General features: G+C 35.9%; 7 protein-coding genes and 2 pseudogenes across 15 annotated transcripts; 4 read left to right on the top strand and 5 right to left on the bottom strand.

Moving 5' to 3' along the window:
• Nucleotides 1-9031: 9031 nt before the first annotated feature.
• On the bottom strand, nt 9032-11126 carry LOC102664618 (uncharacterized). The gene is made up of 4 exons (XM_006603249.1): nt 10162-11126; nt 9812-10076; nt 9587-9712; nt 9032-9430 (listed from the first exon to the last, which is right to left on the bottom strand). The coding sequence occupies exons 1-4, from the start codon at nt 11124-11126 to the stop codon at nt 9032-9034; spliced, it is 1755 nt and encodes a 584-aa protein (XP_006603312.1).
• Nucleotides 11127-12033: 907 nt separating this feature from the next.
• On the bottom strand, nt 12034-13996 carry LOC106796928 (zinc finger BED domain-containing protein RICESLEEPER 2-like). The gene is made up of 5 exons (XM_014770575.1): nt 13905-13996; nt 13696-13783; nt 13218-13548; nt 12539-13118; nt 12034-12313 (listed from the first exon to the last, which is right to left on the bottom strand). The coding sequence occupies exons 1-5, from the start codon at nt 13994-13996 to the stop codon at nt 12034-12036; spliced, it is 1371 nt and encodes a 456-aa protein (XP_014626061.1).
• A 3778-nt stretch (nt 13997-17774) lies between these two features.
• ALDH2B8 (aldehyde dehydrogenase family 2 member B8) lies at nt 17775-21518 on the bottom strand. Its single transcript, NM_001367184.1, has 11 exons — nt 21433-21518; nt 20804-20941; nt 20469-20611; nt 20194-20347; nt 19878-20107; nt 19669-19758; nt 19279-19452; nt 19058-19195; nt 18598-18735; nt 18432-18493; nt 17775-18341 (listed from the first exon to the last, which is right to left on the bottom strand). The coding sequence occupies exons 1-11, from the start codon at nt 21500-21502 to the stop codon at nt 18068-18070; spliced, it is 1611 nt and encodes a 536-aa protein (NP_001354113.1). The 5' UTR covers nt 21503-21518; the 3' UTR covers nt 17775-18067.
• A 19575-nt stretch (nt 21519-41093) lies between these two features.
• LOC106796927 (polygalacturonase-like) lies at nt 41094-42017 on the top strand (annotated as a pseudogene).
• Nucleotides 42018-77155: 35138 nt separating this feature from the next.
• Nucleotides 77156-81695, top strand: LOC100776863 (spermidine synthase 2). Its single transcript, XM_003551965.5, has 9 exons — nt 77156-77690; nt 79401-79477; nt 79577-79699; nt 79802-79906; nt 80118-80190; nt 80282-80353; nt 80439-80634; nt 81111-81237; nt 81341-81695. The coding sequence occupies exons 1-9, from the start codon at nt 77522-77524 to the stop codon at nt 81404-81406; spliced, it is 1008 nt and encodes a 335-aa protein (XP_003552013.1). The 5' UTR covers nt 77156-77521; the 3' UTR covers nt 81407-81695.
• A 1331-nt stretch (nt 81696-83026) lies between these two features.
• On the bottom strand, nt 83027-84367 carry LOC100786983 (uncharacterized). Its single transcript, XM_006602317.4, has one exon. It carries the CDS (start codon nt 84198-84200, stop codon nt 83208-83210), a length of 993 nt encoding a protein of 330 aa, XP_006602380.1. The 5' UTR covers nt 84201-84367; the 3' UTR covers nt 83027-83207.
• A 2614-nt stretch (nt 84368-86981) lies between these two features.
• On the bottom strand, nt 86982-90871 carry LOC100776329 (serine/arginine-rich splicing factor RSZ21-like). Of its 9 annotated transcripts, none has more exons than XR_005889466.1 (7): nt 90644-90830; nt 90363-90471; nt 89809-89897; nt 89443-89668; nt 88503-88577; nt 88096-88335; nt 86982-87956 (listed from the first exon to the last, which is right to left on the bottom strand). XR_005889466.1 is itself a non-coding variant. In NM_001255507.2 (6 exons), exons 2-6 carry the CDS (start codon nt 90449-90451, stop codon nt 88329-88331), a joined length of 534 nt encoding a protein of 177 aa, NP_001242436.2. In that variant the 5' UTR covers nt 90452-90471; nt 90644-90756; the 3' UTR covers nt 87153-88328. The 9 variants fall into 9 exon arrangements, 7 of the variants coding, with proteins under 7 accessions (NP_001242436.2, XP_006601785.1, XP_040867533.1 ...); NR_174367.1 differs by having other exon boundaries at nt 87153-87956; nt 88455-88577; nt 90644-90756; NM_001255507.2 differs by having other exon boundaries at nt 87153-88335; nt 88455-88577; nt 90644-90756.
• A 7954-nt stretch (nt 90872-98825) lies between these two features.
• On the top strand, nt 98826-129382 carry LOC100785929 (putative potassium transporter 12; annotated as a pseudogene).
• Nucleotides 129383-131564: 2182 nt separating this feature from the next.
• Nucleotides 131565-137321, top strand: LOC106796926 (uncharacterized). Its single transcript, XM_014770574.1, has 5 exons — nt 131565-131617; nt 134614-136084; nt 136175-136396; nt 136488-137117; nt 137277-137321. Exons 1-5 carry the CDS (start codon nt 131565-131567, stop codon nt 137319-137321), a joined length of 2421 nt encoding a protein of 806 aa, XP_014626060.1.
• The last annotated feature ends 6858 nt before the right edge of the window (nt 137322-144179 follow it).

The following is a 144179-nucleotide window of genomic DNA, read 5'->3' as shown; positions in this document are numbered from 1 at the left end:
AATTGAGAAAACATCGTAGATGTAAGTTGTTGCGTCTCAAATGGTTCAGTTATGGTTTCTTGTTTAATAAAATAGACAGGCCAAGAGAGTCAAAATTTTAATGTGACTATTTGGCCATGTACTAAATAAGAATATCCACCAAAAATAGAGAAAAAATACAAAACAAAAGGCCATCCATAGGCTTGGCATCTTAATGGGTTTATGTGCCGATTGAGTACCATACCATGTGGCCTGAACAGCTGAACTTGCAGTATAGCTAGATTCCTTCACTGAAAGTTGGAACCTTCTGCCGGCAGCTGCAAACAGTCTTAGACAAACCACATATGATTAGTTTGGGTATGGCCTTGGCTTGTGGGAGAGAAGTCTTAACTGAAGTTGGAGAAAGAGAAACAGTAGACATTGGTTTGGAGATCATAAGAGAATTTTAGGTCTGTTTTTTGCTTAATAATGTTTAGTATGGTTTCCCTAAGGTTTATACAAATAACACATGTCTCCTCTCTGTTTTCAAACTATACAAAAAAACCCCTAATTGTTCATTGTTTGTTACATAGACCTCCCCTCCCTTACTAACGATGTTAACTTTGAAAGCAGACACATATTACACATGTGACTTCTAATGATTTTCTCTTTCCAAAATTATCCCCTCCTTCAACCTTCTAACAACTAAAACATTTGAAAAAAATGAAGCAAGATCGTGGCCTACTTATGAGTTGGACAAAAAGATCATGGCTTGTGTGGCTACCTTTGGGTTGCACACAAAGATCGTCGAACCTGAAGATAAATCACGGTGCTAGCTTTTGGTTATTAGGTGAGGTTTTGTTTTTTATTTTTTCTTTGTTAATGTTGTTGGGTTGCTAGGTTGTGGAGCAGGTGTTGTACAATTTATAATTTTTTGTTCCCCTTTTATGTTTTATGTGGTTGCTTTGTTTAGTTGAATTTTTTTTTTTGCTTCCTTATGTTGTTTCAAATTTTTGCATTTTATTTGATGAACATTATGTTGTATGTCATGTTATTGGTAAGGTGTTCGATATAATGTCTGAATCAGGAGCAACATCATCTTCTAGTTTATGTGCCAATGCTGTAAAGGTGAAAAAATCTTATGAATTGTTGAAGATGGACTTTGAAGATTTGAAGACGGAAGTTGACAAAATGAAGGCCAACTTATGAGTTGTAATGGGTTTCATAATTGTAATTGTATTTGTTGTTGGCATTGTTATTATTGCAATTAAGTGACTAGGTAGGTGTATGTAGTCATAAGTTGAAGTTTAGATGGTCCTTACTAAACAACTTGTAACAAAGTTTATGTAGTCCTTATTTCCTATTGGATTCTTTGTTTTGTTGGTGGTTGTTTAGTCTAACAACTTATTTTTCATGGTATGTAATTTTGTTTACATGACATGAAATTATATGAACTATGTTTGGTATAATAACTTGGTTTCTATTTTCACATCTAGTATACATCTTTTTTTTTAACGACAAATTATATTATGTTAATCTGAGTATATATGTGAAAAAAAAATTCTATAATAAAATAACACTTGCTAATAGATCATTTGAATTCCAATAACACCAAAAAATAAAAAAATAGTCTTGCAATCCTAATAATTCCACACACTGAATATTAACTAATACCAAATTGAATTCATCATTGCTAAAAAAAGGACATACTTTGTATACTTTTTACACATATGTATTGACCAACATTTAATGAAATAAGAAACTATTCTTACAAATTGATCCCATCGAGTTGCACGATATGTTGCCAGAACAAGGTTGTTCGACAAAACAACCATATTGAAGATGAACATTCATGGAAGAAGCTTGTTCTCAAAAAATAGAAACTACACAATATATAAGAAAATGCTGGTTTTGAACCAAAAAATCTGCCCCTATGCATGTGTAATAATATTTGGCTTCTTTCCCACAACAAAAAAAGTTAGTTTGCGTATAAGTAAAATAACTAATTTTCAAAATATAACAATGATCCTAAACATTCATAGGCTTGGCTCTTGGTCTCTTCCTTTTCTTTTATCCTGCACCATTGTCTGTGTTAACTAGTTGGTAAGAAGCAACAAATGCATTGATAGCTTTAGATTGTGTACCTATTATATGACAAAAAATCATGTTCAGTATATGACAATATGAACCACATAAGCAATTAGTTTCAACACAAACCATTCAAATTCAGCAATAAGGTTTTTAAACAATATACCTCACTGGTCAATCCAGATTATTGTGTTGCAAGTACATTAGTTTGCACATGTGTTGGATTTACATTGTTGCCATTAGGTTCAACATTGACATTGCTCCCACTTGGTTGTTGCTAACATCAAGTTTCAATTAACAAATGAAAGTCAAATTACATATCCAACAAATTGCTTGCCAATTCAAATTCTATTTAATGTACTAACTTGTTTTTTAGAATTTTTCTTTCTGACCGGAGCCCTTTCACAAGTCCTTTAGTTGTATTCAAATTGCTTGCAACTAGAACACCTTACTGTGTTGGACCTTGTTGCTTGTTGGGTTCCTAAAGGTCCCTCAACATTAGTTTTCCTTCTTGCGTTTCTTGGTCGACCGAGTAATCTTTTCAAAGTTAGAGAACCAATACAGGATAATCTCCCCTATTTGAATTAACATCAACGTTAGGCATAGGATGGATAACTTCATCATAAGCAATCAACAACTTAGAAGTTGTAAGAGCTTCATCATAATAACTCTCAACATTTTCTCTTTGATACACTGTGATGCACATACATGTTTGCATGGCAATCCAACAAGGTTCCATTCATTACACCCACACATCTTGTCCATTAATTTGACCACAAAATTGGTGTACCATATTTCAAATTCAAAAACCTCATCGTCTGCATGGTTTTACACAAATAGGTCTTCACTCTAGGTGGCACATGATTTTGACTAGTGGTTGTTGTCTCATATCTCTTCTAGAAAGTTACCATGAGCCTGCAAACTATAGATTGAAGCATGGGCAGTACTATTTTCTTTCTATCATCACCCAACCAAGCTTTAAAACTTCACTGATGTTGTTTGTGACATGATCACTCCTACATAAAGGGTGATATGTGTGCCTAAACCACATTGGTTTTGGTTTATCTTTAGCCAACAACCAATCAGCAACCTCATTGTTGTTCTTTCTTAAAGCATTCAATGATTTATCAAAGTTGGCCTCAGTGTATGCCATGGCACATGCCCAAAATTGGCTAGTAAACAAAAGAGATTTAAACATGGTCTTAGAGTGGTTCAACTTGTGATTACAGAAAAACCTACATGTTCAATCATAAAATAATTTAAAATCATGCAGTAGTCATTTACAAATAAAAGAAAACCTATCATGCAGTAATCATTTACAAATTTCACAAAACTAGTTTACTTTATATTTGAATCTGACCTGTATCTTGCATATGGAAAAGTTTCTTATATAACTCGAGAAAGACCCTATAACAAAAAAAAATCATCAATAACATTTTACAAAATAACATTGGAAATAAAACAATTATCAATGTCACATACCTTTTGCTAATCTAACATGATAGTAACAAAGTCATCCTTCCATTTAGAAACTGATTGTAATGATTCTCTTAACAAAGTGAGAAAAAACTTCCACAAATCTGTATTTTCAATCTCAACCTTTGTAAATGCAATAGGGAACATGCCTTTATTCCCATCAAGTCCAACAACAGATAGTAATACCCCTCCAAATGGCCCTTTTAAATGGTAGCCATCAATACCAAATCAGGGCCTGCACCTTACAAATCCTTTTTTTCATGGCATCCAGACAAACAAAAATCCTATTAAATTTAGGATTCATGCCTACCTTAGGTTCTAGTTAAAACTTTACTAAACTCCTCTCATTTTTTTTTAAAACTACCCACACCTAAGGAGGCCAAACATTGTAAGACAAAGAGTGTACCCCTTTAGTGTTTTGGTGGACCTTATTCTTGACATAATATAATTGCATTTGATTTTTTGGTTCAACTTCATAGTTGTTAATAAAATGCTTGCTTCATTGTTGAATAACTAATATTGGGATATGCAAGAATTAAGCTCTTAAGCTTTTTTGCAATCCACATGGATGTTGCCTTAAAGTTCTTTGTTGTTCAAATACAAGAGTGTTTACCATAGTATGATTTGATCTGGTAGGTTATTTTATCTGGGGTTAGGGATGCATGGATCCTCCAAATACATCCTTTAGCATTACACTGGGAGGTCACTCTTGATGACTCATTTTTAACCTTGTACAATTCAAATCCTTCTTGAATAGCAAAATCACTCTAGATTTCCCTAAAATGAGATACATTCTATAACAATTGCTCTTTTACAAACTTGATCTTGCCATTTGGTTGCCTCTCAAATGTTTCCCCAAAATACCTTTTTCAACATATATTTCATTTATATCATAATCTGAATGCACTTCACCTATTACATCAACATTTTCCTCAAAGTCACTTAATTTAACACTCTAATTACCTTTAATCAAATCAACATCATCTTCAATGTCATCATATTCAGCTTCAGATGGCTCACTACTAGCATTAACCCCATTATAGGTCATGTCCTCGTCACTAACATAGACTTCATCAGTAGCAACAACACCACTAACTCCTATTTTTAACCACTCAATAGGTACATTGACAGTTTTGGACCCAAGCTCACCATGTTCATTAAAAAACAAATAATAGGTTCTTTCTCAATTTTATTCACACTAACGAGTTCATCGTGAAGCTCCATATAGTGTACCAAAATGTCCACATTTCCTAGGGTAGGCAAATATAAGGCAACTTGTGCATCTCCTTCATTGTGGTACAAAAATAAAAAACAAACAATGGGCTAGACTCGTCAAGAAATACTTGTGTTTTGTCTATCTAATTCAATCCCTCCAATCAATTCAACAGCACCCACCTCCACATTACCCTTCTACAACGCAACATCCACATTAGCATATGGCACCTAAGCATGCCAAGAATTCAATGCATATCCAAACCTTCTTGTCTTTTCTTTGAGACATAATCTTCACTGAGTCAACTACTAATTGCCACACCACAATCCCACAATTTCAAATAATTAATAGACTATGGCGTGGCTTCTGATAATTCAAATTAAGGTCACTAAGTGACTTATTAACTTACCAATTACCAAAACTTATACCTAAGAACACTCATTACTATCATACAATGAACAAAAATTTTCATTTATATTACTCTTTTGTTCTATTGTCCAAGGTCTACATGATAAGAACAAAGAAATTTATATGAACCACAAAATTTGAAATCAAAATATCTCCACAAAACATCAATCACCAATCAATTGAAAACATCACAAAACTAGAACTACTTGCACAAAGAGAACCTTGTGCACAATGATAATTTTTAGGACCAAATGGGATTTTTGGGTTTAGGGTTTCTAACCATAGAGCATATATGTTCATCGCCATACAAGATCTTGTACAAAAAAGGAGAGATAAGTTATATGTTTTATCTTATCAAAGATGACCAGTTATTAAAAGACATTTAATGCTATATTTAATGTTTCCAACAATGATTTTCCCTCTTTTGCGATATTAGACAAATGAAGTACCAAAGCTATGAGATAACATATACTTGTTGAAGCCTTCCTCTAAATACTAGAGACATATTTGCACAAGTTTGACATACAACAAGGAGTAGTTGCAGCCTTATCTCTTGAATTTCTTAAGTTCCGCAAACCTTGTGCCTTGAGTGAAAATTCTTTGTCAAGAAACTCTTGTACTTCATTTGTATATCCATCTAATAAGATAATTGCAAGACTTATCATTAACCAAATACTTTGCATTTTCGGTGGAAGCCTGAACAGGCTTTGTTATAAAGAATATTTGAGTTGCTTGCTTAAAGAGACAAGAGTAAAGGCCGCTTTGGGATGAGTCAAAAGTGGATTGGGAAAAAATATTTGAAACTTTGATAAGTTATATTAGAATTTGATGATAAACCAAGAACTCACTTAGTCTCTAGGGTAAAACAAATTAATATAAAAATCTATGTGCTTTTATTCTTTTATCTCTTTTTGTATCTAACCATTGTGTTTCAAATAACTCATTAAATTGTTTTTACAATGGTTTGATATTAGTGTTCTAAAACAATCGTCTTCCATTAGTGCTTTATACCATTTTTTATCAGACATGTAATTATTAGTATATAATTTAGTTATTTATATTAACTAATATTTTTATATTTTGATTTCTTATAATTTTCTTACTTAAAATATCATATAATATTAAAAATAAATTTAATTATTTTGCCCATTAGACCCAAATGTAATTGTTGTTGAACTAATAAATTATGAAGTGTTTTTAGTGATTCAATTACTACTGATCCAATTTTAAAACAATATTAGATCAACTAGAAGAGTACGGCAGAACCAGGCCAAGCATCTAAAACTTCATGATAAGATTTCTTTCATTCATTTCTCTTCATCTTTCTAAGAGTTTTTGTTCAATACTTTTTCTTTCAAGAAAATTTCATTGACCAAAAACTTGTGCTATTCTTTTTCTTCATTCACTTCTTTCTCTTGTCAAAAGATTCAAAGGACTAACCGCCTGAGAATTCTTTTGTTTCTTCCCTTCTCCCTCTTGACAAAAGATTTCAAAGGACTAACCGCCTGAGATATCTTCTGTTTCTTACAAAAGATTTCAAAGGACTAACCGCCTGAGATATCTTTTTCCCTTTCCCTTTATACAAAAAGATTTCAAAGGACTAACCGTTTGATATATCTTTTTTATCCCCCTTACAAAGATTCAAGGGACTAACCGCCTAAGAATTCTTTGTCCTAACACATTGGAGGGTACATCCTTTGTGCCACAAGTAAAGGGTAAATCTACTTAAGTTGTTATACTGAGAACAAGATAGGGTACATCTCTTGTGGATCAGTTCAAGTGGAGGGTATATCCACTTGGTTGTTCAAAGAGAACAAGGGAGGGTACATCCCTTGTGGATCTTTGGCTTGTAAAGGATTTTACAAGGTTGAAAGAAATCTCAAGAACCGTTGGTTGCTTGGGGACTGGATATAGGCACGAGTTGTGGCCGAACCAGTATAAATCTTGTGTTTGTCTTCTTCTTCCCTACACTCTTTAATTTTTCCGTTGTGTACTTTTAATTGCTGCTTTTACTTTTGGTTAAGTTATTGTTTATATTCTTTACTTTCTTAACTTAGTAGTAAAATCCTAGTTGAATCTAGTAACATTAAGAAGGATAAATTTTTAATTAGTTAAGACACATTAATAATTAATTCAACCCCACCCCCCTTCTTAATTATTTTGAGACCACTTGATCCAACAAAAACAAATCACAACTCAGTGCGCATTAATTTTGAAAGAAAGAGTTCGACATTCTTCAACAATTTAGGTGCAATGTACCCACCACAGTGCAACAAGTTTAACGAACAATTAGACCAATTCAAACCAAACAATTTTAAGCATTCATATAACTCATGTATTTGCATCTAAAGCAAATGTCTAAAATTCCAAGCTTAGTCCATGATTTTGACATTTAATCTATCAACCTAAGTTGATCATACATCTAAAATGATGGCTGGACATGCGTAAAGATCATTATCCATTCAAGCTTCAAAATAACACATAGAATGGTCATTGTGACATTTCATCGAACAGTTGGTGTGCACATGTTAAAACATGTAAAAACGGGGGATAAGGAGCAACATGACATACAAATTCACAAAAGAACCAAGGATAGGCCTAGAGCCTTCCATTACAGCCACCAATCCAAGCATTTTGATCATGGGTTCGCATATAACTCATCTCACAAATATTGCAAAGCAAACAACAAACAAAGCACCAAACATCACACGAAAAAGGTGCAATTATATGGAGATGGCACTTACTTGAGTGGGATGAAAGCAATGCAAGAAAAATAACACAAAGATGCAGAAAAAAGCTTGAAGTTGCTGCAAAAATGGTGGTTCCCGTGGGTCTTGGGCAATGGCTTTTGAATTTTGGGGGAAGATGGGGTGAAATCTGATTTCACCCCTCCTCCTTTTATTTTTCCTCAGCCTCTGCTCGCCTAGGTGAGTTGAATTTTTTTTTTCCAAAAACTTTTTTTACAAACTTTTTTTATCATTGTTATTAATTATGTATAGGTGAATTCATGAAATAATTCAAGAAAATGAACAAGCATGAAACATGAAATTAAAGAGCAGAGTTAGAGATACTAGGTTGCCTCCTTAGAGTGCTTCTTTAACGTCTTTAGCTGGACTCGGGGTGATGGTCGAGGCTTCGCCATCCCATCTTCCCTAACTCCCTTCCTTGATTGCGAGCAGATCTAATCATGGACCTAGCACCTGTTGGCACTTGCCCTAATGCTTTGAGAAAGAAAGTTTTAACATGCAAATGTGAAAAATACCATGAGAAGCTCGCATCACCTTTCCATTTGCCCCTAGGCTTACCCAAATCGGTGTGGTCCTGACCATCACCCAAAGTGATCCTTCATTCATTTTGGGCGTTGTGAAATACTCAATGATAAGATGCAGATGCATGCATGTTTATGATCGAACGTTAAAATGTAATAATTATAGGTGTTGTGATTTTTCCGTTGTGGTATTCAAATTTTACTTAACGCTTACAACACCCCTGCTAAACGTGCCGAATGGCTCCAGAATACCATTCGTGTGAATGAGCAAGAACAAGAGTGTACGTTCATGCTCAAAGGCAATAAAAAGTGCAAAGGACACAACACTAGAGGGAGAGATGCAAATCATTAATCCATATTTATTAACATTGCGACTATTGTTTACAAAAAAACTTAAAACTTGGAGATCCTAATGAGTCCTTGAGGAGGTCCAACATTGAGCCTTTGAATTTCCCAAAGTATTATGCGTAATATCGCTTGACGATGTCAGAATTCATAGGCGAAGGCAACTCTTCATCGTCCATGTTCATAAGCAATAATGCTCCTCTTGAGAAAGCCTTCTTCACAAAAAATGGTCCTTTATAGTTTGGGGCCCATTTACCTCGGTGATCCTTTTGAACCTACGACACCTTCTTCAGAACAAGACCCCCTTCACTGAACTTACACGGGCACACTCTTCTGTCAAAAGCATTTTTCACTTTGCTCTGATATAGTCGCCTATGGCTCAATCTCTTACCCTTGATACGATTTAATTGATCAAAGCGTGCCTGGACCCATTCTGCTTCTTCCAATCTTGACTCTGCTAGGATTCTTAAAGAAGGAATCTCCACATCAAACAGGAGTATAGCTTCCATCACATACACCAAAGAGAAAGGGGTTGCCCCAGTAGATGTGTGTACAGAAGTCCGATAACCATGCAGTGCGAAGGGAGGCATCTCGTGCCAATCCTTGTATGATACGGTCATCTTCTGAACGATCTTCTTTATGTTCTTATTGGCAGCCTCTATTGCCCCATTCATCTTTGGTCGATAAGGAGTGGAATTATGGTGTTGGATTTTGAAATCCTCACACATTTCCTTCATCATCTTGTTGTTTAAATTGGTTAGATTATCGGTGATGATCTTCCTGGCCAACTCATATATGCAAATTATCTCCTTCTTAATGAATCTGATCACCATATTCCCAGTCACGCTAGCATATGAAGCTACTTCCACCCATTTGGTGAAGTAATCAATGGCGACTAAGATGAAACGATGCCCGTTTGAAGCCTTGGGTTCGATGGCCTCGATCACGTCTATGCCCTACATTGAGAATGGCCACAAGGCTGCCAATACGTTCAATGGTACAAGTGGAACATTAAAATTATCAACAAAGGTTTGGCATTTATGACATTTCCTCACATGAACGCAACAATCGTTCTCTATAGTGAGCCAGTAATACCCTGCCCTCAAAATCTTTCGAGCCATGGCATGTCCATTGGCATGCATACCAAAGGATCCCTCATGCACCTCCACCAGCATTTGTTCGGTCTCTCTTGCATCCACACACCGAAGCAACACCATGTCATGGTTTCTTTTGTACAAGATATTTCCACTCAGGAGGAAACCAGCCGCCAACCTTAGTAACGTCCTCTTGTCATTGTCAGAGGCCTCAGGCAGGTATTCCCTGTCTTCAATGTATCGTTTGATATCGAAGTATCAAGGCTTACCATCCTTCTCTTCTTCTATCAAATAGAAATGTGCATGCTCACCGACATTTGAATTCGATGTACGATAAATCTTCGTGCAAGCTCACTGTGAACATAGGCGCTAGAGTGGCAAGGGCATCGGCCATTTGATTTTCCTCTCTAGGAATGTGATGAAATGATATGTCATCAAAGAGTTTCATCAACTTCCTGATGTAAGCCTGGTAAGGCACCAATTTGTGGACTTTGGTCTCCCATTCACCTTTCAACGGATGAATTACCAATGTCGAGTCCTCGTATACCTTGAGTGACTTGACCCTAAAGTCGATTGCTGCTCGGATCCCAAGGGCACATGCCTCGTAGTCCATTATGTTTTTTGTGCAGTCGAAGCACAACCTAGCCGTGAAAGGTATATATTGTTTATCTGGGGAAACCAATATTGCCCCAATCCCATGGCCTAGTGCATTAGATGCACCATCAAACCACACAATCCATTTATCCCTGTCCTCATCTTTGACCTCCTCCTCAAACAAGGTTATGATATCCTCATCAGGGAATTCTGGATGCATAGGCTGATAATCATTGATGGGTTGTTGAGCTTGATAATCCGCCAAGGCGCTCCCCTTTATTGCTTTCTGAGTGACGTAGACAATATTGAATTTTGACAACAGAACCTGCCACCGAGCTATCCTTACAGTGAGAGCGGGCTTTTCAAAGATGTACTTGACGGGATCCATTTTGGACACCAACCAAGTAATGTAACTCAGCATATACTGCCTCAAACGATGAGTTGCCCACACCATGGCACAACATGTCCTCTCTAGCAAAGAGTAGTTCATCTCGCACGCTATGAACTTCTTGCTCAAGTAATAGATGGCCCGTTCCCTTTTTCCGGATTTGTCGTGCTGTCCCAACACATACCCCATCGACTCATCTAATACTATCATGTATCGAATAAGAGGTCTTCCGGGCACCGGTGGCATGAACATAGGAGGATTCATCAAACACTGTTTAATCCTTTCAAATGCCATTTGACAATCATCGTCTCATTGGACAGACTGATTTTTGCGCAATAATTTGAAAAGAAGCTTGCAAGTGGCAGTTAACTATGATATGAATCTCACTATGTAGTTCAACCTTCCCAAGAAACCTCAGACCTGCTTCTCGGTACGTGGCTCGGGCATTTCAAGGATTGCTTTTACCTTGTCTGGATCCACCTCTATTCCTTTCTGGCTAACGACAAAGCTAAGTAATTTTCTGGATTTTACCCCGAACGTACACTTTGCAGGATTTAGCCTTAACCTGTATTTACTCAGTTGCCCGAACAACTTCCGCAAATTGACTAGGTGTTCCTCCTCTGTCCTTGATTTGGCGATCATGTCATCGACGTAGACCTCGATCTCTTTATGCATCATGTCGTGGAATAACGCCACCATGGCCCGCTGGTATGTTGCCCCCAACGTTCTTCAGCCCAAATGGCATCACCTTGTAACAGAAGGTTCCCCATAGAGTGATGAAGGTTGTCTTCTCCATATCCTCTGATGCCAATTTTATCTGATTGTAACCCGAAAAACCATCCATGAAAGAGAATAGGGCAAAACTGGTCGTGTTGTCTACAAGAACATCGATGTGCGGTAAAGGAAAGTTATCCTTTGGACTGGCTTGGTTTGGATCCCGATAGTCCACACACATTCTCACCTTCCCATCCTTTTTAGGGATTGGCATGATATTGGCGACCCATTCTGGGTACCAAGCAATGGCCAAGAAATCGGCGTCAAATTGCTTCTTTACCTCTTCCTTTATCTCTAGGGACATCTTGGGTTTCATTCTTCTCAATTTTTGCTTTACCAGGGAGCACTCAGGATTCAGAGGTAGCTTGTGCTGCACGATTTCTAAACTCAAACCAGGCATATCTTGGCAAGACCAAGCGAAGATGTCTTAGTAGTCTCGTAGTAGAGTCACCAACTCATCTCGGACCTTCGCAGACATACAAGTGCCGACCTTGACCTCCTTTTTCTCTCTGCCAATGCCTAATTTCAAAACCCCTGTCTCTTCTTGGTGCAGCTTCACCTCTCTTTCTTCTTGCTCCAACATTCTTCTCAAATTCGGGGGAAGTCCCCAATCCTCATTTTCTCCCTCCTCAGCTTGATTTATTAGTTGCTCAAAGTAAACATCCAGGTCCTTGGTATCACTACTTTCATAGGACTCATCATTGGATCTACGTCAAATCATTAAAATAAATTAATATAATAAAATTTTCATATCGTTGGCATTGTTGTGTCTGCATCGTCAATTATTGAGCAAAATTTCATCTTTGATTTTAAGGAACCTAATGACACAATTATACAATCATTAAAATAAATTAATTGCTTAAAAGAAAAATTTACAAGTAAAATTAAATTTATTAGCTTCAATCTCATTACGCAACCAATCTTGAGAGCACATCAATGCCTCAACAGTGTCTTCATTTAATTTGCTACGATGTGGAGTCAGAAATTGTCCACCAATGCTAAATGCTGACTCTGAAGCAACCGTTGAGATTGGAATGGCTAGAAAGTCTTTAGCAATCCTTTGCAAAGTAGGATACTTGACTTCAATGTTTTTCCAATATCCCAAAATGTCAAAGTTACTAATATTTGATTTATTAAACAATACAGGCTCCTCCAAGTATAAATCCAATTCAAATTTAACACAATCACCAGAAGAAGTTTCTTGAACATATTTTAAAAAGTCAGAACTCCAATCAACTTTTCCACCATTATTATCCAAACCAAACACTATTGAAGATGAAGTGGAAATAGAAGTAGTCCTCTTTTCCCTAGATTGATATTCAGAAACCAAATCTTCTAATAATTTTGTCACCTTATTCAATTGATTTGTGCTTTCACTTCCATACATGAGAGGGAAAAAATAATTTAGCAACTTCATTTTCAACCTAGGGTCCAAAATAACCCATATTGCCATCACCCCATTGATCATGCCCCAATACTTCTCAAACTTGGGAATCATACTGTCAGTCATACCTTGAATGGTGTTATTAGAAGAAAAAATCCATTCATTCAAAGCCACTCAAATTTCACACACTTTTGGAAAATAAACATTTGAAGTTGGATATTGTGTACCCGAAAATAACTCAATAACTTCATAAAAGATTTCCAACTTCTCACAAATTTCAGTTGCCATTTTCCAATCATCATCACTTGGCAATGACTTATATTGAGGCTCTCGTTGAGTCAAACGCTTGAAAACTTCAAGATATGGCAATGCAGAAACAAGCATTAAATAAGTTGAATTCCATCTAGTTCTACAATCCATCCTAAGTTTCTTTGAATAAGGAATTTCTAATTGTTCATAAGCCTTAATAAATTTTTCTTCCCTCTTAGGTGTTCCAACCCAAAAGGAAACACTATCCCTAATCTTCTCAATGGAATCATGGATAATTGACATTCCATCCTTCACAATCAAGTTTAAAATATGGGCACAACACCGCATATGGAAGTAAGTCCCTCCCAAAATAAATGAACTACGTCCAAACTTGCTAAGAATTTTAGGAATCATTACATCAGTAGTACTATAATTATCAACAGTTATTGTAGATACCTTTCTATCTAGATTCCATTCAAAAAAATGTTCAATTATAATCTCTACAAGAACTTCAGCAGTATGCGGTGCAGGAACATACATAAACCTAAAATAAAATAATTATTCATCTTAAAACCAAGTTCTATGAATACATGTTACTATAACTACACATATTACCAATTATATAAAATTAAAATCATAAAACTTTCAAGTGAATGATTATTTACCTCATAAGTTGACTTTGCAAATTCCAATTGTTATCAATGAAATAGGCTGTAATAGTCATATAGCCTTTGTTTTGATTCAATGCAGTCCACATGTCCGTTGTTATAGCTATGTGACTTGAATTTTTTTTAATTAACTTCATAGTTTTGGCCCTTTCACTTTCATAGAACTTTAGTATATCCAACTTCAATGTATTACGGGATATTACTTTGAACAAAGGTTGAACAACATTACAAAACCTTCGAAACCCAATGTGATCAACCATAGCAAGAGGGTATTCATGCAATATAATCATCTTTGTCAATTCCATCCTAGCAGCATCTTGATTAAAGGTATAGTTTCCTACTAAAATAGATTTGCCTCTATCTTCTACTGAAGATGATGATTGTTGAAGAGTTTTTAGTATTGATTGCTTTGGGCCCCTCACTGTTCGAAGCTTACAGGTTCTAATGTGGTCGTGCAAATGCTTCGTACCTGATCTTGTATCACCACCAAGTTTCGTTTCACAATATTTACATATAGCTTTTCATTTTCCCTCTATTTTCTTTCTTTTGAAGTGGGTCCAAGCAGTGGAAGTTATTCCTCTTTTATTTGGACTTCTTTCAACATCTTCAACTTATTCTATATTTGGAGAATTTTTTGCTTCTTCCACCGGATTGCTTTGTGTGTCATTAGTAACTTGTTGTGTTTCTAATAGAGCAATACTATTAACGGATGGATTAATAGGCGTACCCATTTTCTGTACAACAAATAAGTAACAAAATTTATAAATATGAGTCATGTAAAATTGTAAATGCACAAATCAGACTCTTATTGTTAGATTATAAATTTTAAACTCAATGAATCAGCCAAACCAAAACATCACAATAAGCTAGCAGCAGAACAAAGAATTGAAAATACAACAGAAATAAATAAATAAATAAAACAAAGGAAGAACATACAACAGAGGAAGAACAATTCGAAGTTGCAAAATCTAAAAATGCACGATGCGACTCAAAGAAGAAAAATGTGCAACGAAGGCTTCCGAGAGTTCACGGCTGAAACGAACCGTGGAGAAGGAACGGTGAAACAAACGGTGAAGAAGAAGCAAAGAAGTGAAGAGGGTGAAGACAGTGTGAAATGGTGAAATAAACAATGAAGAAGGAACGAAGGTGAAGAAAGAAGTCAAGGAATGAAGTCTAAATGTTTGATGCGACGTTTTAGAATTTGAGTAATATTTGTGTCTTTGTGACTTGTGAGATATTACTTATATATATGATAATTTTATTTTGTATTTTTTTATTAATAAAATACTATATTAACCTTTATATTTATGTTATACATATTATAAATTATAAAAATATATAAATAAAATTCTATATACGTGAAAATACGAGAACTGCGGGACGAAGAGGATAGTCCTTCCCTCTGTCTCCAAAACATTTCTTTGCATATGACAAAAAAAATTAGTCAAATTGATATTACAGTTTTAATAATTATATTTTTAAAAATCATCTGTAGAATATATTTAACATAACAAGCATCATTCTAACATACTAAAATTGAGTTTAACTAAAATAAAAAAGCAAAAAAAGTTGCAGCAACTTTTTTATTAAAAGATACTTGATGTACACCGCTCCACCGCCCAATGATGAAGAATTGATGCAAGCGGCAAGCCGCAGTGTGATAACATCACAGCTAGAGTTTGCACTTTGCAGGAAGCAGGTCGATGATCCATTCCGTTTGCATCTTGTTGACAACCACAGACGCGTGGCAGTCGCACTGGCAGGACACGGTGGGGCCCATAGTGGTTGAACTTGATGATGTTGCTTTTCCCTTTCAACTGGGTTTCTTTTTTGTTATTATTTTATTGTAAATTTTGGCCAATACGAAACAATAACGCTAACAATTTTGAAACATGATTAATAATATAAATTTTTATGTTATCAAATAACTATAGTTATTTAGGTTTTAAGATTTTAAAGATAATTGAAGACGAGTGAAAATTCTTTAAAAGTCAAATCATCATCTTAAAGGCTTAGTATGAATTTTCAAAATTTGATTATCATATTATTCTATTAAGTAGCTTAACCTTACTGTTTGGTTAGGTTTATTTATATCAACGAAAATATCAGTATCTCAATTCAAAAGTTTAATGGTCAAGGTTGTCATTCGATACAATTATTTTTTTAATGCAAGAAACCTTAATCAAAATCATGAGAATAATTTTTCATGAAAATAAAGTACTATTAATTAAGAGATAATTTCTATCCTCACAAGTTATCATAAGGTTATGTAATAATTTCATTAAACACTTTTGTTGGTTTAAATAATATTAAATTTATTTTCTTTAAATAAGATATCATATTCAAGTTTTATAAATAAAAAAATAATTCAGACGAAAAATTTTATTAAACAAATATTAGTTACAAATTGATAAATTTTCTACACGTATATCATGATAATAAAAAAATTCATTTCATTAAATATTTTTATTTTTACTTTTACCTATAATTAAAAAAATACAATTTGTTTCTTATACAAACATAAACTAAAAATTTATATACCATCACATCATATTAATGATTAACATGACATGACAATCAGATAAATTTTTATTAAATATGTGTAAAAAATATTACATATATATAAATTGGATTATACTCTTATTTTATATTTTATTTTTAAAGTTTGCAAAAAATTAATAAAAGTTATTTAATTTATTATTTTCATATAGCATTTTAAAAGAAAATAAATAATGATTAAAAGTAAAAATATAAAAAAAAATTGACCGACTCACTCATCCTTTTTCTTTCTCCAATTACATATTTAAGGTTTAACTGCAATTTTTGCCTCTAAAGATTCAAAATGTTGTGAATTTTGCATCTCAATTTTTTTTTCACAAAATTTGTCTCCCAATTTACAATACATTGCGAATTTTACTCCCACATAAAAATCTACGTAACTAATGAAAATCATCACAAAATTCTCTTAATTGTGGCAATTTAAAGGAAAAATCATCACATTGCGGTGATTTTTTTACATAGGGACAAAATTTGTAAAAAGAAAAAAGAAAAGAGAATTCATAATGATTATATTTGACAAAATTAACTAAAAAATTAAAACTGAAAAGTTAGGTTATTAATTATAAGTGTTTGGTGAGAATAATTTTTAAAATAATTGAAAAGTGTAAAATGACATAAAAAATCATGATTTATTTAAAAAAAATAATCAAAATAATTTGATAAATATATTAAGAATAAAAAGAAAATAAAATATACAAAGGCTAAAAGATAATATTTTAAAATATACAATACTACTAAAAAGCACTGAAAATTATTAAAAAAAATTATTTACTGAATCTAAACAAGTTTTTCAATTAATAAAAAAATTAAAAACTAATTAAAATATCTTCAAAACATAATTGTGAAACTTTGAAGAACAAAAGATACAATTAAGCATATATTCAATCTGAAGATTATACTTGAAATAGAGAGATATTAGCAATAAATTCTCTAACACATTCATCTTAATATATTCTCATTTATTTGTTAAATTTTTTATTAAAAATTATAAAATAATGAATAAGACTCATTAAATAAAAAATAAAACCTAAAAAACCATAAGTTAAGAAAAGTTTGTTGGAGGGATGCTATCATTTCTTCTAAAAAATTTATTAGATCAACTTGCATCTAACAAAGGCTAATTTTTATTTGATGGATCATGGGCAATATTGATTTTCTGCCGCTGGTTTTGTATTTCTCATGATCGGGTCAACGCTGGAGTTTCTCCAATTCCCCCGTGAATTTGAATTTTGTGCATTATAGTCTAAAGACCACCTTAATGACCTTATCTTGGACTTTCTACAAACAATTAGCCATTAGATCGCGTTTGAAAAAACTTACAAAAAAAAATATAATTTTAAAATAATCCAATTCAAACACGTATAATTAAAAACTCAATTTAGACCATAAGAGTAACAAGTGTGTCACTCTGACTTATACAAATGCAAGGAATAGAAATTGACAAAAGAGATAAAAGGATGAAGACCAGGAAAATATCAACAACGTCATAACTCATATCTCGTGTAACGCCAAAAAAAAAAAAAAAGCAGGATTTTATTTTTATCATCATTATCATTGAGGCACTGATAGTTATTGATTATCCAAAGAAGGCTAGTGTTTGCTCAAAGCCATGCTGGGTTTTTCAGGGGATTAACAACAGCCTTCACTTGCAAGTAGTTTTTGAGACTATACTCTCCTTTTTCTCTGCCTTGACCACTCATCTTGTACCCTCCAAAGGGAATTGCAGCATCAAATGTGTCAAAGCAGTTTATCCACACTGTTCCAACTCTCAGTGCCCGCGTCAAAGTGTAGGCAGTGTCCATGTTCGTTGTGAACACTCCGGCCGCAAGCCCGTAACGTGTGTTATTTGCTCTTTGAACTACCTCACCAAGATCCCTGGGGTCATCATCACAAAAATTAGTTCACACATACATAATAGTATAATACCATTCTCAGCAAGGTATTTAAGACTCATTGTTTTCTTACTTGAATTTTAATATGGATTGGACTGGACCAAAGATCTCATCCCTTGCAATCAGCATGCCATCCTGGTGATTGTTACAAATTCAATAGAAAACACTTCTTTAGGAGTTGTATTTTCATTTTTCAGACTCATTCGATAAAGTGCAAAAATGAAACTAAAAAGATATACCTTAACATTTGAGAAGACTGTAGGTTGAATGTAGAAGCCCTTGTTGCCAAGCTTGTCTCCTCCGGTTTCAAGGGTTGCCCCACTTTCAACACCAGATCTGATGTACCTCAGTATTTTCTCAAATTGATCTGAATCAATCTGATTGTTTGGATCATAGAAGAAATAATCAGAGTATTTAGACATTTTAAAAGAATCATACTTTAAGAAATGGGAATGTCAAAGTAGTAGCAATATAACATTCTTTTTGTGCATTTTAGTATAGTGAAGCCTCGAGAACCAGAACTTCATAAGGAATTAAGGGTTGTAACATATCTCCAGTCATCAGCAATCAGCATTGAATTAATGAGAGCACAGACGTAATGCCAAATTGACTGACATATTATATCCTCAGACAACTTTGGAAAACAAAGCTCAAAGATCAAACATGAGGATGCAATGTAAAGGATTCTTTGCAATTTACCTGAGGACCTTGCTCTATTCCCCCCTTGAATGGATCACCAACAACACGCTTCAAAGCACGAGCCTTTGCTTTCTCAACAAACTCATCGTATACACTTTCATGTACAAATGTTCGAGACCCAGCACAGCAACATTGTCCCTGAATGTCACAAACAACACCAATCAAATTTTCTGAATCTAATTGTTTTACAACAAGAGCACTATACTTTATAGTTTATATACCTGATTAAAGAATAAAGCAAAATGGGCTAGCTCAACAGCCTGATCTACATCAGCATCTTCACACACAATAAAGGGGGATTTCCCACCAAGCTCCAAAGTAACAGGCTTAAGATTGCTTTTAGCCGCCAGTTCAAGGACAACTTTCCCAGTATCAGTGGAACCAGTAAAAGCAAGCTGCGAGATAATGTAAAAAATTCATGCTGTTAAGACACTATCAAGTCTAGATGTCTAATAATCCATTAGAATGAAAATGATCATATCAAACATTCAAACTTCTTCACAAGATAAGGAAACTGAAATTAATTGCCATAGAATTTACAGAAACTATTGCATGCCAACAATAAAATCACTACACTTCTCCACTACTGCAGATGCTAAATATTTTAGTACCTTGTCAACTTCCATGTGGCTAGCAAGAGCAGCACCAGCAGTTGGACCAAAGCCAGATACTACATTTAAAACACCAGCAGGAAGTCCAGCCTGCCAGACAGATTACAAATTGGGAATGATGAGGATTGAAGATATTCATGAGTAAATTAAACTCCACAAAAACCATGCTTCTAACAAAATGAAGATTGGTCTATACCACTATCACACACCTCATGAAATAGTTTTGCTGCATATAAAGCAGATAACGGTGTCTGCTCAGCTGTTTTGAGAACAATGGTGTTGCCACAGGCCAATGCCGGTCCAACCTTCCAGGCAAACATGAGAAGAGGGAAGTTCCAAGGAATGATCTGACCGGCAACACCAATTGGTTCATGCAATGTTTGCACATGATATGGTCCATCAGCTGGAACTGTTAGACCATGGATCTTATCTGCCCAACCTGGGGAACATGAAAACACAGGTGTCACTAAAATTTTGCAAAACAAAGAAGAATATTCAAAGTTCCACACTTTGTGTCCCACATACCAGCATAGTATCGAATCAGGCGAACAAGCATTGGAACTTCAATCTTAGCAGCTTGTTCATAAGGCTTTCCATTATCCCAAGTCTCAAGTGCTGCAAGCTCATCATTATGCTTCTCAAGCAGATCAGCTGCGCGCAACAAGATCCTTTGCCGTTCCTATAAAATCATAGTAACAAGAAAGCAAAAAAGGGATTTCAACTCAGAATCATGAGACCAAAGTTTACATCTTTGTGAACAGCAGGAAAAGTAAAATTATAGAGAGGTTATGATCAAATACATAAGCCGTCATCTTAGGCCATGGTCCATGATCAAATGCTTTTCGTGCAGCTGCAACTGCTCGATCAACATCCTCAGAGTGACCCTCAGCAACATGAGCAATTACTTCACCTGTCCTAGGATCTAAAGTTGGAAAAGTTTTACCTGATCCCACAAGAATCCCAATAGTAAGATACCCAGAAAAAAGAAACCTTAAAAAAATCCCTCTCTTTTCTTTCTTTTTTTTCCCCCATCTTTCTGTTTAGTCAAAACTCAACTTTATGTCAAAAAGGGTGAAGGCGAAGGATTCAAAAACAAAACAAGATTAACAAAATAAACAAATAAATAAACACTCACCAGAAGCAGCATCTACAAATTTTCCATCAATTAAGAGTTGGGTGTGTTCTACTTGCACTGATGGTTTAACGGGTTCTTCTTCAATGGCAGAAGAAGTGCTGTATTTGCAGTGTCTTGAACCAAGGAAACCATTCCCACCTGAAAGTTTTTTATTTATTTTAATTTTGATCCATGTACAGAGTTAATTATTCTTGAAAGGGCAGTGAAAAGTCCAAATCAAAATACCCAATTAAACATCAATTTCAAAGTGATACAAACATGAGTTTAATTTACATAGACATAGCTTTCACATGGTCACACTCAACAAGAAACACAAAATAATAGGTGAAAAACGAGAGAATCTATAAGTACAACTAAGAAAACATAGGACAACCAGACATGTAGTGGTTGACAGCTACCAAGCATTGAATGAACTAATCCGTACACAAAAAAATTTCTGGATCCCACCCTTTTTCCAATTGGTCATCCTTTTATTTCAAGCAATCATCGACGAAACCAAACCCAGAAAAAAATCGGTTCAAGAAAAAAAAATGGAAATCAACAAAAAAGAGAAACAAATCACTTAATTATTGTTTTATAACATAGGAAAATGATGAGACCACCATCTCAAAGTACACATGCATCTCTACCTCGTGAAAAGAAGGAGGTAGAAGAAAAGGAGCGAGAGATGAGTCTTGAAATTCTGAGTGAAGAAGCCATGTCAGTGTTCCTCTTCTCTCTCTTCCCTAACTCAGTTCCATTTTATAAAAACACATGATCAAACATGTGTTACTGTTTGTCAGCCCACGCGATAAGAATGATTTATTTATTTTTTAGGTAAAATTATATTTTTAGTCTTTTTATTTATTTCTAATTTTAATTTTGATTTCCTTTAAAATTATTAACACATTTAATCCTCTAATTATATTTAATCCCGTAGATGTGATCAAGTCCAAAATTAAACTTTAACTATTATAAACAATCTTATTAATATAAATGACAAGATTAATATAATGTGAAGATGTTAATTTGTAAATATCATTTATAAATTATAAGTGCTCGAAAAGTCGGTCTATTGTGTCCATGATAGTCCTTGGAATTTGGAATCCAACTACTTAAATTTTTTATTATAAAAAGAAAAAAACTTAATGTTATTTTTGGTTCATTTGTTTGGTAGATATTTTGTTTTGATACGTAAAGTTTTAAAATTTTTATTTTGATCCTTTATATTTTCGAAATATATCATTTTGGTCTTTTTTTAAAATTTTTCATTAAAAACGTTAGGGTTGGTTAACTTTTAAATTTTAAAAAGGACCAAAATGATATTTTTCAAAAAACACAAAGGAACAGAAAAAAAAACTTTTAAAACTTAATGCATTAAAGTGAAACATATGCAAAACACAATGGACCAAACTTTAGTGTTGAAACATCTATGAAACAGAATAATTAACTTTACATAGTGTTGCCTCATCCACAATTGAGTGTTGTCAGTCTTCTTCTTCGCATTCGTCAACATGCTGCTATCAGCAACAACGATGAGACAATTGTTGTCGTTAGGTGAGGCAACAATAAAAAAAGGACAAAAATGATACATTTCGAAAATATAAATGATCAAAATGAAACTTTTAAAACATAATGTACCAAAGTAAAACAACTGTGAAACATAATGAAACAAAAGTGATATTAAATCATCTTAAAATTTAAAAGTTAACAGAATACTGACGTTTCTAATGGAAAATTGAAAAAAGGACCAAAATGATACATTTCGAAAACATAAAGGATCATAATATAATTTTTATAACTTAATGTACCAAAGCAAAATAACTATGAAACATAATGGACCAAAAGTGACATTAAACTCCCCCTCCCCCCCTCCTAAAAAAAAAGTTCTCCCTCCAAACTTGACAAAACTCAAATTTAAGACTATCAACAAAAGGGAGGTTGATATGCACTTTACTCATAACCTCAAGAAATTTTCTAAATTGCACATCTTGCTAGTCATTAATAACTCTATGAGGAAAGGGTAGACTTACCTACGGAGATGTCAGTATCTCCTTCTTTTCATCCCCTTCCTTCTTTGGCTCTGGATTCCTATAAGTAGGAACCACAACTTTCTTAAGTGTTTGGTTCTTCTCAGTAAGGATGTCATCTGTAGCTTTTGGAAAAGACCTTCCTTCTCCTCGAAGTCCTCTTGAATCCTCTTGCTTCTAGTCATCACAACATTGACATCCTCCTTCTTAGGATTTGGTTTAGGTTGTGAAGGGAGGTTGTCCAGTTGCCTTTGTGACAAGAAAGATTGTATGTTGGTAAGTTGAGACTCCATCTGCTTCATTCTTTGATCATTCTAGGTCATATATTGAAGCATGGTTTCTTGAAGAGTGGGTAGTCTTCTCCTTTTGTCCGGGCCTCTGATTTTGCATAGGTTGAGACCTATACATTCCTTTATTCTGTCTGAAGCCTTGTCCTTGATTGAAATTGTTGGGGTACTAATTATAAAACATGTTTCCTCCCCCAACAAAGTTGATCTCATCCATGGTTGTAGCTAGCTTGTCATCAATAGTGTATTCTCTTGGCCAATGCATAATCCTACATCTATCCTAGGTTGGGAATGGAGATGTAGTGATGAGGACTTGAGCTTGAGCTCTCATGAGTGTCTCAATCTTCAATGTTAGAGATTACATCTGCTTTCCCAATTCAGTTTGAGAATCATTTTTCTCCACTTGGTTGATGCCTCTCTTCATAATCCTCATATCCCTTGAGTTGCGATAGGGGTTAGAACACATATCTTCAATGATCCTAATGGCATCAACACGGGGTTTTAACATGAGGTTACCCCCACAAGAAGCATCTAAACTTGTCATATTATGTGAAATACTCCACCAAATAAAATGTAAATTGACCTTTGTTGAGAAAAGTCATGATGTTGGCAGCTTCTAATCATCTCTTCCAATCTTTCCCAAATTTCAAGTAAGCTCTCTTACTCCTTTTGCACAAAGTTCTCAATGTCCCTAATGTACTAAACCATCTTCATGGGAAAGAAATATCTCTTTAAAAAGGTAATTATGCACTGGTTCCATGTAGTGATATTATTCTTTGGCAATGAACACAACTAGTCTTATGCCTAAGAGAGAAGGAAAAGGGATAAAGTCTAATGTATTCTGCCAGAACACGGTTTTGTCTCATCGTGTTGGTCAACTTGATGAACTTCCTTAGGTGCTACATTGAATCTTCATGGGCAGCACCACTAAACATGTTATTCTCCAACATATATAGGTAGCTCAAGCAGTTAGATGGTATTGGTTTCCCTCAAGGTAGGGGTGGGGTAGTCCATAAGTGTTTGAGCCTCATTAGCTACCATTTCTCTTTCTCTCTCTTCACGAATCTCTGTACGAAGTTTATGGATTAACTTGTCAATATCAAGTTCATATTGTAATGGTGGATATTGGAACCTGATTTGCATGCACTACAAAACAGAGGAGAAGATCAAGTGCAATGAGAAATAAAAGAATAAAATAAAAATAAATAACAAAAAATTAAATAAATAATAAAAGAATTTCTATAAACAAAATTGTTTGATTTAACAAAATTAAACTCATTCAAAATTCCACAAATATTTCCTGGCAACAACGCTAGAAACTTGTGTAAAATATATAAGACTTGCACAAGGGCAAATGTACCCTACGTAGCAATAACAGTGGACTCGAAAGTCCGAATATTGAACCTAAAGGACTAGTAATATTCCTAATTAGTCAAGTTTATTAAACTAACAGTTGTGGATATTAAAAAGAGGATTTAAATATTTTTATGATTTTGGTTTTTTGAAAAAAAACAAATAAACTAATGCAAAGAGAGATTTAAGTGATGATAAGAGTGACTAGGGGTTATGATTCACTAGTACCAATTTTCCCTCAATCCCAATCCCAATGAAATTCCTTCCCCAGTTAATTATCTATTTCCAAAATCAACCAAAGCTTATGATCAAGGTTAGAGGATGCTCTTTTTCTTAAATCAATACCCCAATGATCATGGATCTATCAATTTAAGTCAAAGGATATAATTAATTCTAGGGATGATCAATTAAATATTAACTAATCTATCAGAGATTACCTAAACAGTTTGATCATGCAATTTGGAGTAAAATATTCTCTACCTAGATCTACAAATTACATGAAGATGATCACTACTATGCAGTCGATTAAGTATTAGAATGACTAGTTCTAAATAAACAATAAAGATAAGGAAGAGAATTAATTAAAATAAAATGATGAGGAATTCCATTAAGAACAGAGAGAAGGGTAAAATTGAACAATTACATTATAGCCCTCGAATTAAGGGGACTAACCACTCATGATCAAAGCAAAACTAGCAATCCTATACAAAATAAATATAGACATACCAATAAGGCAAGAATGATGATCACGATCCGTCCTCACGGTGTTGTTCATGCTTCACAATTCTCAAAAGCCCTCAAAGTTCTTTCAAATTCATAAAAAGATAAAAGTGAACTAAAGATTTTTTTACAAAGTTGAGATACCTATATATAGCATATAGCTTCCTAAAGATATTAGTCTGAAAAGACGCACTATGGTCGTGGTAAAATCTACCGCGGCTATGGTCAAAAGTGACACTGAAGATATGGACTCTCATGGATTGACTACGACCCTCATGGTTGACCACGACCCTTATGAATTGATCCCGACCATGGTGAATTTACCACAACCGTTGTCAGATTGTTGACGTTGTTCAAGAGGATTGTTATCATCTTATTGTGGTCATGTTTTTTTACCATGGCCATGGTAAATGTACGATAGTGGTGATCAAGTTCAGAGTCTTCAAATCTTCATAAAATCATGCAATTTCCAACTCTTTCGTTTAGTTGAGTGGGTGTACTTTTGAAATTCAAAATTAGTGTCCAAATGTGAGTTCTTCCAAGAAAATGCAAGCAAAATGACACAAAATATAACTCAAAAAGTGATTTATCAGCTATCGTCTGAAACATCAGACGTAGATTTGGCAAGGCATGTTGTGATAGTGCATAAGACTTAGGTTTTAACCTTTGTATTTTTTACATCTAATCAAAATAATTTAGGGTCTTGATTCGTCTTATGACACAAATATATTTTGACTTAACAATCTCCCTCTTTTTGATGATGTCAAACAAACACAAATTTAAAAGATAAAGGTAGATTTATAAGATATTGCATTAAAGCGCTAGTTAGTCTTATCAAATGTAGACAATATATAATAAAAGCATATCATAATGCATCATAGGCCTTTGAGATAAAGTCTAAATAGATAACATAAAACATCTCATTTTATTCATGTAAAGGTTTTCACATCAAGAAGATGTGTTTCAAGGAAGAAATAACATAAATAACCATAAGAACTCCCCCAAAACTAGTGCTTTCTTCATACTTTCTTACTCCCTCTTAAATGATGTTAAGCTTTAGCCTTTTACTTTTTCTCCGTCTTTTGTTTGGCAACTTCTTCATCAAGCTTCCTATGAAACTCATCACCATAATCATCTGTATTAGATGATAAATGAATATGGCTACCAGGTGGCGTTAAAGGACAAAGAGGTTTCCAACCAATTGTCTTCTTATAGAAGTAGTCCCTAATTAGGAACCATTTGTGAGCTTCCTTCTCAGCATAAGCACGATCCTACAAGGCTTGAGCAAGGGCTTCTTAGGTTCTTGCTAGTTTAACTTCAAGCAACTTCAGTGAGAAGTAACTTCAGCCTTATATTCAATTTCTTCAATGATAGGATCCACATGGTGTGTGAAGAAGAATTTGGAGAATGGCAAGACACCATAAAAAAGAAGGTGTGATTAGACATAGCATATAATTTCCTTTTCCATGTATAGGCCATGTTGAAAAGAGTTTCTTGAGTAAAGCACGTATGATTCATGGTCTGATAGTTTTGCCAACTTCATAGTTAAATGTATTTGTAGGGTGCTTCTCAATAGGTTCCAAACTAGAGCAACATTCCCTGAGTATGTAAAACCTCTTCATGGCATACCAATCTAGATTGGTGAGCTCAGACTTCTATTGAAGAGCTTCAAGCTCATGCTTGAAAAGATGACCAGGTTGAGCTTTTACGAATTTGATTGGTGAAACATCTTCATCATCTTCAATCATCAACTCTTTGCCTTTGTAGAAATTGGCCTTTTGATGCAGAATAGGCTTATCAATGGCTATCTGAAAATAAGTCTCTAAAGTAGTCAAGCAAGATAATTGTGACCCCAACAAGAAAGGCATGCGAGTGTTGAGCCTTTAAATTCTTTGAAAATATGTTTACCTTGATCTGATCTTTTCTCTATAGGTAGGCAACTTCATTCTTAACTCAGGGTCATAGTCTGAGTGCTCTCAGTCTTTAAAATTTAGACTTTTTTCAGGTGCCTCCAACTGAATCTCCTCTATCTGAAAAGTCTCTGCAGACTTGGTGCAATCCCAAGGAAGAACAACATTGAAGGTACACAGGAGTCTCATCAACTGTTGTAGATCCAAGGGAGTAGAGAAAAACATTTCAGTAGATGCAACCTCTCTACTTTTCCAGATGCTTGAACCAAGAGAATACACCTTTTTGTTTATAAAAGATTAGACTATTAGGGTTGGGAGTAGTAGTTTGTCTTGAAGGGAACTCCTTGATTACTAGTTCCTTATCGCCATAGACACTAAAGGCGTACTCTTCTTCTTCAGGAAAGGTATCATAAGATGGATAAAAGAAATGATCAATACCTGAAAAAATTGCCTTCCATAGCTTGGTGAGATTGAGCTTTTCAAGCTCCAATGGTTGCATCTCTAGATAAAGAGTATGAGTCCCAAAATCAACTTGTTTTTCTAGACTATGTTACAAGTCTGCCACTCAAGCACTTTATGTCCTCTGAAGCCAGGGTAGTATTTGACATTCACATCGGACTCAACAGGAACAACTCTTGGAGGTGGTGGTAAAGGCAAAGACCTTGAGGGAAGTAGCTACTTAGTGGCTTGCTACTGATCTCACCTCATCAGACGACAATCAAGTTTAGCAAAGAGATTTGTTGGTTTGATAGGTTTTTCAATTGCGTACAATAGTTTCCTTTGTCCCAAACTAATTTGTACTTCTTCTACATTATCAAATATTGGTGGTCAATAAATAGCTTCAAAAGTTTTGATCTTGTATGCATATGTGGCTTCAGAAAGTACAACTTTGACTACCCTTTCATCATATTCAAATATTGGTTTGGGTCTAATAGGTGCAACACTAGGGTTTGTCTCAATGATGTTATCCTCGTATTCATTAAGAGAAGCTTCTATAGCAGACTGGACCATAGCTTCTTAGAGAACTTTTTTCTCTTTTGGGTCTGAGTCTTCAGGAATGATAGCCACTTTAACCTTTACTTGCCTTGTAGCAACATCCACATCAATCAATTCGGCTCCATGCTCAACAAAAAATTGAATTCTCTTAAGCTCTTCCCTTTTAGCTTGCTTGGATTCGAGTTTAGATTGTTCCTAGATTGATTCAACAATCACTTCCTCAGGCACTAGCTCACCATCAACATCAACCATGATAGCCTTTTCTGTTGCTTCCTCTGAACCTCCTAAATAGGCAATGCCTTTAGAGACTCCAAAAAAAAACATCTTCTGGAATTTCTTCAGAAACCTTTCTTGCCAAGGCACCCAACCTTGCATCTTTAGCTTACTTTTTCTTATGTTCTTCCATAGATATAGCTTCCACAAAACAATGATATCATTTTCCTCTTTTATAGCATCCTTTCGCTCAAGAGTCTTGTCTATCTTGGCCTTCTTCCTGGACTTCGCAAACGACTTCTTCGTCACCTTAGCCAATGCAAAAACTTCTTTCTTGCTCTTGGGGGGAGAAGATGGTTTAGGTGAATGTTGGGGAGTCTATGGTGGAAGTGCTAAATAGAGTGAGGTTTGGGGAGTCAGGGTATCAAGAATCTCAACATAAGATTCTTATGTATTGGATGGTAAGGCAGGTTTGGGTGGTGAGATAGGTGTAGGTTGAGGTTAAGGATGAAGGTGTTTGATTTTTATGGTTGGTTTCTTTGGTAGGGGTAGAGATTTAGGTTCAGACTTAGAGTCTGGTTCTTTCATTTTTTAGGTTGTTTTAAGATCTATACGCTTGGGGTTAGATGGTGGTTATTTTTTGGGTTTCTTGGTTTGGTCTAAGGGTTTAGGGTCAGATGATGTGCAGGTGCGTCTTTTCTTTTGGTTGGTAGTTTGAGTCTGGGTTGGCTAGGTTCAGACTGAGTAGAAGGTTTCACCTTTCCATTCACTATCACCTTATACATGCAACATATGTCCTTATCACTAACATAGTCTCTTGATCCCAGTCTGGGCATCACTATGTTAAACAGAAAGCTATGGATGAGTCTACACATATATATGAGGTTCACAATCCTCAAGAAGCTGACTAAAGCTTTCTTGTTAGTGGTTTTTGGACGTGGCTTTCCATATAGTATGATTTCCACCATTTCCTCGGTTATATCCTTCTGCCAGTCTTTGTTAAAAACCAAACCCTCCTTTAGGCCGTCTTATAGTTTCTTCAATGTTGTTGATAGCAAGAATCCTAACATTTTCACTCTTCTTTGGGGTCATTGTTCACAAAGATTCAAACTTTTTGAGAGAAAAGAGATTTTTTGAATAATCAAATTCTTAAACACAAGTAAAAGGTACAAGAGTTTTATAAGAGTTCAAGTTTTCAAAAGAGTCTTTCTGATTGCTCGCCTTTGCCTTTTATAGGCTTTTGAAACAAAAGAGAGAAATGAAAAAGAATGGCGAACCATGTTTTCAAAAGGAAACTAAAAGGTTTTGCCTTTGCAAACATGTTTCCCCTTCTGTCTATACACTTGAACACACATTAGTTCAAACAAATTAATGAAAGAATATCAAGAGATGGCATTGTCTTAGACAATATGACATACATCATTTGTTTGATAAACTAACCATATTTAAATGTTCCCTAATACAAACAAAGCGATCTTTAAACAAAGGCTTAGTAACGATATCAACCCATGGATGATCTATGTCTACAAACTTTATATCAAAAACACCTTTTTGCACATAATCACGAATGAAATGATATTTTATCTCAGTATGCTTTGCCTTTGAATGTTGTATGGGATTTTTAGATAAATTGATTGCACTAGTATTGTTGCAATATACAAGAATATTGTTTTCAAAACTAGAGTAATCTTCTAACTGATACTTTACCCATAAAAATTGTGAGCAATAACAGGCAATAGACACATATTCAACTTCAATTATAGATAAAGCAATGAAGTTCTACTTCTTACTTGCCTAAGATATCAGACAAGGTCCAATGTAATACATCCTCTGCTTGTGTTTTTTTTGTTCTACTCTATTTCTTGCATAGTTTGCATCATAGGGGGTGTGTAGCTAGGGTTTCAAAACAAGTGGATTTCTAGGATTTCAAAACAACCAGCCCAGAGGCAATTTCAATACAAGTGGATTTCTAGGATTTCAAAACAACCAGCAGTATCAACAATAGAGACAGTGACAAAATCACCCTGGTAACCAATTCAATAGAGACCAAGGCGGTTCATCTACAAGGCCACAACAGCAGATGCCAAGTCTCTATGACCGAACCACAAAGTTGGAAGAGACTCTAGCTCAATTTATGCAAGTGTCAATGTCTAACCAAAAGAGCACGGAGTCTGCAATTAAGAATCTAGAAGTTCAGGTGGGCCAGCTTGTGAAGTAGTTAGCTGAAAGACCATCCAGCAGTTTTACAGCAAACACAGAGAAAAATCCTAAGGAAGAGTGCAAAGCTGTGATGACTAGAAGCAAAATGGTTATTCAAGTTGAGAAAGTAGAGCTGATCAAAAGGTGGAGGGATTTAAACAATAGCTAGCTGATGAACCGGCACTGGAACCAGTTGATGATTTAGTTGAGCTTGAAGAAAGTGTTGAGGAAGCAGAAGGTGATGAAGAAGAAGAGACACCAATAAGAGACTATCAAGATAGAATAAAGAAGAAGGAAGAAAAAGAAAAAGAAAAAGAAAAAGATGAAGAAATAAAAGAAGAAGAAGAAAAAGAAAAAAAGTAGAAAAATGAAAAACAAAAAGAGAAGGTTGTTGAGATTGAGAAGAAGAAAGGCAAGAGTGATGCCAACATAGAAAAGAAGGAAGAGGCTACTCTTATTGAATGCAAGGAGGTACCTTATCCGTTGGTACCCTCCCGAAAAGATAATGAGCGACATTTGGCCAGATTTCTTGATATCTTCAAGAAATTGGAAATTACTTTGCCTTTTGGAGAAGCACTTCAGCAAATGCCCCTCTATGCCAAATTTTTGAAGGATATGTAACCAAGAAGAACCGGTACATCCATAGTGACAGAACTGTTGTGGAAGGTAACTGTAGTGTTGTTATTCAACGCATCCTTCCACCCAAGCACAAAGATCCTGGAGTTGTCACAATATCGTGTTCTATCGGTGAGGTTGCTGTAGGCAAAGCTCTCATAGACTTGGGAGCTAGTATAAATTTAATGCCTCTCTCCATGTGTCGGTGACTTGGAGAGCTGGAAATAATGCCCACACGCATGACCCTTTAGTTAGCTGACCGCTCCATCACAAGGCCATATGGAGTCATTGAAGATGTTTTGGTGAAGGTTAATCACCTTATATTTCCAGCTGATTTTGTTGTCATAGATATAGAAAAGGATGTTGACATTCCTCTCATTCTTGGCCTCCCATTCATGTCTACTGCAAGCTGTGTGGTAGACATGGGAAAGAAGATGCTACATATGGTCATAGAAGATCAGAAGATCAACTTTGAATTGTTCCATGAGGACAAAGATCCACCTAGCCAAAATGTCTGTCTGAAAGTGCATGTGATGGAGGAAAGGAGGCTCGAGAAGAAGGTCCTTGAAGTAGGAACTTTGTTGGATCCTGGATAACAGGATGATGTGTCAAGCTAGTGACGTTAAAAAAGTGTTTACTGGGAGACAACCCAACTTTTCTTTCCCTTTTCTATTTTTCATTGTTATCTCTTGCATGTAGTTAGGATACCTTGCTTGTGATTGTGATTAATTATCAGCTTGTTTAGTAATGAACAAGGGGTTTTAAGCTTGTGTGAAAAGTTAGACAGAAAAAGACTTGGAAATTTTTTTGCAATTGTCTATCCGCTAAGCGCAATCCTTGTGCTAAGCGCTCAGTCTTCACGCGCTAAGCTGAACATGCTTGCACTAAGTGCAGAGACCCTTGATTGGTTGGCTGAATAGTTTAGCTAAGCGCACATCACTACGCTAAGCCCAACATCTTCATTGTAATTGAACCTTAATCAGTGGGCTTAGTGTGGATGATGCGCTAAGCGCCACTTCTTATTTGGAGAAATTTTATTGTAGCAGTGCTAAGCGCGCTATCTAGAGCTAAGCCCCAGATTTATTCTGTAATTTGAGCTTTTAAGTTGGGCTTAGTGGAGCAGAATGCGCTAAGCACTAATCTCTTACTATTTTTGAATTCTTGGAAGTGCGCTTAGCGCGCCTGTTTCGCTAAGCCTGAACTACTCTCTGTAAGTTGAAGCCTGATGGCACGCTAAGCCTCACATCTTAGGCTAAGTGAATATTGTAGAAAATTTTGTGTTGCAGAAAACGCTAAGCGCAGCCTGCTGCGCTAAGCCCCAGATGCTCACTGGACTTTACAACTTCAAGTTGGGCATAGCGCAAGGTTAGGCTAAGCGCTTGGGTTTGAAACTCAAACGTCATGTGGGCACGCTAAGTGCAGCTCTGCGCTAAGCGCGCCATACGAATTTCAGTTTTTAAAAACCAAAGGCTGAGGTACCTTGGGTGATACCCCAAAGTTACCTCTACCTCTGTTACTGCACTTTCTTGCTTCCAAATAATACATTTCATCTGCATGCCTCATTTCCTTGCACAAACATAATCCAAGTAAGTTCTCCTGCATTGTTCCTTTGCATTCTGATTTTCAAACCTTAGGATAGACGATTTCTTGCTTTCTTAGTTAGTAATGATGTTAAGGTTTTTAGTTTTAGGGTTAGGCATTCTAGGATTTTAGGTAACTTATAAGCCCATTAGGGGCAATGTAGCTGAAAGGGGTGAAGACCCCTGTGGTTCTATTTGGAAATCGCGATGAACGCGCTAAGCGCGCCTACTGCGCTAAGCCTATTCATCGCAACTGTTAAAATTTTGGATTTCTAGATGATTGCGCTAAGCGGACCATGTCGCGCTAAGTGCATTCATCCCTACTGATGAATGAAAATGATGATCCCACTAAGCGGGCCTAGTGTTCAGACATTAAGATTTTTGAAACTTTTTGTTCAGTGCTAAGCTTGACCTGTTCGGCTAAGCACCACTTTGCTTTTGTAGTTAGTCCTTTGAATAAGGCTAAGCACAGCTGCTGCGCTAAGCCTTTGTTGTGTGTCGAGGAGGTTGAGCTAAGCGCGCCATGCTGCGCTAAGCTCAACTCTCTCACTATTTTTGAGTTTTTGTAGTTAGGCTAACCGTGCCCTGTGCGCTAAGCCTGAGTGTTATTCTGGTGTGGCTGAGCTAAGCGCGCCATGTTGCGCTAAGCCTAGACTCTCTTCTGTTTTGAAAATTGTAGACTTAGGCTAAGCCTAGCTTGCCACACTAAGCCTAATCTGTAGAAAAATATTTTCTATGTCTTTAGGCTAAGCGGGAGTCTGCTACGATTAGCCCATGAGTAAAATTTAGAAGACGTGCTAAGCCCAGCCTGCTGCGCTAAGCGCCTAGTCAAAATTTTAGTTTTATTTTTCTGTTTTTGTTGAAAATAACCTATGCTAATCTTTTGTGTTTTACCTTATATTTTGTAGATGGCATCTAAGAAAAGGAAGGCTCCCTCTACACCTTCCCAAGTCAGATATGATCGATCTAGATTCACCTCTCAAGAAGCTCAGGAGTGATACACTGATATAATTGTGCCTAGAAAATTGCTTCCAGAGAGGAATGTCATAGTATATTACACTAAGTTTGATGAGTTCAAGGAGGAACTCGAGAGAAGACACTAGGATGAGGAGCTGACTAGTTTTACTGACGACAGCATAGATGTCGCTATTGTGAAGGAATTTTATGCTAACCTCTATGACCCCGAGGATAAATCACCTAAGCAGGTGAGGGTGAGAGGTCACTTGGTGAAATTTGATGAGGATACTTTGAACACCTTCCTGAAGACCCTTGTAATTCTGGAAGAGGGGGAAAATTTGTGTGCTTATTCCAGGTTTGCACTCCTGAGGCCTGATCCTCAGGAGTTGGCTGCTAAGCTTTGTATCCCAGGGAGGGGATTCAAGCTAAACGTTGATGGTCAGCCTTTGAAGATATTAAGGAAGAACATGACCACTTTAGCTCAGACATGGAGCGTTCTTTCCTTCTCTAACCTGATTCCTACCTCCCATACATCTGATGTCACCTTAGACAGAGCCAAATTAATTTATGGCATCATTATGAAGATGGATATGAATGTGGGGTACCTCATCTCCCACCAAATCTCTATTACTGCACAACATGATTCATCCAGACTTGGATTCCCTGCCTTGATCACAGCTCTGTGCAAGGCTAGAGGAGTCCAATCAGATTCTAGATCCCTGGAGAGCTTGAGCTCCACCATTAACTTGGCATACATCTAGAAGAACTGTTGGAATCTTGATGATCCAACAATGTCATTTAGAGGGCCAAGGAAGGCCAGGGGTAAGAGATCAGAGGTCCCCACTACTTCAGCAACACCAGAGACAACAACTCCTTCTTCTTCCACAGCTCCAGCACCTCCCATTCAGACTCCAACTATTCCTCCAACATCTACTTAGATACCACTTCCAACTCCTTTATCTGCAGGACCTTCAGATTTTTTATTTACACCACAGATGTTTCATTCCATGCTCCAGAGCTTACACAGGGGGCCGTCCATTATCATGCAGAGCCTTCAGAGCTTGGGCTTGCCATCCATCATGAGCATGGATGAGTTTGATGCGTAGATGGCTTGGCTAGGAGACCAACCTTCTCCTTTTGAAGCAGATGTACACATGGCTCAGGAGAAGGGGACTTCCACAGACCAGATTCCAGAGCCATCTCCAGCACCCATACCTGACGATTCCATGCCATCTGCACCAGCATCTGAGCTAGAGCAGCTTATCTCTCAGGATTCACCAACTGCTCAAGTGTTAGATCTCAATGAGCATGCCCAGGAGCAATCACAGGAGCAGGACATTTAAATTTTTTCATTTTGAACAATTTAGGTTGTTTCAGTTATTTTATGATTTATGTTCAGTCATTTAAATTTCAGTCTTTATGTTTCAGTTCTTTAAATTTTAGTTATTTAAATTTCAGTTCTAGTGTAGTTGTTTGATTACTTGTACAAAAAGCTTGTTGAATAGTGAACTGGTTGAAAATGATATGCAGTGGATTGTTTTGTATGAAATGAGTGTTTGACAATGATTTGATTGAGCAAATGTATGAATTGAGTGGATTGGAATGATTAGATGTTTGTTTTGATCAAGCTTGCAGTCATTAGAAGAGAATGAGCATGCGATTGGAAGTATGACTGAAAATGTTAGTCAATTTGTCAAATTGATTGTGAAGGAATGCATTAACCGTATCCCGGTGAGAGTGTGATCCTTAAATTTTGAGAGAAACGACTATCATTTAGTACTAATTTTAGCGTGAATCTCTGAAGTATGGACTGAATGCATGAAATTGAGGATGATGAAGGCCATGTTTGATTGTGATAGCCACTTAGCCAAAAATCTGACCACGTGCTTGAATGATTTATCCCTTGCACCTAGTTTGAGCTGAATGAATTGTTGATTTGTTGAACCCTGAGCCTATACAGTGTTATCTCCTACTACCTTGTCTTAAGTTGTAGGAGAGCATCATCCACAGAAGCTTGGTTCAAAGCAAATTTGTCCCAAATTTGAGGGAGCAATTATCAAGGTAAATTTGTTCCAAATTTGGGGGAGACTCTAGGTAAGAATTGAAATGGTCAAAGTAAATAGCATACACACACTATTTCTTTATAGACACATAATGTTTCTATATATGTGTTAAAAAAAATTGTAAGTACAAATGAAATTAATAAGTGTGTATGTTGTAATTCGATGAATGAAAGCTGAGTGCCTAAATAAAAGGCATGTATGGGGTAGGAATGAATGAAAAAGTGAAGGTTATTCTAAGGATGAATGCTCTCCTAGAACTTAAGCTTTTGAATCCTAGAAAACCCATGAATTGTTGGCAGCCTAACCCCATTACAAGCCTAGAAAGTCCTTCGGATTCATTGTTGTATGATATGAGATGAAATGCAAAGGTTGGGACTTGTGTTAGTTGTTTATGATGGAATGAGCCTAAACACTTGAGCTTGAGTGAAACAATGAATGTGAGGTTTTGGTTGATGATCCTTCCTTGATTTCTGTCATTCTTACTAGCTTATTTCAGTTGCGACTCTAATGCGTATGTTCCTATCTTTGAAAAGCCGCATGTTTGTGAAAAGCAATTGATTGAAGCATTCCAAAATATTCAATTCATATGGTTGAATTTCTCTGTGAAGCAAACACCATTTTTTTTAGTGACTAGTGTAGTTTGTCACTTAAGGACAAGTGAACTGTTCTTTCTTTGCTTGAGGACAAGCAAAACTGTAAATTTGGGGGAGTTTGTTAGTCATCTTATGCGATTTACTTCTGTATAGAAAACATTTTCCAAAACTTGTATAGTTCCCCATTTATGGTTATTTTTGTAGGAGTTTGTAAATAAATCTTGTTTTTATTGTTAGAGCCGTCTCTAGAATATTTCCATTGGATTTAATGATGAAATCTGTGCAATTTCAGGTTAAAAAGAGGCTAAGTCATGAAGTGCTAAAAGTGACAGTTGAGCTCAGCTCAACAGTTGGGCTAAGCGCGCATCCATCGCTAAGCACAACTTCAACGTGCTTAGCGTGGCAGAAGAATCTGGTAGAGCATCAATATCAAGGTCGCGCGTTAAGCGCGAGATCAGTGCGCTAAGCGCAGCGGGTGTCTTCAGCCAGGCTCAGCACACGACTGGAGCTAAGCTCAAATCCATTTACTCGCGCTAAGCGCGAGGGTGGCGCTAAGTGCAACGTCGCAGATTCAGAGCCTATTTAAAGCCTGTCTTGTGCAAAATTAGGGTACATTTTTACACAGAGAACCTTTGTAGAGGATCCCAGAGCACACAACAGTGCCTATTTCGGGAATAGAGCTCTAGAGGCCGAAAGAGGAACAACTTTTGCAGAGAAACCTAGGTTTTGTAATTAGAGAGAGATTAGTGAGTTGCAGAGTGATTGTGAGATGCTGAGAAAAGGAGGAGGGATCCCCCTTCTTGCGTAAGGAGCAAATATTCTCTACTCTTAATATAATTATTGTTAGGGTTTTTCTGTAATGGCTGGCTAAATACCTTTGCTGGGGATTTCTAAAGAACAACTAATGTAATTACTTTAATATCTAATTGATTATGTTTATTGTGTTCAATGCTTCTTTCAGTGCTTAAATTCTATATGCTCTTGGTCTGATCACCCATTTGTGTGCATAGTTAGGTGACTTTAGCATTGGAAAATGTATTGTTGCCTTAGAACTTGATTGATGTAGGATTGAAACTTAGTCTTAAATGAGGGATCTACGGATTAAGTTTTGGTTTTAAATATGATGTTACAATAATGTTGTTTGGTCTAAGTCTAGTCCAACAAGAGGGATCTGAGGACAAAGCTTAGGTTAAATTAGGCTAAACTTCCGTAAGCTATTTAAGCTGAGCCTAGTCCAACAAGAGGGATCCGAGGATGAAGCTAAGTTTAAGTTAGTCCAAACCTACAAGGGCTATCTAAATTAAGCCTAGTCCAACAAGAGGGATCTGAGGACGAAGCTTGGATTGATTTAGCCTAACTAGGGATCGAGGTTTAGTAATTTAGGCAACAACATAGAACACAAAGCATAATTGATTAGAGAAACATCTTTATATACATCAACTTGTTTGTTAGAAAGACCCAACACTTGTATAAAGATTGGACCAAAAAGTAACTACAGGGGAAATCCAACAACCATCTAGCTCATTCTCTGCTTCTGATGAGGAACATAATGACAAATCATCCAACAACAACTTCTCAAGAATGGTTTGAATAAGATTTGTTAACACCAACAAGGAGGGATTCCTGATTGACAAAAGGGGGCCATATGTTATAGTCACAAACATCATTTTTGTTAAAGGTAATGGTGTTGTAATATGGTCGAAGAAGTCAAGGAAATCAGTATCATCCATGATGATGTCCATAGCTAATGAAGGAGGATTTTAGCATGTCTTTATGTGCATTGGGGTTCTTAAAGTCGCACGTGTTGTAAATTCATATTCAATCAACATGTATATTTTTATTCATTCATGAATTAGGATCAAACAAATCATTGACATAATTTGTAAATTGTGCAAACATATTTAATGAGATGACTATAAAGAAAAATTCCTTTAATTTATGCAAAAGAAGAACAACGAAAAACTATGGGAAAAACCATGAAAGAGAAGAAAAATCTATTGAGAAAGAAAAACAAATCACACGACCCACTTATTCCACTTTCTAAATTTTTAAGTAAAATAATTATAACCATTAGATTTATTAATTTTAATGGGTGAGATTGGGTGATTATCAAGTTTGAAGAGAGAGAATGATGAAGTTTAAATTATTAATTGTAATGGTTAAATACAAAGACAGAGAGAGAAAAATTACAGTTAATAAGAAGAGAACAACAAAGTTTAAAAGTGTGATTTACTATATTAACCTTAAAATAAATTAATTAAAAAAAAACAATAGAGGTTGGTTTTTAAAAAAGGAGTGTGAGTGCATTAGCAAATCTCATATATATATATATATATATATATAAGTTTACACTAAAATAACTTTTAGTTTAAAAAAAATATTAAAATAGCCATATATAAGAGGGATCTATTTTATTTATTAATATCCATTGAGAATTGATCAATAATTTTAGTAAATAGCAAAGTAGGAAACTTAAATAGCATGAAAGGTCAAGTTCAACCAAATGAAGACTCTTTTGCATAGCTGATGTAGCTCCATCTGGAGCTTGTAGGCCTTGGATCTTCTTCATCAATGGGGTCCTTTGTTTCTTGAATATCAATGGCAACAGAATGGAGAAGAAGGAAAGGTGATTGGAGATGCTACTTCAAGGAGAAGATGAGTCAAGAACAAGCTCACCACTATAGGAAGCCATGGATAAGAGCTTGAAGGTATGAGAAGATGAGTGGAGGAAGAAAGAGATAAGAAGCACAAAATTTTGTGCCTCAATTGAGGTATGAACTTTGAAGTGTAATTTCTCAAATGATTAAAGTTGAAAAAATGCACACACAAGGCCTCTATTTATAGCCTAAGTGTCACAAAATTGGAAGGGAATTTGAATTTGAATTTGTGGAGCCAAATTTGGAGCCAAAATTTCACTAATTATGATTACTGAATTATAGCTATGGTTCAGCCCCCTAATCCAAGATTCTCCACTAATTGTGCTTAGGTGTCATGAGACATGTAAAACATGAAAGACATTCACAAAGTGTGACTATATGATGTGGCAATGAGGTGTAGCAAGCAAATGTTCACCTCCCCCTTAGGATGATCCAAAATTTAATTGGATTATGCTTCTCCCAATTCAATTAAATTTCTCTCCCAACACGCACACACGTCAAATAGTGCACTTAATGCATGTGAAATTACAAAACTACCCCTAATACAAAAACTAGTCTAGGTGCCCTAAAATACAAGGATTGAAAAATCCTACATTACTAGGGTACCCTCCCTACACTATGGAGCTCTAAATACAATGCCCAACAATAATGAAACTCTAATCTAATATGTACAAAGATAAGTGAGCTCATACTTAGCCCATGGGCCTAAAATCTACCCTAAGGCTCATGAGAACCCTAGGGCCTTCTCTTGCATCTCTGGCCCAATCTTCTTGGAGTCTCTTAGCCATGGCTCTGGTGATAGGTCCCCTCCTTGGGAGGATTGCATTAATAGCTACATGGGATTGTAATACAAGCTTTTAGACATAACAGCTACTAGATGTTTAATTTTGTAGAATATATTATCCACGTGGTAAACCCTTAAAAAAAGTTTGTTCCAACTAAAACCAAGTTTATAATTAGATAAAAATCTTTATATACCATTCACATACCTCCTAAAGCTTTGGCATTGTTATACCAACTAATATTTCATCATTTATATACATTTTATCAAGCAAGTTAGGAAAATTCCAAAAAAGCATAGAGCATCAAAACGAATTTGCAATTGAAAATGACCACATTTGCTTTATTGTTATTGCTTGCTTGTTTTTTCAAAGCTCAACCTCAGGTATTTGATATATCAAAATATAGAGCAACACCTAATGGGAATATAACTCAAGTAAGACCTTACATATAGAGTTTTCATAATGTTAAAATGTTTTTTTGATGTAAAATTAGATAAATATATCTTTAGTCATGTAAACATGATTTTGTTTGATTTTGATTTTTTAATTTTAGTCTTCATAATTTTAATTACACACCACATCATATAAATTTTTTTTTAAAATTTAAAATATATGAGAACTAAAATTATTATCTTGAAAAATAAAATATATTTATAAGGATAAAAATTTAGATCTAAGATTATAATTAATAAATTGGATTTATAATTAGTTAAGCTCTTATTCTTGTACAATTTCATGTATAATTTGTTGTTTCCCTTTAGACTTTGAAAAATGCTTGGCATGATGCATGTGCATCAACAATCTAAAGCAAAGTTGTGATTCCTAGAGGCATATACAAGTTAAAACAAATAGAACTTAAAGGGCCTTGTGTGCCTCCTATTGAGGTTTAAGTATATAGAATAATTCGAGTGCCACAAGACCCAAGCCACCTAAATGGAGATGCTCAATGGGTTAAATTTACTTATGTTAATTTCTTTACCTTGTATGGTAGGGGAACTTTTGATGGTCAAGGTGCAATTGCATGGAGTTAGAATAATTATGGAAAAAACAAGCATTGCAAGAAGCTTTCCATGGTAAATAATGTGTCCATTTTTCAATTTTTCAATTAATACTATTATCAAGGATTTGAAATTACTTAATACTTTTTCCTATCTTTTCTTGTACCTTTCAATTAAAAAATGACACGTAATTTAAAAAATATTTTCCTTTCCTAATTATGAGTTATTTTTATAGATATGTCATTTTAAATAAGATGACAAGGGAGGAAAAAAAAAGAGACAAGTGTTTCAACTTATTTTAACTAATGTTTTAATGTATAAATTGAATTTCTTATAATTTATTTATTTCTTTTTGTAAAATTTTGGTTTTGACTTCCTTAATAGTATGATTATCCAAGACATAACATCAAAGGATAGTAAAAATATTTCATGTCAATGTTTTGGGATGCAATAATATTACATTTACAAACTTCAACATTATTGCACCAGCAACTAGCCTGAACAGAAATGAAATTCACATTGGAAGATCAACTCAAGTGAATATTACTAACACTAATATTGCCATTGGTGATGATTGCATCTCTTTGGGTAATGGTAGCAAACAAAATCAATGTCTTAAATGTTACATGTGGCCCACGACATGGTATTAGTGTTTGAAGATTTGGAAAGTATCCAAATGAATAACTTGTTGAATGTTTTATAGTAAAAAATTGAACACTAAACAACACAGGAAATGGTGTGAGGATCAAGATCTGGCATGGTACTCCAGGAACTACTACAATGATTGATATGCATTTTAAGGACATCAAAATGGTTAATGTTATGAACCCTATTATTATAGATAAAGAGTATTGTCCATGGAATCAATGCACCAACCAAATATTTAACTAAAATCACTCTTGACCATTTCAATACAAGTTAATAAACATGGATATTTTGGTAGCTCAATAATTGTAAAACAAAATGCTTGCCTGAAAAGATAAATAACAATATATCATTTATTGTTAAAAAATTCCTCTAACTATTTTTCTTCTTCATTTATGTTTTGTGATTGTAGAGTCCAAAAAAAATTAAAATAAGAAAGGTTACATTCAAAAATATCATTGGAACTTCTGCAACTCAAGAAGGAGTTGTCCTGGTTTGTAGTAATGATGTACCATGTGAAGATGTTGTGCTTAGTGACATAGATCTAAAATTCAATGGAATCATTGCAACTGCCAAACTTGCTAATGTCAAACCCACAACCCAGGGGAAATCACTACCACGACTAAATTTGGCTTAAACTGTAATAGCCAATAAGCCATACTCTTCATTGATATGATTTCTCTTCAATTTTAAATATCCGAAGAATATGATTTTTGATTGTAATCTTTTTCAAATTAATGGTGTTTTGATGCAAAAATTTGCAAACTTTTTATGCAGTTAGTTTTACTTAAGAAATATTTCTATATGTCCACATTTCAAAATTATGCCACTATTTCAAAATTTATTTCATTAAATGTTCCTTTTTACTTATGAAAAAAGGGGAATTTAATGAAGTAATTTTTAATGACATATTAATTAAAAATTTCATTGTCATTTATATTTTTATTAAAAAGTCATAAAATATATTGATAAATTAGATATCACTTTTTATTACAAATTCATGAAAATTCTTATGACATATGAAATGATGATTAACATTTGCAATATTCAATCTTTACGAGGAAAAAATCTTCTTACATATAAATGTATCTTCTATATTTTCAGATTATTTTAAAAAATATGTAATTGTAATTTTTTTTTATGAAATTTGATGTTTTTATATATTTATTGGAAACTTTAGTTTTATAATTGGTCCCCTGATTAGTCAAACCTCGCTTCATCCCTGATTAGGGGGCTCAATATCATAATATACAATGAAAATCAATTTCCATTGTGTTTATAGACTCCTAAATACAATGAAAATTTGTTTTCATTGTGTATTATGATTTCACACATCCTAGTCCATAAGGTTTTATTGTGTATAAAATCTTAACAAAGGAAATAAGTTTTCCTTGTGTATTTCTTTCTCATACATAAAAGAAACAATTTTTTGTTGTATGAGAAATTTTCATCATAACACATAATAACATGTAAGGAGGTTAGGATAGCTAGTAATGAGGGAGTGTTAATGGCATTTCTGTTCCTGTGTTTGATGAGTAGACTTTATCACTGAAATTCTTTTCCATTATACCCATCTATCCAAGAGTTTTTCCATGTTTTATTATCTTTCTCCTAATTATTTTTCCTTATGGTTCACCTTCTCCAATTCGCTTCACTTTTTATAAACTTTTAAATTTTGTCTCTACTACTCTTTACTCCCGTGTTGTCCTTTGCAAGTTGCAACTACATATGCCCCTAATTTTGGAAATATTTAATTGTCTTAAGAAACCACAGGAGTTGGAATGGTAATTCTAAAGTTTGCATAGAGCTCAAATGCTATGAAATAAGATATCAAATATTAAATATTAAATATTATCTTCTTAGCTTTAACCCACAAAGCCTTAGGCTTGTTTGGGGTGGTTACGACTTTTTAGTTTTTGGTTTTCAAATGTAATTTTTGAAGAGTTTTTTAAAGGATAAGACTTATATCATTTCATTAAAAATCTAATGATTGATACAATCAGGCATGAAATGAAAGAAATGTGAACTAGCAAACAATCTAGACCCCCGCGAGAGGTGATGAGTGACTTGATTTGCTTGCTAGCTAACCAAACTCAAAGAAGAGTTGCTAATAAGGTTGAGGTGATGTTTATATGAATTGGCAATACAACCAAACTCAAACTTATCTATATGGTTTGAGTGAATGCTATTAAACAATTGTTTACAATCCACTTCAAAAATCACATGCGTGAGACCCATTTGCAAGACCCAAAGGATTGTTGTAAGTAAACTTAAGGCTTCTGCTTCTTCTGGAGAGATGGAGCCGCGCCCATGAGATGTTCCAATTGACATCCATTGGAGTTTCAAATACAAACACCCAGAAAGAATTATCGAGCTTCAATGAAGACAAATGTGTCAATGTTACACATTGTGAACACAATCACAGGCTTCGTCTAGTGTGGAGTGGTGGAGCTAATATACAGAGCGTAATGAGCATTTGAGGAAGGAAGCTTTTTGTGGGCTACTTGCCATTGACAAATGTAGGTATATGACAAAGTAAGGGATAGTTGAGGAGGCTTAGTCTTATTGTTCGAAACTGTCATTTCTATGCTGCCACAAGCACCAAAGAGTAACCACAACATTTGTAATTTGTGCTACCTCTAAAGTTCGAAGGATTGTGAAGATGAAATCATTGAGGCTTTCATAATTTGTTATAATTAGGTTGATGTTGGTCCAACAACAAGAATGCGACACTTGAATGGTGAGGGATAACCAAAGAAGATGTGCCATGGAGATTCTGGATTAGTTGTGCAATGAGGATATGTGATGGGGCATTGCACACCTTTGGTAACTAGTATCGTCCTAGTAGGGATACAATCTCTAAGAACTCTCCAAGGAAATATCTTTATCTTATGAGATGTTGAGTTTCCAAACTAAATTCCAATCCCCAAAAACATGCAAATTAGCACTATCAATGATATGTTCCATGGTGAGGTAGTAGTCAGATTTAACTAAGTAATCTCCATTTCTACTAGAGTTCCAAATCAACTTATCATCGTTGGATGTAAAGTGTAAAGGCATGCCACAAATAATCTCAGCATTTCTGTCATAAAAAATGTCCTCTATGATCTTTGATTCCAAGAATTTGTTGTAGGATTAATGAGCTCACTGACTCTTAAATCTTTCAGGCCCTCAATTAGAGTGCTTTGGGCATAAGGATTGTCACCAGAGCGTAGCCAGGATTAATTCCAAGCATTAATCATTTCATTCTCCACCTAAGCCCTTGTTTAACCACCACTTATGAAGAATAGATGCTTCACCATGTGAAGCTTGGGTTATGACCCAATTTAGCTTTCAAGAAATCCTCATTGGGAAAACATTTAGCTTTAAATAATTTAGTTACTATAGCATCTTGACTGGTGAAAAATTTTCAACCTTGCTTTCCTAGCATGGCCAAATTAAAGCCATAGCGATGATGAAATCCTAATCCACCATAGTCTTTCCTCATAGATAATTTGTTCCAGTTGAGCCAGTTGATACCTTTCGCAATTTTTTTTAACCCCACTAGAAAGAATTAGTTATTTTCTTATTATCATCTCCCAAGGAAGAGGGTAAAAGGAAGGTACTCATGCAATAGGAAGGGATTGCTTGAGCAACAGATTTGATAAGGACCTCTCTTTCTCCTTTGGATAGATGTTTGGTGGATCAGTGATTGATTCTCTTGCATATTAAATCCTACAGATAATAAAAAATGACCTTCTTTCTTTTTCCAATCACGGATGGTAGCTCAAAGTATTTTCTAGTTCCCAAGCATTTAGAAACACTTAGAAAATTGGAAATATGGGTTTTAATGGATTGGGGGGGGGGGGGTATGTCTATTGTAGAAGGCTTCTGAGTAGGTGTAGTTTACTACAAGGCCAAAAGCTTTTTCAAAAGATGACAAAATGGTTTGGAGCACTTGAATTTACCCTCAATAGCCATGCAAAAGAGAAAACAATCATTAACAAATAAAAAGTGTGAGAGGATTAGGGCTCCTCTGCGCACCTCAGTACCATAGATGTCTCATTTGGTTCCAGCTTTCTTCAAGAGAGATGATAAGCCCTACATACATAGAATAAATAGGTAGAATGATAGTGGGTCACCCTGCTTTAAGCCTTTCTTAGGAGTCATAGGACCAACAACATCATCATTGACCATAATGTTAAAATCTACCATTGTAATGCACATCACCATTCATCTGACCATTTAGGATCAAAGCCTAATTTCAGTAAGACAGCAAGCAAATATTTCCATTCTACCTAGTCAAACGCCTTGCTAATGTTTATCTTCATGGCAAGTTCTCTAAATCTTCCTTGTGTTTTACATTTCATGTGATGGACAATTTCCATGGTAATCAGAACATTATCTAGATTGGATCTCTTTTCAATTAAAGGAGTTTGTTCCTGGGATATGCATTTTGATAAAAGGAGATTGAGCGTGTTAGCAAGAACTTTGGAGAGAATTTTATATAGGGCATTACATAAGGAGAGAGGCCTTAAATCAAGCATAGATGAGGGATTGCTTTTTTAGGAATTAAAACAATATCAGTATTGTTTAAATTTAAAGGGAAAATGCCTTGATTAAGCCACATTGTTGCTGTTGAAAAAATATCATCACCAAGATCATCCTAGAATTTCTTGTAAAATGTTGGATTAAGTCCATTTGGATCGAGAGACTTGTCATTGCGCATATGGGAGATAAAAAATTTGAATTCTTCAATAAGAAAAAGAGCTAGCAAGGAGCAATTATCATCATCACCAATTTTCTTCTCGGCGTGAGAAATGGTGGCTTCCATATCAATATTTTGTCCAATGAAGAGTGTAGTGAAATAACAACTGGTAACGTCACAAAGGCCTTCATAAGTGTGAACTAAATCTCCAATATCATAATCAAGGAGATGAGTGATCAAATTCTTTTTCTTTCTTGCATTTGTTGTCATATGAAAAAAGCTAGTATTGGAATCTCCATCACGAAGCCAATATACTTTGGCCCTTTGCTTCTAGAATTGCTCTTCTTGATCAAGTAAAGAATCCAAATGATTTTCCAATTCCAAATAATATGCACTTGAGGGAGGATCATCTCACTGCCTCCATGTTTCCATTTCCAATTTTCGTGCATTGATGTCCCTTCTAAAATGTGATTGAATCTATCTACCCCAAATGTCAATCTCGTTCACACAAGTATGAAGTTTAGTGGTGATGTCTTGGGTGGCCGAAAACTCCAAAGCTTCATGAACAACTTGTGATAACTCTCTCTCTTCCAACCAAGAGTTTTAAAAATGAAATCTCTTGGTTTTACAAGTTTGAGAATGTTGTCTCAGCTTCAATGGGATTGGAAAATGGAGGGAAATTTGAATTTCTATTCAAATTTCAGTTGGATTTGAAATTGAATTTGTGGAGCCAAATTTTGGAGCCAAAATTTCAAATTATGATTAGTGAATTTTAGTTATGGTTCAGCCCATTAATCCAAGATCAAGTCCAAGATTCTCCACTAAGTGTGCTTAGGTGTCATGAAGCATGTAAAGCATGAAGGACATGCACAAAGTGTGATTATATGATGTGGCAATTGGGTGTAGCAAGCAAATTCTCACCTCCCCCTCTAAAATTTAATTGGATTGGGCTTCTCCCAATTCAATTAAATTTATTTTCCAACACACACATCAAATATTCACTTAATGCATGTGAAATTACAAAATTACCCCTAATACAAAAACTAGTCTAGGTGCCCTAAAATACAAGGGTTGAAAAATCCTACATTTCTAGGGTACCCTACCTACATTATGGAGCCCTAAATACAAGGCCCAAAATAATGAAACCTTAATCTAATATGTACAAAGATAAGTGGGCTCATACTTAGCCTATGGGCCCGAAATCTACCCTAAGGTTCATGAGAACCCTAGGGCCTTCTCTTGCATCTCTGGTCCAATCTACTTGGAGTCTTCTATCCAATGCCCTTGCGGGGTAGGATTGCATCACCCAGCTTGTATATGTTCTTCGATCTTGTCCTTCAGGGCCCAGCAGTCTTCAATGTTGTGTTCGATACCACGGTGATACCTACAATATTTGGTTGTGTTTGACCCCAGCCTTGGAGGTTTCGTTTGGGGTAGCCAGATGGGTACCTCTATTTTGAATGCTTCCTCTAGAATCATGGTGTGATTGGCCATTAGGGGTGTCTAACGCTTGTACTCGATCCCTTTGGAGAGAGGCTGGCGCTTGTTTGGCTTGTGCCTCTTGTCCGGCCTTGGCGTTTGCTTCACAGTTTTCACACTTCTGTCCAACTTGGTGGACTTTATTCTAGAATTTGTACATTTCTTCCATCTAGATGTAGCCCTTAGATTGTTCCCGCAATTCATCCATGCTACCGGGTGGTTTTTTGCACAAACTATCTGCGAACTTGTCGAGGCATAAGGCAAGGAGCATGGAATACAATGTTACCTCAAGGTTGAGATTTCTGATCTGGACGACTGTGCATCCAAATCTATCCATGAACTTTATGAAGGACTCGTCGCCTGCTTGTCGCAGACTGGCCAAGGCAGTCGGGGTCATAGGGTGAGACCAACTAGTGGCATACTATGCACTGAATCGTTCGACGAGGGTGTTAAAGCTGTCTATGGACCTAGGTGGAAGTCCACCGTACCAGGTCAATGTTGCTCCCTTGAGGGAGGTAGGAGAAGACATGATATAGAATCGCATCGTCATTAGTGTAGAGGTTCACCTGTGTCAGGAAGGTGTCCAAATGCTTGTCTAGATTTGTTGTCCCATCATATCGCTCGAGGTTGAGTGGTTTCCACCCCAAGGGTATGTCTGCCTCCATAATGTTGTTGACAAAAGGATGTCAACAGACAGTCTGCGCCATTGGACAGTGCATGTGGGAGAGACTTAGGTCGTCTGCAATGTTGCCTATGGGTTGGGGGTGTGATTCCCCTTGGATGCGTTTAGGCAAGGTGTGAGCGGACTGCTCCTCCACTTGAGGACATCTGACACCAGCCTCTAGCTATTCATGGTTAGCTTTTAACTTTGTTAACTTTTCCTAGTGGTGTCGCCTCATCTCTGCGATGTGGTTTTGGAGTTGCTGTAGAGTGTCTGTGTCTATCATAGTTGTCGGACGAGCATGGGAGTCTGTGAGGGGGGTTCACGTATGAGGCCAGACCGAGTGTTAACCATGGATGGATGTAAGAAGATTGATGAGAGGCCACGGGATATGTTTTACCACGACCCCATGGTGTGCACCAAATGTTCTTTACCAAAATCTGGAACCATGACACGTTAGGGTGGACGTGGTTAAGTGAGATCCCGAACTTCACACGTCGGCTTGGAGAGGTGCCTTTGATAGGAGGGGGAACCTGCAAAACAAAGGACTCCAATGCTTAATTAAGAATATGTGTGAGGAGAGTAAAGCAAGTATATGCTATAATGGTGCTCGTATGAGCGAAAGAGAGAGAGAGGTGCATGCTTGTTGCCTTGTGTTGAGTGTGTGAGCAGGTCGTGTAAATGGGTTTGATGGAACCTGTATTTATAGTAGTTGAGCGAGGATGTTGATCCTTGTTTATAAGGGTTATTGTAGCCCTGTATATAATTCCCGACTTATAGATAATAGCCAAGAGCTTAGAGAAAATGTTAGAGGTAAATATTTGAATTATAGATAAAGGTAGAAGATAATCGTACCTTGTAGATAATGTAGCATTATAGATAATTTAATACCTGCCAATAGATAATATATTTGAATACATTCAAATATGAGTAGGTTAGAGATAACCTGTTGGTCGGGGAGCCTGGCTGCTAAGGGTCAGGTGTTCATGCTCCTATAGCAGGGCTGACGTGGAGGGTGGACACGTGTCTCTAAGTGACACGTAGGATGCCACATAGATTATGTTGGTCTTGGACAGTACAAAGTGAGGTTATTTTTCTTGCTTTTGTAATTTTTTTGAACAATTCTTTATTGCTATTCTCCTCTACAAAAACTATACAGTGATTGTATATAGAATTTAGAAGAAAAAACAAGTATGATATGTTTCTTCTCCTTGTATCCTCTTCTATACTTTTTATTGTTATATTGATTTCTTTTTTTCTTCTATATTATTGATGAAACAATAAAAAAAAAGTGATTGGAAACTACTCTTACATGTATGATGTATACGTGATAAAGTAACACAAATTAGGTATGTTATTTCTTCTCACGTAAACCTTTTATATTCTTTTTTTGTCGTTTAAATTTCTTTTTTCATTTGCATAATCAATTCAGTGAAACAATTGAGATGTCTTCCTCTACATAAACTAGAGTCGTGGGTTTTTTTAAAAAGTATATATGATTTAGGATTTTTAGTTAATCTTTGTGTTTTAGTGAGACTTTTTTTTTATTTTTGGTAAAAACATTTTACTTTTATCCTTTTCTTCTATAAAAATAAAAAAATTCACGATGTTGTATTGCTTTTCACAAATAGGGTGAGGGATTAATAGATACAGTTTATCCTTTTTATGGATTTGTTTTCGTATTCAAATTCTTTTTCTATTTTTCTATAGACTAATTCTTTTTCTTTTTCTTTTCAGAGATAAAGCAAATTAAAGACGAGAATAAACATATAAAAGATGATTTCTTAAAATCTTTAAGTTTTCTTTTAAATATTAGCATTTATATGTGCACTTACCAAAATCCAAAGTTGACACATGTCATGGTGGACATCGCTAAGGTGGGCTCTTAGACTTCGCACATTGGCTGGACAAGAGGTCCTTGTTGATAAGGGTTGTTACGGTGACGTAACAACCGTTGCAGATAATTACTGGCTTGTAGATAATAGCCAGTAGATAATGGTGGCTTAGAGATAATTGCTAGTTATCGAAAATTTGTAGTCTTGTAGATAATTGAATACTTGCCAAGAGATAAAGCGATGACAATATATTCAAATAATAAGAGGTTAGAGATAACCTATTGGTTGGGGAGCCAGACTGCTAAGGGTTGGGTGTTCATGCTCCTATGCCAGGGCTGCCATGGAGGGTTGACGTGTGTCTCGGAGTGCCACGTAGCATGGCACGTGTATTTGGTGGACCGTGGACAGTATATAAGCCCCCAAGCTTTGAGAATGCTTGCAGGCAAAAGAGGTTGTCCAATGTCGAAGGAGATTATCCCGCGTTGAGGGAGTTTGTCTAATGTTTGGGGTAGTAGCCTTGACAAGTAGGAGGGTCGTGAGTTTGTTGGGCCCCTGACTGTGGATTAGTGTTGCCCGGTGTCGAGAGAGGTAACCTCGATAGGTGTGAGAATTGTAGGTCTGGCAGGCTTGCCAAGCCGCCGAGCCTGGACAAGTGTTGTCCAAGCTACTTTTTTCTAATTGTTCGGGGAGGACATGCTTTTGGTTTTGCAGGAGAGGTCTGACGTGTCAGGTGAGGGAAGTCTGTGTATTTGACAACTTTGCCCTCTTTTGACCGTTGGAGAGTGCATTGAAGAAAAACATTATGTTCCGTCTGTTGTTACAGGCATGTGCGATGAACGCGCAATACTCTTGCATACGTGTAACTCGTGGATTGGTCATGTACTAGAGATGTAGTGCATGGGGCTACAGTGTGGTGCAAAAAATTAGGGCATCACTTCAGCTCCAGCCACTTACCTAAGAGTTTGTCCCTTCTTTAAATTGAGTGGATGTTTGATTTGTCACCACCGTCACTTCGAATTTATGTCTTTCCTTTCTTTAAATCTCTTTGCTTTTGTGCTTGCTTCTTGCGATTCCTTTTCTTCTTCAATCCTTCAAGGTATTCCTTCTCTGATCATGTCTTCCTTTTTGTCTGACTCCGTCATCAACATGGGTGGCAACAATTCCAGGGGTTAGATTCAGTAACCCTTGATCGGCCTAGAGGTCATTTCCGTTGGTAGTTCCTTCTCAGTGCATACTCGCCACGGTTCCTTCTACAACGAATCCTCTTCCTCGGAGAGGGTGGGGGGTTTTGTGTTGTATTAGTGGAGGCACTAGGTTCAAGTCATTTGATGAGGATCTGTTGACTCATGTGGAGAGGGTTGATAAGGCTATTCTGGAGCAGCTGCCAGCCTCGCTGGATGCGCAGGCCATTTTATCTCTTCCTTTGGCGAGTGATCCTCTCCTTGCCTTGGATGGTGAACATTTTTTCCTTGTCTTCCTTCTTTGTGTCTGAATTGCATTGTGGCTTGAATTGACCTTTGTTGTATTTTTATTGTTTGTCTTGCTGGTATTATGGGTGACTTCCTTTGGATGCCCCTTATGAAGCAGGTCGGACCTACTAGTGGGATCGTGCCACTATCTGTTGTTGCTCCTACTGCTGGAGAAGGGGGTCAACTTGTTGTTGAGGTTGGCCATGTTGTTGCTACTGCTGAGGTCACCCTCAATGCCCCTTCCTTTATTTTGGCTAAGAGGAAACGAGATAACGATGTTGGGGTGTCGGGCCGTAAGAAGTCGAGGGCCCCCTTAAGCCTTCGTGCCCTGAGGCATGTTGTAGGGTTGACACATCCCCAGTTGATCGAAATTTGTGCCCCTACTGTTACTGCTCCTGTCATTCCTTCTATTGCTTTTGCTTTTTCTCCTCTTGTTGCTTCTATTTCTGCTCCTTTACCTCCTTCTGCCGCCCCTGCTAAGGAGGTTGTTCCTATTGCTTGAGTTGATACACCAACCACTTCAGTTAGTCATGTTGTGGCTCCTTCATCCACTGTCGTAGCACCCTTATTGAGTGTCGGTGTGATGACCATGGGTGCTCCAGAGATGTCGCCTCCTCCCTCTTCAGCTCCACCGGTTCCTTCCACGACCGTGTTGACTGTGAAGTCCCCTTCCTCCTCTTTTCACCCTCATGTGTCGTTGGATCACATCTATTCCTCCAACAATGCTTATTCTCTGTGGGGTATGAGGTATAAGCCTGAACAAAAGACCTTGATTGGCTTTGTGTTGGCCTTTGATAAAAATTTGATTCGGTCAGCTGGGGTCCAACATGCCATGAATTCTGCTAAGGTTTTTCTTTAGTGGAGTCTGGCAATCCTTGAATAGAATGGACTAAGGCACCAAAAGGCTCTGGGCAAGGTGGCATCCATGGAGGCATAGGTCGCCAAATGGAAGGCTACTGCTCACATTGTCTAGAGAGTGGAGCGCCCTAACTGTAAAGTCGAACCACCATCTGTCTTCCAAGGTTGGCAATGTTTTGGCAAAGTTGTTGCACACAGGTTGGATGGTGATGAATTGTTCAAACGCTGTAAGGATTTGTAGAAGGAGAAAAAGGACTTGGTTGGCCAGGTGGAGGGCATGGAGGTGGAGAAAGGCGAGCTTGCCAAGGTGGTGGAGAACCTCATGTAGAAGCAAAGCTTCATGGTGAATCAAAGTGATTCAAAGGTGTTTTGATGATAACAATGATGATAACAAAAGATGATGACAAAGGTGATGACAAAAAGCTCAAAGATCAATCAAAGAACAACTCAAGTGAATCAAGAACAATTCAAGAGTTCAAGAAAAGAATCAAGAAGAATTCAAGACTCAAGAAGAAAGCCTAGAATCAAGAATCAAGATTCAAGGTTCAAGATCTCAAGAATCAAGATTCAAGGTTCAAGATCTCAAGAATCAAGATCAAGATTCAAGACTCAAGATTCAAGAATGAAGAGAAGACTCAATCAAGATAAGTATTAAAAAGTTTTTCAAAACTTTGAATAGCACATGAGTTTTTGACAAAACCCTTTACCAAAGAGTTTTTACTCTCTGGTAATCGATTACCAGATTGTTGTAATCGATTACCAGCAGCAAAATTGTTTTGAAAAAGTTTTCAAATTGAATTTACAACGTTCCAATTATTTTCAAAAAGCTGTAATCGATTACAATGTTTTGGTAATCGATTACCAGTGCCTTTGAACGTTGAAATTCAAATTCAAATGTGAAGAGTCACATCCTTTCACACAAAAGCTTTGTGTAATCGATTAGACTTATTTGGTAATCGATTACCAGTGACTGTTTCTGAATAAATCAAAAGATGTAACTCTTCAAAAAGGTTTTGACTTTTTCAAATTGGTTTTAAGTTTTTCTAAAAGTTATAACTCTTCTAAATGGTCTTCTTGACCAGACACGAAGAGTCTATAAAAGCAAGGTTTTGTTTTGCAAATTCAATTAATTCATTCAATCTTGAATACTTTTCCAATCAATCTCTTACAATCCTTTACAAGCCTTGAATCTCTTTGAACTTCTTCTTCTTCTTTGTACCAAAAGCTTTCTGAAGTTTTCTGGTTTTCTAAACCTTGAAAACTTGTGTTATTCATCTTTTCATTCTCTTCTCCCTTTGCCAAAAAGAATTCGCCAAGGATTAACCGCCTGAATTCTTTTTGTGACTCTTTTCTCCCTTTTCCAAAAGAACAAAGGACTAACCGCTTGAATTCTTTTGTGTCTCCCTTTTCCCTTGTCAAAGAATTCAAAACGACACAGTCTGAGAATTCTTTTGATTCTTCCCATTCCCTTATACAAAAGTATTCAAAGGACTAACCGCCTGAGAATTCTTTTGTATCCGCATTCACAAAGTATCAAAGGTTTAACAGCCTGAGATCTTTGTCTCAACACATTGGAGGGTACATCCTTTGTGGTACAAGTAGAGGGTACATCTACTTGGGTTTGACTGAGAACAAGAGAGGGTACATCTCTTGTGGATCAGTTCTAGTGGAGGGTACATCCACTAGGTTCAAAGAGAACAAGGGAGGGTACATCCCTTGTGGATCTTTGCTTGTAAATGGATTTTTACAAGGTTGAAAGAAATCTCAAGGACCGCAGGTCGCTTGGGGACTGGATGTAGGCACGGGTTGTTGCCGAACCAGTATAAAAACTCTTGCGTGTTTGTTTCCTTCTTCCCTACTCTTTTACTTTCCGCTGTGCATTTAATTTCCTCTTTTACTTTCTGTTAAGTTTCTCTTCTACTCCTCATTCTCTTAACAATTTAGTAAAAGCCTTAAAAGAGTAATTTTTAATTGGTAAAGGTTTAGGAATAATTAATTCAACCCCCCCCCCCCCCTTTTTAATTATTCTGAGGCCACTCGATCCAACAAGTGGTATCAGAGCAGGTTTCTTGTAGAAAGTCTAACAACTTCAAGATTAATGGCCTCTTTAGATTCTTTGTTTTTCAAAAGTGTTTTCAGGAACAGGTTATTCCAAGATCATGGTGAAGACCAAGTCAACTTTTGTCTCATGACAAAATCTCATGAAAACAACAAAGAAGAATTTGTAAGGAAGAAGTGGTACATCGACAGTGGATGTTCAGAAAAATGGACATGTTACATAAGGCGACAACAATATTAGTAAAATCTCAAAAGAGGTAACATCTAAGCCATCTCTATGAATTAAGGTATAATTAGTATTTTCAGTTAAGTTATTTTTGTGCCTAATTGAAAATAATTGTTGAAATTGTTTGATTGTGTTTACAATGTTTAGTTAATTATATTTAGTTTTAATTTTTAATATATATGATTAATTGAATTTTGTTTGAATTGATTAATGCTTGAATTGCTTATGTTTTGTTTGTTTTGACATGATAGAATTATTGAATTAAGTAAATAATTACCATGATATGTGATGATGATTGTTATTTGATACTTAAAATTTAGAATTTAAATTCTCTGGTAATCAATTACCACTATGTGTAATTGATTACAGTAGAACAGAATTGAAGATAAGTCCAAAATTATTTGATTATGTTAAAATTTATCATGATTAATTAATTATATTTAATTTAAAAGAATTTTAATATACATGATTGATTTTTTTTTTTGTAATTGTGTCCAACTTTTTAGAAGTTTGAAAATTAAAATTTGGAAGTTATTGGAAGTTTCAAAATTAAAATTTGGAAGTTATTGGAAGTTGGAAGTTAAAATTTGAAATTTAAAATTTAATATTTGAAAATTTGATATTTGAAATTTGAAATTTAAAATTGAAATTTAAAAAATTTGAAATTTGAAATTTTTTAAAGTATTATGCATAGTTAGTTGATTGTTAATTAAATTTAATTAATTTGAAATGATTGATGATTGATTGTTCTTGAAAGTTATTACGATTTTTTATATATAAAAGTTATGTTGATTATTTTGATAATATATATTTTTAAAATAATTATGCATGATTTTTTATGTAATATGTGATTAGTCATTTATGAATGGTTATGTATGATTTTATATCTCTTGTATGATTCTTGCATATTTTTTAATATGACATGAGAATTACTTGCTTAAGGTTCATTCATAAAGTTTTTCAAAATCCATTATATTATATTTATTTATTTTTATATAAGAATTTTCATATATAAAGTATCTTTTTTATTCTAAAAAATGTGTTATCAAGCATGAGCATGATAAACATATTGAACATGTAGGTTTCAGAGAAAATAATGATTACATGATTAATTGAGTTCTTTGAACTTTCTAAGTTTTTTAAATTATCTATAACAAATTTGAATGTTTGATAATGCATGTGATCTATATCCTTCAATCCTTGTATAATTCTTGTCTGATATGTTTGAATTACTTGATTGATTGTTCAAAATATTTTTATGTTTTTCAAAATTATTATATTTTATTTCAAATAAAATCATTTTGATGCGATGAAACAATCTATGTTAATAAGAACTCATCTTGGTAAGTGTTGATAGTCAATTAGCACTTAGTCTTAGGAAAAAGGTGATTGTATTCTTAAAATTTGTAGATACTAAAAACCAACTTGCAGACATCTTCACAAAACCACTAACCAAAGACTCTTTCTAACTTAGACAAATGATTTGTGTTTTGATGACTTATGACTTATTTGTTATTTATGCACATATGCTTCTATTATAATGTGAGGATGATTTATTATCTTGTTTGATTTTTATAAGTTTTTTCTCTCTTGTATGAATACATTTATTGTATGTTTATCCATTTTTATATATTTGAGATGATTAGATTTTTGTCAAAATTATATTAATATGCTAAAATAATTGAGATAAGTAATGAGTTACCATGTATGTGTTCACATATACTTCAAGATATTCAAGATAGAATCAAGAATACTTCAAGATTTTTGTCAAAATTATTATCTTGTTTATCTATGATCTTTGCTTCACAATCATTCACTCTCTATAAGCTGGCTGATTGAGCCTTTTTAGTTTAGTATTTTCATATTCTTCTTAGCTTAGTTGAAATCTCTTTGACTCTTATTTTCTTGCCTTAACTCAGTTTTGGTCTTAGGCAAATAATTGGGCTAAATTGATAATTGTTGCTTATTTTTGGATTTCATACTTACTTGACCTATCTACCTTGTGTGGGGCCTATAGGAAACTATGGAAATCCAAATATAGCATATGAGTAGTCCCTCAAAAGATAAGAAAAAGATATAAAATTTTGGCACAAATAAGCTTGGGTCAGTTCGGCCATTTTGAGGTTCATATTAGGCTTGGAAGTCAGAGCCTCTACACTAGAATTTTAGGTTGTGAAATTGGGTTTTGCTTTGTGTAATTAGTTTGATTAGATAGATTAGATGGACCTAATCAAGGCCCATCATTTCCTTCTGATTATTCACTATATATATTAGTGTAGTTAGTTAGTTAATCAGTTACTTTATTTTGTACAAAAATAGAACTTAGAATCTTGTTGTGCAAGTTTTAGGATCAAACTCTTCTCTCTCTTTTTCTCTCAATTGTTCTTCATTTTCTTCCTCCTTTCAACTCTGCTCTTCTCCTTTCTTGCACAAATTTTGTTGCTCTTCCACTGGTGATAATCATGGAAGGCTAAACAATCAATCAATCCAAGGATCTTGTCCAAGCAAGGTTGAATTTGAGTTTTGGTTTAGTATTTCAAATTCTATGTGAATGTTCATCTTCTTCTTTAATCCTATTTTCGATTTTCATGATTATGAATGTGCTTAGGATTGAAAATGAATTAGGTTATGGATTCATTTCCTGATTTTAAATTTAATCACAGATTGTTTGGATGATATTTAAATCTAATTTGTGATTTCAATGAATTTAGGGATTAAAGACTAAACTACCTCTAATGACATTGACTAAATTTCCACAATATGATCATTATATGTAGAGCCATGATAACTCAAATTGTTTGGTTTGGTGAATTGGATTGATGCTTGAATCTATTTCACGACCTAATTCATAAACTCTATCAGTTTCTGCATTTTTTGCATTTCTATTTGTGTTTTTGCAATTTTCGTTTATTGTCTGCAAATTGTTTGTTGAAATTAATTTCCCCTGTTGTTTATAAGTGGATTGAAGTTGGAATCAAATTTGAAATTCTGATACTGGGGACAGATGTCGTACAGGATGTCACGACATCACGCTTCAGAACATGCAGATTGTGTTTGACTGTATGAACAGATTAAACAAGTAAATAACACAAGAGAATTGTTAACCCAGTTCGGTGCAACCTCACCTACATCTGGGGGCTACCAAGCCAGGGAGGAAATCCACTAAAATAGTGTTAGTTCAAGGTCTAACAGCCACTGTTTACAACCTTCTCACCTAACCACTACCCGTGCGACCTCTACCTAAGAGCCACTCTTAGATATGAGAAACCCCGCTCACTCCCTCTCAAACACTCTCCCGTGTTTACAATTAAATCAAAGACACACCAGAGATCAACTCTGAACAAAAGGGATCAACCCTACACACTAGAGATCAACTCTACACACTCAGGTCCAACACTTGATGTTAGGGTACCATCAAGGTGGCTCACAAATCACTCAAGTCCCAAAACTCACAAAATAACTCTTCAATCCCGGACTTGGTACAGAACTCGTGCAGCCTCTATGTTTTTATAGCAGTGTGTGATTCTGGGCTGCAACTTCTTGTGCTGGATGAGATCTATCATTATCCTGAAAAAATCTGCAGTTAAAGAACTAAAAGATAACGTTTGATCTTTTAGTTTGAATCTTTAATCTTTAATCTTTAATCCCTGAACGAACTCTTCTAGTTTGTAATTCAAACTTTAATTATCTTTTAATTCGTTCCTAAAGATAGATCGTCTAATCTCTTGCTAACTGCACAATAATCTGTTAAAGATATAACAGATTTATATATCCAGTATTTTCGGGCCAGATGTCCTGGACATTGTATCCGACATCTTGGATCCTGCAGCTTTGTGCATTGTACAGCAACTTCCAGTATTTTCGGGCAGGATGTCCTGGACATTGTATCCGACATCTTGGATCCTGCAGCTTTGTGCATTGTACAGCAACTTCCAGTATTTTCTTCATTGTCTAAGTGCTTATGTTTTAACAAAATCTTAGCCAATCTTTTAAAACTCAGTAGAGCTAAGCACTAACAATCTCCCCCTTTGGCAAATTTTGTCTAAAACATACTTAGACACTTCCTGAGCAGGTACGAGCAGTTATGCAAGTGGGATCAGCAACTTCCATTATCAGAGTAATCAAGCACAGCGGAAATTCTTCAAGTTGCAAATCTACAAGTCTTCTCCAGGATGTCAAGACATCTCTCGTGACATCAGCTTTCTGCTTCTGCTCCCCCTGTCTCCATGCTTACTGCAGCATCTTCTATCAGCTACTAGTCTTTTCCAGGATGTCGAGACATCTCATGTGACATCAGCTTTTTGCTCCCCCTGTCTTCATGCTCTTACTGCAGCATCTTCTATCAGCTACTAGTAGCTTACATCAGTCATAAGCAGCAGCAGTCTCCCCCTCAAAGTCATATACATGCAACTCCCCCTCAAAATCATGAATCATGCATACATCGTATCCTACTGCCATACATCATATTGCATACATAGTATCCTACTACTCAAAATCATGCATAATAGCAAGCATAATACTATTACTCCCCCTTTTTAGACAGAATTTGACAAAAGTAGAATGCATGAACTTGAGGTGCAAATATTACAGACCAATAGTAATTAATTGTTCAAAGGGACATGCCCCTATAGCCAGTAAAAGTGAAAAGCAAAGATAAAGGTCTGATGGTCATGGGGTGGCTTCAGAATCATCATCTGATTCAGTATCCGTATCCTCTGCTGCATCTTCCTCTGCCTCAGCTGCTTCTTCTTCTTCCTCAGCTGCTTCTTCTTCTTCCTCAGCTGCTTCACCATCATCAATGCCACTTTCTGAGAGTCTTCTGATCATCCGTTCCAGCTCCATTTTCTTCTCTGTGTTGGCTTTGATGGTTGCTTCCAGCACCTTGCATGTGTCCTTGAGTTCAGCAATCAAGGCATCCTTGGACACAGCACCTGAAGCAGCAGCTTTCCCTGATGTCGAGACAATGTCTGGGACATGTGTCCCCTCAAACAGTTTGTAATGCAGGGATAGAGGAGATTCTCTCTTCATCACAGAGTCAGTGTAGTTTAAAATATTGGGATGTTGACTCAACATAATGCCACACAATACAGTTGGGAAGGCAATGGGTAATTTGACAGCAAAGGATTCTGAATGCTTAACAGTTTGATCAAATATATAGTTTCCAAAATTAAATTTGGACTTGGTTCCAACAGCATACAGAAATTTACCCAAACCTGTGGCAACAGTGGAAGTATGATTAGTGGGTACCCAGTTTGCAGCACCAATCCTGTGTAGAATTGCATACTTCACACTTAGCTTCCCTGCTGAAAGCTTCCCTTTCTTTGGCCAATGCTGGACTCGTTTGGCAGTGATTTCCTTGGCAATCTGATGCTCAGAAACAGCAATATCTACCACTCCATCTGTTGGTCTGTCCAGGTATTTGTTGATCACAGCAGGGGAGAATCTAACACATTTTCCTCTGACAAATACTCTTTGATACTCATCACTCTTTCTGTTTGTTATGTCAGAGGGAATGTTGACAATGAATTCCCTGACTAGGCCTTCATAACAGTCTCCCAATTTGGTGACTGTCTTCAGTAGTCCAGCAGCCTTAATGAGGTCCATGGTCTCCTTGCAATCCAAGGCATCTCTTCCCAGTTCTCTTTCAACCGCAAGTCTGCGTTGATACACATATTTCCACTTTTCAACATTGCCAATTGAGTGGAAAGAGATGTTGTCCAATGGTGCATCAGGAACATTTCCAGGCACCTTTCTCCCAGATTTCTTGGCCCTCTTTGATGTCGAGACATCTAGTTCGACATCATCATCAGAATCGGATGAGGAAATTTCTTTCCTCTTCTTGGAGGGGATTGCAACCTTGCTCCTTCTGGATGTGGTAGGAGTGATTGGAGTGCTTTTCTTCTGGGCCATAGTCTTGATTCGTCCAGACCTCTTAAGGGGGGTTTTTCCCTTTCTGCTTTGAAGTCTTTCTGCAATGCCAGGTGCTAACTTGTTGGCAATGGGTTCCTCATCAGATTCGACTTCTTCTAAGTCAATGAGGTCACCTGGAGCAGGTTCTGGTGCCCTTGGTGCAGGGGTCTCCTCTGTGGATTGATCTTCTTCTTCTGTTGATTCCTCTTCACTGGGTGAAGGGAGGGCTTCAGCATTTGGAGCGGAAGATGTTGGAACATCTTTATCAACATCAGGCACAGAAACATTTGGGGTGGAAGATGTTGGGACATCTTTCTCAGCATCAGGCACAGAAGCATCTTTCAAAATGTTACTCACAATACTGCGGATCTTCTTATCCATCTCTGTGTCTACTTCCCTAAGACTTGTTGCAAGACTAGGGTTTTCAGAAATCTTCACACCCTGTTGTCGTTTGGGAACCAATTTTTCAGGAACAGGGGCTTGACCAGGAATCATCTGTATGGGCTGGATATTGAATTCAGGTCGTTCCTGGTGCGGAGATGATGGTACAGAGGGTGAACCAGGAGCTGCAGTATCTTTAGGTGAGGTAGCCATGGAGAAGCAGAGCTTTTGAAATGGTTTCGTGAAATTCTGAGAACTATTGGGAAATGCTGGTGAAAACACGAATGCCACGAAAATATAAATTTGAATGAAGAATGTAGAGGGGCGTGTGAAGCAACGGTCAAATCTGTTTTGGCCCAGTAATGAATGTGCTATTAACGTTTGAGCACATTCAAATAGAAGTAATTGCTATAAGTCTTCTAGCAGACAAATGCCCAGCTTGCCCCTCAGTTTTTCAAACTGATTTGCATCCAATGCCTTTGTGAAAATATCTGCTATTTGTTCCTCAGTGTCAACATGCTTCAGTGTGATCACTTTATCATCAACAAGATCTCTAATATAGTGATGTCTAATGTCAATGTGCTTGGTTCTGCTGTGTTGAACAGGATTTTTAGAAATATTAATAGCACTCATGTTGTCACAGTATAATGTCACGACATCTTGTTCGACATTGTACTCCTTGAGCATCTGCTTCATCCAAACTAGTTGTGAACAGCTGCTTCCTGCTGCAATATACTCGGCTTCTGCAGTAGATAGGGACACACAGTTCTGCTTCTTGCTGAACCATGAAATAAGATTGTTGCCCAGATAGAAGCATCCACCAGAAGTGCTTTTTCTGTCATCTGCACTTCCAGCCCAATCAGCATCACAATACCCAACCAGCATTGAATCTGAACAATGACAGTACATAATCCCATAGTCACTGGTGCCATTTACATATTTCAGAATTCTCTTTACTTGAGTCAAGTGACTTATCTTAGGATTGGCTTGATATCTTGCACAAACACCTACTGCATAGGTGATGTCGGGTCTGCTAGCTGTTAAATATAGTAAGCTCCCAATCATGCTTCTGTACAGACTTTGATCAACACTGGTGCCAGCTTCATCCTTTGACAGCTTCAAGTGAGTAGGTGCAGGTGTTCTTTTATGGCTGGCATTCTCCATCCCAAACTTCTTGACAATGTTCTTTGCATACTTGCTTTGTGAGAGGAATATGGAGTCTTCCATCTGCTTCACTTGGAGTCCCAGAAAATAAGTCAGCTCTCCAACAAGACTCATCTCAAATTCAGATTGCATCTGTTGAACAAAATGTCGAAGCATCTCATTCGACATCCCTCCAAACACAATGTCATCAACATATATCTGTGCTATCATCAAGTTTTCAGCATCTTGTTTGACAAAGAGAGTCTTGTCAATTCCTCCCTTCCTATACCCTTGCTGAGTAAGGAACTCTGTTAGCCTTTCATACCAAGCTCTTGGAGCTTGCTTCAATCCATAGAGAGCCTTCTTGAGCTTGTATACATGATCTGGATGAGTTGGATCTATAAACCCCTTTGGCTGCTCCACATAGACTTCTTCATTCAGGTATCCATTCAGAAACGCGCTCTTCACATCCATTTGGTACAGCTTGAATTTGAGGATGCAAGCTACACCAAGTAACAATCTGATGGACTCAAGTCTAGCAACTGGGGCGAACGTTTCATCAAAGTCTACACCTTCAATCTGAGTGTAGCCTTGAGCAACAAGTCTGGCCTTGTTTCTGGTTATAACACCTTCTTCATTGGTTTTGTTCTTGAAGATCCACTTGGTGCCAATCACATTAGTTCCCTCGGGTCTCGGAACTAGCTCCCAGACTTCATTCCTTTTGAATTGCTCCAGTTCTTCTTGCATAGCATTGATCCAGAACTCATCAGTCAGTGCCTCTTTCACATTCTTGGGCTCAATTCTGGAGACAAAACATGAGTTGGAGACAATCTCAATCTCCCTTGATCTTGTAGTGACTCCTCTGTTTGGATCTCCTATAATCAGCTCCTTGGGGTGCATCTTCTGGATTCTAATGGAGGGTCTCTTGTCGGGTTGGTTGATGTTTGATTCTTCTGTAGCAGAATCAGAGTTTTCTGCATTCTCTGCACTTTTAGCTGTATCTGCTACATTGTCTCCCGATGTTCTGACATCTTCTTCGACATCCTTCTTTCTTGCTGGAGTTAGATCATCAACAACCACATTGATGGATTCCATCACAGTTCTGGTTCTGGAGTTGAATACTCTATATGCTCTGCTGTTTGTAGAGTATCCCAGGAATATTCCTGCATCACTCTTGGGATCCATCTTTCTCCTTTGCTCTCTATCTGCCAAAATGTAACATGGACTTCCAAAGATGTGGAAGTGCTTGACAGTTGGCTTCCTCCCTTTCCAGATTTCATACAGAGTGGTTGGAGTCCCTCTTCTAAGTGTGACTCTGTTGTGGATGTAGCATGCTGTGTTCATGGCTTCAGCCCAGAGATTATAGGGAAGTTCTTTGGCATGAAGCATGACCCTAGCAGCCTCTTGCAAAGTCCTGTTTTTCCTTTCAACTATGCCATTCTGTTGTGGTGTAATGGCTGCAGAGAACTCATGAGTGATGCCTTCAGATGTGCAGAATTCAGTGAACCTGCTGTTTTCAAACTCTCTACCATGGTCACTCCTGATTCTCTTGATGACACAGTCCTTTTCTCTTTGAAGTCTTAGACTCAACTCCTTGAATACTTCAAAGGTGTCTGATTTCTCTCTGATAAAGTTGACCCAGGTAAATCTGGAGAAATCATCCACAACAACATAGGCATACCTCTTTCCAAGCTGTAGCACCTCATCAAGTGTATCTGAGCCTTTATTCAGCATCTTTATTGATTTTGTCATGTTTTCCAGTTTAGAGTTCAGAAAACCAACTTCTCCTTTAAGCTCAGAGATCTCCTCTTCATGTGCCTCCTTCTCAGCCTCCAGATCTGCAATGACCTTCTTCAGTTGTGCTTCTTTCTGAAGGATCTTCTCACTTTTGATGCATAATTTTCTATAGGATATAGCAAGCTCATCAAAAGTGATTTCACTATCTGTATCACTTGAATCTTCAGCAGATTCAAATCTCCCAGTGAGTGCATTTACATCTCTGTCAGAATCACTTTCTTGTTCACTCTCTGTATCATCAGACCGACATACAGAAAGTCCTTTCCTCTGCTTCTTGAGATGAGTGGGACATTCAGCTATGATGTGTCCATAGCCTTCACACCCATGGCATTGAATTTCTTTGCTGTGACTGGGCTTTTCATCTGACCTTTTCTGGAATTTGCTACCTTTCCTGATGTCGAAAGGGATGTTCTGGACATGTGGTTTCTGCCTCCTGTCCATTCTGTTCAGCACTTTGTTGAACTGCTTTCCAAGGAGCACAACTGCCTTAGTCAGACCTTCATCAGTATCCAGGTCATACTCATCTTCTTCTCCTTCATCATTGGACACGAACGCCAAGTTCTTGCTCTTCTTTTCAGCCCTATCCGAGAGTCCGAGCTCAAAGGTTTGAAGGGAACCAATGAGTTCATCTACTCTCATGCTGCAAATGTCTTGGGCCTCCTCTATTGCAGTGACTTTCATGTCAAATCTCTTAGGCAAGGATCTGAGGATCTTTCTCACCAGGTTTTCATCAGTCATTCTTTCTCCCAAGGCAGTGCAAGCATTGGCAATTTCAAGAATGTTCATGTGGAAGTCATGAATACACTCTTCCTCCTTCATCTTCAGATTTTCGAATTTTGTGGCCAATAGTTGCAATCTGGACATCTTCACTTTGGAGGTTCCTTCATGAGTGGTTTTCAGGATCTCCCATGCATCCTTGGCCACTGTGCATGTGTTGATCAGTCTGAAGATATTCTTGTCAACTCCATTGAATAGAGCATTCAAAGCTTTGGAGTTTCCATGTGCCAATTCGTCTTCTTCTTTAGTCCAGTCTTCTTCTGGCTTCAATTCATCAGTGGGCTTTCCTTCTGTGTCCAGCATCTTGGGATGTTCCCAGCCTTTGATGACAGCCTTCCAGGTTCTGCTATCCAGTGATTTGAGGAAGGCCACCATTCTTGCTTTCCAGTATTCATAGTTGGTTCCATCAAGAATTGGTGGTCTGTTCACTGGTCCTCCTTCTTTCTCCATGTTCATCAGAATTTATCTCCCTAGATCTCACTCAGTGATTTCGAGTGCCTGCTCTGATACCAATTGAAATTCTGATACTGGGGACAGATGTCGTACAGGATGTCACGACATCACGCTTCAGAACATGCAGATTGTGTTTGACTGTATGAACAGATTAAACAAGTAAATAACACAAGAGAATTGTTAACCCAGTTCGGTGCAACCTCACCTACATCTGGGGGCTACCAAGCCAGGGAGGAAATCCACTAAAATAGTGTTAGTTCAAGGTCTAACAGCCACTGTTTACAACCTTCTCACCTAACCACTACCCGTGCGACCTCTACCTAAGAGCCACTCTTAGATATGAGAAACCCCGCTCACTCCCTCTCAAACACTCTCCCGTGTTTACAATTAAATCAAAGACACACCAGAGATCAACTCTGAACAAAAGGGATCAACCCTACACACTAGAGATCAACTCTACACACAAGAGATCAACTCTACACACTCAGGTCCAACACTTGATGTTAGGGTACCATCAAGGTGGCTCACAAATCACTCAAGTCCCAAAACTCACAAAATAACTCTTCAATCCCGGACTTGGTACAGAACTCGTGCAGCCTCCATGTTTTTATAGCAGTGTGTGATTCTGGGCTGCAACTTCTTGTGCTGGATGAGATCTATCATTATCCTGAAAAAATCTGCAGTTAAAGAACTAAAAGATAACGTTTGATCTTTTAGTTTGAATCTTTAATCTTTAATCTTTAATCCCTGAACGAACTCTTCTAGTTTGTAATTCAAACTTTAATTATCTTTTAATTCGTTCCTAAAGATAGATCGTCTAATCTCTTGCTAACTGCACAATAATCTGTTAAAGATATAACAGATTTATATATCCAGTATTTTCGGGCCAGATGTCCTGGACATTGTATCCGACATCTTGGATCCTGCAGCTTTGTGCATTGTACAGCAACTTCCAGTATTTTCGGGCAGGATGTCCTGGACATTGTATCCGACATCTTGGATCCTGCAGCTTTGTGCATTGTACAGCAACTTCCAGTATTTTCTTCATTGTCTAAGTGCTTATGTTTTAACAAAATCTTAGCCAATCTTTTAAAACTCAGTAGAGCTAAGCACTAACAAAATTGAATTGTATCTCTGAGTTAACCTAGGTTATTCTTGTCCTACGAAATTAATCCTAATTTTATTTGTTTTGGAACGATTCGAAATTCGTTATCACTGGCACAAAATTAGATCCAAAAGATTAAGGCTCCAAAATAAAACCCTAAGATTGCGGTTGAGCAACAATTGCATTCACCACCACTTCCCTCGTTGTAGACACTCTGAGATAACACTAACAACTTTGGGCCAGTCTCTAGACATGCTTATAACAACCACATGATGCATTCAACAATTGAAGTCATTCGTATTCCACATGATACCAAGCACCATTCAAGAAGAACTTGCCCACCACAGGAACACTCAAATCAATCTCAACATAAACGCAAGCGAATCTACCACCATCCATGTTGACAGTGTTCGTATACACTCTAATAGGTGTCCCTACAACAGAGGCCAGAGTTAATAAAACACTTGGATCATAGTACACCAAACCCAAACCATGGAAGTGAATCTAAACCAATGTCCTATCCACCTATGCTTTTGAAGCAACAAACTCCAGGGACCAGAGGCAGACCGCCAAATAGTGGTTGAAAATCTTCCATGGACCACCACTCATCACCTTTTCCTTATCTGCTTCCACATCAAATCTAACCATAAAATAAACATGCAAAACATCAATCAAATCAAATCCTCTTTGAAGCTTCCAAACATTACGTAACTTCTCCTTCATCAACATAAACACTATATTCTTTCCCAACAATTTGATAACCAAATATTTCTTCCAAGGTGTGCAAAGTTGATCAAAACCAGTAGGTGTAATTGTGAATTTTGGGAACAGACAATCCCCCTCCTTTAAGCTCCAACTACATCATCCCATCCTTCAATAGATCTCTCGGATTGATGGTCAAAGACGCAATGCTAACAACCTTATCCTTAAATGATAGTTTCACTTTGTCCCCATCACCATCAAAATCTAGTGGTTTTGGTGGTATCACTTGGTTTACCACCACACTCCCATTCTCTCTCGTATTTCCGTTTTCAGACTCTATTTTTTAATTGACACGAGACTATTCTAACTTAACTAGAAGTCTCAAGTTCAAGTTCAATGAGCAAATGTGATTTATAAAATATAATAATATACAAAAATTATTTAATAAATTAAAAAATCTCCTTATCGCTTTTAATATTTTTATTTGAATTTTAACGTAAATCATTTTTATATTTTTATATTGTTTTAAAATTATTTATAAAATATCAAAATTACCAACACACATTGTATGAGTTTAAATACTAATTTACACATTGGACTTCGAGGACCAAGGACCTCCGCGATAGAAGAAGAAAATAAGAAGAGAAAGGAAATTGCGTTTGAATTGCTTGTTATTTTATGTATGAACAATTACAAGCTTTTATATTTCCTTTAGTTGAGCTCTAACTCACTTTAGTAACTACCCTCCCCTTCTAACTGAATCTAGAACATTCCCGATACCCTAACAGAAGTAGTTACGCGTTCCTATTCCCATGCATGAACCTTCACACTTTCAGCCTTCATACATAGTCTTTCATGTACGTTGGAGGCTTTGTTTTCCTTTTGGGCCTCTCCTCGCTCTGTTGTGCGCTTACTTCTTGTAACCCCTCTTCTCTACTTGTAACACTCCCCTCTCCTTCAAATAACACCTTGTCCTCAAGGTGGTGTAAGGCTTTGAAACTGGACCATTCCTCCCATGATGCTTCCTCGAGTGGTAAATCCTTCCACTGCACCAAGACCATGCGTTTAGGTCCCCGTTCCGACGGAATGAGTTTTGACGCGATGATAGCTAATGGTGCAACGACTGGGTCATTGTCTATAGCTGTCGGGGGAAGTTCAGCAGAGACATGTGGTGGTTCTCCAGTGACATAGGGTTTGAGGAGCGAAATGTGGAAAACATTGTGGATGCGCGAATGAATGGGGAGCTGTAACTGGTAAGCTACCTTGCTCATTCTAGTCGTGATTCGAAAAGGCCCATAATACCTCTTGGTGAGCTTCGAGTAAGTGGTATCGGAAACTAAAGTCTGACGCTGAGGCCACAACTTCACCAATACCCAATCACCGACAGCAAACTCTAGTTCACGGCGATGTTTATCTGCCACTTCCTTCATACGTGTCTGAGCTTTAGTTAGCTTCCGACGAAGCAAAGCAAACACTTTCTCCTTTTGACTGAGCATATCGTCAACAGCGTCGACCTTGGCAGTTCCTGTGACATAATGAGGGAAATTGGGTGGTTTCCTGCCGAAGGTTACTTCAAACGGCGTGACGCCGGTGGCTGAGTGGCAAGATGTATTGTAGGACCATTCGGCCCACAGCAAATAGTGCCCTCATTGCGAAGGGTTTTGATGAACAAATGCTCTCAAATATTGTTCGATGATGCGGTTTGCAACCTCGGTTTGCCCATCGAATTGTGGGTGATAAGCGGAGCTGAGGCAGAGCTTTGTCCCACTGAGAGAAAAGAGCTTCTTCCAGAATTTACTCACGAATAAGGGATCACGATCCGAGACAATGCTTCGTGGCATCCCGTGTAAACGTCCTACAATATCCATGAATAAGCTTGCTACTGTTCTTGCATTGTGTTGAGTGGGCAACATCCCCAGACGCAACCCTTTTGAAAACCTATCGACGATGACAAAGATACATGTGTGGCCCTTGTAAGTAGGTAAGCCTACGATAAAGTCCATGGACAAATCTTCCCATGGCTGCACCGGTATCAGTAGTGGGCTTAACAATCCATTTGGTTTCTTGTTATCGTATTTGGTACATTGGCATGTTAAGCATCCTGCGATGAAGGCACGAGTATCCGTTCTAATGGAATCCCATGTAAAGTTTTCTTGTAAGCGATGAAGCGTTTTTTTGAACCCCCATGTGACCACCTGTTGGAGATTGGTGGAATTCCTCGAGTAACAACTTAGTGAAGGAGGAGTTCGAGGGAATCCAGATTCGACCCTTGTGTAGGATGAGATCATTAGTGAATGTGTACTTTGGGTGTGCTTCAGGATCATCGTGAATCTTACGAGATAACTCCACGAAAGCTGGGTTAGATGCTATTTCTTTATGCAGGTCTTCGAGAAATTTGAATTGAGGCATCGAGATTAAAGAGAGTGATGCATGTGATTCTTCATGGATTCTTGACAAGGCATCTGCAACTATGTTGGCACGTCCTGCTCTATATTGGATCGTAAAGTCGTATCCTAGTAATCGTGCCAAGTAGCGGTGCTGCTCCGGCATCTGCACGGTTTGGTCCATGAGCTCCCTTAAACTCCGGTGATCCGTTACGATGATAAACTTGTGACCCAGCAAATACTGCTGCCACTTCTTGACGACGGCGGTTATGGCGGCAAGTTCACGGACATAGGTAGACGCGTTCATCAACTTTGTGCAGAATTGCTTACTGAAGAAGGAGATAGGATGTCCTTCTTGTGTAAGCACGACTCCCATCCCTGACCCTAACGCGTCGGTCTCCACAATAAATGGTATGTGAAAGTTAGGCAATGCCAAAATGGGAGCTGCCATCAGTGCCTCCTTAAGCTTCTGGAATGCTTCAGTAGCTGCAGTGGACCACTGAAACTGCGTATGGCATAGTAGCTTCGTAAGGGGTGCTGCGAGGGTTGAGTATCCCTTGATGAATCGCCTATAAAATCCGGCGAGACCCAAAAACCCTCATAGTGCTTTTGGGGTCTTCGGTATTGGCCATTCGTGAATGGTCTGAATCTTTTCCGGCACCGGTCGAACTCCATCATTAGCTACCACATGTCCCAGATACTCCAACTTTTCTTGAGGAAACATGCATTTGGAGAGTTTTAATGAGAACTGACCTGCCACTAGAATTCGAAAGGTGCTCTCCAAGTGAAGAAGATGATCTGAGATAGTTTTGCTATAGATTAATATATCATCGAAAAAAACGATGATATACTTTCACAGGCACGGCCGGAACAGCTCGTTCATTGTTGATTGGAACGACGAGGGTGCATTACAAAGGCCAAAGGGCATTACTCGAAACTCGTAATGCCCTTGATGTGTCCGGAATGTTGTTTTGCTAATGTCTTCTTCTCGCATCAGGATTTGATGATAGTCGTGCATCAAATCAAGCTTCGAAAACCACCGCGCTCCTCCTAGCTCGTCCAACAGTTCGTCTACCGTGGGAATTGGAAAACGATCCCTCACCGTAACCGCATTCAGTGCTCTATAATCCACACAAAAGCACCACCCTCCATCCTTTTTCTTTACCAATAACACTGGATATGAAAAGGGACTTGAGCTTGGTTGAATGAACCCTTTTTCTAACATGGCGTTAACCTGATCCTCTATTTCTTATTTCTGAAAGTAGGGGTATCTGTAGGGTTTAACATTGACGGGGACTGTGTTTGGGAGTTGAGTTATGGAGTGATCTGTGGATCGTGATGGAGGTAAGGTTGTTGGGGGTTGAAACAATGAAGAATACTTGGTAAGCAAGGATGCAATTTCCGGAATCATATGAGTTGTGGGTTGAAGTGGAGTTTGATTTTCCAGGCGTATATGGAAGAATGAGCTAGTTGGATTTGTGTGAAGTAAACAACGAAGCTGCGAAGGTGTTACCTGTTCGAGATCCCTCTCACGATATCCTTTTAGTTCAATGAGCTTGCCTCCCCGTGATGAACTTCATGTTTAATGAAGTGTAGTCAGTGAGTATTGGGCCTAGTGTCTTCAACCACTGTTCTCCTAATACTACGTCAGCACCGCAAAGTGGAAGGATATGAAAATCTATCGTAAATGAGTGTCGCTGGATTTGCACCATGACCTCGCCGCATCGTTGTTGGCATCTGATTTCATCACCATTCCCTACTGTGACCCATAGTGGAACTATGTCTTGCGTGGGAAGCTTCAGAGCTGCGACTACCCGATGATGGAGGAAATTGTGAGTACTTCCTCCATCGATTAAGATGCTAACATGGAGATCATTGATAGTGCCTTTCATTCGTAGAGTCTCAGGGGCTGAGTGCCCCGATAATGCATGTAGACTGAGTTGAGAAGGAGGTGACTCAGGGGGTAATTCTGGTGGTTCTGGTGGTAATTCTGGGTTCCTCCCTTCGTCAGGTATCGGTTCATCGTTATCTGCTATCAACAGGAATAGTGATGATGAACACTTGTGGCCTCGTGAAAATTTCTCATCACAATGGAAGCATAATCCTTTTTCTCGACGTCGTGCCAGTTCCTCCGGTGAGAGGAGTTTGAACGGAATCGAGGGACTTAGCATTTTATGTGGTGTAGGTAGTAACGGTGGCGTCGAAGTGCTTAACGGTGATCGTGATGCTACCGTTGAGGCTGGGAAACGTTGTGAAGATGATCTTCTCGCATCTAACAATTTTTCTTCTTGTAGTCTCGCGTATGCTACTGCCTGAACCAGTGATACTGGTTGCAAAACCTGCACCTCACGGCGAATCGCCGGCAATAACCCTGAAACAAAACAACTTAAAACAAATTGAGCAGGTATTCCGACGATGCGGTTAGCTAATGACTCGAATTCCGTCAAGTAAGCGTTCACCGATGATCGTTGTTGCAACTTGCATAACAATCCCGTAGGATCTTCGTAAGTTGATGAAGCAAATCGAGTGTGTAGCGCGTGTAAGAATGCTGACCACGACGATAGTTGAGCGTTGCGGTGCATCCATTGGAACCACGCCAACGCGGCCCCTTCCATGTAGAACGATGCAATCGTCAACCTCTCATGATCTGGTGTGTTGTGATACTCAAAAAATTGAGTTATTTTGAAGGTCCAACCCGTCGGGTCTGAGCCATCAAATCTCGAAACGTCAAGCTTCAGACGATGAGTGGAACCAGCCACAGTTGGTGTTTGTCCTGCCGAAGAAGATGGTGAAGCTTGTAGTTGCTGCTGAGTAGCTTTGAGATGTGTCATTCTTTGCAGGAGATCATCAATCTTCGCGTTCATTGCTAGCTGAGATGCTGATAGCTTGGCAATGGCGTCTTCCAATCTGTCTGCTAAAACCCTAGAGCGTGTAGCTTCCGCCATTGATGCTCAATGAAAGCACCAATGTTGTGACTTGGACTTCGAGGACCAAGGACCTCCGCGATAGAAGAAGAAAATGAGAAGAGAAAGGAAATTGCGTTTGAATTGCTTGTTATTTTATGTATGAACAATTACAAGCTTTTATACTTCCTTTAGTTGAGCTCTAACAGACTTTAGTAACTACCCTCCCCTTCTAACTAAATCTAGAAAATTCCCGATACCCTAACAGAAGTAGTTACGCGTTCCTATTCCCATGCATGAACCTTCACACTTTCAGCCTTCATACGTAGTCTTCAATGTACGTTGGAGGCTTCGTTTTCCTTTTGGGCCTCTCCTCGCTTTGTTGTGCGCTTACTTCTTGTAACCCCTCTTCTCTACTTGTAACATTTTCAATCCATGCTTTAAGTTACTTTATATTTTTTTACAATCCATGCTTTATATTTTTTTATTGTTTTAAAATTATTTATAAAATATCAAAATTACCAACATGAGTTTAAATACTAATTTACCAATAAACTTATTTAAATAAAAATTTTCAATCCATGCTTTAAGTTACTTTATTTTTAATAGGTACATTGCAAATTCTTCTTTGGGACAAGCGTTACTTTATCTTTACATTAATATTTATTCTTTGTCCTAAAAGTGAAAAGAAATCTAAAAATATCTATTTTGTCCAAAGAGTCAACTTCTTCAATTATAAGCTTTGTTACTGTTATAAATCATTAAAAATGAATTGATGATGAGGCATTTAGATCGCGATAATTTGGATGCGTCATGAAAAACTAATTAATGTATAAAATAGAGAAATATCTTACGAGGTTTTGTCAAACTTTTTCTGATATTCCTCCTTTTTTTTATTCTTACATTAAACCACCTTAATTATTTAAAATGTATTATACTTATGTCCTTTGTTATCTACGATGCGCATTATACCTTATACCTAAATAATTATAAGAAATGTCACTATAGATGTTTAAAAAATATGGAGTGTGAGTACAATCTCAAAAACCTCAGAAATGTTAAGTGCAATTTGATTTATAAAATATATATATATATATATGACTAAAGGTTTAAAGTGAAATCTTAACAGTATTTATTTTACATACACGAATATAATAATAAATTAAGATCACCCGTTTAAAAGATTTAAACTATCCACTCAAACCAGGTAACCAACACATACTGGTGAATGAGATCATAAGATTACATTTCCATACGTATGATTCTTTGAAGGGGGAAATTTTTTGTTTCTATACCCAAAACAACTCTTGATGTTGTAGCTGGAGAATTATACTCACAACTTTTAAAGTAAGCATACAATATGTTCTCTGAAAAAAACTACTCAATTTAATATAATATTTAAAGAAAAGAAAAAATAGTTATTAAGTAGTCCCTTAAAAGTTTAAATATGGAATATATTTTAGTCATTTAGTTTATTTTTAATACTACAACAACAACAACAACAACGCCTTATCCCACTAGGTGGGGTCGGCTACATGGATCAACTTTCGCTATAATGTTCTATCAAGTACCATACTTCTATCCAAATCATTAAGTTTGAGATCCTTTTTTATAACCTCTCTTATAGTCTTTTTGGGTCTTCCTCTGCCTCGAATTGTTTGTCTTCTCTCCATCTGGTCTACTCTCCTCACTACAGAGTCTACCGGTCTTCTCTCTACATGCCCAAACCACCTAAGTCTATTTTCCACCATCTTCTCTACAATAGGCGCTACTCCAACCCTCTCTCTAATAGTTTCGTTTCTAATTTTATCCTGTCGAGTCTTACCACACATCCACCGCAACATCCTCATCTCCGCTACACCTACTTTATTCTCATGTTGGCTCTTGACCGCCCAACATTCTGTTCCGTACAAAATCGCCGGTCTTACCGCAGTCCGATAAAACTTTCCCTTTAGCTTGATCGGTATCTTTGCATCACATAACACCCCCGATGCTTTTCTCCATTTCATCCATCCTGCTTGAATGCGATGATTCACATCCCCTTCAATTTCCCCATCATCCTGTATTACAGACCCAAGATATTTAAACCGTGTGACTTGAGGGATAATATGGTCTCCTATTTTCACCTCTGAGTTAGAAACCCTCCTTCTTTTGTTGAACTTACATTCCATATACTCCGATTTGCTTCTGCTTAGGCGAAAGCCATGTGTTTCTAGAGCTCGTCTCCAAGTTTCCAACCTCTCATTCAACTCCTCCCTCGACTCTCCAAGGAGGACTATGTCATCTGCAAAAAGCATGCATCTCGGCGCTATCTCTTGGATTTGTTCCGTGAGGACATCCAGAATTAAGGTAAAAAGGTAGGGGCTAAGGGCTGACCCTTGATGCAAACCAATTGTGATGGGAAAATCGTCTGACTCTCCACCCTGTGTCCTAACACTAGTCGATACCCTATCATACATATCTTGGATAGCTCGAATATATGCAACCCTAACCCCTTTCTTCTCTAGAGCTTTCCACAAAATCTCTCTAGGCACTCTATCATACGCTTTCTCCAAGTCAATAAAAATCAAGTGCAAGTCTTGTTGGGCCATGCGATATTGCTCCATCACCCGCCGTAATAAATAAATCGCTTCCATGGTCGACCTTCCCGGCATGAAACCAAATTGATTCTCAGTAACTTGAGTCTCCTTTCTTAATCTCCGTTCGATCACTCTTTCCCATAATTTCATGGTATGACTCATGAGCTTGATTCCCCTATAATTTGCACAATTTTATATATCCCCCTTGTTCTTATAGATTGGCACTAACGTGCTTCTCCTCCATTCCTCCGGCATGCGTTTTGACCTCATAATTTCGTTAAAGAGTTCGGTGAGCCACTCAAGACCTCTATCTCCAAGAGTTTTCCACACTTCAATAGGTATGTTGTCTGGCCCCACCGCCTTACCGTTACTCATTCTTTTCAACGCTTCCTTTACTTCCTGTTTCTGAATCCGACGATAGTACTTATAGTTCCGGTCCTCTTCTCTTGTGTCTAGACTGCTAGAGTCATATCCATATCCATCATTAAATAAGTTGTGGAAATACGCCTTCCACCTTTCCTTGATATCTTTTTCATGCACTAAGACTTTGCCTTCTTCATCCTTAACACACTTTACTTGATCCAAATCTCTAGTCTTCCTCTCTCTACCCTTAGCAAGCCTATATATAGATCTTTCTCCGTCCCTGGTTCCTAGAGCTTGGTATAGTCCGTCAAAAGCTTGGGCTCTTGCCTCACTCACCGCCTTTTTGGTTTCATTTCTAGCTATCTTATACTTATCCTAAGTTTCAGAATTTCTACACCTAGACCACTCCTTGAAACACTCCTTTTTTACTCTAACTTTGCTCTGAACATTTTCATTCCACCACCACGATTCTTTACCCCTAGGTCCAAAACCTCTAGATTCACCCAACGTCTCTTTAGCCACTTTAATAATCTCTTGGGACATCTTGTTCCACATATCATTTGCACTTCCTTGTGATTGTCCACACCATCCCTCCCATATCTTTTATTGGAAGATTCCTTGTTTCTCACCCTTCAAGTGCCACCATTTGATCCTTGGTGCTACCATAGGACTTCTTCTCTTTGCCCTATCTCTAATATTAATCATCTCTAAAACAAATAAAGACTTAAATATCTTTCTAGTTGTTCTAATTTAACACTTTTTCACTTTTCATCTTTGAAAAAATATAGTGGTTAGAAGTTATATTTGTTTTATTTTTTGAACTCAAGGCAATTTAGATAGTATTTAAAATGCTATTTAAATCACTTTAAAGACAAAAAATAAAATAAAGATAATTTACAAAAATTAAAAAATAAGTTAAATTACAAAAACTAAAAATATATTTAACAAAAAATAAATATGTAACAATTTAATTTCTTAAAATAATATATTAATGATCCAAATTATTCTTTTAAAACATCAACTTAAATGAGTTCAGGTGAAAGTATAAAATAATTATATACTATTATTCATTCACAATCTATTAATCTATTGTGTAGGTTAAGTTTGTTAACTTTTATAATAATTAACTTTTAAAGTTAGATTAATAATGATTTATGATTGGATGATGACTAGTTAATTATCATTAAACTCTTAAAATATCATACATTTATAACTTTTTTGTTTCTACATAACTGAATTGACTTTTTTTAAAAGAAATTAAAGTTGACTCTAATTTTTTTTAGAGAAGCGGAATTTAAATTATTTAAATATTTTTCAAACAACTAAAGCTTACATATGTAAAGTTTACTAAAAATTGATAAATACCATTAGATAAGTTAGTTTCTAGTAACTCTCCCTTAATCGTAATTGTTCTTGCTACAGAACTCGAATTCCAATTCAAACAATTTGTGAACACATTTGATGAAACACAAATCAAGAGAACTCGGCAATACATACACATTAGAGTTCTTCGTGTCTCAACATAATCCATCAAAAAGTAATTAATCTCATTTATAAATCAACAGAGAAAGAAAACAGTGTGATTATTTTTTCAAATGGCAACTTTTGTAAAATAAAAAGAGGATACATAAAACTTCAAGTTTTACTGAAAACTTTAAATATAAATATATTTATTTTTAGTACTTCAATTTCGATAAATGTTGTCTTTAGTCCCCTGACTAATTTTTGACAATTTAAATGTATAATTTGTGATCTTTTTTACCATACTAGAAACTAAGAATATTTTTTAAAAATTGTAAGACTAAAAATAATTAATTTGGAGAGCCAAAAATAAAAATAACCTAAATTTGATGGAAAAATATATATTTAAACAGACAAAAACCATAAAAAGTATTCTCTAAGTTTTGTCCTATTTTTAAATGAATGGATAAGCACTAAGGAGGGAGACAAAGATATGGTGAAACTAGCATTAAGCAAAACAGAAGGGACGACATACAAAAGAAGTCCCCTAATTCCAAAGAAACCTAAATTGTGATTCCCCCATCACTTTCACTTGTACTTGACGAGAAAACACGTAACATGCATATCTTAAGGCCGTGTCTGGCAACCCAATCACACTCTCTCAAAACACCAATCCCAAACCACAGCACCCTACAAACACACCCCCTAAAAAGCAGGTTCCTTTCTATATTCCCACGTGGCCCACACCCTTTTGCCCTTTATGCTATTCCGTTTCCCAAATAATATCTCACGAAGCCGAGAACAGCCAAACAGAGTGCTACTTGAAAAATTGTTCTCACCGTGTGTGTGTTGTGTGTGTGTGTGAGAGAGAGAGAGAGAGAGAGAAAGAGAGAGAGAGAGAGGTTAGGCTATGGCTGATGAGAGCGTCGTTGAGTCCCCAGTGAAGAGGCAGAGAGATGATGATGAAGAAAATGAGGTCTCTGTTTCCATGGATGTGGAGGGTGGCAAAGACCCTCTTAGTAACGGTTTATCATCTGTGATTCCTGGGTGGTTCTCTGAAATTAGTTCAATGTGGCCTGGTTAGTTATCTTTTTACCTTATCCTTTTTTTTTTGTTGCTTCCAAAAGTTGTGTCTTTTCCTTGTGTTCTTGTTGCTGGTAAAGGAAATCAATTTTTTTAACTTGTTAGTTTGTGTGTGTGTGTGTAGAAAACTAAACTCGTGTCAATTTATGTATGTTTTCCTCCTCTTATGAGGTTTGTCTCTGTGTGAAGAGATTCGAATTTGATTATCTGTTTGGTTTTTATGGTTCACGTGTCTTTTCTTGATTTCTTTCAAATTTGGGTCTCTGATGAGTTCTGTTTTTACCATAGCCATGTTCATTACCAGCAGATGTGTACATATATTTGTTGCAAGCTTCTTACAATTGCTCTCATGGAGCAATGATTTTTTTTTATTTATGGTTATTTGTAATTGACTTGTAGAGTTTTGGTTTTCTTTGTTTTTTTTACTTTTACATCTGAAATTTCGTAGCTTAGCTCACTGTGGTGCTGAGTAAATTCTGCTAGATGTTCTGGCGCTATTTTAAGACTAAAGTTGATAACCAGAGTGTTCTTATATGAAATTTATGGGAATATAAGAAAATTCACAGTTGGAATGAATTCCCCTTGGAAGTTGAGTTGCTATTTATCTTCTTCCTATATGTCAATGTTGTTGCCTCATCGGGATTGCTCTACTTAATGTCAATCCTCTGAGATCTTCAGGTATTTGTTTAAAAACAAAAGTGAACGATGTTTGGATTAAAGGGAATTGATTCCTCTAAAGTGCAGTAAGCATCCACTTGGTAAAGTACAAAAAGTCGTAACCATCATTGAAAAATCAATGGAGTTGATTTTAGCAATTTCATTGTTTATCCTACTTGCCTTAATTTTATCATTGTATCTGTTCTTCCAATCAACACTTTTAACTTTATACTTTATCTTCTAAAGTGAATCTCTAGCTTTAAAAAGCTACATTCATATAAAAATATATATTTATTCCGATATTTTTATTTTGATGCTTGGCTATTTTTATAAATGGGTGTCTAAATAGAAAAGGAATGAGCAAAAACAAGTACTTCATAAATTTAAATGGGCAGGTACCATATGCCATCACAGGAAAGATCTAATCTCAGTCCTTTCAAGACATTTTTCCTCTTTTAATCATACTTCACCAATTATCATTTTTGGGATTGATCCTTCCGAGTTCTTTGCTCTGTCCCAATTTCTCTTCTGAGTTCATGAGAAGTCAGAACTTACTTTTAAATAACTTAGATGCAATTGTTATCTTACCTATTTCGGCTAGTAAAGTGCATGCCTACCTAGGAAAAGAAAAAGAACTTATTTTTCTTAATGAAATGTTATTTGTTCAACTAATTATACAACTAAGAGAGAAAAGAGAGAGAAGTATGAGATGTAATAAATGATGTGATGAAGAGAGATAGAAACATAAAATTTCGTTGTATGAGTAACAGTATAAGACATTTCTTTTTCTTATATTCTTTTGTCTTGGATGTCATGCTAACTTTGGGACGATTGTGTTTGGTCTAGTAGTCTTGTTACACATTGGCTGAAGATGCATCTTGTTTGTTAGTAACGAAGGTAGCTCATCAAATTATCTTTAAGTACATCTTATGGCATTATTGGTTTCTAAAACCAAAGCAATGATCTGTCTTTGTTGGATAAACTCGGAATATCTGGGTTTGTCTTTTGTAATAATGCATGCGAATTAAAATATGGTTGTAATTTTGCAGGAGAGGCTCACTCCTTGAAGGTGGAAAAGATTTTGTTTCAAGGAAAGTCTGAATACCAGAATGTCATGGTCTTCCAGGTACGTGAGGTTCCAGTAAATTATGAAGTTATTGTTACAATTTTCTCTTTTTCATTTCCTATCTTTATTGTCAATCCTCTGCTGTGATGTCTTCTGTAGTCATCAACATATGGCAAGGTTCTTGTTTTAGATGGAGTAATTCAGCTAACAGAAAGGGATGAATGTGCCTACCAAGAAATGATCACTCATCTTCCTCTTTGCTCTATTCCAAACCCCAAAAAGGTTTTACTTTTGCCATATGTCTAGATTGCATGTTATATGTCTGGATTGTATGTTTAGTCTTCAAATTTATATACTTTTTCTCCCTGTAATTTTCCTTTTTAGGTTTTGGTTATCGGTGGAGGTGATGGAGGGGTCATACGAGAAGTAGCACACCATTCTTCAGTTGAAAAGATAGACATTTGTGAAATTGACAAGATGGTTGTTGATGTGAGTAAGGCACACCAAATTTTACTCTTCTCTAACCAAAGCTAGATTATATTGCTGACAGGCTATTATGTTACTCATATAATCAATTCTTCTCTTTATCTACTTAAGTAAATTGCTTATAGATGTTTTGTTCTTTTTAAGTTGGCCTAAAAGGTCTACTTTCTAGTGCTCAGAGGTTTCAAGTAGCAATATCAAAATTTAAGTCTTGCAGGTCTCCAAACAATACTTCCCTGATGTAGCTGTTGGGTATGATGATCCTCGTGTGACACTTCATATTGGTGATGGTATGATCAATCATTCTAATATTTTTTTCCTAAAACATTTTGCTTTTTGTGGAAAAGCTATCTCATGATGGGTTTTCTCACAATGGTCTAGGAGTTGCATTTCTGAAGGAAGTTCCTGAAGGAACTTATGATGCTGTTATAGTGGATTCATCCGATCCTATTGGTATACCATTTTATAGTTTCCTTCTCTTCTGTGATATAAAAATAAAACTGTTTGATAAAGGAATGTTACATTTGGTATCCTTAAGGTCCTGCTCAAGAGCTTTTTGAAAAGCCCTTCTTTTCGTCAGTTGCAAAGGCTCTTCGTCCAGGTGGAGTTGTGTGCACTCAGGCAGAAAGCATATGGCTTCATATGGATATAATTGAGGACATTGTGGCTAATTGTCGCCAGATTTTTAAAGGCTCTGTCAACTATGCTTGGACTACTGTTCCTACATACCCAAGGTATGTTTTTTCAATTTATTTTAAATCTGTTTTCTTATATGAATTCATTACATGTTATAGGTTTATATTAATTCTTCCAGAAAATGATTATTTGAAATTAAAATCCCCTCATAAACAAGGCAGTTTAACTTTCTCTTTTTGCATACTCCGGGAGGGAAGGTTGTTGATTGTATATGACAGTAAGGAGAGCCACCAACACACTCTCGGACATACTCTTCTAACACACCCTACTATTGGTTAAATTTATTAAAAAATAAAAAAATCATGAGGTAGTCATTAAATAGAAGTGAGATCTGTCAAAATTTGTGATTTCCAATAAATTTCAACCAATAGTAAAGGGTGTGTTTAAAATAGTGTTAGAGAGTGTGTTGCTAGCATTTTTCATATGACAATATTGTATAATGTGCTTTTCTGTAAGGATGTTGAATGTATATGATGATTATCCATGTTTACGTTGCTTTTGTTTTTCGTTTCAGTGGGATGATTGGTTTTATGCTTTGCTCAACTGAGGGACCACCTGTTGATTTCAAGCATCCAGTGAATCCCATAGATGAAAATGAGAGTCAGAAGTCAGTAAGACCGCTGAAATTTTACAACTCTGAGGTGTGCTGCCCCAACCATCTTCTGTTTGAGATTTTGCATTCTTCCCTTTCTTTACTGGACAATTAATTCCTATCTAAATGTCTATCTTTTCCTTTAATTCCAGATTCATACCGCAGCTTTCTGCTTGCCGTCGTTTGCGAAGAGGAAGATTGGTTCTAAAGCAAATTAAGAAGATTTTCTAAACCTTTGAAGGAGCTCATGTGGCTGTTGTAGAAGTCCAACATTCATCCTTTCTGTATTGGTCCATCTATCAATGAGCTATGGAATAAGTCAGATTAAATTTGGCATTGAATATTAACGTTTATTTCTGGAAATGAGTTTTAGGTGATAAAGGTATAATTGATGGATTCAGTTGTCAGTGACTTTCCTCATAAACACATTTAAAAATGTGGAACTATGAATATCTGTTTAGGAAAATTTTGTTTAATGCAAATTGTTGTTTCTTGTGTGTTTTGAAATTTAAATGCATTATTATGATCTGCCTTGTGTTTTGAATGCATTTGGCGTGATTGGTTCTAACAATACGAAAAACCAGCTGACTGGACTGTGCTTTGATTAAAATTAGCAATGGGATTAAAAGTCTAGGCAAACCTAAATGGGGTTCAAAAGTGATAGCAATTATCATTATCAAGCCAAAAATTACTTGTTTTGTAATCTATCATTATATTCTTATTAATAAGTTGGAGAGGGGCCTTGGCATGATTAAATCAACTTTGAATGCTGATCACTATCAATTTGATGTCAGAAATTTAAAGCCTTTGTCTTCGTTGATTAAAGGAAACATCATCAACCTGGGAAGCACAGATAAACACTGTAGCATAGATAAGAACTATGAAGTCCCGATCCTTCAAAAATGGAAGCATATGGGTGTCATACCCGTGTCAGACACTGATATGGGTGTCATACCCGTGTACAAAAGGTATTCAATTTTTTTTTTAAAAAAAAAATTTAAAGAAAAATGCAGGACACGCTTGGAATACGGCTCCTATACAGCTCAAGATGACTAGACACAATTCTGATACGGCTCAAGCTGTTTCCGATACGGCTTAAGCCACTTTTGAGTCTTTTCTTAATTTTATTGTTTTAACTTTAAGATTTTTAAAATAAAAAAAAAGGTAGAGACATACACAAAACATAATTCTTTTTCTCTTCTCAAAATATAAACAAAAACTAGACATACCCCTCTTCTCCAAGCATGACAACTCCTTTTCAGCAGTTCTGGACATTCTTTTGATGAAGGGATTTATTTTTCCGATAAGTGTTTGTAATGTTTGCTAAAACAGAATTTGCATATTTGTAGTGTTTTAACAACACTCGAGCATTTGCATAATTGCACCTTAACACCAACACTATTGCATTTTATTTTACATCCATATATAATTTTTTATTAATGTATCCAAGAGGTGTAGTATTCATAATTACAAAAAAATTATCGTATCCCCGTATCTGTGTTGTATCCTATATCTAGGCTTCATACATAAGAATAACAAGGGTAATGCTTTGCTACTTCATCCATAGATGCAACCTTTCTTCTTAGAATACCATATATCTATGCTTACTTCCAGTTTTTCTCGTTAAAGAATGATGAGGGGAAAATGGGAATTTGGGGATCGTGTAAATCACATACCCTTTCTAAATAAACTATTGTTTTAGTGGATTCTTTGGAAAACTTGCTTTTCTGGAATAATCTAGTTTCTTCATATAGCCTGGATAATCTCTGCATTCATTCACCGGGAAGCAACAAAAAAGCATGCTATATATTCTACTTCGTAACTGACTAATCACAATGTAAAAGAAAATATTTTTCATAGTTAAACTGAGCTGATTGAAATAATACAGTTATAACAAAGTAGAAGATAGCATTTATCGATTAATCATCTTAAAAGGTTGCTTAACCAGCTAGCTATCTTGATCCTTGTTCTGTACTCATAGTGACTCCCTTATTTTTGTGCACAGCAACCACTTCTCATTCACGAACCATTCTTAACATCTTTGCCAGATTCCTCATCAGCTTTCTTTTCCAACTTCCTCTCCTTGCAATCATGGACATAGATCATGCAGGCCACCCATTTCAGCGGATTTACCATGCAGTACAAGCCAACTTGTACAAAAATTGCATTTCCTTGCTCATAGCCTCCAATATGGTAGCATGAAAGCCTCAAAAGATGTCCCCAAGCAAAGAAAATCAGCATCAAAAAGAGCCCCCTCCTGTGGCATCCTCTGCTGAAATAAGCCGACACTGCTAATGCATCAACACCATATATCCCCTCCAACACCGACATCACAAGACTCATGTTCCACATAGCACTCCACTCCAAATACATCCTTAAAACCTTTGCGAATGCTGCGCTGCAAATTACCGCGAACAACAAGTAAAAACTCGAGTCCTTCAAGTAAACATGGTAATTTAGAACTATAAACAGTAATCCAAGCTGGTGAGTAGTTGTCAAGAAGAGAACATAGACAGAAGTGACAAATGAGCCTCTCAATTTTGATAGGTCAAAGGGTTTCTGAACCATCTCCTTAAGAGTCATTTTCTTCTCTTTTGAATGCAACTTTGAAGCCAAAGCTATAGTAACAATTGCTGACACAAACTCTAAGACATAGAGTGGCACCATGTAAATGAATCCAGTTAGAATCAACTTCAGGACATAGTCCTTGTTGAATCTGTCTATGATAAGATCTGGCCTGTAGCTGTTGCGATAGTCGATGAAGTCGTAGTCAGTGAAGACTATGGAGTCATCATGTGATTCATGTGGCAGGTTAACAATATTTGAGGTTTCAACCAGGAGTTCTTGGAGGAAAATTTCAAAGTAAACCATGATACAAAAGAGAGGAATAGAAGTGAGAAAGGTGAAGATGATGAAGTTGAGGTTTCTGAAATAGATCACAACAGATTCCCAGAGGATATCAGATACTTCTAGCTTCTGCTTCTGCTTAGACTTATTGCTTTCACTCTCCATGTCTCTTCACTTCTAAGAACAGTGAAATTTACAAGGTGAAGATTATGGCACTCCCTAAAGATCTATAGAAACCAGTGTTTTCTTATGTTTGTGCTCTATTGGAGAGAAAGAAGGGAGAAGAGTTGACTTATGACAATAGAAGATAGGAAAAAGATCCTCTCCAACTGGATGAGACTTGACCATTTATTAATTTTAATATTTAATAATTTTATTTTAATATATAAAATATAAAAAACACACACACACATTGAATGGTGAGATGTGTAAACAGACATAAGACAATTCTTTCGTTCCATTGACTTTGTCCTATGAATGTTGACATTGTCAAGAAAGTAGAAATGAAATGTAATGCCGAAAAGAAGAAAAAAAAAATCCCCCTTTACTAAAATTATCCTATTTGAATTTTCTCTTATTCTTGAACAATAGGATATACTCTAGCTGGAGAGATAAAAATACAAGAGAAGAAAAGTATGATTAATGTGTTAAATAATCAATCGTACTAATTATTTTCTTCACACAAAAAAATACTAATTATTTGTGTCTTTTTCGCTTTAGCTCCATCTTCTATTATGTTAAAATATCCAAATAAAAAATTATTTATTGTTTAAAAATTTTCCTTTTTTACAAAATACTACCTTAGAGCATATTAAGGGGCAGTTGGTAGTGGAGAAATTTTCAGTTTACTGAGAACCTTAAATTAGGAATTTTTTTTCTCATGTTTGATATCTATTTTCAAAAATAAAATTCTTGAGAATGTTTTCTAAGCAGTCTCCCATGAAAACTTTGTTGTGCAGGAAGGTGAGAATCTTAGGGAGTGTTTGGTTTGGTTGTTTTCTGTTTTTATTTTTTTACTGGAAATAGAAAATGGTGATGAAAATGTGTTTGGTTGGACTTTTAAAAACATTTTTAATAAAAATATTTTCTTAAACGAACCAAAAAATGAAAATAATAAAATCTTGTTTTCAGTTGAAAATAGGAACCTCATCAAATTTAAAAATACCTTTCCTTCACATACGCGGTGACAAGGAATGTTTTTATTTTCTGAAAGCAGGAAATAAAAAGTCAAACCAAACATGTTTTCAAAATTCTAATCTTTTAAAAATAAAAACAATTTTCAGAAAATAAAAATACAAACCGAACACACCCTTAATTTTTCAAGATAAAATTTTCTTTTACTACAAGTAAAAATATCATGCCACTCTTATTAGATTATTTAATAGGATAAATAATTAAAGTATGTGATAAAAATATCATTTATATTTTTATTTCCAAGAAACTTTTCCAAGACCATTTATGGCCAACCAAACATATTGTTTCATTTCTAGGTATCATGATTCATATATGAAATTTTTTTTCCCTACCAAATGTCCCCAAGATTTGAAAAGAAAACTCATCTTATTGGATCATTTCAGTTTTCTTATTTAATAATTTGAGCAATTAGGTTTAAAATTTAAATATGATAATCAACCAATCCAATCAAATTCAAGTGATTTAGATTAGATATGTTTTGGTTGTAATCTTACTTTTATTTTATTTATTGAAGTATCAAATAAATAATAAAATATATAATAAATATGGAGAAAACAATTAAAAATGTCATATATCTCGTTTATAAGTCATTATATAGTTAATAGTTGTATAATCTTCAAACATAGACTATTAACATGATATAAAAATAGATTATTAAAAATAAATTCCACAACTTAATAATTACATTTATATATCTTTACTCAAAGAGTTAAAAATTATCTTAGTAAATATGTTTTATCATAGATTTATATATCTGTATGGAAATTTTATTTAGATTGAATTGGATCAAATTTCAAAACGGAATCTAAATCATTTCTTTTATCCTAAATCAAAAATCACATGTGTTTCCAAACCTGCATGTATTTTCTAATAATGCATATAGAATTTTTAAATTAAATATTTTCAACGTTATTACTCTATTTATCATATGAGACAATACTTAAGAAGTTTGTTTAATACATAAAAATCTAAAGTTGTATAATGTATTGAATTTTATTTTTTAAAATTATTTACAGTAAATATAATTCAAATTACAATTATTAAATACATAAAATTAAAGTGCAATAACTAAATATTAAAATATAAAAACAAAGTGTTAAAATGAGGCTAACAAGCATTTAAAATTTTACTTCAAATATATTTTTTATAAATAATTAATATTATGAAAATATAGGTGTAGACAAATTGTAATCATATTTTATATACCTTTCAGTAAGAAATTCACGTCGTGTTTATAAACGCTACCTCATTTAAATTGCAAACTAAAATTCATAAGTCATAACTAATACCATGAATGAGCTCAACTTTACTATCAAACCTTTGGAGTATTCTCTTTGTAAAGTTGCATAACTATAACTCATTTGTGCGATTAATAGATTAGACAAAAAATGAGGTAAATCCCACCTCCTGTATCTCTAATATCAAAGAAAATAAAAAGGCTTGACAGTAAAGTTGAACTTATTTTATACTCTATCCTATTCGTCGAAATCGCGACATTTATTCTCCAAAACATCCCACCTAAATCCTATATCAAACCACTTCAACGAAACCTTTTTGGTGCAAAGAAAAATACCAAAATTAAAAAATCAACACTTCAACAGAATTAAGATAGTCTTCACAACAGTAATTTAACAATTATAATTTTTACCCTAACAGGTGGAACATGTAGTTCAGGCAGGACAAAGAGGCCTCATATCAAATAAAATAAAATAAAAATAAACCAGATTTGATATATAGAAAAAACAAAAATCATTTCCACATTTTAGTTTTCTCATTTAGTCAATCCCAAGTCAATACTTCTTTTGCACAAAAAAAAACAGTACTTAATTCTTAAAACATAATTAACCAGATCAAAATCAACTAATCTTAGTGGAGCTAAATGCCAGTGGCAACACTTAACTCACATTCTAAAACAAGGGCAAGAAGCAATGAATTCCTCAAATTCAAATATCTAATGCAACCAATGCTGCCAATAAACCAGAGTTAATACACTTGATTAGGAGCGGACGATATTTAGCAAAACAAAACTTCAGATTGGAGACAAAGTGACACGGATTCCAGTAGCTGAAGATGACACACAATTCCATACAGAAGCATGCAAAAGTTAATCAGCCACATGAGGAAACTGTGGACACAGACCAAAGAGCAGCAAGTGGAGAATGAAAAACATTTGGCGAGTACTCAATTGGTTAAATGGAACCACTCTTTCTAGTCCCAGTCCTCAGAGATCATAGATCAACAGGTGATTTTGCCGAAGGAGGATACACAATACAGTGTCCTACACAACCAAGATGATGACCATTGCTCCCAAACGGCAAGCATATACCAGAGACCACGGATGAAACAAGTAGCATTTTAATCAAATGCAGACAATTAGAAGCAGCAACCATCAATATAACTATATAGAATGGTGTGAAGCAGACACTACACGCAGTTACTCGCTAAAGGAACCCCAATTTAACTTAATTTCACAAAGATGCAGCAAGCCAATGACTACATTTATCCATCCACCTTTAGACTCCTCCAAATCATAAGTAGGATGCATATGTAGCATTCTTTCCTGAACAGTAAGCAAAAAGGTCATATGCAACCAACTTGTTGACATCGAACCTTTAGTCAACTTATATGCAGAAGCAACAAGATGAGACGATTGTGGGGGCATGAAGCAGAGAAGCAGACAAGATGTAGTAAGTGGCGAAACGATGCTGTTTTGGCCGATAATCACACCTCAAAACAAAGAAACATGAACATTTTAGGCACCTTTAATGCAAATATATCAAAATTACCCTAGTGGATTAGAAATAGTATGACTAAGAACAAACAATTAACATAACTTGCTACATAAAGAAGGGAAGACTGAAGCAACCTTCAGGTTTCAGTAAGCTGAAGACACAGCTGACACAAAACAGTGTCCAACGCACCCTTTTGGCAGCTACAACACTATGTAGTTTTGTCAAAAGCCAAGTTCTTAACAATACCCATTGTCATGACATCAACAGAACTAACATGTCTGTGGTATGCTCAACCAATCCCAGAGGAACTACACTTATAGCAGAGAGAACTTCCTAATAATTGTTCAGCAATCAGCCCGTGCTCCGTTCACATTCTGATTTTAATCACGGTAAAAAAAAGAAATAATAAGAATTTAAATTAATATGGGTACTAAGTTATGATGTCATTCATTTAACTCATAGTTAAGAACAACTGAGTTGAACATAAACATACGCATTGGCATAAGGTGAATCATGGCAAGAAGGACGATATGGAGGGGACCTGCTATAGCTGCGACCCCGGGGAAGCGATATGCTACGTCGTCTTGGAGATCTTCTCCCACGAGGGCTGTAACTCCTGATAAAATAAAGCAAATCCAAAAGAAAACATGAGAAGATAAATAAACTATCAAAGGAATTACTAGTAGAAAGTGACATATGTCCAAAAGACTCAGCATGCATTTTGAAAAATGAAGACTGGAATTTTATATACCATGAAAGTCAATTTGATCAGCAGTCACATCCATATTCAGATTGAGATCTCTAGTCACTAAGTAGTTAGTTTGAATTACTTTAGCTTATGAATATACTTTTCAGTCAGAACGCCATGACAAAATAACAATAATATACACATACTGAAGACAATTAGATAACTCCAAGAAGAGAGAATTTTAAGTTAGGCAATATATATATATATATATATATATATATATATATATATATATATATATACATATATATATATATATATATATATATATATAAAGAGAGAGAGAGAGATAGAGAGAAGGAGGTAGAGATAGAGAGATAGATATACACGCTAAGAAATTGACTACAAAGAGGGTGAATATCAATCCACATTACAACAGTCACAAAGAGAGAATGGTTGTCCACATAACGGGAAAACAATCACAAGCATCTCAACAAAGATCAAATTTATAAGAACAAAAGCTAGGGATATGAAAATTTTGAAAAAAATGATATGATGCAATGCCATTTGATTCTTCAACCTTGAGCTAGTTTAGCAGGTTGAGTCATGCAAATACTTAATGGACGACTTTCTGTCCCGATTCCATTGCTTTACATACCAAGCACATTTCTATATTCTGGTATTCGATCCAAAGTCCAAACAATAAAAAAAAGGGAAAATCTAAAAGGCTAAGATATTTAAAATGCATAGTTTTTTAATTCATGTATATAGCATGTGCATATAACAAACACACCTGCGATCATACCCATAACTTGGACTTCTACGACGCCGATAAGGACTTGGACTTCGCCTCCTTCCACTTCCAAGGCCACGTGATCCAATGCGCAATCGACACTCCCGAGCAAAGTGTCCAGGTTCACCACATTCATAGCATTTTGTGTCTTCACCTCCACGCCCACGCCCTCCTCGGCCACCACCCTTGGAATTATGAGAAAGCTCTACACGCCAACCATTTTTTCCTATACGAAACCCAAACATCAATGCTAATACAAAATTTAGAAAATGCAAAAAAAAAAAAAGGCACAAGGGCAATTGCTTAACATGGATGGCAAACACGGATAAATAATGACAGATTGATAAAATAGTAATGCATACTTACCATCCAAGGCCTGAATTGCATCAAGTGCATCCCTCCGATCATCAAACTCAATAAATGCATATCCTGGTGGTCTACGAGCAACCCAGACACTGCATTTATGACCAAACATCAAAATAAGACATGCAACCAACAAACCATACATAGAACAAAACAAGTCATGAAAAAAGAAACACCACAAACAAAATTCAACATATTGTAAATTCCAATGACTGAATTGTTCTCTTTCTATTTATCAAATAACAAAAGAAGGGACCTTGGCACCTACAGAACATATCATTGCCAATCCACAGAAGTACATGAACTCCTCATCTCATATTCAAGGCTGTGAAATGATCTAGCTTTTAGGAAAGATTTTTTTTTCTTCTAGAAAGGAGTTATTGTTTATAAAAGTCCAATTTACTAACAATTAATCACTTAATTGAAATCAGCAACTTGCAAGTCATAAAACCAATATTTTAACAGTTATTTTAATTGTTTCTAAACTGAAAATGTTTTTTTTTAAAATCAATTTCAGTAATTTTCCCTCGGGAGAGAGAGAAGGATAAGAGAATTACCTCATGAGAACACCATATATACGAAATTCATCTTCGAGATCCCTCTCACTGACTCGAGGGTCTAAATTCCCAACGTAAACACGAGACATTGTCCAGAACCAGAATCACTCTATACAAATTTAAAACAAAACCAAAAAAATCATCAACTACCTAAAAATTAAAAAAACTGAATCAATAAGTGAAAGAAAAATCAGTTGAAGTAGCGTGGAAAACCTCTGAAGATTTAATTTTTTTTTTTTTAATAGCATGGATGAAAAAGAGTGTTGGAGAAATGAATGAACCTGAATCCTTACACTTGCAGAGACAAGAGTGCGTGGCGAACAAGAGAGAAGTGAGTTCAACAAAAAGAATTCTCGAGGATTCTGGATGATCGGAAGAGAAAATGGAGAGTTCTAAAGCCCTAGAAATTCTATTATTTTATTTATAATTTGCTCTTACGCTTCAACCCTTCACGCTTGCATTTTGAGCTGATTGCATTGTGCACCCAGCATTCTGCTTGTGCAGCCAGCAATATTTTCATATTCCATAAATACCCCTGGTAGTTCTTCCTTTTTACCATTTTCTTTCACCTTCTTCACTCATTAATTATGTTGGTTTCGTCGCATTCATTCATTCCCGTGAGAGGAGAGGTCCATTGTGTCTGCTTTAGTCGAGCTGAAAGTCTTACAAAGCTACATCGACAAGTAATGGTTGTGGTGGTGGTTGATGTGGTTGTTAACGGTGAAAGTAAACTGCAACTTCTATTCGATATAGTTTTTATTTTTGTGTATAAAAATTACGGATTATGAATCCATAAGTTATATAATATATATGGATTAATAATTGGTAAGTTTTATATAACTTACTGATTAACCATCTGTAAATATTTGTTTTTATATTTTGGAAGTGTTATTAAATATTGTAAAATAATTTAGACTTATAATTTATTTGAGTCGTGGTACTTTAAAATTGGTTGTTATTAGTGCTTATAATCTGATAAATTACAATTAAGTTCAATAATTTTAGCAATTTTAGTATATATGGTTATCAATTTTTATGTATTATATGGTTATCAATTTTAAGTTCAAGATGTAGAAGCAAGGCTTCATGGTGAATGTGATTCAAAGATGTTTTGATGATAACAACAACAAAAGATGATGACAAAGGTGATGAACAAAAAGCTCAAAGATCAAAGACCAACTCAAGTGAATCAAAGAACAAGTCAAGAGTTCAAGAATCAAGAAGAATTCAAGACTCAAGAAGAAAGTCTACAATCAAGAATCAAGATTTAAGATTCAAGATCTCAAAAATCAAGATTAAGATTCAAGACTCAAGATTCAAGAATAAAGAAAGGACTCAATCAAGATAAGTATTAAAAAGTTTTTCAAAACTTTGAATAGCACATGATTTTTTGACAAAACCTTTACCAAAGAGTTTTTACTCTCTAGTAATCGATTACCATATTGTTGTAATCGATTACCAGAGCAAAATGTGTTTGAAAAAGTTTTCAAACTGAATTTACAACATTCCAAATATTTTCAAAAGGCTGTAATCGATTACAATGTTTTGGTAATCGATTACCAGTGCCCTTGAACGTTGAAATTCAAATTTAAATGTGAAGAGTCACATCCTTTCACTCAAAAGCTTTGTGTAATCGATTACACTTATTTGGTAATCGATTACCAGTGTTTGTTTCTGAAAAATCTAAAGATGTAACTCTTCAAAAAGGTTTTGACTTTTTCAAATGGGTTTTAAGTTTTTCTAAAAATTATAACTCTTATGAATGGCCTTCTTGACCAGACATGAAGAGTCTATAAAAGCAAGGCTTTGTTTTGCATTTTCAATCAATCTCTTACAATCCTTTACAAGCCTTGAATCTCTTTGAACTTCTTCTTCTTTGTACCAAAAGCTTTCTGAAGTTTTCTGGTTTTCTAAACCTTGAAAACTTGTGCTATTCATCTTTTCATTCTCTTCTCCCTTTGCCAAAAAGAATTTGCCAAGGACTAACCGCCTGAATTCTTTTTGTGTCTCTCTTCTCTCTTTTTCAAAAGAACAAGGGACTAACCGCCTGAATTCTTTTGTGTCTCCCTTCTCCCTTGTTAAAGAATTCAAAACGACACAGTCTGAGAATTCTTTTGATTCTTCTCATTCCCTAATACAAAAGCGTTCAAAGGTTTAACCGCCTGAGAATTCTTTTGTATCCTTATTCACAAAGTATCAAAGGTTTAACAGCCTGAGATCTTTGTCTTAACACATTGGAGGGTACATCCTTTGTGGTACAAGTAGAGGATACATCTACTTGGGTTTGACTGAGAACAAGAGAGGGTACATCTCTTGTGGATTAGTTCTAGTGGAGGGTACATCCACTAGGGTTTCAAAGAGAACAAGGGAGGGTACATCCCTTGTGGATCTTTGCTTATAAAAGGTTTTTTAAAAGGTTGAAAGAAATCTCAAGGACCGCAGGTCACTTGGGGACTGGAGGTAGGCACGAGTTGTTGCCGAATCAGTATAAAAACTCTTGTGTGTTTGTTTCCTTCTTCCCTACTCTTTTACTTTCCGCTGTGCATTTAATTTTCGCTTTTACTTTCTGTTAAGTTTCTCTTCTACTCCATATTCTCTTAACAATTTAGTAAAAGCCTTAAAAGAGTAATTTTTTAATTGGTAAAGTTTTAGGAATAACTAATTCAACCCCCCCTTCTTAATTATTCTGAGGCCACTCGATCCAACACAAGAACTTGATTTTGTTGGTTTTTTAATATATATATGGTTATTAATTTTAATGTATTATATAATTAAATGTAGTAAAAAAAAATATTGCACGATAGTATATGTATATTGTGGTTAGGTGTCGTTTATTTGTCATTGAAATTTTTCAATATTTTGTTAAGATGGATGAAGATCACTGGATGCTTGACAATATAATGTCTGAAGAAGTTGATATGAATGTAGAAAATGAAGACGAACCTGGTGTGAAATTAGAACATGTTGATTGTTCTGATGTCTTCAAATCTTATAAGGTATTAAAATTAATTTTTGTTGTTAAAGTAAGTTAATGAATGTCCCTTGAAGACTAAAGATGTCTGGATTGCATTGTAGGTGTTTGCTACCTATGATAATATTTTGAATAGGGCTCGAGTTGTTGCTTACGAAATTGCTTTTGTAGCAGTGATTATGAGGTCAGACACAAATACTAATATGAGAGAAAGGACATTATTTGTCTTAATTGGTTGTGAAAGGAGTGGTCAGTATAGAGTCAGGAAGAAAGATTTGGTAAGAACAATTACTGGTAGTAGAAAATGAGGGTGTCCCTTTAAGTTTCGCGGGAAACCAGTGGTTGGAGGCGAATGATGGATGATGAAGTTAATATGTGGGAGTCACAATCATGAATTGGTCAAGTCATTAGTTGGACATCCATACGTTGGTCGATTGACTAAGGATGAAAATATTATTATTACTGATATGACAAAGTCAATGGTGAAACCAAGAAATATTCTGCTAACGTTGAAGGAGCACAATGTCAATAATTATACAACAATCAAACAAGTATACAATGCAAGAAATGCATATCATTCTTCCATAAGAGACAATAATACTAAAAGACAACAACTAATTAAGCTTCTTGAACGAGATTAGTAAATTGATTGGCATAGATTGAAGGATGAAGATGTTGCACGTGATATCTTTTGGAGTCATCCTGATGCAGTTAAGCTATGCAATGCCTGTAATTTGGTATTTTTGATAGATAGTACTTACAAAACAAACAGGTACAGACTCTCATTACTTAACATTGATGGTGTTACACCAACAGGGATGACATTCTCTACTACTTTTGCCTATTTGAAGGGAGAACATCTAAATAATGTTGTTTGGGTTCTAGAATGGTTTCGATGTCTTTTTCTCATATATGATGCTCTCCTTGGAGTTATTGTTATCGACAGAGATCTAGCATTGATGAATGTAGTGAAAAATGTATTCCTTGAGTGTACCAACTTGTTGTGTCGGTTTCACATTGATAAGAATGTGAAGGCAAAATGTAAATCCTTGTTTGGTAAAAAAAAATGTATGGGATTATGTCATGGAAGCCTGGGGGAGTTTGGTTAATTGTTCTTCTGAGGAAGAGTTCAATGAGTGCCTTAAGAAGTTTGAAATTGCTTGTTCACCATGATCAATGTTTGTTGACTATGTCAACCAAACATGGATAATTCCCCACAAAGAAAGATTTGTTAAAGCCTGGACGAATAAGGTCATGCATTTAGGAAACACAACAACCAACAAGTATGAAAATTGTAAAGTTTTTTTGTTGTTTATGGTTTAGGATTTAATGGATAAAAATAGTTGTCTTTGTTTTTTTTTTGTGTATTTCATATGCAAGGTTGAATCTGGTCATCGGGTCTTAAAAAGACTACTACAAAATAGCCTTGGAGACCTATGTAGTGTTTGGGAAGCCATGAACAACATGATCACGCTACACACACTGAAATTAAGGCATCTTTTGAGACAAGTAGACATGTGGTTGGACATATTTTTAAAGTTACCTTACACAAAAATTACTTGACATGGTATTAAGGTATGTTTTAAACCAAATTGATGCTGAGTATGAGCGTGTGAGTTATGTTGGTATTGACAGTTCTTGTTGTGGATGTGTAATGAGAACTATTCATGGTCTTTCTTGTGCATGCGAGCTAGCTAGATATGTTTTTGGTGGCATACCTCTAGGTGTAATCCATATGTTTTGGCGGAGGCTAAGTTTTTCAGACAAGGGTTATCTGAGCCCGAAGTAAGCATAACCAAAGAGATGGAAACCATATCCAAGCAGTTTGAAGAATTTGATGTATATGGAAAAGTTACTCTAAAGAGTAAACTTCGGGAAATTACCTACCCTAATCTAAACTCTATGTGTGCTTCTCCAGAAAAGGTCAAAACAAAAGGTGCTCATAAGAAACCGATGACCAAGCATCAAAGATCAACAAAGTATGATCCGTCTTACTGGGAGTATGTTAATGCTTTATATTCTGTGTAAAATAGTAATTCTTCAGTCAAACATAGTGCATCATCATCTGAGCAAGCAAAACCTAAAAGGACCATGCCGATGTTGGATCAATTTCATCCATGCATTCATGATTCCATTGAAAACATTGTTGATGTCAAAGTTGATGGTAAATGTGGATATTGTGCAATTGCTGCCTTGTTAGGTATGGGTGAAGATTCATGGTCTTTGGTGCACAACCATTTGCTTAAAGAACTTGCAAAATGGTCTGATGAGTATATCAACCTGCTTGGTGACATAGACAAATTTGAGAAATTAAAGCGGTTGCTACTTGTTGATAGATTATTCATGATATATAAGTTTTTTGTTACATTTTGATGGAATAATTTTGCTTTAAATAAATCTAATAAAAATTGTTATGTGCAGGTTACCATAAATAAATGGATGAATATAATCGACATGGGATATATGATCATATCAAGGTATAATGTCATCCTTGTTTCTCTGTCTCTCCAACAAAGCATGACGTTTTTTTCCTCTTAGAAGTGAACCACTAAGAGATTGTTCAGTGCATCGCATAATATGTATCGGTCATGTGTATGGTAATAATTTTGTTCAAGTAAAAGCGTTATCATTTTGTTTGTGTAATTTATGTATTAAATAGTCTTATGATAATTTTACTGTGTATATCCATATGTAATAGGCATTTCTAAGAGACCGTTGTCCATTACCACCAGTAGTTTTGTTATGGTCTACACATTGTCATCATGAGGCAAAGTAGTGGCCTACACCATATATTAGTAGAATGCAATAGTACACAAATTTGTCGAGGTTGAAAATAAACTTTGTTGATTTAGGTGAGGATTGAACATTTAGTTACTTATAAAATTGTCATGTAATACAATAATATACACATGTTTCATTGGACATTCACATAATTATCTATTATAGTTAACTTTTAAATGGTGTACAATTATTTATGTTTTCTTGTTTTAATGAAAAAATTATTTGACTAAGGAGGGTTTACGATTACTACAGTACGTTGAGTTCAGTTGTAGGTCATTGATTAGGGTTTATGGTTTACTTATTGTTTAATGGTAAGCGACTAATTAGGGTTTATGGTTTAATTCACGACCTAGGGTTACAAGAGTTATTAAATAATAAACATTATCTAGTTACAAAAATAAATAAAAGGTTCTCGGATAAAATTAAATAATAAACATTGTCTAGTTATATTGCATACAAAAATCATATAAAACCTAATAAATCCTAAAGATCTTCATGCGTCTTCCATACGTCGCCTTCGTCACGACTGCACATATATATTGTGTTCCATAGTCACACCTGTAGCGATCCTTAGGCAGTCTTCCGTAATAGTGTATGCTTATGTACCTTCTGTGACTATCCTTAGGTTGATCAACCGTTCTAACCTTCAGCTATTGGTTGGCAAGCCTCATATGACATTGACAACAATGGAAAAGGTTTATACTTAATTCATGTTCAAATAAAATGAGTAACAGAGTCAATTCAAAATATATTTTACCACTACATGTCGAGGATGCTCTACATGAACAGGTGCATCTACATATGCAGGTAATTTGTCCATAGTCGTTGTTGCCACTGGGTGCTGAGTAATATTTGGTTCAACAAATGTGTCATTGTGCAACATGGGTGGATGTCTAGGAGGATCCCCAGGCTGTGCCAGACTCATGAAGGGATGATAAATCATGTAGAATCACTCCATGTAGTTTGTTGCACACTGTCCAGGCACAACACATATCTGACCCATCGGTGCAAGGTATTCAGAAAACTGAATACATCTATCATCAATATCTTATATGCATAACGTTGAAGCAGCAGGGTGTGGAGGAATGGTCTGCATATACCCAAATTGTGACACAACCCTCTCTAGTCGGTGTATGACAATAGATGGACCCCATTGGATATGTTTGGAAAACAAAGAAATCAATTCAAATTCTCTAAATGCACGGTGGTCCCTATAAGGAATCCAGTACGCAACATTAGACACCATTCTATCCAGTCGCTTATGATACGTTGACACTAGTAATGCCTTCCTAGACTTCCAACGACAGACATGTGGTTTCCTCTCATGATAATCTTCAGCAGCAATACACGAAGCACAAAAGGAAAATGTTCATAAATCCAACACTGCACATATTTTGAAAACAAAAAAAATCAAAACAATACTCAACATAAAATATATAACAAAAATAAAAAATTAAATTAAATTATAATTATTTGTAAAAGTGTGATATATCTTGCAAGTTGCCTGGCACTGCTCTTAGACGCATCATTCAAATTCTCATACATATGAACTAGGGCGGAAACCCCCTATGCATAGTTTCCACTCTGGTTGAGGTCATGAAAGACATCCAAGAACATATGCACGTGTGTGACATTCTTGTTAGCAAAGAGTGTGTAACTTACTAGATGCAAGAAATATGCTCGAGCTGTTACAGTTCACTGTGCTGCATCACATTTGTTACGATAAATGTCTCGCAACCATGATAGCCGTAGATATGCCCCATGGCATTGTACTGTCTCAGCTCTTGTTTCTTCTAAACTAACTTCAAGCAATTCAACTAACAACAACACTGCTTCGTCCATATGAAGAGCCTCGAAGCTATGGAAGACACCTGTAATGGGAAAATGAAACAACGATGCCACATCATTGAGGGTGATAGTCACCTCTTTTACATGAAGGTAGAAATTACTAGCTTCCTTATGTCACCTCTCTGCAAAAGCCGATATAAGTCCCCGATCGCTAATGTCTAACGAACATGCGATTAGAGGACTTAATCCTGTGGCAGCCACTGAGCCTTCAATCTTTGGAGCAGGCCTGCCAAATTTCTCAAACTTCCTTCCATGGAAGGATAACTTCAACTCAGGACATTTCTGAAAATCAAAATTTAAATCATTTCAATAATAATAACAAATACTTACGAAAAAATTTATTTATTTAAAAATATAAATACCTCTCAATTCCAAACAATTATTGCAACATGATGAACATAGCCAATCAAAACTGATGTGTCGTGGGACTCGCCTAGAAAACCCTCAACATCAGTAACTACATCATCATCAGTTGCTTCTTCAAGCTGTTCATGTACCTTGTCAGCTGCATGATCCACAAGCTGAACATCCTCAGCAACAGGTGCAGCTTCCAGTTGCCTACGTGCAGATGCTGTGGGCCTTCGCCGTTGGACAGCTTCATCTGAATCACGACTTACTTCTCTCCCTAGGGCTCTTCCTATAACTCTGCTTAAAGCCCTGACCCAAACATTTAGTTCTAACCATAATTTGCACATTTAAACAATCATAACAACTTAAGTCATCATTCAAACAATAATACAATCAATTACTATTTTATAATTCTTAAATAAAAAAATATTTTTAAAATTATTTTTTTTATCACTTTTATAAATTCTAAATGAATATGGATTTTTTTTTCCAAATATATAAATTTGACAACACTAATGAAGTAAATTTAAAATAATGACCAAAATATAAGTATGATTTTGGTTTTGATTTCTAACAAATGACTATTTCATTTTTTAACAAATTACTAACACAACATCTTTTTATTTTTAAAAACAAAACAAAAAAAAAATTATTTTATACTTCCAACCACTATTTATATAAATATTTAATACTATGAGTGTACTAAAATATACACCACTATATGAATAAAAAAAATAATTTACTTACATGGCAAATATAAATAAACTATTTACATGGCAAATATAAATAAACGACTTACATTTTACAAATAAAGAAATAACAATAATATTTATACATTCATTTTTAAATAAACAAAATTGTTAATTTTTTTAAAAAGCAACTTCAAAAAACAAATATAATTAATTGAATATAAAGACATAAAAAATATACAACAATATTTCTTTATTAAAAAGAAAATTTACAACAAAATAATTTATTTCTTTTTATTTATACAAAATTAATTCTATTATTATTTTATTAATCAATAAAATAAAAAAAATAAAAACATAAATATACGGATTAACAATCCGTAAAACACATACAGATTGTCAATCTATATGAGTTATACGGATTACCAATCCTTATAACTCATACAGATTGTTGTTGTTGGGTAGAAGTAGCAGTGGTGGGAGCAACAAGTCAAGGTGGGTTGATGGAAGTGAAATGGACTGGGATGAGGTTCCTATATGGTCAAAGCATGATGATGGTAGAGAAGGGTATGGCTGAATCAGGAGAAGGCTTGCCAAGAAGCCCAATAGGATTGACTCATTTGATGTTGAAGCCATGGAGATTGCTGGAACTCGTGCTCACCACTCCAAGGTTAGTAAATTGTTGTCATTTGGTTTCATTTCTTTTTTACATTTTTGCCTGAAATAATGGTACTTTGAATGTTCTAGGTGTTGCTTAAATTCTTAATTTTTAATGTGTTATCAAATATTCATGGTCTGATGAGGTTTTTTTTTATTAGGACAAAATATAGATACAATTTTTAGGTGCTTTTGGTGGTATTAGGACTGAAGTTTTACCTCATCTATATTGACCTTTAAAGGAATCATTTTTATATTGATTACCGAGGTGAAATTCAAATTCTGATCGGAAAACACCAAAAACACTTATGAAACTGCATCTAAGTTTTGTCATTTTTTTTATTGATGTTAAGAGTTTTGTTTTATGTTGTTACTGCTATCTTAATATTATCACTTTTAATAAGCACTCAACAGAACTAACTTCAACTTCACCATGGTGTGGTATACTAGAGGGCCACTTCCCTCTTCTTAATCTTTTGTGCTTATATGAATCAGGACCTTTCCCTCTGGCCCACTATTGCATTGGCATTTAAGACTCTTGGTGTGGTATATGGTGACATGGGAACAAGTCCTCTATATGTTTTTGCTGATGTCTTCAGCAAGGTTCCAATTGGATCAAATGATGATATCTTGGGGGCATTATCATTAGTAATGTCTACAATATCACTTATTCCATTAGCGAAATATGTTTTTGTAGTCCTCAAAGCAAATGACAGCGGAGAAGGTAAGAGATTCACTTTCCCCCTCAAAATTATTTTGCTTTGGTTCATTTCATACTTGCTGTAATTCACAATTTCCATACATTAATGGTTCAACTGTAGGAGGAACATTTACACTATACTCGCTGATTTGCAGGTATGCAAATGTGAGCCTGCTTCCAAATTGTCAACAAGCTGATGAACATATCTCTAGTTTTACACTCAAACTGCCTACTCCAGAATTGGAAGGGACTTTAAAAATAAATGATATGTCACCCTCTACCCCATACATATATGTACTAATAAAAGAAAAAGAAATCATAATTAATTAAAAGTTTTTAAAACACATTTAAATAAAATCCTTTCAACAGGGTAAAAGATTCACATTCACTTTCTTTTACATCATATTCAAACTTGTCCAAATAAATATATATAGTCATCTCGACTCAAATAAGGCTGCCTAAGACTTCATACAATTAATATAAAAATCTATATCCCAATACATCCTATCAGAGCATTGTGTCCCGACGTCCTTCAGCACAAGGTTCCTTAAAGCAATTTACCTAATCATCTGTTCCACAAAGTTCAAGATCATCATAGGATCCAAACACAAACAACACATAGGGAGTGAGTTATCACATTCCTAACTAATAAAGAAACAAGACAACTAGATATACATATCATACAAATGAGATACAACTTACTTAAACATAACTCACGTAATTCCACCACTTTGTCATTTAAAATTCACTTTTCAATCATCAATCACATTACACATGAATCACACACTCCGATCAAGACATAATAACACATCAATTTCATAATAAACAATTAGCAAGCGTATGCAACAATTATGTTAAAACTCAACCCTATATACAATGTGGTATCATGTCAGTGAAAAACCACCCTGGGGCGCTTAGGAGTACACAACAAGATACACACCACAACATGAGTATGTCAGGTTACTCTCACTAAGTAAAATCATAGGGAGACCAGTCAGGGTTACGCTGTTTTACGAGAATGCTCCAACCAAGTGAGATCGATACAAGCTTAAAGGAATACTCAAACTGGGTGTATTTACCCCACGGCCTACACTCCGAAGAGTCCGTCAGGGCCTCTCCCTCCTGATTCAGGTCCAACCCCTAAAATAATTTTTTGCATGCAGACATTACTCATGAATTATAAAATACCCACAACCTCACACTAGTGTTTTAAACATGCTTAACACATTGCGCTACAATTTAACACTGGTTCCTAAATAGAAAACCTACATTTTCTCTTTAACGCCGGTTTCTAAATGGGAAACCTACATTTTTTCTTTAACACTGTGCATCAACACTTTTCTCAAGATAACACTGGTCAAGTTATTGTATAATTCACAACTCACACCACAAGTAATGTCACATCAAGTGTTAACCACACACTTATTAACAAATAAAACTTATTCACAATTTCACATCTCATAATATCATAATCCATCATTACATGTTTACATGTATATCACAGATTAGCACAAATTCAACTTTGTACTTATACTCAATCTCAATAACAATATTATAATCTCAAAGCAACATGTTATTCCACAATTAATCACAAATTCAATTTATAGAAACTGTTCATTAATTATACAATACCCATAACCTCACACTCGTGTTTTAAACACGTTCAACACATTGCGCTACAATTTAACACTGGTTCCTAAATAGGATCCTACACTTTCTCTTTAACACTGAGCATAAATATTTTCTCAATATCAACACTGATCGGGTTATTGTCTAATTCACAACTCACAACATAATTATTGTCACATAAGTGTTAAACACACACACTTATTCACAACCAAATATCATGCCCACAATTTAACATCTCATAATGTGACAATCAATCATCTCATGGTTACATGTATATCGCAAATTGACACATTCCACTTTGTACTACTCAATCTCCATAATAATATTATAATGTCATTATAATAATTTATTACACCTCATAACTCATATACACATCACATAGTAATCATATTTGCATGACACACAAAACATATATATATATATATATATATATATATATATATATATATATATATATATATACACACACTAGTAAATCAAACTACATTATTTTTAATCAAAAGAATTTTTATAATAATTAATTTAATATTACATGAAAAGAAATTATCACTAGACATTAACCTTACAACTTTCTTTAATTTATTATTTTAGTATTACAATAAATATATACACATAACATGTTGATCATCATCGTGGAAAAAATTAGAACAAGATAATAATTTGTATAAAATAAGTCATTGAATAATATTATTTAAAATATAATTTACATTAATAGAAAGAGCTCAATTTTTTTAAGGGTTCACACTCAACACAAGAACACATCAATTTCACACAGTAATTTCTCATTGGGACATCAACTGGTTCATCAAACATATATAATTCACAGTTATAATTATAAGGATAAAATAAAAAATTACGGAAACACCCCGAAACTCATTCCAATTGATACTCTAAGGATTCCTACACATATTCTCACTAATCCTCAATTGTGAATAACTCATCCCTTACCTCGATGTAGTCACTCAAGCTTTCTCCGTTATCAATTGTGACATTTTTTGTGCTCTCTAGAGTTCTTCCTCCGATTGCTCTGTTAGGATTCCCAAATGTTAGAGAGAAGGAGAAGAGATTAAAGCCTCTATTTCATGGTCCTACATGCGATGTATCTTTCTCTGTTCATAACCATTCTTTTGTAAATTCCAACGGTGAAGGTGTGCGAAATTAAATCACGAACCACATATCAAAATTTCAGCACAATCCAACAGTTAACGAGTTCGGGATCATAGTTTTACCGAGACAGTTCTGGGTTTCTGCGGGGAAGAAAAAGTTACAATGCGAAGGGTATTTCTATTAGCTTCGACATTGTTTTATAATTCCCAACGGTGAGAAGGCTCGGAATTGAGTTTCAAACCTGGTGCTTAAATTTCACGACCATCCAACGGTGAATGAGTCCAAGATCATCGTTTTTATGAGATAGGTTTGGTGGTATGCGAGAAAAAGATAGGGTTTTGGGAGGAGGAGAGAGATAAACAAAATTGAGAGTAAGGGGAGACATCGTCAGTGTGAAAAATGACCTAACACGTCTCTATTTATAGCTAGAGTACGTACAACTTATTATTTACTCTATTTATTTATTTTTATTATTTTATAAAAAAAAACTCTATTCATCATCGCCAAAATCTTCATCTAAATTTGTTGCAAATCTTTGAACTTTTAATTCATTGACAGCTATATTATTCCCACATGATAATAGCGAATTTTTCACATTCAACGCAGAAGCATTGACAACCCTTTGCGCAAAGTTGGTCAAGTACACACGCTGTCAAAAGTTTGACCAAAAGTGATTGCACCACTGCAAGTGTAGCAACCCATTGCGCAAAACTGTTGGCACAACAACTCAATGTCACATGTTATCTCCCCGTTGAATTGCGCCCCTGCCTTTGGCGCAATGCAAATAAAAACAGACCCCCCGATAAATAGTTTGAAAACAGCCCCCTTTTAATAAATAGTTTGCAAAAGGAGCCTACAGTAGTAAAACAGCCTCCATGGTTATTGGAGATGGTATTCTAACCCCAGCAATAGCAGGTACATAAGCAAGCAACTTTTTGACCTGAACTTCTGTTGTAAGTTTTTTTATTTTTATCATATGATCAATGCTGTAATGAAGTTTGATCACAAGCATTTGTCACTTGAGCTAAATTTTTCATACTCATTGTATGAGCTAATGTATAATAGAAGTCCCTCTCAGATAACATACAAACATTCCTCTTGTTTATCCTGTTAAAGTAGAGCTGATGTGAAGAAAATTTTTCTTGTGGCGTAACTTCTGTATAACCATGGTGCTTCTTTGATGTAGTGATGCCTGCCATAAGTGGTCTGCAAGATCAAATAGATGAATTTGGTACAGGTAGGTATATTTTCCTTTGTTTTTAAGATTTTTTTTTCTGGACAAATAAAAGAAATAATAGATATTGGAAATACAAGTCACTTTCTGTTTCTTTCAGATATTGGAAATACAGGAAAACTTCTTTCACATATTAGCTTTAGATCATTAGATGGATATTCTTTTGGTGGCTGCTTCTTTCTTTCAGGAAAAATATAACTTTTTATGACCAAAGTCTCCACATATCTCCAAGAATGAACTTGAGACATTTGATAAGAGTTGGTTCAGCTACTTATAGTATACATAATTAATAAACCATAAAAAAATTGCAAAATATGAATTCTTTTACAATGAGTGAATGCAAGATTTCTCACTTCAACTAACTAGCTCGCTCTACGTTGTCTTTTTACACATGATTAGGAAACTATCCCGAAACTACGTGTCTTTTTATAGTCATTCAGAATACAAGTAATATATTCTTGTCATCTCAATGAGAAGTTTATCCCTTTAGGACTAGGTGTCAAAAAATTATATAACTTTCTTGTATATTCCTCATAGGTGCAGAAGCAATGTTTGCATATCTGGGCCAGCAATACAAGTTTGTGAATCCTTAAATCGTTTATTTTCAAAGAGAAAAACATAAATTTAGTATGATTATTTAAATTTCCTTTCTTAAACCTTTGTATAATCGCTTAAACAGATTGCCTTCACTTGTGTGGTATTTCCCTATCTCCTACTCGCTTATATGGGCCAAGCTGCTTTTTTGACGAAGAACCCAAGTTCTTATGCAAGTGTATTCTACAAGTCTGTTCCAGGTGATATTTTCTGACACAATGACTGTGACTGCTTGTGTTTATTCTTAAAGTCAATGTCCTTAAAACTATAGTCCTAAGTTTGTGCTTTGTGTGAAGCAAACTTGTAGTAATTGTGTTGGTACCTGCTGTTTGTGCTCTGTGTGAATCAGAGAGTCTCTTCTGGCCAATGTTTGTGATTGCCACACTTGCTGCTATGATTGCCAGCCAAGCAATGATATCTACTACATTTTCATGCATAAAGCAATCTATGGCTTTGGGATGCTTCCCCAGGCTCAAGATAATTCACACCTCAACACTACAAGAAATTTTCCATGTAGCTACAAACATTTTTACCTATAGACATAATTTAGTGTAGGTAGAACTCAAATAAACTTATACCTACATGTGTTTAATGTAGGTAAAAACAAAATGACTTATACTTATCTATGTTTGGTGTAAGTAAAAATAAAAGAACTTATACTTACCAATATTTACTATAGGTAAAATTTCTAATAACTTATACCTACGGAGCACTCTTAGTTATGAATATAATTAATTCTATGTTAAATATATATAATTTCCCATGTTTAGTATAGGTAAAATCTCATATTTTTAGAAAGGGTGTTCACTTCCGCAAGTAGTGCCGTGACACGAATCTCGAAGTCGGAGCGGACCTCGTGGTTCACCGAGGACAGCACCGACCGCAGCGGCGACACTGGTACACTTCGCGTGTTGGAAGATCCGGTCGCAGGGGTCCGTCGCCTTGCGAGCGGCGCGCTCCGCACCCTCGTACAGTGGATTCGTTCCTCCGTCGCCATCGGAATCAGAGAGGAGCACGGCGGAGGCGACGATGACGGAGATGGAAATGGCGGAGAGATGGAATCGACAATATGAACAGTAACATGTACATGATTTCATTTGGTATAGTGGAAATTATTTTCTCACAAATTCCGGGCTTCGATCAATTGTGGTGGCTCTCCATTGTAGCTGCTGTCATGTCCTTCACATACTCCACTATTGGGCTAGGCCTTGGTATTGGAAAAGTTATTGGTATGAATTCATGCTATTCACATGTCCATCATGATGATATTTGTTCATCTTCAATCACTGGTAAGAAATCTGACTTGAATTAACCATGTAACAGAAAATAGAGGAGTCAGGGGAAGCCTAACCGGGATAATAGTTGGTACCGTGACACAAACTGAAAAAGTTTGGAGAACCATGCAAGCTCTTGGTGACATAGCCTTTGCCTATTCATACTCCCTCATCCTTGTAGAAATTCAGGTATAATTTATTTTGCTAAATTATATGAGACTCAGGTTTAATTTAATTCCTGAAACTTTTGTTTATAACCGTGTCAATGGTGTCCTATGATCCATGTAGCTGACCTAGTTAGATAAGAATTTGTTGTTGTTTGTTGGTTTGTATATGAGACTCAGACTTTATTTTATTCTTATTGAAAAGTGAAAAAGAATTTGAGGTCTGAAATATTGTAAAATGTGATGAAACAGGACATGATGAAATCCCCTCCATCAGAGTAAAAAACAATCTAGGCACCGTGGTTTCTAAAATTGGATATGTGCTAAATTCTGTCGAGGCAGAGACTTTGCTTTCAGCTACTCTGATACATGAGGTTTGTAATATATAATTATATATAGAGATGCATGAGAGGCAATATGTGGCATTGTTCATCATATTTGATCATTTTTTCAGGTTATGCATGTTCTTGGTTTTGATCCACATGCCTTTGCTCATTTTAGAGATAAAAGGAAAAGACAGCATAATCAGGTATGAACTGCCTTTTGTCCTTTAAGATCAACTTTTTATTTTTTTTTATTTTTTTAATGATGTAAGTCTCATAAAGTATGAGTTTGAGTCATGATTATTTTCCCCAAATTCTTAGTATGATAATAATAATTATTAGTGGTCACTTTCGTATAAACTAGGGGAAGTCCGTGCCTCTCTAAATTTTTTAAATAATAAAAAATAGAAGTTAAATACAGTTAATAAAAAATGACATTATTGAAAAAACTAATAATATAAAACTAGTGGGAATACTTGTCATGCATTCTCGTGTGGTGCTTCCTCGTGTTGTCATGCATTCTCGATATCATTATGCAGTATTTGCTTGGGAGAATACTTGTCATGAATACTTCCATTGTTATTTATTTTTTATTTTTTACTGAATTGGAGGCCAAAACATCACTAACAAGTAACAAAACACTACTGGCACCAACAAAATCATGCCAGACTAGACTACTACATCCAGAAAGAGGTTGTAGATATGCAGACCTCTTGGCCAATCATGAGCAAAAATTGCAAGGTAGTTGAAACATACTTAAATTATCAGTTTTTTAATTTGGTTAACTTATAAAGTATTCTGTATGCCAATTATCACCATGATATTAAGCTTCTTCGCCCTTAACTTAATGCTTGATTCGTTGTAGTTTGATACTAATCTTTATTATGTCATGGTATAAAGCATAAAGGAGCTCGCTTTAAAATATTTGACTGTGTTAATAAGAAGGTTCTCTGCTTTTGTTTGACAGTACGGAGAGTGAAAAATCAGGGGAGATTAATTTTGGTTTGTTTTATTTAAATGATATGTTTTGATTAATAATTAACACATTATTTTTATTTTACCTTCTGTTTTCGTGATTTTGGTGATAAAAATGGTAAAACCGAGAGTTTATTGTTTTAAGTTGTGAGACCTGAAACATACTTAAATTATCAAATTCGTGGATTAATAGGGGGGATACTTATCAATTTTGGGAAGCCTCTATATATAATCAATTGTTTTGGTCAACTAGTTAAGAGGAATACAGATATTGCAACCCTAATTAATGGAGATTGAATCTAGTAGAAAGCTTTAGTCTCGTACATTGATAAGTATCCAATATTTACATCAAACCATAAATAAGTCCATAACATATGCCATACCACTTTGGCTTTCATGCCCCTGTTGAATCCAACATGATATAAAATGTCCATTATCCGTAGGTAGATCAATAACCGAATCTAGCCAAGCATAAACTCTAACCAATATGGCATAACAGAACAAAAAAAAAGAAAGAAAAGAAAACAGTAAGTTATTAACTCCTCCATATGTTGATTCATTTAATTAAGTGGATCATATAATGAGGAAAATAATGATTGAATACAGTTATATATGTTGCTATAAATTTATCTCGGGGTGTTGGCAGGCATAACATGGTGCAGGGAAACTGGTTACATTATTATAGTAATTTCGTGCAGATAATATTTGAATGATTATGAGGACATAATTTTTTTAGTCTGTCCAGGGCAAAAAAAATTCAGAATCGACCATGTCAATGCATATATATGGGGTTGATTGTATAATTTATTTGTTCATGTACTTCTCATTGATACCCCGGGTACCCTTCTATTTATATTAATAATTTTGTTTGCCAATAAAAACAATTAAGTGGATCATAGGTAAAGTTGTCATTGTCAGTTGTTAGTTTCAGAAATTAAGTTGGACTTCATGCCTCACCAAATCTACTCACTCTTACTCAATATCAAAAGGCCACATAAATAAACACATATAAAATTGGGAATTCTATCCGCAGCTGTGGTTATGGAAAAGTAAGTCAGTTGTGTCTTTCTTACCAGAAAATGAAGCATTTTTTTCATAATTGTTTCAGTAGTATTATTATGTTATTCCAAATTCTTGGATTCACAATACATGTTGGGTTGTTTACGTGTTCATTGTTTACAAGTTACAACCAACATTTACGTGTAATTTACATGCTTTCATGCCACTGACAAAATTCAAACACCATATATTCTTGGTAATGTGGCTATCTGCATGTGCATGAATAGATCAAGAGTGAATCAGAACCATGGTCATGTGAGTTCAAGTGCTTGGTTCTTTGACATGGATATCATTATTTTATATGATTTTGATATTTCATATTTGCATATGATTATATTTATAGTTTCTAACAATTTGTTCATTTTAGCTTAATTCATATATTGCTGACTTGCAGGGTGTAAAATGTGGTATTTATGGTGCCAATTCTGCAGAATGGATTATGAGCATGCATGTACATTTTATTTTTGAATTTGCTTCCCTTGTTTTCTTCTGAGTTTTTTCCATCTTAATTTTTCTGCTCACTCTATATGTTGGAGGTTTCTATTGTATTATTTAGATGTTGATATGTTGATTTTTGTTTCTTTTTTGTGCTGAGTATCTATTGTTATTTCTATTTCTACTGTATTGTTTCTTTGGTAGTTGGATTTTTGTAGTCCTTATTGAGCTTAATGGAGAATAAGGTATTTCTAGATTGAAGCTTTGTTTCTTATATTGAATGTCTACTCTCTGCAGAGAGTTCCACTTATTTACGAACAAAGTCCTTTTAAAATAATGCAAGTAAAGAACTTACACTAAAACCTGTCCCGTACCTAAAATTGTGATAACTTTTCTAACAATGATATGTTTTTTGAAGTTTACTGCATGCAGTAAATTCAAATGGTGCATTGTACTAGGAGAATATCTCATTATACAAATATTCATTTTTCAAATTAAACTTATAATTTTCAATTGCTTTGACACTCTCATTCATATGACACAGGTGTTGGGGCTATAGAGTTTATTATATGCCATTCAGAGGTCTCAATTGCATTTGCAGAAGAGAAGAAGATACATGAGGTTCTCCTATCTAAACCCTCTGTTTTATAGCAGTTTAATTGTTAGGAAGGATTTGAGAGTTGTGTATAATCTTTTGTAAACAGTTAGTCTCACCCAAATATTTGTTTTGAAACTTTTCAGCTATTCAAGACATTTTCAAATGCAACAAAGTATCTCAAGAGTAAGTTTTGTTGATTCTCTCCTTTCTTTCCTAAAATGCTTGTGCTTTATAAAGAAGCATTCATTTTTATGTCTTTGTTACAGCAATTGTAAGCTTCGGAAAGGTTAACCCTATACAAAAGCAAGAAGTTGAAAGTTTTGGGTTGGCAATATATTCATGGGATGAATTTTTACTAGTGGTGGATTATTCATTTCATGTACTATTATGCTTTATCCACAAGTTTTATAATAGAAATGAAAGTGCTCCTTCTATAATTACGAAATGAACATTTGATGTAATAATTAAACTGTAGGATGTCAAATTGTTAATTGATGATGTTGGGGAACTAAAACCAACTATTTTCTGTGTTGTTCCTCGTGTGCTTGATAGAGTGTACTCAGGTAAACTCTTGAAAATTCTCATGATTGTTGACATTTTGATGATCTTTCCATAATCATATAATCTTGATGGTAAAATTATTATTTCAATAGGACAAAGCTACTCTGCAAATTATTGCTTGATCATTGGAGTAGCATTTTTCTTACTTTTCTTTTTCATTTTTCTTCCTTCCCCTTCCCAATTGGGAAAAAAATGCATTGACTCTCAACCCCTATCTGATACACAGGTTTGACACAGAAGATTTCTTCTGGGGGCTTCTTGAAGAAGACATTATTCAACTTTGCTTATTCATAATAAGTGTTGTTTTGTAGATAGTTTCTTGAGTAAAGGTGAAATCACGACAAACCTGCAATGAACCGTTATGGATCCTCTATAAGATATTAGGGAACTAAGATTGTTCCCATATGAATTCACTTACAAATTCATATTAAATTAATATTAATTATGTTTGACAATTAATATAAGATAAAATTCATATTAAATTCACTTACAAATCCATATGAACTAAGATAGTTTCTCGCTCGTTGCCCCTTTATTTTATTAATACTATTTTCGATTAACTTTGTTTTTATTTTTTTAATTTTGGGACCTTGTCCCTTTGACGTGAATTCATCTCTTTGTTCGTGATTAACTGCCTACCCAAAATGATGGGAATTTCCCAAATTGATGCATTATTTCTCTCCAGATTTTTCATTTTTCGATAACTCCATTGTCGGTTAGCTTCATACTAATATATATGTTTTTATTTATTTATTCTATTTTTAGGGCTAGGTTACTGCTTTCTATTCCTTTTTTTTTTCTAGACTGAATTGAAATTGAAACTTTAGTTCTGTTTCTTCTGCAGTTTCAAGGTTATGTCACATTGGATTGGATTGAATGTTTGTTTATTACCTTACAAGGTGAAATTGATTGATGTGTGTTCCTATAAGATAAAATTGTGTTTGACAAGGTTTTAAAATTTATAAATTTGAACTCCCCATCCCCTTGGTATGACAGGATTTTTTACTAATCATGATTTTACTACTTGATCAGGTAAAGCAAGGTTTAGGGGGTAGAGTACGTCTTATTTTGTCTGGAGCCGCAACTTTATCTGCACATGTGGAAGGTTACTTACAGGTGGTTACTTGTGCTCATGTCCTACAAGGATATGGTATACTCTTTTTAAATATGAAAATCAGACTTACACCTTGCTATCATTTTTTAAAAATCATGTCATTAAAAAAATTGTAAATACTCCCATTTTAGTTATGCCTATTAAACTAAACTATTTTGTTTAACAACTGTTTATTATTATTTTCAAAACTCAAAAAGAAAGACAAATCTGAACTGTAATTATGTTTATGTATGAACATGCGCACACAGTAGAATCTCCTTTTATGTTTATGTAGTCTAATTTTGGATTTTGAATGCTAATTATATGGGTCTAAAATTGTTCTTGATTAATTTGATTAGGGAAATGTCGATTAGCTAATACTTCTAGATTTAAATTTATTTCTTATAAATATAAATCAATAAAATTAAGAGCACAACTATAAAATTATGTCTAACTGAAATATATGTGGAAGTTATTTTGATGTCTTGTCACTCTAATTCTGTGTATATATGCAGAAGATATTGTAGACATCTTTATGGTCCTTGTACTAGATTATGGCCTTGATGTCTTGTCACTCTAATACCAGGCAAAGCTAGTTGGAGTTGGAGCTGGAAGGATCGTTGGATTGCTGCACTGCCCACATTCAGTTATGTATGTTCTAAACTCTCTCTAAGATCTAAATATTTACCTACAGTTGAAGATGATAGGTACATATTAAAGACTTTTACCTACAGTTAGGAGATGTAAGTAGAAGTTAATGACTTTTACCTACACACTATACATAGTAGGTAAAACCTATAGTGACAGACAATTAGCTATCATTATACACCCCTCAAAGTTGACGGAAGAAATGTCCGTAGGACAAAGTCTATCATACATTTACCTACGAATTATTTATTTATAGTGACAATTTTTGTCCGTATGTGGGTCAAATTTACATCCCCATAATCAACTGGTTTTTGATGATCATGTGCATAGTCGTGATTTCCATCTTCCAAAGCACAACTGATATTGCAAATGCATATGGTTAGTGCCCCTCATCTCAATTTATTTCTTACAGTATTCCTTTTTCTCATTTTATATGAAATGATCAAACTATATCAAGATTTATTTCATCAAATTTTTATATTCTGGATTTTCATTTTTGTGTGGTGTCCATGATTTCAATTTTTAATGTGGCAAAAAATTATGTAACAACACCAACTAAACAGTGTATGCCTTGTGCATTGACTAACCTGTAAAATTGAACGGCATCAATTAAATGGGGAGTGCTTGATTAGGTTAGCTTTGGTACTTAAGACTTTGACAGGTAAGTCCTTGGAGGCGGTGGACTCTATGATTCAAAGAAGGATTAGCATCACATGTCTTCAAGAAACTAAGAGGGTTAGAAAAAAAATAAAGAGCTAGACATTACCGGATTTAAATTTTTGTACGCATGGAAAGTTCGACGAAAGAATGGAGTGAGTATTATTGTAGACAAGAATGGGAAGGAAAATGTGGTGGATGTAAAAATGATTGGGAACAAGATTTTTATCTTGAAAGATAATGCTTGTATGGGAGACTATCAATATCATCAATACTTATACGCTACAAGTATGATTGAAAATAGCTTTGAAAGGTTATTGTTGCATATCAAAAACCAAATTGCACTCCATTTGTATTATGCGTTGAAAAATATTTAAATCAATATTTTGATTCTTAGTATTGCGAGCTTTTTTATAATTGATAATTTGATAGAGCCCAACTCTTCACAAATATTTTGATGGCCATAATCCAAAGACATGAATTTATAACCAAATGGTTGTTGGATATAGTTATGAATTAACTATTCCAAAAGCTTAAGCAATTAAAGTGAAGACACATGAATGGTTTAATATTACATTTCTAACATGCCCCTTCATGTATGCCTTTGGGCTTGGAGTGTGGACAATGTACTAACCAACTATCTCAATAGTTTAAGTTGCTTGGTGAACACACATAAATGGTTTTATATTATATTTCTAAAAAGTTTCATACATCACATATGCCTTATACTGAAGAACATTTGTAGCATATCTGTACTAATGCATTTCATTATCATTGTTGCAGGCATTGCTGAAGTTGGTGTCATGATGGTTTGTGGTAACAATAGTTTATGGCAAACTGAAAAAATTACTGGCTGAGTCACGGACAATGTCGCTTTCTTTAAGACGTTTTGTGGCACTGCCAAAAAATTGTGCAAGCAGACTATCAACCACGATGTCCCCAGGATAAAACAGCCCAGATCACTGTATAAGATTCTCACTGCACCGAGGGAACCTTTTCTAGAATTACACCCTCTTGTATGACTTGAAAAGTCACTCTAAAGCCACCCGAAAATATGACTTGAAAAGTCACTCTAACAGCCAACCGAAAATATGACTTGAAAAGTCACTATTATAGCCAACCGAAAAATATGACTTAAAAAGTCACTATTATAGCCAACCGAAAAATATGACTTAAAAAGTCACTCTTTATAGCCAACTGAAGTTTTAGAGCGACAGAAAGAAAGAGGGGGAAGTTTGTCGGAAATGCATCGGCTGAAATATGGGAGGGAGAAAGAAAAGTTGAGGAAATGCTTCTCAACTGGGGCAAGGAAAAATGAAGAAATGAGCTCTCTCTATATAGGGAGTGAAACACTATTCAAGTGTTTATCCTGAGCGATGTGGGACTTGAAGCCCTTTTTTTTCTTTTTTTTTTCCTTTCTTTTTTTCCAAAATTTCATCCTTTGTTCTAACAATCCCCCACTTGAAATTTGAAAAGAAGATTTTTGAGGATTTCATAAAATTATGCATAAACAAAGGTGTCATATAGCTTGAACCTTTGCATAGTGAGTAAGATTCAGATTTTACTAGAGTGACTCAAAGTCTTGAACTCTATCTTCGACATCAAACCACACACAACCTTTTCATAGGTGTATTCTATAAAGTCCGTGCGTTAAAGGTCATGCACGTCTATCCCGGTATAGTGAACGCTCTAGAAATTTTTGCCCAAAATTTCATATGAAGCGGCCCCCACTTCAACATTTACATAGGTGAGTCTATCAAGAGTACTCCTGTAGCCTAGGTACTCCACTCAACGTAGAGTATAGATCTCATTAAGAATTATGAATTTTTTTCATAATTCATCCTCTTGTTACTTCAGGAATCATGCCACTTTCACTTATAACAGCATGTTCATCACATATCACTTCATAACTTGTTATTACCCATTGAACCTAGTTCTTAGGATCTCCAGTCATTTAGGTCGGGTTACCATCATGAATGATCATCATAGTAAGGGCAATAGTCCCATTCTTTTAGAAGTGTTATGGACTTTCTCTCTAGCTAATCCTTTTGTCAAAGGATCTGCTAAATTATCATCAGTGCGTATGTGATCCACTTTAACAGCTCCTGTTGAGAGTAATTCTCTAACAGTGTTGTGCTTACGACGTATCTGTCGTTTCTTACCATTGTAATAATGGTTCTAAATTTTAGCAATAGCCGCGGTACTATCACAATGGATCAACACAGTTGGTATCGGTCTTTCCCATAAAGGAATCTCTGCAAGTAAGCTTCTCAGCCAACTTGCTTCCTCACTAGCAGTTGCTAGTGCTATCATCTCAGATTCCATAGTGGACTGAGCTAAGATAGTCTGTTTCTTTGACTTCCAAGAAACAGCCCCACCAGCTATGCTAAATATATAGTCGTTGGTTGCTTTGGAATCATCTGAAAGCCAATCTGCATCGCTGTATCCTTCAAGTACAACGGGAAACCTTTTATAATGTAATCCAAGGTTTATGGTTCTTTTAAGGTACCTCATTACCCTTTCAATAGTGTGCTAGTGCTTCATACTAGGTCTACTGGTAAACCTGCATAATAATCCCACAACATAGGTTATGTCGGGTCTAGTACAATCAGTGGCATACCTAAGGCCGCCAATGATACTTGCGTACTCAGTTTGTCGTATACCTTCACCAGTATTCTTAAATAGTTTTACACTTGGAACATATGGTGTACTAGTAGGTTTACAATCAAAGTAGTCATATTTCTTTAAGATCTTCTCAATGTAGTGAGATTGATCCAGAGAAATTTCCTCTTTTGACCTAGTAATCTTAATACCAAGGATTACACTTGCTTCTCTGAGGTCTTTCATATCAAAGTTGTTACACAACAATGATTTCACATCGTTCACTACATGAATATTTGAACCAAATATGAGAAGGTCATCGACATATACACATATGATAGTGCAAATATTATTTACAGATTTGTAGTAAATGCATTTGTCACTTCCATTCACCTTAAACTCATTCGAGACTATTAAGTTATCAAACTTTTCATGCCACTGCTTAGGTGCTTGTTTTAGACCATACAAAGATTTATCTAACTTGCAGACTTTATCTTTTTGTCCATGAATCACAAACCCTTCAGGTTGTTCCATATAGATTTCCTCTTCCAATTCACCATTTAAAAAAGCAGTTTTAACATCCATTTGGTGTACCACTAGACTGTGAATAGCAGCAAGAGATATTAGCACCTGAATAAATGTTATTCTAGTGACTGGTGAAAAGGTGTCGAAGAAATCCACATTCTCTCTTTGCCTAAAACCCTTGGCTACAAGGCGAGCCTTGTATTTATCCACAGTACCATCATGTTTTAGTTTCTTTTTCAAGATCCATTTACAACCAATTGGTTTGCAACCAGGAGGCAAGTCTACTAAATGCCATGTCTTGTTAGATTCTGAAATTCTGATACTGGGGACAGATGTCGTACAGGATGTCACGACATCACGCTTCAGAACATGCAGATTATATGTGTCCGTATGAACAGATTAAACAAGTAAACAACACAAGAGAATTGTTAACCCAGTTCGGTGCAACCTCACCTACATCTGGGGGCTACCAAGCCAGGGAGGAAATCCACTAAAATAGTGTTAGTTCAAGGTCTAACAGCCACTGTTTACAACCTTCTCACCTAACCACTACCCGTGCAATCTCTACCTAAGAGCCACTCTTAGATATGAGAACCCCGCTCACTCCCTCTCACTCACACTCCCGTGTTTACAATTAAATCAAAGACACACCAGAGATCAACTCTGAACAAAAGGGATCAACCCTACACACTAGAGATCAACTCTACACACAAGAGATCAACTCTACACACTCAGGTCCAACACTTGATGTTAGAGTAACATCAAGGTGGCTCACAAAACACTCAAGTCCCAAAACTCACAAAATAACTCTTCAATCCCGGACTTGGTACAGAACTCGTGCAGCCTCCATGGTTATATAGCAGTGTGCGTATCTGGGCTGCAACAGCTTGTGCTGGAGGAGATCTATCATTCTTCCTGAAAATCTGCACTTAAAGATCTAAAAGATACAGTTTGATCTTTTAGTTTTTATCTTTAATCTTTAATCTTTAATCCCTGAACGAACTCTTCTAGTTTGAAATTCGAACTTTAATTATCTTTTAATTCGTTCCAGAAGATAGATCATCTAATCTCTTGCTAACTGCACAATAATCTGTTAAAGATATAACAGATTTATATGTCCAGTATTTTCGGGCAAGATGTCAGGACATCGTATCCGACATCGTGGATCCTGCAACTTCATTTGACTTTTATCTTGCCTTGTGCATTGTGCAGCACCTCCAGTATTTTCGGGCAGGATGTCCAGGACATTGTATCCGACATCGTGGATCCTGCAGCTTCAATTCTTCATTTGACATTTTATCTTGCCTTGTGCATTGTGCAGCCCGATCTTATCGTTGACATAACGTTGGACATCATGTGCAGCAACTCCAGCTTTCCTTCATTGTCTAAGTGCTTATGTTTTAACAAAATCTTAGCCAATCTTTTAAGGCTTAGTAAAGCTAAGCACTAACAATCTCCCCCTTTGGCAAATTTTGTCTAAAACATACTTAGACACTTCCTGAGCAGGTACGAGCAGTTATGCAAGTGGGATCAGCAACTTTCATTATCAGAGTAATCAAGCACAGCGGAAATTCTTCAAGTTGCAAATCTGCAAGTCTTCTCCAGGATGTCAAGACATCTCACGTGACATCAGCTTTCTGCTCCTGCTCCCCCTGTCTTCATGCTTACTGCAGCATCTTCTATCAGCTACTAGTAGCTTACATCAGTCATCATCAGCAGCAGTCTCCCCCTCAAGGTCATATACATGCAACTCCCCCTCAAAATCATGAATCATGCATACATCGTATCCTACTGCCATACATCGTATCAAACTACTATTGCATACATAGTATCCTACTACTCAAAATCATGCATAATAGCAAGCATAATACTATTACTCCCCCTTTTTAGACAGAATTTGACAAAAGTAGAATGCATGAATTTAAGGTGCAAATATTACAGACCAATAGTAATCAATTGTTCAAAGGGACATGCCCCTACAGCTAGTAAAAAGCAAAAACATAAAGGTCTGATGATCATGGGGTGGCTTCAGAATCATCATCATCTGATTCAGTATCCTCTGCTGCATCTTCCTCTTCCTCAGCAGCTTCTATCTCTTCCTCAGCTGCTTCATCTTCTTGCTCAGCTGCTTCTTCTTCTTCCTCAGCTGCTTCACCATCATCAATGCCATTTTCTGAGAGCCTTTTGATCAGCCGTTCCAGCTCCATCTTCTTCTCTGTGGTGGCTTTGATGGTTGCTTCCAGCACCTTGCATGTGTCCTTGAGTTCAGCAATCAAAGCATCCTTGGACACAGCACCTGAAGCAGCAGCTTTCCCTGATGTCGAGACAATGTCTGGGACATGTGTCCCCTCAAACAGTTTGTAATGCAGGGATAGAGGTGATTCTCTCTTCATCACAGAGTCAGTGTAGTTTAAAATATTGGGATGTTGACTCAACATAATGCCACACAATACAGTTGGGAAGGCAATGGGTAATTTGACAGCAAAAGATTCTGAATGCTTAACAGTTTGATCAAATATATAGTTTCCAAAATTAAATTTGGACTTGGTTCCAACAGCATACAGAAATTTACCCAAACCTGTGGCAACAGTGGAAGTATGATTAGGGGGTACCCAGTTTGCAGCACCAATCCTGTGTAGAATTGCATACTTCACACTTAGCTTCCCTGCTGAAAGCTTCCCTTTCTTTGGCCAATGCTGGACTCGTTTGGCAGTGATTTCCTTGGCAATTTGATGCTCAGAGACAGTAATGTCCACCACTCCATCTGTTAGTCTGCCCAGGTATTTGTTGATCACAGCAGGGGAGAATCTAACACACTTTCCTCTGACAAACACTCTTTGATACTCATCACTCTTTCTGTTTGTTATGTCAGAGGGAATGTTGACAATGAATTCCCTGACTAGACTTTCATAGCAATCTCCCAACTTGGTGACAGTTTTCAGCAGTCCAGCAGCCTTGATGAGGTCCATGATCTCCTTGCAATCCAAGGCATCTCTTCCCAGTTCTCTTTCAACAGCAAGCCTTCGTTGATATACAAATTTCCACCTTTCAACATTGCCAATGGAGTGGAATGAGATGTTGTCCAATGGTGCATCAGGGACATTTTCAGGCACCTTCTTCCCAGATTTCTTGGCCCTCTTTGATGTCGAGACATCTAGTTCGACATCATCATCAGAATCAGATGAGGAAATTTCTTTCCTCTTCTTGGAAGGGATTGCAACTTTGCTCCGTCTGGATGTGGTAGGAGTGATCGGAGTGCTCTTCTTCTGTGCCATAGTTTTGATTCGTCCAGACCTCTTAATGGGGGTTTTTCCTTTTCTGCTTTGTAACCTTTCTGCAATGCCAGGTGCCAACCTGTTGGCAATGGGTTCCTCATCAGATTCAACTTCTTCTAGGTCAATGAGGTCACCTGGAGCAGGTTCTGGTGCCCTTGGTGCAGGGGTCTCCTCTGAGGCTTGATCCTCTTCTTCTGTTGATTCCTCTTCACTGGGTGAAGGGAGGGCTTTAGCATTTGGAGCGTAAGATGTTGGAACATCTTTATCAACATCAGGCACAGAACCATTCGGGGTGGAGGATGTTGGAACATCTTCATCAGCATCAGGCACAGACGCATCTTTCAGAATGCTACTCACAATACTGCGGATCTTCTTATCCATCTCCGGGTCTACTTCCCTAGGACTTGTTGCAAGGCTAGGGTTTTCAGCAGTCTTTACTCCCTGTTGTCGTTTGGGAACCAGTTTCTCAGGAACAGGGGCTTGACCAGGAATTATTTGTATGGGTTGGATGTTGAATTCCGGTTGTTCCTGGTGCGGAGATGATGGTACAGAGGGTGAACCAGGAGCTGCAGTATCTTTAGGTGAGGTAGCCATGGAGAAGCAGAGCTTTTGAAATAGTTTCGTGAAATTCTGAGAACTATTGGGAAATGCTGGTGAAAACACGAATGCCACGAAAATATAAATTTGAATGAAGAATGTAGAGGGGCGTGTGAAGCAACGGTCAAATCTGTTTTGGCCCAGTAATGAATGTGCTATTAACGTTTGAGCACATTCAAATAGAAGTAATTGCTATAAGTCTTCTAGCAGACAAATGCCCAGCTTGCCCCTCAGTTTTTCAAACTGATTTGCATCCAATGCCTTTGTGAAAATATCTGCTATTTGTTCCTCAGTGTCAACATGCTTCAGTGTGATCACTTTATCATCAACAAGATCTCTAATATAGTGATGTCTAATGTCAATGTGCTTGGTTCTGCTGTGTTGAACAGGATTTTTAGAAATATTAATAGCACTCATGTTGTCACAGTATAATGTCATGACATCTTGTTCGACATTGTACTCCTTCAGCATCTGCTTCATCCAAACTAGTTGTGAACAGCTGCTTCCTGCTGCAATATACTCTGCTTCTGCAGTAGATAGGGACACACAGTTCTGCTTCTTGCTGAACCATGAAGTAAGATTGTTGCCCAGATAGAAGCATCCACCAGAAGTGCTTTTTCTGTCATCTGCACTTCCAGCCCAATCAGCATCACAGTACCCAACCAGCATTGAATCTGAACAATGACAGTACATAATCCCATAGTCACTGGTGCCATTTACATATTTCAGAATTCTCTTTACTTGATTCAAGTGACTTATCTTGGGATTGGCTTGATATCTTGCGCAAACACCTACTGCATAGGTGATGTCAGGTCTGCTAGCTGTTAAATATAGTAAGCTCCCAATCATACTTCTGTACAGACTTTGATCAACACTGGTGCCAGCTTCATCCTTTGACAGCTTCAAGTGAGTAGGTGCAGGTGTTCTTTTATGGCTGGCATTTTCCATCCCAAACTTCTTGACAATGTTCTTTGCATACTTGCTTTGTGAGAGGAATATGGAGTCTTCCATCTGCTTCACTTGGAGTCCCAGAAAATAAGTCAGCTCTCCAACAAGACTCATCTCAAATTCAGATTGCATCTGTTGAACAAAATGTCGAAGCATCTCATTCGACATCCCTCCAAACACAATGTCATCAACATATATCTGTGCAATCATCAAGTTTTCAGCATCTTGTTTGACAAAGAGAGTCTTGTCAATTCCTCCCTTCCTATACCCTTGCTGAGTAAGGAACTCTGTTAGCCTTTCATACCAAGCTCTTGGAGCTTGCTTCAATCCATAGAGAGCCTTCTTGAGCCTGTATACATGATCTGGATGAGTTGGGTCTACAAATCCCCTTGGCTGCTCCACATAGACTTCTTCATTCAGGTATCCATTCAGAAAAGCGCTCTTCACATCCATCTGGTACAGCTTGAATTTGAGGATGCAAGCTACACCAAGTAACAATCTGATGGATTCAAGTCTAGCAACAGGGGCAAAAGTTTCATCAAAGTCTACACCTTCAATCTGAGTGTAGCCTTGAGCAACAAGTCTGGCCTTGTTTCTGGTTATAACACCATCTTCATTGGTCTTGTTCTTGAAGATCCACTTGGTGCCAATCACATTAGTCCCCTCGGGTCTAGGAACTAGCTCCCAAGCTTCATTCCTTTTGAATTGCCCCAATTCTTCTTGCATAGCATTGATCCAGAACTCATCAGTCAGTGCCTCTTTCACATTCTTGGGCTCAATTTTGGAGACAAAGCATGAATTGGAGACAATCTCAATCTCCCTTGATCTTGTAGTGACCCCTCTGTTTGGATCTCCTATAATCAGCTCCTTGGGATGCATCTTCTGGATTCTAATGAAGGGTTTCTTGTCAGGTTGGTTGATGTTTGGTTCATCTGTAGCAGAATCAGAGTTTTCTGCATTTTCTGCACTTTTAGCTGCATCTGCTACATTGTCTCCCGATGTTCTGACATCTTCTTCGACATCCTTCTTTCTTGCTGGAGTTAGATCATCAACAACCACATTGATGGATTCCATCACAGTTCTGGTTCTGGAATTGAATACTCTATATGCTCTGTTGTTTGTAGAGTATCCCAGGAATATTCCTGCATCACTCTTGGGATCCATCTTTCTCCTTTGCTCTCTATCTGCCAGAATGTAACATGGACTTCCAAAGATGTGGAAGTGCTTGACAGTTGGCTTCCTCCCTTTCCAGATTTCATACAGTGTGGTTGGAGTCCCTCTTCTAAGTGTGACTCTGTTGTGGATGTAGCATGCTGTGTTCATGGCTTCAGCCCAGAGATTATAGGGAAGTTCTTTGGCATGAAGCATGACCCTAGCAGCCTCTTGCAAAGTCCTGTTTTTCCTTTCAACTGTGCCATTCTGTTGTGGTGTAATGGCTGCAGAGAACTCATGAGTGATGCCTTCAGATGTGCAGAATTCAGTGAACCTGCTGTTTTCAAACTCTCTGCCATGGTCACTCCTGATTCTCTTGATGACACAGTCTTTTTCTCTTTGAAGTCTTAGACTCAACTCTTTGAATACTTCAAAGGTTTCTGATTTCTCTCTGATAAAGTTGACCCAGGTAAATCTGGAGAAATCATCCACAACAACATAGGCATACCTCTTTCCTCCAAGGCTTTCAACCTGCATAGGCCCCATCAAATCCATGTGAAGTAGTTCCAGCACCCTGGAAGTGGTCTGATGTTGAAGCTTCTGGTGGGACATCTTGACTTGCTTTCCAATCTGACATTCACCACAGATTCTGCCTTCTTCTATTTTCAGATTGGGAATGCCTCTAACAGCACCTTTGTCAATGATTTTCTTCATGCCTCTTAAGTGCAGATGTCCAAATCTTTGATGCCATATTCTGACTTCATCTTCTTTGGAGGATAGACATGTGGAGGAGTAGCTGGTTTCTTGAGGTGTCCATAGGTAACAGTTGTCCTTTGATCTGCTGCCCTTCATTAGAACTTCACTCTTCTCATTTGTCACCAAGCATTCTGACTTTGTGAAGTTTACATTGAATCCTTCATCACACAACTGACTGATGCTGATCAGGTTTGCAGTCAGTCCCTTCACCAGCAGTACTTTGTTCAGACTAGGAAGTCCATCATGAACTAGCTTTCCCATTCCAATGATCTTTCCTTTAGAGCCATCTCCAAATGTCACACAGCTGGTGGAGCAGGGCTCTATGTTCACCAGGAATTCTTTAACTCCTGTCATGTGTCTGGAACAGCCGCTATCTAGGTACCAATCTTCCTTGGCTGATGCTCTAAGTGAAGTATGAACAACAAGACTAACAATCTTGTGTTTTGGAACCCACATCATCTTCCTTCCGCTGCTGCCGCTTTGAGTTCCATGATGTGGATGGCCATGTAGATGATAGCAAAAGGGCTTTATGTGACCATACTTGCCACAGTAGTGACACCTCCACTTCTTTCTTTTACTCTTTTTCTGCTGCGTTCCATGATGTCGAGACCGATGTTGTGACATCGTGGCTCCAGTGCTGTTTTTGGCAGGAACAAATTCTGTCATGGTTGTTCTGCCAGCAGACATAGGATTAAACCCAAGTCCTCTCTGGTTTCCAACATTCTTCCCAAGCTGTAGCACCTCATCAAGCACATCTGAGCCTTTATTCAGCATCTTTATTGACTTTGTCATATTTTCCAGTTTAGAATTCAGAAGGCCAACTTCTCCTTTAAGCTCAGAGATCTCCTCTTCATGTGCCTCCTTTTCAGCCTCCAGATTTGCAATGACCTTCTTCAGTTGTGCTTCTTGCTGAAGAATCTTCTCACTTTTGATGCATAGTTCTCTATAGGATGTGGCAAGCTCATCAAAAGTGATTTCACTGTCTGTATCACTTGAATCTTCAGCAGATTCAAATCTCCCAGTGAGTGCATTCACATCTCTGTCAGAATCACTTTCTTGTTCACTCTCTGTATCATCAGATCGACATACAGAAAGACCTTTCCTCTGCTTCTTGAGATGAGTGGGACATTCAGCTTTGATATGTCCAAAGCCTTCACACCCACGACATTGAATTCCTTTGCTGTGACTGGGCTTTTCATCTGACTTTTTCTGGTATTCACTACCTTTCCTGATGTCGAAAGAGATGTTCCGGACATGTGGTTTCTGCCTCCTGTCCATTCTGTTCATCACTTTGTTGAACTGTTTTCCAAGGAGCACAACTGCATTAGTCAGACCTTCATCAGTATCCAGGTCATACTCATCTTCTTCTCCTTCATCATTGGACACGAACGCCAGATTCTTGCTCTTCTTTTCAGCCCTATCCGAGAGTCCTAGCTCAAAGGTTTGAAGGGAACCAATGAGTTCTTCTACTCTCATGTTGCAGATGTCTTGGGCCTCCTCTATTGCAGTGACTTTCATGTCAAACCTCTTAGGCAAGGATCTGAGGATCTTTCTCACCAGCTTTTCATCTGTCATCCTCTCTCCCAAGGCAGTGCAAGCATTGGCAATTTCAAGAATGTTCATGTGGAAGTCATGAATACACTCTTCCTCCTTCATCTTCAGATTTTCGAATTTTGTGGCCAATAGTTGCAATCTGGACATCTTCACTTTGGAGGTTCCTTCATGAGTGGTTTTCAGGATCTCCCATGCATCCTTGGCCACTGTGCAAGTGTTGATCAGTCTGAAGATATTCTTGTCAACTCCATTGAATAGAGCATTCAAAGCTTTGGAGTTTCCAAGTGCCAATTCGTCTTCTTCTTTAGTCCAGTCTTCTTCTGGCTTCAATTCATCAGTGGGCTTTCCTTCTGTGTCCAGCATCTTGGGATGTTCCCAGCCTTTGATGACAGCTTTCCAGGTTCTGCTGTCCAGTGATTTGAGGAAGGCCACCATTCTTGCTTTCCAGTATTCATAGTTGGTTCCATCAAGAATTGGTGGTCTGTTCACTGGTCCTCCTTCTTTCTCCATGTTCATCAGAATTTATCTCCCTAGATCTCACTCAGTGATTTCGAGTGCCCGCTCTGATACCAATTGAAATTCTGATACTGGGGACAGATGTCGTACAGGATGTCACGACATCACGCTTCAGAACATGCAGATTATATGTGTCCGTATGAACAGATTAAACAAGTAAACAACACAAGAGAATTGTTAACCCAGTTCGGTGCAACCTCACCTACATCTGGGGGCTACCAAGCCAGGGAGGAAATCCACTAAAATAGTGTTAGTTCAAGGTCTAACAGCCACTGTTTACAACCTTCTCACCTAACCACTACCCGTGCAATCTCTACCTAAGAGCCACTCTTAGATATGAGAACCCCGCTCACTCCCTCTCACTCACACTCCCGTGTTTACAATTAAATCAAAGACACACCAGAGATCAACTCTGAACAAAAGGGATCAACCCTACACACTAGAGATCAACTCTACACACAAGAGATCAACTCTACACACTCAGGTCCAACACTTGATGTTAGAGTAACATCAAGGTGGCTCACAAAACACTCAAGTCCCAAAACTCACAAAATAACTCTTCAATCCCGGACTTGGTACAGAACTCGTGCAGCCTCCATGGTTATATAGCAGTGTGCGTATCTGGGCTGCAACAGCTTGTGCTGGAGGAGATCTATCATTCTTCCTGAAAATCTGCACTTAAAGATCTAAAAGATACAGTTTGATCTTTTAGTTTTTATCTTTAATCTTTAATCTTTAATCCCTGAACGAACTCTTCTAGTTTGAAATTCGAACTTTAATTATCTTTTAATTCGTTCCAGAAGATAGATCATCTAATCTCTTGCTAACTGCACAATAATCTGTTAAAGATATAACAGATTTATATGTCCAGTATTTTCGGGCAAGATGTCAGGACATCGTATCCGACATCGTGGATCCTGCAACTTCATTTGACTTTTATCTTGCCTTGTGCATTGTGCAGCACCTCCAGTATTTTCGGGCAGGATGTCCAGGACATTGTATCCGACATCGTGGATCCTGCAGCTTCAATTCTTCATTTGACATTTTATCTTGCCTTGTGCATTGTGCAGCCCGATCTTATCGTTGACATAACGTTGGACATCATGTGCAGCAACTCCAGCTTTCCTTCATTGTCTAAGTGCTTATGTTTTAACAAAATCTTAGCCAATCTTTTAAGGCTTAGTAAAGCTAAGCACTAACAGATTCTAAAGAATCCATCTCATCATTAATGGCTTCTTGCCACAAGTCAGCATCCAAAGAAGACAAAGCTTCTTGGAGGTTTGATGGATCCTCCTCTAATGTATAGGCCATATAATCAGGCCCATAATCTTTAGCAATTCTTGCTCTCTTACTTCTTCGAGGCTCTATATCTGGTTCTGGTTATGCAAGATTTTCACTACTAATAGCAGGAAGATAACTGGATGAAGTACCCCCACTATCCCTTAATTTAAAAGGAAATATATTTTCATAAAAATCAGCATCATTTGACTCTATGATCACTTTTGCGTTTAGGTCATAAAACCTATGCACTTTGCTATTAATAGCATAACCAATGAACACACATTCATAGGCTCTACTTGCAAGTTTAACCCTCTTAGGGTCTGGGATCCTTACATAGGCTAGACATCCCCAAGTTCTCAAATAAGACAAATTTGGTTGTCTTTTCTTTAATATCTCATAAGGAGATGTCTTGCTTTTTGATTTGGGGATTCTATTTAGCACATAACAAACAGTTAACAAAATTTCGCCCCACCAAAAAGATGTTGCACTAGAACTCAACATAGTAGCTACAACTAATTTTGTAAAAGTTCTGTTCTTTCTTTCAGCTTTACCATTCATTTAAGGTGAATATGGAGCAGTCGTCTCATGTATGATTCCATGCAAATTATAAAACTCATTAAACAAACTGGAATCATACTCTGTGCCTCTATCACTTCGAAGTTTCTTAATTTTCTTATTGAATTGATTTTCAATTTCTATTACAAATAACTTAAACTTGTCAAGCGCTTCACTTTTATCTTTCATAAGATATACATATGTATAATCAGAGCAGTCATCAATAAAAGTGATAAAATATCGTTTTCCATTTCTGGTCAACGTTCCATCAAATTCACATATACCAGAATGTATTAAATCCAATGACTCAGATTCTTTAACTAGTGATTTATGTGATTTCTTAGTTATTTTAGATTGACTGCAAAAAACACATTTTTCAAAGTGATTTGAAGATAGCTTTGGAATAAAACCTAAGTTACTCATGTTAGATATGCAACGACTATTTATATGACAAAGTCTAGAATGCCAGATATTAAAATCACACAGCATGTAAGCAGAAGGAGAAACTTTATTAATATCAAGATTCAATTTGAACATGCCATCAGTGTTGCGGTTGGAGGTATTGCTCACATTGCGGTTCTGATTCTTAAAGTTTTTGCCAATAGGCTTCAGAACTGCACCTGTGTTCTTCCTTTTAGTGTTGTTGTGAGACACAACCAACACTTCATCTTTCTGATCTTGTCTGCGTGCCTCTTCCTCAATGCGCAGATGTGTGATCAGAGACTCCAAAGAGAATTCTTTGGTCTTGTGTCTGAGAAGGTTTTTGAAATCCTTCCAGCCAGGAGGCAGTTTGTCTATGATGACAGCAACCTGAAATTGCTCATCCAATGCCATACCCTTTGATATGATATCATGAGCAATTTTCTGTATCTCATGGGATTGAGACTCTACTGATTTATCATCAGTCATTTGATATTTGAGGTAGCGGCTAACAACATACTTTTTAGTCCCAGCTTCCTCAGTATCATACTTCTTTTCCAAAGCCAGCCAAACTAATTTGACAAACTTATATGGGCTATAATAATCATAGAGATCATCAGCTAACCCATTCAGAATGAAATTCTTGCATAGGTAATCATTTTCATTCCAAAGAGCTAATTCCATAGTCATTTTATCCTTCACTTCCTTCTCAGCATCCTCAAGTACCACCGGAATATCAGTGTTCAAAACATAGACAACTTTTCTCATAGTTAAATAAAACATCATCTTTTGTTGCCAACGTTTGAAATGATACCCTTCAAACCTAAAAGGTTTGTTGAGGTCATTGTTGTTCGAGCCAGTAATATCTACGGTAGCTATAGCAGAACCGAAAACGTCTTAAAATTGTTGTAACAATAGTTTATGGCAAATCGAAAAAAATTACTGGCTAAGTCATGGACAACGTCGCTTTCTTTAAGACGTTTCGTGACACTGCCAAAAAATTGTGCAAGCAGACTATCAACCACGACATCCCCAGGATAAAACAGCCCAGATCACTGTATAAGATTCTCACTGCACTGAGGGAACCTTTTCTAGAATTACACCCTCTTGTATGACTTGAAAAGTCACTCTAACAGCCAACCGAAAATATGACTTGAAAAGTCACTCTAATAGCCAACCAAAAAATATGACTTAAAAAGTCACTCTTTATAGCCAACTGAAGTTTTAGAGCGACAGAAAGAAAGAGGGAGAAGTTTGTCGGAAATGCATCGGCTGAAATATGGGAGGGAGAAAGAAAAGTTGAGGAAATACTTCTCAACTGGGGCAAGGAAAAATGAAGAAATGAGCTCTCTCTATATAAGGAGTGAAACACTATTCAAGTGTTTATCCTGAGCGATGTGGGACTTGAAACCCTTTTTTTTTTCCTTTCTTTTTTCCAAACTTTCATCCTTTGTTCTAACAAGGTTAGCACCACCTTGGTGACCCTTGTAATGGTTTTAATTTGGCAGACTAACTTGTTTTTGGCATTTTCTTTCGCTCTTGTATTTGGTTCAGTGGAGTTAATTTACTTGTCTTCTGTCCTATCCAAAATCATTGAGGGTGGCTGGCTTCCACTTGCCTTTGCTACCTTTTTCCTCTCGGTGATGTACACATGGAACTATGGGAGTGTATTGAAGAACAAAAGTGAAGTTAGAGAGAAGGTTTCAGTGGACTCAATGCTTGAGCTTGGCTCCAATCTTGGAACAGTAAGAGTGCCAGGAATAGGATTGCTATACAATGAACTTGTCCAGGGCATTCCCTCCATTTTCCTACAGTTCCTGCTGAACCTTCCAGCTCTTCACTCTACTATAGTTTTTGTCTGCATTAAATATGTCTCAGTCCGTGTGGTTCCTCAAGAAGAAAGATTTCTATTTCGACGAGTTTGCCCCAAAGAATACCACATATTCCGTTGTGTCGCCCGATATGGCTACAAAGATGTTAGGAAGGAAGATCACCATGCATTTGAGCAGCTTCTTATTGAGAGTCTTGAGAAATTCTTGAGAAGGGAAGCTCTAGAAACAGCCTTGGAGTTGGAGGGCAATTCAAGTGATGACATGGACAATGTCTCAGTGAATACAAGAGATTCTGATGCTCCTGTTGGTACCGTGGCTGAGGAGCTTAGGATTCCCCTGATTGATGATCAGAAATTGGAAGAAACAGAAATTTCTTCTACCTCTCAAGAAGTTGCATCAGCATTGCCATCTAGTTACATGTCATCAGATGAAGATCCTGCTCTTGAATATGAGCTTTCAGCCCTTAGAGAAGCAATGGAATCAGGATTCACCTATTTGCTTGGACATGGGGATGTGAGGGCAAAGAAGAACTCTTTTTTCTTTAAGAAATTGATGATAAATTATTTCTATGCATTCCTCAGAAAGAACTGCAGAGGAGGTACAGCAAACATGAGAGTACCTCACACCAATATCATCCAAGTTGGGATGACATATATGGTCTGACTTAGCCATGTTCTTTCTGATTATCATGCAATCAATCTCATTCTGGAAAACACATTGTTATTGGTATTTTTCTTTTTCTGTCTACTGTGATTGATAAAATTTCGTAGTATATTTTGGCTCATAATAGAACACGCAGCTTGTGTTGCCTGTTACAACAGTGATGGAGCCAACATGGTTAATGTATGAAATTGTTTTACTTGAATTGATTCCTTTTTCAATCTATAATGTAAGTACAAGTTCATAAAGATGTGATCTGAAAAGGGATTTAAATTAGAATATTGGTTTTCATGTACATTAACGTATATAGGCCAAGCTAGCGAAAGTTAACGTTGTGCTAGTCTCCTTGGGAAATTACCTTTGGTATCACTTTTTTGGTTAATTATATAATAGTGTTTAATATATTTCAGAATTTTAATTAGATTAAAATACAACTTTGATTGTTTTATTTTGTTCAATCTCTAATTTTGATCTTTTATTTTATAATAAAGACATTTATTCCGAATTTTTAAAAATCGGTAATTCTTGACATATTCATTTAAGATATTATCAATAAATGATTTAATTAATTAAAATGTAAGAAATAAATGTAGGCTAAATAGAGGACCGGACAAAAATTGTGAATTTTAAAAAATCGGGAGACTAATGTCTCTATTGTAAAATAGGAGAGTTAAAATTGTGAAATAAAAAAATAGATAACCAAAATTATATTTTAGCCTTCTAATAATGAAAGAGTTTGATACATTCTGAAATATTTTTTTTTTTTGAAAGTGCATAAAAGGGAAGGGTGATGTGATTAGCAAGAAACGATGATGCAAAATATATGAAAAATATCAAATAATATGTAGATTTTTTTGGCAAAATTTAAAATATTTTCTACTATTTCTTAAACAATTTGCTTTTATAGCTATTATTTTTTTTATTTTTTAAAGATTATAATACAATATTTAATATTAATATTATTATAATTTAGGATTAATGCTTCTAAAACATTATATCATATTGTGTATATCAATTTTAGTGTGTTTAATTTTTATTTATTTTTTTGACTAAATGACTTATTTTGTCCTTTATCTTATTTTTTTGATTTAGTTTGATCTTTTATCTTTTAAAAAGTTTACTTTAATCATTTATCTTCAACATTTGATTCAAAATGATCATTTCATCCACTTAAAATTGACTCTATTGGAAATATAAAAATATGAATAGCTAAAAAATGCAACAAAATGTATACTTCCTAATTTCTCTCTTCTTCCTCCTTTAGAAGCCAAACCACCGTGCTTTTCCGCAACCATGACATCCATCATTTTTTCCAACTCCCCTATCCTTATGTCGCACCCTTCCTCCAGTTTTCTCACACATTTGTCACTTTCTTTCACTTCCTTCGGTCCTCACAATCTGCAAACGTTGTTGTTGCGAGTGTCACCACCTTCACCCATGGTTTCAAATTTTTTGTTCTCGAACCACCCAAATCTTCATTTTGATCTTCTTCATGTTCCCTCCGCCCATTGTTGTGAACATTGCTACCTCTACCTGTGCGCCGTAGTCATGAACGTCATCACCTCCATGCTGTATAGCAAGATGTTCACATACAAAACTATCCCCTCTCTTTGATCTTCTATGCATTGCTTCAATTCCTGGTTTGAACTCACATCAGAGAAGAAAATTGAATTGAATGAGTGAGAGTCAGAGAAGAAGTTCCCAAATTGATTGGGATTTGAATTAAAAAACATAATTAGAGTTTGAGATTTTTAATTTGAGAATTTTTCATTTTGTGGAAGATAAAAATGCATTAGTATCTAAATATTATTAACAACATTATTTTTAAACTAACAGAAACATCATTTTGAAATAATTCTAAAAAATAAATGATTAATATAAACTTTCTAAAAAAATAAAGGATGAAAATGAATAAAAAGATAAGTTATTTGGTCTTATTTTTTATCTCCTTTTCTCTCTATAAATTCAACACAATAAAATATTTAACTGGGCCTAAACAAAACAAAATAAAAAAGGTCCTAGTCTTTTTTTTTTTTTTTCTTTTTGCTTATCGTGCTTTTGAATATACCTTTCTACTCTCACCAACGAGAAAAAGATAATTCAACACGCATTTAGGTTGCTTATTTGTCAAAAGAGCTTAGTTACCATTCCTAACTTAGGCATCTGATTTGGTTTTGGCTGTAGCATGCCAAATATAGCCAGAACACTGCGCATGCTTGCAATTCAAAATTCGAAGAGGTAGGTCATTGGAAATATGAATGTATATCAATAAGTATTAGGGGTGGGTAAACGGGTCCAAGTCTATGGACTGGTCCGCGGGACCCGCGGTCCGCGCGGATTATAGACCAATTTTTTTAAATGTTTCATGGTTATATCATATTTTTGGATCCGTCCCGTTTAACCCGCGGACTATGCGGGTTCCACGGGTTGTCCGCAGCCCGTATTAGGTTTGATTTGTGTGATCCTGACTCAGTTATATTATATTTGATTTTCTCTTTTTTTTACTTTAAACTTTTTTTTTAAAATAATAGATAAAGAAATATATATTAGATAAAAATAAAATATTTAAAGATAAAAATAAAAGATTTAAATTAAAAGATGATAAAGATAAAAAAGATAAGATAAGAAAAATAAAAGATTAATATAAAAAAAGATAAGTGATAAATAATAAAAATCTTCCTTTTTGATATTTTTTCGATTTTTTCTCTTTTAATCTATCATGTTCATATCTGCAAGTCATAAATAATAAAAATATCAATTCTTATCCAAAAATAATTGTTAAATAAATATTTTTAAAGATATTTCAATATATTTTTATTATAAAAAAGATAAGTGATAAAAAAATCTTCCTTTTCGATATTTTTTCGATCTTTTTCTCTTTTAATCTATCATTTTCATATCTCCAAGTCATAAATAATAAAAATATCAATTGTTATCATTTAAGCCAAAAATAATTATTAAATAAATATTTTTAAATATATTTCAATATATTTTTATTATAAAAAATAACTCATATCATATTTAGTAGTTATCATTGTAACATACTAAGAATACTTTTTCTCCTCACGGTTTTTCTCCACCACGTAGTCACGCACACTCGCATGTCATACGAGTCTTTCTCTTACAAAGAAGACAAAATGCGACTAACACTCACGCAGTCACACGACACACCACAACGGCACAGCCTCGGCCCACCACCGTGCCACCACGCAAAGTATATCTCTTCTTTCTCTAGAATTTGTTTTTATCCTATTTTTGTTGGGATTGATTCATTGTTATTAAACTCTTAAATTCTATGCCTCTTTTCTCAATTCTGTAGCAGAGATACTTTTGTGTTTATAAACTTACTACACCCATCACACTTCACTTGTCTATTATTATATGATAAAATCATGGGATAAGAGAATGAACCACGAAACTCTTGATCTGCAAGTTATAAACATGATGAATTGAGTTTTTGTATGATTTATTTATTTTATTGATGTAATTGACTAACTATTGAGATTTTATTTACATTTGTATTGAACTTAATTTGATTATATTGTATTTTTATTATAATTGAAATTCTTTTAAAACTAGGCCTGCGGGAGCGGATTGGCCCGGTCCGCTGCCAATGCGGACTTATGCGGATGGGCCTTACACGGGGCGGGTCAGCCCGCTTACCCACTCCTATTAAGTACGGTGGTTTCATATAGAGTTATCATATTCATACTTCTTATTTTGAGGTGAACTCAGGTTTAAAGTAAGAGAGATAAGACGAAAAGAAAAGAAGTAGAAATACAAAGTAATGAAAGATAGATCTAGAGTGAGAGCAAACATAGGCTGGAGCTTTTTTGCTCTTGTGGAACTTTTCGTGTATATACATTAGTATAAAATTAATTTTATATGTTGTTATTATAATAATGACTAATATTAATTAGTATAAATCTATGTAAAATTAGTTGTGTTTGTTATTTTATTACAATAATTAAAGTGATAATTAGTGTAAAGTTAGTTTTGTGTTTGTTATTATTAGATAATAATTGAGGTTATCATTATTTAATATAAAAATTAGTTTCAATTTTATGTGTAAAAATAATAAATTTTTTAAAAATTACTATTTATTAAAAGTTAAATATTTAAATAATATAAAGGAAGAAAAAAAAATTTCAGCCCCTTGTAAGGTTTTTGGATTCATCCCTGAAAGTAATAGATGTGGTAAGAAATTAAGGAAGAGAGAATTAGAAGGAAAAAAAGGAGAGATAAAAGTGAAATGAAAGAAAAATTAGATGGATGAGTAACATTTTCATTTCATATATACAATATTGGAGCATTGCATATTTACGTCTCCCGTAGTTTTGTACTCATACACTAGTGTCTAGTGTTTCGTCAAACTAATTTGTCTTTTTTTTGTGCGGTTGAAAATTAAGTTCTTTCTAGACACATTTTTGTTGCTATTAGAGAGAATTAATTGAGTCAAATTACTTATAATTTTGATATTTTTAATAAATGTTGATGAAAAATAATAATGAATTATATTTTTGACGGGTGACAATGTGAATATGATAATTATGAGGGACTTTTTTTCATTCATAAATTCAAATTGAAGAAAAAAATTCATAGAACATGCGAATCAATTAATATGAATTATTTTAGTTTAATTAGAAATCCGGACTTCGAATTTGGGGTATGCAACTTGTTTTAAATAATAAAAAAAGTTTTGTGGTTGAAATTAACTATTCATATCCCACTTAAATATTATTATTTCTCGTAAAATATGCATGTAGTCTAAAACACAAAAAATGCAACTCGGCAGCTAAGCATGCAGCATTCCCGATTTCACACAATCGCGACGGTTTGTGAAAAGACATGATTTATCCTTGAGTGCTGCCTTCAAGTTGAATTAGAAACAGGGGTATTCATTTAGCTTTTGTAAGAAACTCTCTATCTGTAAATTCCAATCTAATCAATAAAATTCCTGGTTTGGCATCCATTCTGCTTGTGGATTCCCTACTCCTTCCTTGGTTATTCTTCGAGGTCCTTCCTTCCTAGAACAACCATAACAATTGGTATCAGACAGTGACCTTCCAACTACGACTCCGCCATGGTTGATAATACCAGAAATCAAACACATATTCGTGAAATTGAAGAACGTCTCAATACGCGAATGGAAGAATGATTCATGGATATTGGAGCTTCATTGCAGTGCACGATCGAGGATATGTTTTGATGCCATGAAAATTCTTGCTCATCAGGTTTTGGCTCGCACGTTTGAATTTTCCCCGATTCAATGGCAAGGGTGTCAAGAATTGGATCATCCGGTGTGACACTTTCTTTTCGGTGGATCAAACCCCTGAAGAGTACAAGGTGCGCTTGGCTGTGGTCCATTTTGAAGGCAAAGCTCTCCAATGGCACAGTGCGTATGTGAAGAATGTGGGACTCAATAAATTGCCCTCATGGACTGACTATACGAAAATCTTGATTGAAAGATTTGGTGAAGTTTGCGAGGATCCAATGGCTGAGTTGATGAGACTTCGACAGAAAGGCACTGTTACTGATTATCACACTGAATTCGATGCAATTGTTTCGAGAATTGACTTATCTGAGGCCAATCAATTGAGTTGTTTTCTTGGTGGATTGCAAATGGAGATTCAAATGATGGTCAGAATGTTCCAACCAACCTCTGTTATGAAAGCCTTTTCCCTAGCTAAGATGTATGAAAATGCCAATGCCATCAGCATGCAAGCCAAACCACTCTCTAAAACCCTCAAACCCAACCCTGTAACAAAGCCACCACTCTTACCAAACCCTCCCAAAACCTTAGAACCTATAAAACCAACAACACAAACCACTAAACAACTCACCCCTGCCTATATGAGTGAAAGGAGGGCTAAGGGTCTTTGTTATTTTTGTGATGAACCCTTTACCCCTGTCCATAGCCAAACTCATAAGAAACTCCAAATCCATGCCATGGAAATAGCTGAGAATGCTGACTCTGATGAAGACCTAGGACCTACTGAAAACCCTCCTCATGAAACCAATCCGAAACCCTTGGTTTCAGTAAATGCCCTAACTGGAGTAGCCAAGTTTCAAACCCTGAGAGTCACTGGTCAAGTAAGGAAGAAGCCCCTGCACATTCTCATTGATAGTGAGAGCACCCATAATTTCTTAGATATTCATGTAGCCAAGAAGCTAGGGTGCAAAATTGAAGATATGGATCATGTTAGTGTCACTGTGGCTCATGGGGCTAGAGTGCAGATTAATACTATGGTGAAAGGGTTCTCTTGGCTTGTACAGAACACTACATTCAGTTCAGATATCTTGCTATTACCCTTAGGCTACTGTGATATGGTTCTTGGTATCAAATGGCTTATTACATTGGGGAATATCACATGGAACTTTGACAAGTTAACCATGGAGTTCACTGCTCAAGGAAAAAGACATGTCTTGAGAGGCAATTCTTCTATAAATATTAAGATAATTAGGAAGCAGTGGATACATAAGACACTAGCTGCAGGAGTTCACATTTCTATGTTACAAGTATGTGAGTCTGAAGAAGGATTGTTGCTCCATTCCCTGTCCACTCATGCCACATCTTCCTCAATTCTTGACAGTATTGATAAGTTGCTACTTCAATATGAAGATGTGTTTGCAGTACCTACTACTCTATCACCTAGAAGGCCAGATCATGATCACACTATTCCTTTGGTGCAAGGAACTAACCTTGTGAATAAGATACCATACATGTATTCTAAACAATAGAAGGACATAATAGATGAATTGGTACAAGATTACTTAAATAGTGGTGTTATCCAGAATAACAGTAGTCCTTACAGCAGTTTTGTAGTGTTGGTTGGTAAAAAGGATGGAAGTTGGAGGCTTTGCATTGATTACAGGGACCTCAACAAGGGTACAGTAAAAGATAGGTTCCCTATACCCTTGGTTGATGATCTATTGGATGAGCTACATGGCTCTACTGTATTTTCCAAAATTGACTTGAGGTCTGGCTATAATCAAGTCAGAATGGCAGAGGCAGATGTACATAAAAACAACTTTCAAAACTCATTCAGGGCATTATGAGTATTTGGTTATGCCTTTTGGCTCAACCAATGCCCCTGCCACATTTTAGGGCTTAATGAATTTTGTGTTTCAAGAATACTTGAGGAGGTTCCTACTGGTCTTTTTTGACGACATTCTGATTTACAGCAAGAGCATGAAGGATCACTTGCATCATTTACAAACCTTCTTGTCTACCATGAGAGCAAATGCCTTGTTGGCTAAAAAATCTAAGTGCTACTTTGGAGTTACTTTAGTAGAATACTTAGGACATTTTATCACGAGAGAGGGAGTCTCTACTAGCCCTACTAAAGTGGAAGCAGTGAGGAACTGGCCACTTCCTCAGACCCCCAAACAGTTGAAAGGGTTTTTGGGATTGGTAGGCTATTATAGAAGGTTTGTGCGGAGATATAGCACCATAGCCAAACCACTAAATGACATGTTGAAAAAGGATAGTTTTTCTTGGTTTGAGGAAGCCAAGCTTGCATTTCAGTGTCTTAAGGATCAGTTAAGTCGGACACCTGTATTGGCCTTACCTGATTTTACAAAGACTTTTATAGTGGAGGTTGATGCCTCAGGAGTGGGGGTAGGAGCTGTTCTCATGCAAGATCATCATCCTATAGCCTTTATAAGCAGAAGTTTGAATGTTCAGCAACACTCCCTGTCCACCTATGAGAAGGAGTTACTAGCTGTGGTGTTTGCTGTACACAAGTGGAGGCATTACCTATTACCTAAGTAGTTTGTAATCAGAACTGATCACAAAAGTCTTAAGTATATTCTTGACCATAGACTTTCCATAGCCTTCCAACAAAAATGGTTTGTAAAACTTATGGAATTTGATTTCATTATTGAATATAAGCAGGGAAGTGAGAACCAAGCTGCTGATGCACTTTCAAGAGTTGAATGAGCTACTATTTCCACTCACCAACCCAATTCTGATCTACTAGAGAGAATCAAGGCATCTTGGCAAGGTGATGATGCCTTACAAAAACTGATTGCTGAAGTTACGAAAGATTCTTCTTCACATAAGGATTTCTCTTGGTCAGGTGGAGAATTAAGGAGGAAAGTTAAGCTAGTCATTGGTAAAAATCTTGAATTGAGAAAAGAAATACTTAATTGGTTGCACTCTTCATCCTGTGGTGGGCATTCAGGGAAATATGCCACTTATAAAAAAGTCAAGACGATGGTGTACTGGAAGGGATTGTCTAAGGACGTTAAAAGGTTTGTCCATCAATGTACTACCTGCCAGCAATGTAAGCATGATAATTCTGCCTCTCCTGGGTTGCTACAACCACTCCCAGTCCCTGATTTGATTTGGCAGCACATTACCATGGACTTCATAGAAGGTCTTCCCAATTCCTTTGGAAAACAAGTAATCTTTGTTGTTGTTGACAGGCTGAGCAAGGCTGCTCATTCCATAGCATTACAACACCCATATAATGCTTCTGATGTGGCCCAATGATTTATGGATAATGTCTTTAAGCTTCATGGTTGCCCAACTTCAATATCAAGTGACAGGGACTCAATTTTTGTCAACCAATTCTGGAAGGACTTCATGGCTTACCAGGGAATTCAAGTTCAACTTTCTACTGCTTACCATCCTCAGACAGATGGGCAGAAAAAGGTAGTGAACAGGTGTATTGAGACATATCTGAGGTGTATGTGCTCAGATGGTCCTAAACAATGGTCCAAATGGCTTCATTTAGCTGAGTGGTGGTATAACTCTACCTATCACAACACTATTAAGGCTAGTCCCTATGAAATCATGTATGGTCAAGCACCCCCAACTTACTTATCCTATTTACTAGGAGAATCCAAGATTGAACTTGTTGATAGAAGTCTGCAAAAGAGGGAGGAACAACTTAAGATGGTCAAGTTTCACATGAAAATGGCACAAGAAAGAATGAAGCAACTGGCTGACAAGAGGAGACCAGATAAGGCCTTTGAAATTGGAGATTTGGTGTTTGTGAAATTACTCCCTTATAGACAAGTCTCTGTAGTGTTTAGGAGCAGTGCCAAATTAGCTCCAAAATACTATGGACCTTATGCTATAATCGACAAGATTGGATCAGTCGCCTACAAGATCCAATTACCAGCTGGATCACTCATCCACGGTGTGTTTCATGTTTCTCAGTTGAAGAAGTTTTGTAGGAGAAGCTAGCACATCCACTCATTGCCCGAGGAATGATGAAGAAACAAGAATCAAGGAGCCAGAGGTAATTATAGACAGGATGACAGTCAAGCAAGGAAACAAGGTTGTTACTAAGGTACTTGTCAAATAGAAGCATCTTCTGCCAGAGGATGCAACTTGGGAATTCTTCTTTGATTTGAAGAAGTTTCCTAACTTTAATCCTTGAGGACAAGGATTAGCTTAAGGAGGGAGGATTGATGCATGATCATAAAAATAGTTTGTTAGCCTTAAGACACGTGGCAAACCTTGAGCCATTAGTAGTTACATTGTAACTGAACTGCTATATATATATAGCAGTTCTAGCAGGGGTATTCATTCAGCTTTTGTAAGAAACTCTCTCTGTAAATTCCAATCTAATCAATAAAGTTTCTGGTTCGACATCCATTCTGCTTGTGGATTCCCTACTCCTTCCTTGGTTATTCTTCGAGGTCCTTCCTTCCTAGAACAACCGTAACAGGGAATAACCCTAGGAATTTGGTCCCGTTGTCTGCTATGCATGATGAATCGGATATACTTTCCCTATAAATTTGGTCTTGGGTTTGGTGTCTATGTCTCATAATTCATATGAAGCTGAACAACGAATTGATGAAATGAATGTGATGTTAATGTCAATCTGTATAAGGCGGGTGGCTGGGGTACATTAGATAAATACAATAGGATAATTTATTTTTTATTTTGGCGTATAAAAGTGTCAAAATAATTTTTATTTTTAAAACACGCGTACGAGAATTGCAATTACATATTTGAGGGTCATCTATTAAATTTTGCTTCTAGCCTCCCTCTCTAGTTGAAATTCAAATGGTTTCTCAGAAATTAATGGTCTAAAAGGAAAAATTAAAGTAACTTGATTTTATAACTAAATATATTTTAATTTGAATTTTTATGTAAATATGTGGAGACTTTCTGAAAATTATACCTGCCTGTGCCTCTATGGTATCATATCATATAAAATATTCGTATAATGTAGCGCATGTTTTTCTTCATTAATAATTTCTATTCCAGAGAAACACAGGAAGTTGCCCCATCTAGGGATTGTATGTTGCGCTACATATTTTTTTGTTATGAATTATTAATATATGTCGGCTGGACAGCTACACAAGGAAACAATGTCTGACTTTAAAAGATCCTGTGTTATAATCAACACTCGCCACAGAGCCAGTACTAATAAACATAAGCCTTACAACTTGCTGGATGGCTATATTTTATTAACATGGATCGTTCATTTTTCTTTTTTCAATTCTTTAGCATCAACTTATTTAGGAGAAAGAAAAAGATATATAGAGTTTTGTTTATAATATGTATTTGTCTCAGTTAATAAAAATATTGTATAATGTTTTTCAGCTAGCTAGGTGCTTAGAATATCTTACTAATTAATAAATAAAAACTAACTTCTCGAGGTCTAGCTTAAAGTCATGGAACTATAAAAGAGCAAGAGTGAATACTATCTTATACCATATATTCATGACAAGTTCTGCGGTGATCAAGTTCATAAAAGAATTATGGTGGTCAAATTGAATGAGGATCGTTGGATATAATATTAAATAAATGGATGGTTGAGTCCTTATCAGTAATATGCTCAGGAGGTAATACTTTGAATATAATATTGATTTTTAAATTGAAAAAGAAAATTACCACTCTGTCCAGTATAGAAATTTACAAGATTGTCCCTAACAAATAGCTTTACAATATTATTTCCGTAAATTTTGCTGGAATGAAGTGGAAATGGAAGATTAGGGTTGCATCTGGATTCCAATTGGTACATGGGGCCTTTGTTGGTGGTTGAAAACACCTTTGTAATGTTGGTGTGTTAGGAGATTATGGGATGGGTATTGAGTCGACATGCGCAACAAAGTAGTGGGGATCAATGTTGTCAAGCTTGTAACTCGTAAGAGAAACGAAAGAAGAGTACAAGATCGTAACTCGAAGGTCATAACATGACTATAAGAGTTATATGCATATATAAAAAATTATATTTACAAACATATACATACATAAAACATAATATAGACAGGAAAAAAAATGAATAACTCATAATATTAATAAAGCATAAATTCATAACTCATAACAAAACTTATAATAAGTTCAAATTAACTGTTAAACATGTGGTCTCATATATCTTAAGAAGGGGAAGTTGAATTAAGATATTACAAACTATTTACTCAAATAAAAAAAATTCTACTTTGATTCTAATGCAAGTTCCAAGTTCCCTTAAAGATGAATTTCTAAATGATGATTCAAATTAATTAATCTGAATGTAAATGTTAAACAACAATAAATAAAAGAATTTAAGGAAAGAGAAAGTGCAAACACAATTTTTATACTGGTTCGGCAAAGTCCGTTGCCTACGTCCAGTCCCCAAGAAATTCGCTTGGGAGTTCCACTATCTCGCAAATCCTTTACAACTTCTGAAACACACAAGGACATCCCTTCTTTTGTGTTCATATGCCTTACAACAAGAGACTCTCAATCTCTTTGCCATTTTTCAGAAGTAAGAGGAAGAAGAAGAAATGATCTCTCTTGAAAGAGACAGATGTTACAATGAAGCACTCAATTCCTTATTGAATTTCACAAGTGTTTGGCCAAAGAATTGTGAAGATAAGATGATTTGTATTTGAGAGGATAAGAACTTTAAACTCAGTGAAAAACTCTCTTAATTATTTGAAAGGATAAGACTTTTTGGGCATTCAAAAACTCTCTTAATCTTTTGAGAGGATAAGACATTTTGGGCAATGAAAAACTCTCATCATCTTTTGAGAGGATAAAACATTTTGCACAAGAAAAATTCTCATAATCTCTTGAGAGGATAAAACATTTTGGACAAGCAAAACTCTCAAATAATTTCATTCCCAAGTCACACATATATATAGGCCTTTGATGGCCATTCAAAATTCAAATGAAAAGATGTGACTGTTGGGAATATTTTTCGAAACTACTCACTGGTAATCGATTACAATCTTAGTGTAATCAATTACACAATTATTTTTCTTGAACAATTGTGACTCTTAATTCAAAATTTGAATTTCTAAGTTCAGAGTTACTGGTAATCGATTACAATATTTGTGTAATCGATTACAAGGTTTCAAAAATCTTTTAAAACATTTTTAAAACATTTTTAAAACACTAGTAATCGATTACATGAACTGGTAATCGATTACATGTTAAAAAAATCTTTTAAAAATCTTTTGAAGGCATTTTAAATGTTTTAAGCTTCTGGTAATCGATTACATTGAAAACCTTTGAAAAATGTTTGAAATGATTTTCAGAAAGCTTTTGTACTTCTGGTAATCGATTACAGTCTCTGGTAATCGATTACTAGAGAGGATACTTTAAAATCATTTGTTTTGAAAGAAAAGTAACTTGGCCAAATCTGTGTGCTTTCAAATCTAACTTATAAATCTAACTTAAGAATCTATCTAGTCAATCTTACTTGAATATCTTGGATTGCTTGATGTTTACTTGAATTATCCATGAAGACAAATCTTTCTTGAAATCAAAATCTTCTTGAGTTGGTCTTGGATGTGCTTGACTATTGGCATCATCAAAATCTTCTTGAAGCTTTGCTTCTACATTAACTAATACTAACACACTAGTGACTAGATAGATCACTAGTTAAAAGTCATTCAAAATAGATTCATAAGTCATAACATAACTCATAATAAGTTGAAATTACTTAATAAAACAAACTAGGTTAGGCCTAGAAGATCATTCAAAGTTAAATGAAGATAGTCTTCCTCCTCATTAATAGCATCTCCTCCATCACCATCATCATCAATAGGAGGAACCTCCAAATCATCCATAGGTGCACCACCAACACCTTCACCTCTAGCATCTTCTCCCAATTCAACTAAGATGTCTTCATCTAAAGCATTTAGGTCTGAATTTTCTTCATTCTCCACAATCCATTCATCATTAGAAGCAGCATCATCAATGTTAAAGTCTTTTGCTTTCCTAACATCCTTCTTCTTGTTCAATCTTGAATTAGTCATCACAAACACCACATCATTCATTGTCTTTTGCTGTAAACAATTCCTTTTCTTGGTGTGAACCTAAATAATTATAAAATTAATTAACACATCGGTCCTATCCTAGGTATAGGTAAAGAGTTATAAAATAAAGTTCATGAATTCAAATTCTCATCCTTTCAAAAGTATTCCAATTACTCTCGCAATCGGGTGAACTACATGTCAAACTCAATATTCGAATATCGAACCTTTGTAGTTTAGGATGATCATCACCATAAGACTCCCACCATTGTGCTAGAGCTTTGGTTTGAAGTGCACGTTGAGCTACTAAACTACCAAAAAACTTGGATTTGCTCTTGAAATCCTAAATTTAAGCATCAATATTAGCTAACTCATCAATGTCTGCCACCATCCTTTTTGTACAAGCATACATTCCACGCTTCACTTCATAATCAACTTTAAATTCAGGATTATAATACGACATGTGATTAAGATAATAACCCGCAACATGCAAAGGCCTATGCAATTGGTGTTCCCATCCTACATCAATGATTTCCCAAATAGGAGTATAGCTAAGAATGATACAAATAAATAAATTAATCTCCAAATAATGTGTATAATATTATAAATTAGAAAATGGAAGATAATTAGTTAATTACCTTTTACTAACTCCATTGAATGGAGTTTGTATCTTCTCTTTCCTACGTGTCGTTATGTGGTTAACCCATTTTCCCGCCCAAAAATGTCAACATCAATATCGACTTACGTGGTAGTTTTTTACGTTTATACTTTTTTTTTGTTTTTTTAAATTAAAAAACGTAATTAATCCGGTACCTTCGTAATTAATGCAGTACCAATACCGATGTATTTCACACTTCTCCGTTTCACGCTGACATGACCCATTCCACGCTTCTCCATATTCCCTATTTTTAATTAAAAAACATAATTAATGCGGTTTGAATACCGATGCATTTTACGCTTCTCCATTTCACGTTGACGTGCCCATTTCACGCTTCTCCATTTCACTTTGACCGATGCAACGTGCATTAATTATTTTGTGCATTTCCATTTTTTTCATTTTTGTCATTTCTACCTGCCCGTGCATTAATTGTGGCCCCATTATCGATGCACCAAATACGTTTTCCAAATAATTGTGGCACCATTAATTGTTTGCATTTTCCAAATAAGTTTGCATTTTGAATTTGCTTCTGAACTGAGTGAACTCCAAGGGTTTTCATGATACACTCACATTTTCATCCTCTCCATCTTCCATTTTCGTTCCTCTCCATATTCTATTTTAGTTCCATTTTTGTTTTGGTTCCATTTTTGTTGGTCGGAACAACAACGATATCGTATTTGTGTTCCTCTCCAGGTTTGCATTTCTGACTTCTCACGATACAAAAGCTTAAATTTTTTTATTTTGTTTTCTGACTTCTCTCAATATAATCGCTATTGTGTGCAGAGAAGGTGGAAGAAGACACTAAAGCTTCGATTTTTATCTCAAACAGGTTTGTTTTCTTTGTTTCTCTGTGTACTATTGTGTATGATTTGTATGATTGAAGCATTTTTTTGTGGCTTTTTGTTATTTCAGTGCATTTCCCTCCCCATTTTT

This window comes from Glycine max, chromosome 18 (genome assembly GCF_000004515.6).
Source record: "Glycine max cultivar Williams 82 chromosome 18, Glycine_max_v4.0, whole genome shotgun sequence".
Taxonomy (NCBI): domain Eukaryota; kingdom Viridiplantae; phylum Streptophyta; class Magnoliopsida; order Fabales; family Fabaceae; genus Glycine; species Glycine max.
The sequence above is the reverse complement of the archived record's forward strand: the minus strand, read 5'-3'. Positions and strand labels throughout refer to the sequence as shown.

Coding starts and splice junctions, on each gene's coding strand:
- LOC102664618 (XM_006603249.1), bottom strand. CDS start 11,126: ATGGCATTTGAAAGGATTAAACAGTGTTTGATGAATCCTCCTATGTTC. Junction 10,077..10,161: donor TACATCGAATTCAAATGTCG/GTGAGCATGCAC, acceptor CATTGAAGACAG/GGAATACCTGCCTGAGGCCT. Junction 9,431..9,586: donor CTAGCGTGACTGGGAATATG/GTGATCAGATTC, acceptor TATCGACCAAAG/ATGAATGGGGCAATAGAGGC.
- LOC100776329 (XM_006601722.4), bottom strand. CDS start 90,451: ATGTCTCGTGTTTACGTTGGGAATTTAGACCCTCGAGTCAGTGAGAGG. Junction 89,669..89,808: donor TGCAATTCAGGCCTTGGATG/GTAAGTATGCAT, acceptor GGTTTCGTATAG/GAAAAAATGGTTGGCGTGTA. Junction 88,578..89,442: donor AGTTATGGGTATGATCGCAG/GTGTGTTTGTTA, acceptor TTATTTTATCAG/GAGTTACAGCCCTCGTGGGA.
- LOC106796926 (XM_014770574.1), top strand. CDS start 131,565: ATGCCAAATATAGCCAGAACACTGCGCATGCTTGCAATTCAAAATTCG. Junction 136,085..136,174: donor TGGTGCAAGGAACTAACCTT/GTGAATAAGATA, acceptor GGTGTTATCCAG/AATAACAGTAGTCCTTACAG. Junction 136,397..136,487: donor TCAGAATGGCAGAGGCAGAT/GTACATAAAAAC, acceptor GCCACATTTTAG/GGCTTAATGAATTTTGTGTT.
- LOC106796928 (XM_014770575.1), bottom strand. CDS start 13,996: ATGTGGACTGCATTGAATCAAAACAAAGGCTATATGACTATTACAGCC. Junction 13,784..13,904: donor TTGCAAAGTCAACTTATGAG/GTAAATAATCAT, acceptor ATTTTATTTTAG/GTTTATGTATGTTCCTGCAC. Junction 13,549..13,695: donor AATGGAATCTAGATAGAAAG/GTATCTACAATA, acceptor TTGATTGTGAAG/GATGGAATGTCAATTATCCA.
- ALDH2B8 (NM_001367184.1), bottom strand. CDS start 21,502: ATGGCTTCTTCACTCAGAATTTCAAGACTCATCTCTCGCTCCTTTTCT. Junction 19,453..19,668: donor GCCACATGGAAGTTGACAAG/GTACTAAAATAT, acceptor ATTATCTCGCAG/CTTGCTTTTACTGGTTCCAC. Junction 19,196..19,278: donor TTGCTTTATTCTTTAATCAG/GTATATAAACTA, acceptor TGTGACATTCAG/GGACAATGTTGCTGTGCTGG.
- LOC100786983 (XM_006602317.4), bottom strand. CDS start 84,200: ATGGAGAGTGAAAGCAATAAGTCTAAGCAGAAGCAGAAGCTAGAAGTA.
- LOC100776863 (XM_003551965.5), top strand. CDS start 77,522: ATGGCTGATGAGAGCGTCGTTGAGTCCCCAGTGAAGAGGCAGAGAGAT. Junction 77,691..79,400: donor AATTAGTTCAATGTGGCCTG/GTTAGTTATCTT, acceptor GTAATTTTGCAG/GAGAGGCTCACTCCTTGAAG. Junction 79,907..80,117: donor TTGACAAGATGGTTGTTGAT/GTGAGTAAGGCA, acceptor TAAGTCTTGCAG/GTCTCCAAACAATACTTCCC.